The 119,686-nt window shown below is 40.8% G+C and overlaps 2 protein-coding genes and 2 long non-coding RNA genes across 10 annotated transcripts; 2 read left to right on the top strand and 2 right to left on the bottom strand.

Moving 5' to 3' along the window:
- Position 1: 1 nt before the first annotated feature.
- Positions 2–19,927, top strand: MEX3C (mex-3 RNA binding family member C; the record flags this gene model as incomplete). Its single annotated transcript, XM_002916790.4, has 2 exons — positions 2–482; positions 16,895–19,927. Coding segments are annotated over 2 exons (1,707 nt in total), but the record flags the coding sequence as incomplete, so codon positions are not given.
- Positions 19,928–30,546: 10,619 nt separating this feature from the next.
- LOC109489228 lies at positions 30,547–53,674 on the bottom strand. Of its 5 annotated transcripts, none has more exons than XR_002142181.2 (5): positions 52,636–53,674; positions 39,119–39,306; positions 37,427–38,482; positions 34,586–34,921; positions 30,547–32,138 (listed from the first exon to the last, which is right to left on the bottom strand). It is a non-coding gene; the product is annotated as an uncharacterized LOC109489228 (long non-coding RNA). The 5 variants fall into 5 exon arrangements; XR_004620176.1 differs by having other exon boundaries at positions 37,427–38,479; XR_004620175.1 differs by having other exon boundaries at positions 37,427–39,306.
- On the top strand, positions 42,820–45,426 carry LOC117795973. Its single transcript, XR_004620179.1, has 5 exons — positions 42,820–43,101; positions 43,412–43,600; positions 43,791–43,917; positions 44,120–44,269; positions 44,494–45,426. It is a non-coding gene; the product is annotated as an uncharacterized LOC117795973 (long non-coding RNA).
- Positions 53,675–66,990: 13,316 nt separating the features above from the next.
- SMAD4 (SMAD family member 4) lies at positions 66,991–103,297 on the bottom strand. 3 transcript variants are annotated; one of them, XR_004620215.1, is made up of 12 exons: positions 102,918–103,297; positions 101,909–102,083; positions 101,228–101,257; positions 95,971–96,183; positions 92,633–92,752; positions 92,422–92,538; positions 90,932–90,982; positions 83,245–83,428; positions 81,924–82,092; positions 72,071–72,209; positions 71,435–71,547; positions 70,450–70,586 (listed from the first exon to the last, which is right to left on the bottom strand). XR_004620215.1 is itself a non-coding variant. In XM_019797026.2 (11 exons), the coding sequence occupies exons 1-11, from the start codon at positions 103,164–103,166 to the stop codon at positions 70,375–70,377; spliced, it is 1,659 nt and encodes a 552-aa protein (XP_019652585.1). In that variant the 5' UTR covers positions 103,167–103,297; the 3' UTR covers positions 66,991–70,374. The 3 variants fall into 3 exon arrangements, 2 of the variants coding, with proteins under 2 accessions (XP_019652585.1, XP_034498422.1); XM_019797026.2 differs by lacking the exon at positions 71,435–71,547 and having other exon boundaries at positions 66,991–70,586; XM_034642531.1 differs by lacking the exons at positions 70,450–70,586; positions 71,435–71,547 and adding an exon at positions 80,270–80,379 and having other exon boundaries at positions 72,074–72,209.
- Between the last annotated feature and the right edge of the window lie 16,389 nt (positions 103,298–119,686).

The following is a 119,686-nucleotide window of genomic DNA, read 5'->3' as shown; positions in this document are numbered from 1 at the left end:
TCCGCCCGGCCGGCCCGGGGCCCCGGAGGCGGCCGAGCTGGAGCTGGAGGAGGACGAGGAGGAGGAGGGGGAGGAAGCGGAGCTGGACGGAGACCTGCTGGAGGAGGAGGAGCTGGAGGAGGCAGAGGAGGAGGACCGGCCGTCGCTGCTGCTGCTGTCGCCGCCCGCGGCCGCCGCCTCCCAGACCCAGCCGATCCCGGGCGGGTCCCTGGGGTCGGTGCTGCTGCCCGCCGCCAGCTTCGATGCCCGGGAGGCGGCCGCGGCGGCCGCGGCGGCGGGGGTGCTCTACGGAGGGGACGATGCCCAGGGCATGATGGCGGCGATGCTGTCCCACGCCTACGGCCCCGGCGGCTGCGGGGCGGCGGCGGCGGCCGCCCTAAACGGGGAGCAGGCGGCCTTGCTCCGGAGGAAGAGCGTCAACACCACTGAGTGCGTCCCGGTTCCCAGCTCCGAGCATGTCGCCGAGATTGTCGGTCGCCAGGGTGAGTGCGGCAGGGAGGAGGGGAGTCCAGCTGGGCTTGGCCCCCCGGGCGTGGGTGGGGAGACCAAAGAAAAGAGCTCCGAGCAGCAACATTGAACCCGGCGAGTCCCCCAAGTGCATCGCGAAGGGGTGTGCGAGAAACCGTGGTAGATGAGATGAGAAGATGGGTCACCTTGCGATAATCCACGGTATTCCGCTGGGTTTTGCATGGTAAAAGGTGTTAAGTTTCTCAAGCCACCCAATCCGGTGGTGTTCACTTTACTCGGGGTGTATTCGTGGAACAGTAGGCTGGCGTGGCACCAGAAACCTCAGTGAGGTGGTAAAAGGTCGGGTCGGTTGTGGATTCCGTGTTGTGCACGAAAAGCTGCGAGATTGCAAGTTTGCGCAGCCGACTGTCTTATAAAAGGCACTCAGCTTATCTTACCGCAGCTTGTTCATTTGAAGAAATTGACAGAAATGGAGGCTTTGTATAAAGAGCTCATTCCAGAGGGACAGGAATGTTCAAGTGGTGGGTAACACCATCACCCTCCTCCACCCCTCCGCTATTCAGAAACTTAGCTTTTGAAGAGCAGCCTAACTCTCTGTTGATCTTTTTGTATTCTCTTCTGATACATTTTAACTCTCGAAAAGGCACATTGGCTATCTTTTAGAACACTCTAGTATACCCGATGAAGAAAAAAATGGACAGTAAGGTAAATGAGTTAAGGAACTTTATGCGTTTATACAGTTTTCACTAAATTCTCTTCACTTGCCAGCACACCAGCACTGCAGACAGACTCCTCCCACATTGTTCAGACAAAGGACCTATGTCTCAGATTCCAGGAGTAGATTTGTGAAGGTGGGGGAAGGGGATGCCCAGAGTACCTCAGTATCCGACATTTTTAAGGAAGGTCCTCTGCTTTTTAGCATAGCTTCCCCCCCCACACACACCCCGTACTAAGGGAGTAAATATTACCCCTAGCTGCCTTGTTATAATGTAGCTTAGCCCGGTTGATGCATGTCTCTTTACTGTTAGGTTGAGAGCATTGTTGGGGTCAAATAAAGAGAAATAATGGCGCTGCTGCTTAAATGATCTCATCTTTCCCAAGTGGTCTAAAGTACACATAAATAAGAGGTCTGTGGAAATGGTGGTTTCAAATATCAGAGTTGGCTCATTTCTTACCTCTTGGATTTTAATAAGAAAAACCCGTCTGAAATCTGGATAAAGGAGATAGCTTATTTCAGACTGCCTGATGACTGGTACTTTAAAGGCACAGTTCAAAGCTGATACCATTCAACTGAGAGTTTATTCCTATAGTTTAGTAAATAAGATTCAGATGCCTTGTTTTTTGTTTGTTTTATTGGTGGGGGGTTTGGGGGGTTTTGTTTTGCAATACTTAACGATACCAATCCAGGAGAGCACTGTTTCACCTTACATAGGATAAAATTGTAATATCTCAATTTATAAATCCAGAATGAGTTGGCCATTCCATTAAGAATATCAGGGAATTGCTGTGTTTCAAGCTTCTGTTTTGCCAGGTGTTGAGTTTATGGCAGTTGGAAATGTGAGATTGATTCAGAGAAACTTGCTGCCCTTAAGAAACTAACAGTCTAATCAACAGTGGAATGGCACTAAACGAATGTGTCCTTAATGGCACTTTCCATAGTGTGTGACAAACAGTCATACATGTGAGAACATCAACCCCAGAGGGACTTGGAGAATGTGTAGGACTTTAACAAATGGAGATGAAGAATGACTGAGGAACAATGTGAGGAAAGGTGTGGAGGAATAATCTCTAGGTGTTATTAGAAAGTTGGGGGGGTTTGTTTTGTTTATTTTGTTTTATTTGATACTTGGGGCTTTAAAAGGGTGTGGTGAAAGGGGCTGGGAAGGTGTGCATTCAGGACAGAGTATGAGAAACCCTTAATGCTGTACTAGGATGGCACTTCCTCAGCACAAGTTGCTTCAGTGTGCTTATGATGCCAGTTTATGGTAACAAAAGAAAAGAACATTTACTTGCCAGTTTGAATGAGGGACAAGATAATGAAATCTTTTGTATGTTTAGTTTAATGCAAACTTTTGTCCTTATCTGTATTGTGCCCTTTAAAGCACAAAAAAATGGCCCCTAATTGCACAAACTGTTGTCTTTATACAAATCCATTATTTAAAAGTAAAATGAATTCATTCAGAGTTTTTATTTTGTACCATCTATTAAAATAATTAAACATTTTATAACTTATTTAATAGCAAATGAGATGAAGTCTTTAGTTTTTCTGTGCTTATTGGGCTGTGTTTATTGGTTAATAAGGAAATGTGGTTCTATTTATGTCTTAGGACATTGAGACGAATTGCTGACTATTCCTCTTACACTTAATATTTCCCAGAGTTGACAGTACTGTTAAAAGTATGTCATCATCCTCTATCTTCTCTTAAGAGCAGAGAGTCTTGCCCCCCTTTTCCTGCCTCCAGTGGATCATTGACCCCTTTGCTACCTCCACCCCCCAGCAGCACCATAATAAAATCTGTGAAGTGTTTTCCCACTCCTTTGGAGGACAGAACAACTTATAATGTTTGGATCCTTTTATTTTTTGTTTTTAAAGATTGTATTTATTTATTTATTTGAGAGAGAGAAAGAGTGCGCAAGAGTGGGGAGCTGGAAGGGGAGGGAGGAAGAATCTAATGCAGACACTGCACTGAGAGTGGAGCCCCATGCAGGGCTAGATCCCTATGACCGCAAGACAATGACCTGAGTCTGATGCTTAACCTACTGAGCCACCCAGGCTCCCCTGCATCCTTTAAAATTGTGATAATTTGTCTTTTCTCTAAGTGAATAAACAGGGCTAATCACTTAATTTATTTGTTTGCTTTGGATGAACTAAATTTTCATTCTAAAGAATTATCCATTCTTGCCATTTTATTCATTACCTGAAGTCATAATTTTCTGTTTGCCATCTCTTAATTGGTTTTGGAAATAATTATGACACAGATGGAGACACTTCTGACTTCAGCTCTGAAGCAAAGGGTAGGACAAATGGAATTCTGAGTCATATAGACTAGAACTCATATAAATGGCCTCTGGTTCCAATATCTTTTTTAAAAAGCCAAACAGGGGCGCCTGGGTGGCATAGGGGTTAAGCGTCTGCCTTCGGCTCAGGGCGTGATCCCAGCGTTATGGGATCGAGCCCCACATCAGGCTTCTCCACTAGGAGCCTGCTTCTTCCTCTCCCACTCCCCCTGCTTGTGTTCCCTCTCTAGTTAGCTGTCTCTATCTCTGTCGAATAAATAAATAAAATCTTTAAGAAAAAATAAAAAAATTTTAAAAAAATTAAAAAGCCAAACAACTGCTTTTGATAGTGATGAAAGTTGGCAGTGTTGACCTCATATTTGTACTCCCCAGTAGCATATGGTCATTGCAAATGTTAAATTGGCCCCTTCCTTTAAGCTTTGCATCTCATATTGAAACCAACCATACTGTAAAATAAAGCTAGGAACTAAAAGAGGCTTTTTGTATAATCAAACAAGTTTTAGAATATGGACATTGGGGGTAAACCTGACAGCAGACTTAAGACTTAACTTTTGTTAAATGTACTACCTGCAAGGACACATTCACAGTGGTTAACTGGAGGTTTAATTTAAGGCAATGGACTTTGTTCTACTCTGTACAGTCATTAATATCCAGTTAGACTAATAAAAAGCAAACTAAAGTAGAACTCTATACCCATTCTTAACTACATTATAAGTAAATATTGAGTGTCACAAATTCCGTTGTTTTAAAAACTTTTGTAACTCAAGGTTTTATGTTACTGTTTAAGCTTAATGTGGGTCTTCACCTATTTTCATTAGTGGCTTTATATGTGTGTTCTCTAGTCTCATAGTCTGGAAAAGTCATCTCCAGCTTTTTTTTTTTGATTGTACGCCTTGTCAAAAAAATTAAGCTTGTACTCCCAATGTCTGAATATGTATGAATGATATGTGTGCACTCTAAAACATGTAAAAAATTTAAAGAATGGGGTAAAAATGGAAATTGGAGTTGTAATTTTTTTTCTGCACGGCAGTGGAGTTTCTTGTACCCTACTTTGGCTATCACTGAACTAGACCCTTTTGGAAATTGTTTTCTTCTTTATTGAGATACTCTGTCTCCACTGATTCCCAGTGGTTGTGTATGTGGTCACTTTTTAAATGATGAATATGTTACAGTGTTTCAAGTTGTCATAAATGCATCTTTGTGACATTTTCCCCCAGTTTTCTTAGGGTAGAACCGCTCTTCAAGTTTTAACACTACTGAAATAAGGTGTATGCTTATTTGTGTATGTTTGTCCAGGAGAAAAAGAGAAGCTTTGGTCTTGCCATACATAAATTCCCTATTCAAGAAGAAATACACATTTGATGAGGACAAACTGTTTTAGAAGAATGCTAAAATACAATGTCTTTTTCTTTTATGTAGCAGGGGGGATTATTGGCCTTCTCTTTGCCAGATACTACAATCCTCCTAGGCCGTTATCCCCATTTTACAGATGTAGAAATTGAAGGTCCAAAAGATAACCCTCTTCAAAAAATGGAACTTGGGTTCAGACCAGTTTGACATCAAAGATTTAAGTTGCTGCCTCTGTATTCACACATCCTGCTCGGGAAGGTTAATGATATTTGGGTTAATTTCTGCCCTAATCATGAGCTTTGGAATACTGCATTTCTAGTGTGGATAACTTAATATCTTCACTATCCAAATTAATTTATTTAATAAAACTTTGATGTCTCTGCTACCCAGAAGGCAGAGTTATCATTCTAATATTCTCATTCTTCTATGTCTAACTAAAAATTCTCTGTCATTTATAGTTAAGAAAGTTAATTTGTGTTATATACATGCTAGCTTTAAAAAGCAAATATTGTAAATTCTAGGCTTTAAAATTTAAATTTAGTTGATAATAGTTAGTATTAGCTCTGGGACCATTGGGAAAGGTTCAATGATTATTGTTTTGCAAATGGGTGGGGAATCTACTGCCTGTTCTTCCTGCCTTATTCAGCTAATGAACTATTTTGATTCACTAGGAGGAAATGGAAAATAAAGTGGTAATATAAGGGTGTATTTTCTACCCCCTGGTTACCAGCAATCTAAAAATGATCCAGGGTGTCAAGTATTTGAAAAGTGTTACTCTGTTAGAGATTTCTCTTTAGAAATTTTTCAACAAGGTTTATGGGTTGGAATTCTGGGTAGCTCTTCTTACAGCTTAAGTTTTCAAGGAAAGGTAGCATTTAGTTATAAGATTGTGCTCAGTATTTTGTAGATTTGGTTTTGAATGAATCTGATATTTGTACATATTGAAGGAGTTAATACTTTTGTCTTAAACTGAATACAAAAATGTTTCAGAATGTATGTTTTAGTATAAAAACTATCCCAGATTCCCTTAACAGTCTCTGCTCAACTCTGGTATATTGGGAAGAATCAGCAAGCAGAAATGAAAATTTCTAAATTTGATTACTCTGTGCCAGTAACTCACTTTGTGATCTTGGACAAGTCACTTAAACTCCCTAGGCTTTAGATACCTCCTCAGCTGGATGTAATCTTATTGGATGTAATCATATCTATAATACCTCTAGACACTGAATGATATAAAAATAAATTGAAACACATGAAACTTGTGATAAGCACACATTTTTGTTAAGTTAAATCTGAAATTAAGTTGAACCACTCTTTCATTTACCTTTCTTGGCTTTAGCAGTTTCACACATTATAGTCTTCTAATGTGAAAGAACTAGACTCAACTGATGTCTGAATGCCTGTTGTTTACATGGCACTTCTGTCCAGATAGGTTTAAATTATGTTGTGATAACAAAGCCCAACATCTCAATAGTAAAACAATAAAGGTTTACTATTCACAGGGGCTCTGCTCATTTCAGTCATTCAAGGACACAGGGCCAACTCAACGGCCACCATCTCAAGTGTTGGCTGGTCTTCCCCTGTGCCTGCAGGATAAGAGACAATGGAATAGGACATGCTGGTCTTTAAATGTTAAATCCGGAAATAATAATTACATCTGCTCATGTTTCATTAGTCAGAGCAAGTCATCTGACCACACCTACCTTCAAGTAGGTGAGAAAGTCCATTACAACCGTGTGCCCACAGAAGAGAGCCAGAATATTAGTGGCCATGATGACTACCACGTATTATTTTATGATCAAAGGGATTATTACAGACTTTTTAGTGTAATTTATGCCATGTAGAATTTGTAATTTAAAGTCGAACTCCCAAGTGAAAAAATAGGTAATAATGTTCATAAGATACTAAATAGGTAGGTGTATTTTCAGTTTAAATCCTCCTTTAGAAAACTCAAATTATGGAAAACTATTTCAAAGCCCCATTAATCTTCAGGTGATTGTAAAGTGATAGGGTTTTTTTATTATTATTAAACTGCATCTTAATGCCTCCCAGATGGCTTATATACCATAATTTGTGGGTTTACTTTTAATTTTTTTCCCCATGCCACCATTAGGTATCATATGGACATTTTTAAAGATTAAATCTGATATTTAAACTTTTAAAATAATTTTCCAATTGTGTTACCAAGCCCAACTACACTTAATTAAATGTATGCACAGCCTAATGCTGTTGGGTTAGATTGAATCTTTATTCCACAACTGAATTTGAAAATTTTAATGGTACTGCATAACATTAGAACCTCTTTGATGCCAGTGTTTGGGATTTAAGAACAATTCATGTGGGCATGGTTTGTTTCCTTTGTCCATTAAGCAAAAACTGCAATTCATTGTATGCAGGGAAGCCTGCTTTAACTATAGTTAAAGTTGTATCATGGAATAATAAGAGTAGGACTTGGAATGGTAAAGACATTTCTTCAGGGAAAACTGCAGGTATAGTTGAAGATTAGCATGAAGTAATTGGTCTTTTGAACATGGTTGGAAGAGAGTGGGGAGGGAATACTTCCAAACAACTAAAAAACTTCCCAAATGGGTTACTATTGTAAAAGTATTTGCATTTTGGGCTCACCTTTTTATTCCTGTTCCTCCTTCTATACCATTTGTCTTCCCTTTGACTTCTTCCTTTCCATCAGTACCATTTTAGTATACTGTAGGAAAGGACATTGGAACTTGGAGTTAGAAAACTTGTTAGAGACTTGGTTTCACTTGTTGCCTGTGACCTTGGACAAATCACTTAACCTTGTGGAGTCTCTATTCTTGTGGGGGAAAAACATGTTCCATCTACTTGTTCTTCCTGGCCCCTTCTCCCACCCCATTTGTTGTGGGGATCAAGTTTGAGAAGATGTCATTAGTACAAATTCATGGCACAACTGAAAGTGTAGAGATAATAAATTATATAGGGGGTAGGATAAAGTTTATAAATTTTTTTACTGCTAGATTCGTACTCTGAGCAAATGCTAGTTGAAAATAAAAATTGTCACTTCGTTACGTTTTCCCAGGGTGTACCACTGACGAAATTATGCACAGTATCTTTTTTAAAGTTTACAAATGAATCTGATCTATTATATGGTACCCAAACAAAAATAGTTCTGTGGTTTCTATTAACGTCCTCTAACAGGCATGAACCTAATTTTAAAATCCCCAATTAGGAAAATTGTTTGACCTTTCATCTCTAATTTACACCCTCTTCTTGGTGTTTCAGTTTTAGCGAAAGGCCAAATATAAGCCTTTTGTTGTTGTTGTTAACTATTTCAGTCCTCTTGTCTAAGTGAAAAAAGAGGGGGCATTTTAAATTTAGTTTAAGAATCAACTAGAAAAATAAGGCAGGTTGAGAGAATGGTCTGTTTAGGAGTCATCAGTTTATAATTTTGGGCAATTCTGGGCTTCAGTTTTCTTCATGTATAAAATGAGATTGAGCTAGATTATTTCTTATAACTCTTACATTCTGATTTTTGTCTGAAAAGAATCCCTGAAATCATTCAAAACTACACTGGATTTCAAATTCCCAGTTAGACTGACTTCAACATATCTCCTCCAAGTTTTGTGAAGTTGATAATATTTTAACATCTAACTAAATAACAATCTAAATAAAAGTTTTATCTTTAGGAGATAAATTCCTTAAGTGTTTTTCAACTTGCTATAGAAAATTGATTTGTTTGTTTTTTTTTGTTTTGTTTTGTTTTGTTTTAGTGATAAGCCTTCCAGTGTGTGTGTCTGAGACAGTTTATCTCATTTGATCCATTCTCAGTTCCACCATACAGATAAGGAAACTGATCTATGCGAAACTGATCTATGCGGATATAAGTAACTTACCCAGGGCCTCAAGCTAATAAAATTAAAGACTTCAACACTCCTATCTCAGTAAGTGGTAGAACAAGCAGACAAAAGATCAGCAAGAATTTAGGTTTGAACACCACCAACAGTATAAGAAAAGAAAAGAAGAGATCGATATCTATACATGAACATGTGTAGACATCAAATCCTTCTGGTGCTTGGAGTTGATACAAGTCAGTGAGGGCAAGCACTGAATCTTAGTCTTTGCATCCTTGATGTCAGTTAAAGTACCTGAAGCAAAGTAAATACTTGCTGTTTATTTTATTGAACTGGATTATTGGATTAGACTTGCCACTTTACTATTACTGTTCTCGTTTCCATATTGCAGTAATTGGGATTTTCTTCTCCGTTGCCTTTATCCCAAACCCTTTATGTAAGGAGCCAGTCAACCTGGGATTGACTTTGTTTTAAGGGCGTAGACATGTACTTAAGGCATTAGATGTCAATGTGAATACTGATAACAACAAAACTAAAATCACATAAATGAAGCTATTTGAAGTGCTGTCAGTGATATCTATAATGAGACTATATTCTTCACAAAAAAATTTCAGAGGATTTTGACTAGGAGAGCTACAAAGAAACTTGAACCCTAGAAAGGAAAGCTATTACTTCTTTATTGTGCATTTATGAATAGTTTGCATTGCTAATCTAAACCATTTATTTAAATGTTGAGTTAAGTTTGTGTATATAAGAAACCCTCTCTTATTGGGATTTAGCTAACATTCATCAGTCTTTGAATATATAATACTGAAATTGAGTCCCTGTAAAATTAAAGGAGCTTTTGAATAGTGTGTCCAGACTGTCCCATGAGGGGAAAAGGACCTCCCTCATTCTAACATATCATGGAACATGAAATAATGTGTTTCTTTAGTGCTTTTAGAGAAAAATGGTATGGAGTAGTGTAAAAGGAGTTTGGGGTTAAGACAACATGGGTTTAAGATCTGACTTTCCAGCTGGGAGATATTTCCTGCCCTGCTTAAAACACTATTATGATGATTAAATGAGAATATATCTAGAAGAGTTTGGAAAACTGAGAAGTGTGCAACAAATTTTTATTATTTGAAAGCTAAGGGTACTGGATCATTTTACTCAGGAAACACTTGAAGAAGTGTTTTGGGGGTAGTTGGGTAGTCTGAAAGATTACACTTTCCTGACATACCTACTTGAATCATGGGCATAGTAATGAGCATTTTTAATACACGATTTAATTTAATCCTTGCAAAAACCAAGTGAGAGAAGTATCTTTAATCAATCTCACCCATGAAGGAGAGAGAAAGGTTTAGTGACCTGTTAAAGTTCACAAAGCAGGTTAGTGATGATCCAAAGTCTGTGTTCCCAACCATTACTCAACCTACCTTTCCTTAAGGAGAGGGTAGAATAGATATATGTGTGTGTGTGTGTGTGTGTGTGTGTGTGTGTGTGTGTGAGAGAGAGAGAGAGAGAGAGAGAGAGAGAGAGAGAGAGAGAAATAAGGTAGTATCTGATTGTCCCAAGTGCTTTTAAGACCAAAAAAGAAGCAGTGACAGTATTTCCTAAGACAAGAGGGACTTGGTCAAAAAATTTAAGCATTGGAAAGGACCTAGAGGTTGAATGACCTAACACTGAAACCAGGAGTAATTGGTTAGATAAGATTAGATAGATTAGAACCAAGGCCTATAGATGATCGGTTTTCTGCTTCTTACATTGTTTCCTTTAAACTGTGCCTTGGAAGATTTCTATGCAGTAGCCATAATAATAAGAGTCAATACCTTTGTCTGTACTATTATTGAGTTCATAGAGCCCTTCACATACATAGCCTCATCTGCCAAACGGCCATGTTTGTTACTCAGAAGCTATAATGTAAGGTGTGGAGGGGAAGTACCAGGAGGGTTTTCCATGTTATTTAGGGAAATATCTGAGCAGAGATAGAGGAACAAGACATGTTTAGGAGATAATAAAGTCTGGAAGAAGGTAGGTTCTGGCTACGTGATGGGAGTGCGTTGGTAGGGAAAGATTTTAATGTCAAGCCAAGGAGTTCTAATTTTCTCAAAGGTAAAGAGCTACTCAAGGAGTTTTCACTCGCCCCTTTTATTTAAAGTAAGTGTGTATGTGTGTGCACATACACTGATACCCTAGTAGGATCCTTTTCCCTCAAAACAAAACTCTTGGGGGGAATTTTTGAAGAAAAGGTACATGCCAAGGATGACCCAAAGTGAAAATATACGCATAATGAAGTTCTGGTGTTTGTAAGGGTTTTAACTTTCTCCAGCCACCTTATATGTAATTTATGGAGTGAATGGAAAATACAATGAATTTCTGGGAAACAAAACACTCTGTCAAAAATCAGCAACACTTCACATCATGTGGGGCTACTGACTACTATTAAACTTTTCTGTGATACTAGCACCCCACCCCCCAGCAAAAGAACATTTGGCATTGCAGCCCTTTGTACACATATTTGGAACATGTTGAATTTTGCATTGTTTTTTTTTCTTTTTAAATGTTGATTGCAACCTCCTAAATTGATATTGTAATCCATGGTTTAAGAAACACTGAAGATCCCATCATTTCGGTTCCTTTTCTTCCTTTTACTCCTCTTCCAGCAATAGGGGATCTCTCCCTCTTAATCACTGAGGCATCTGGTGGGAGTGGTTCTCTTTACTCTGGAGAAGCAAGACAGGACCTTTGCTGTACCAGGAAGTGCAGGGACCATAATTCTGGCTGCAACTAAAAGATTTTAAGGTAAAACACAGCTCTAGCCACAGTGATATAGAAAGAGGAAATGGGTTCTTACACCAGGGATAGGTTGGAGACTTTTTTTATTTGAGGAATTTACTTCCAAATCAAAATAAAATTACAGCTATGAAAATTGGTGCTATCCTAGTTCTTAACCTCTACACATTCTGGTACACAGATTGCCATAGGTTGGGTTGGTTTTTGTCTATAGGTACAAGAAAACAATTGTTAGGATACCTGGATGGCTCAGTCGTCTGAGCGGCTGCCTTTGGCTCAGGTTGTGATCCCAGGATCCTGCTTCTCCCTCTGCCAGCTGCTCCCCCTGCTTGTGCACTTGCACTCCTCTCTCTCTCTGTCAAATAAAATCTTAAAAAAAAAAATTGCTAGTTTTCACCTCTTAGAATTAAAAAGCCTTATTCACATTTGAAGTTATGATATCATTTGCCCTGCTGTTCATACAATTTAAAATAATGTCTGTTCTAGCCTAAGTCTAATTAATATGCTAAGTCTAGTAAAATGTGTCATTTCTTTATATTTTTAAAAAACTTTTCTGATTTAATTATATTTCTTGGAAAAAGCTAATGCATTTGTATAGTTCAAAATTATAAAAAATTAGAGTGTAAAGGAAAATTAAGTCTCCCTCCTACCCTTTCCCCCAAATCAACCAGTTTTATGACTACATTGTATTCCATTATATAGCTATACTGGCTGTACGCTAATACAAACAAGTAATATAATACAAAGGTCATTTTGCACCTGTGCAAGTATTTCTACAGAATCAATTCTATGAGTGGGATTGTAGGGGCAGAAGGATCCATGGAGTTGTAATTTTGATAAATAATGCAAAATGCCCTCGGGCAGTTCATACTCTCAGCTGCTAAATATGAAGGTCCTTTTCCCTGTTTTTACTAGCTCTGGTTTTGATATTTGGTAGTCTTATAGGTGGAAAAAGTTACTTCAGTTCATGTGAAAATGGGAATTTTCATGGTCCATAGCCGCTTATGTATTTTCTGTGAGCTGTTTCTTTTACCTATTTTTTAATTGGGTTCTGGTGTTTTGATACGTAGGGCCAGGTGTATGTGTGTAAGAGAGAGAGAAATTAGCCATTTGTTGTGCAAGTTATAAATAATTACTTCTTCACATTGTTTTGGTGACTTTTGCCATGCAGCAATTCTTTTTTAAGTGCAGTCTAATTTATCTGTACTCTTATCATGGCTTCTGAGTTTTGTGCCGCTCTGAGATTATAAATTCTTCCATGATTTTTTTTAAATATCTTAGACTTTTCAAATCGAAACTCAATCTAAAATACTCCAAAAAGCTTTTGAACCTTCTTCACCTGTAAAAGAATAAAACAAGTTTGTTTTTATTTAGTTTGTGTTGCCTATTTGGAACTCTCCATATTCAAATTGTCCCCAACTTTAGAATATATATATATTTTTTTTTTCTAAAAATCATGTGTTAGTTGTTTGAAACTCAGAATATGTATGTTCCTATAGAAACAGTAATTTGATTGATGAGGTTTACTGTAGTCCTAATCTGAGTTGAGGCTACTGTGTTAAAACTGTCTTACCAAAATTAGGAGAGAGAACAAATACATTCTTCTGTTTTTGTTGGTAGTGGTTTAAAGGGGTTGGCTGTGCAATCTTCCCATTATCTCAACCCTGATCTGCAAAACCTATAGACACTGTCCTTTGGGGCAGGATAGGCCTCTTACTCTCCTATCTCATAAGTGGTTCCTGCTCAAAATGTTTGTCTTCTGTCTTCCTATTGAGCCAATTATTAAGCACCTCTTTGTTAGTACCACCATAGGCCAGAGAGTGTTTTGTGTACCTTTCGGCATATTTTCTTAGTTAATAATATACTTACTAGGTATTAAACAAAAAGTATTCTACTAAGGTCAACTGACAGTTGCTTATAGTCTCAAAAGTATTTATTCGGAGAAGTTTACTCAATTCAACTTTCTAGTGGTCAATATTAGGAAGGGTTGAGAGGGGCTAACCCCAGACCCATTTCTTATTTCTCTCTTTGTCCTTAATAGAAATTGCCCAGTGCTTTTCTGCAGGATGAACAGGACCCTCTTTGTTAGAAATGTGGTGCCAGCAGACTGCCTTCTTGTTAAGTTGTAGCCCAGAGTATCTGAATAATAACAATAACGCCCTTGAATGTATAGCGTGGACAGTTAGTTATTTGTCCCCATTAGCCTGTTAGAATTTCTTGGGCAGCTCTCCATCAGTCACATGTTGATTGGCCAGTGGGAAGTACTGTCAGTTCACAGCCCCAAGCAACACCTTCTGTGCTGAATTGAGGGAGTCTTCTGGAGATTCAGTCTGTATAAATAAGTAGATATAAAAGTTTTATTGCTCTCATCTTCTAACTTTCTATTTTGGAGCAAAAGCAGTAACTTTGTCTTATAGTCAAAATTCACACCATCGACTTAATATTGTAGTTCATTATAGATGTAAACTTACAGCAGCACTCTTTCTAGTTAAAACTTTTGAGTTTTATAGCAGCATATATTCAACTCATTGTAGTAATTTCTTGGTAGCCCGCAAGCCACCCCCTCCCCTTGGACCTTCTTTCCTCATCCAGTTGTTGCACTAAGTGCTTTGCTTGCAGTGTTGCTTTTAGCCACTCCCCACCAAGTCTTCTCAGATGAATAGAACCTCAGATTGGAGTAACCTGACTCTCAAAGTGTTTTCATGATAGGCACCTAGGATCCAGCAGTGAGAAAAAAAGGCTTTTTTTTTTTTTGTAAGTTTTACATTTTGTTGGAAGGGGGAATAGGTCTCGGTTAAGATCCATAAGTCCAATGGTAGATTGAATAAAGTTATGTTGAATATGTTATAATTGAAGTTAGCATAATCAACTCCTTTCAACGAAGTTGTATTAGCTGTATGGGGCTAGAATATGGAAGTCTTGAAAAGCTCAGAAAAAAAGATTAGATGCAAAGCAATATGTGTAAGAAAAGCCCAATGTTCTTACACAGAATACTGATCTTTGTTTCAACACATGTCATATGGGCACCCCAAAGGCCTATACTTTAGTCAACCACCCACTGGTTTGGGAATGTTTAGGAAGGGCACACAAAAGCAGTCCTGAGGGATAGGAACCTTCGCAGAGGATGAGACATCTAAACGAAAATCTGAATGGCCAGCAAGAATTAAGCAAGCAGAGGTGGGAGTATAGAGGCAAAGACAAAGGAACTTTCTGGTCATGGAACCAAGGGAGCATGGATAGGAGTTTAATATGGTAGAAGCACACTGCAGAGTTTAAGAAGTGAGAAAGGGGAGGAGGGCCTGGGTGGCTCAGTGGTTTAAGCCTCTGCCTTCAGCTCAGGTCATGATCCCAAGGTCCTGGGAAGGAGCCCTGCATGGAACTCCCTGCTTAGGAGGGAGTCTGCTACTCCCTCTGCCCCTCCCCCACCCCATGCGCGTGCACTCTCTCTCAAACAAATAAATCTTAAAAAAAGAAGAAGAAGTGAGGAAGGGGAAAAGGTGACCAGTAAAGAGATGTATCTAAAGAGAGGTAATCAGGTCCCAGGTAAAGAGGGACCTTGTGTGCCACATGGTTTGGACTTTATCCTTATGGTAAAAGGGAGCCATTGAAGCACTTTATGCAAAGAAGTGATCGCGTGATCTGTGTTTTATTTAGAAGCCATCATTTGACTAAAATGAATATAGAGAATGGGTTGGAGTAAGGTGGAACTGGAGGCAAGGAGACCGGGCCGGGGCGGGGGGGGGCAGTTATACAGGTTAGAAATGATATATAAAGACTGTTTTTATACATTATGAATTTATTGGGGGCAAAAAGACGAGGGAGGAAAATTTTAAGAAAAAGACTGTCCAAATTGCGACATGTGTCTTCAAGAGCACCTGGTCTCTTCATTTTGAGGAACCTAGGAATAACATGATATATTCATGAGAACAAATCTATTCTAGCAAGCTTCACATTAAGATCTTTGAAAAGTATAACCCCAGAGTTCTATGCCTTAGTTGTCTATATGACATTTTAAGTTACACTTTGAAGCCCTCTAATCTCACATAGTTGGCACTGGAATTGATGATTGTCTAAAAAGTTAATTAAAGAATTATGGATAGTTATGAATATGCATCTCAGATATTTTAACTTAAATACACTTAGGATTTGGGCCAAAGACTTTATTTGAAAATGGGTCTGCCAATCTGAGTAATCTGAGTAGTTTAATAAAATCACATCCAATGCCCATATTCCATACAGTTTCCAATGTGTTCTTTTGAATTTAGCAAGAATTCTACAGTGAATGCGGTGTCATTCTGTATTAGTTTTTTACCCCAGGCCTTTACAGTTGTCTCACCTATACATAATTCAGCAACACTATTTTTTTCTTTAAGGTACACATCTTTTATTGAGATTTTCTTTTCTTTTTCTTTTTTTTTTTAAAGATTTTATTTATTTATTTGAGAGAGAGAAAGAGTATGAGCAGGGGTAGAGGCAAAGGGACAAGCAGACTCCCCGCCAAGCGTGGAGCCTGGACATAGGGCTGAGCCCAGAACCCTGAGATCATGACCTAATAGGAAGTCAGATGCTTAACTGACTGAGGCACCCCTTTATTGAGACTTTAAAAAATAATCAGCTTCATTTTCATACAAGTACAGTTTTTTTTACATTCATATTTCACTGATTTATGTCAAAGTTAATTTAGTTAATGCATGAGTACAACTAGTATAACCAGATATGGGGATAGCTTAGTAAGCCTCAAATTCAATTGATGCAAGCAGATGTGAGATGACCTTTGAGCCAAGAGCATTTTGCTCATCATGAGTTTTACAGGGGAAAGAGTAATGTTAAAATATGACAATAGGTGGAAGTCTGTTAAACAACTTCTGTCTTAGAGTTGTGCGAAATTTGAGGTTCTCGGACTGACAAAGAGACCAATGATTTTGAAGTTAGAGTAGGTTTAACTATTCTCGTAAGCTTCATTTTCCTTAACAATAAAAAGAGTGAAGTAACCTAGTTCTTAGGCTTATTGTATAGATTGAATGAGACAGTAGATATTCAGTGTCTTACATGTGCATTAGTCTTTTTTCTTTGCCACCGACATCCTGCAAGGGAGTTAATTATGATTGTTCTGAATGTCAGACCTGTGCATGGTATAGTTTGCCTGTACAGAGTATTCTGTGCATCGACTGCAGTGACTGATAACGAGAAGGAAGCACTAGGCGTGACTTCTAAGATCTCCCAGTAGAGGTGCTGCCTCTTCCTAAGTGAAAGACCAGCAGACAAGTGTACCTGAGGATGGGGGAGCATTTGTGGAGTTAGGAAAGCTTTCTCATGATCTAGTGACAAGTTTTTATGATAAAGGAAAAAACTGCCCAGAAGTGGACATTTATCTTGAAAGGAGCTTTCTGTGATTTGTCTTTATCAATATTATTGACATAGTAGTTGATTCTTATGAAATATTTTCTTTCTAACAGGTTGTAAAATTAAAGCACTGAGAGCCAAGACAAACACGTATATCAAGACACCTGTTCGTGGTGAAGAGCCCATTTTTGTTGTCACTGGACGGAAAGAAGATGTTGCCATGGCCAAAAGAGAAATTCTCTCAGCTGCAGAGCACTTCTCCATGATCCGTGCATCTCGAAACAAAAATGGCCCTGCCCTGGGAGGGTTGTCATGTAGTCCAAATCTACCAGGTCAAACCACCGTTCAAGTGAGGGTTCCCTATCGTGTGGTAGGATTGGTCGTTGGGCCCAAAGGAGCAACTATTAAGAGAATTCAGCAGCAGACCCACACATACATAGTAACTCCAAGCAGAGATAAGGAGCCTGTCTTTGAAGTGACAGGGATGCCTGAAAATGTTGACCGAGCGCGAGAAGAAATAGAAATGCATATCGCCATGCGTACAGGAAACTATATTGAACTCAATGAAGAAAATGATTTCCATTACAACGGTACCGATGTAAGCTTTGAAGGTGGCACTCTTGGCTCTGCGTGGCTCTCCTCCAATCCAGTTCCTCCCAGCCGCGCAAGAATGATATCCAATTATCGAAATGATAGTTCCAGTTCTCTGGGAAGTGGTTCCACAGATTCCTACTTTGGAAGCAATAGGCTGGCTGACTTTAGTCCAACAAGCCCATTTAGCACAGGAAACTTTTGGTTTGGAGATACACTACCATCTGTAGGCTCAGAAGATCTTGCAGTTGACTCTCCTGCCTTTGACTCTTTACCAACATCTGCTCAAACTATCTGGACTCCGTTTGAACCAGTTAACCCACTCTCTGGCTTTGGGAGTGATCCTTCTGGTAACATGAAGACTCAGCGTAGAGGAAGTCAGCCATCTACTCCTCGTCTCTCTCCTACATTTCCTGAGAGCATTGAACACCCACTTGCTCGGAGGGTTAGGAGCGACCCACCTAGTACAGGCAACCATGTTGGCCTTCCAATATACATCCCTGCTTTTTCTAATGGTACCAATAGTTACTCCTCTTCCAATGGTGGTTCCACCTCTAGCTCACCTCCAGAATCAAGACGAAAGCACGATTGCGTGATTTGCTTTGAGAATGAAGTTATTGCTGCCCTAGTTCCATGTGGCCACAACCTCTTCTGCATGGAATGTGCCAACAAGATCTGTGAAAAGAGAACGCCATCATGTCCAGTTTGCCAGACAGCTGTTACTCAGGCAATCCAAATTCACTCTTAACTATATATATATACATAAATACTATATCTCTATATGGACTCGTAAAGGCATGGGTATAATGGTACCCCAGTAAACTTCCTAATGAATTCTTATGACTGTTATCAGGCTTTATTGGGATTAGGCTAAAGTTGTTAGTAAACTTATAAAAGGCTGCTATGGTAACACTAAACCTAAGTGGTCTCTTGTCTATTAGTTTGGTTTGAATTATTAATACTATCCTGTAGACCCAGAGACATAGCTTGTATAAGAATCGTTAAAACTGAAGTTCAGCTTGGCTGAGTGAAGATAATCATAGGTTGTGTGAGCCTATGAGAAAAGTTTATACGTCTAGATTTCAAAACAATGGGTCCCAAAGCCTAGCCACATTAAGAGTTTATGGAGGGTACTTGGCATTACAGACGATTCAGACTCTTCCAGTGCTGCCTTCTTTACACTGCCAGTTTTGACAAAACAGGTTCGTTTTTTATTTTACAACAACTTATGCCTAATTCTGCAGGATTGCAAGTAACTTTTTAATGCATTGTGATCACTTCTTGGTAATAATAGGGCTGATGGCAGTTTACTCGATCACTGGTTATAATTTGGGACAAAAACTGCTACATTGACCTTCATCTCGCCCAGAATGCTCACGGCTGGTATGATCAGTGGATCAGGAATGCAATTGTGTCGATTGTGAATTCCTACCCATTGCCTCCCTCGGTGAATGTGGAAATGGCCACCTGGGTTTTCCCATTTCAGGAAGGGCTTTGGGATGCACCTATATTGGCTAATAATTGAGGATGCGAACATTCCATTCATTAGTCTGATCAAGCTGTTGATTAATTTTTAGACTATAGATCAAAATGTGAAACTTTATGTTCAATCCATATTTGTCTTGCACATTATAAATATATTTTTATTTTTTAGTAATTTAGGGGAGGGGGAGGGAGAGAGGGATAATAATGCCCTTAGCATAATTTACAAAAGCAGCTGTGATGACCTTCAATCAGTTTACTTCATTTCAAAACTGTTTCCAATCACAAGGAAAGATTTCTTTAAGATACACTTGTACATTTCACCTGTGGATGTCTATGACTTCATCCTCAGTATGTTCCCAAATCTGTGCTGGCATTGAAAGGACAAAACAATATACTGGTGGGTTTTTCTACTAATTATTTTTTGAAGCGTTATTTTCCCAACACAAAAGAGCTTTTTTTCTCAATATAACAAAAAATTGAAAATCCTATGTGTATTGAATAGTAAATAGACAAATTTTATTTTTTATTTCCACTTGAAGAGTTACATTTCGTATAAAAGTTTACAAATAACGGTTTTTATTTTGATTTTTTCAGTATAAAAATTGCCTTGATGGCATATTATGATGTAATGCTAATTGCTTATAGGATAGTTAAATGTCAGTATTGAAACCTAATCTTAGCTGCCGTCTTGTAGATATGAACGAATGTTCACCAAGCATGTATTTTGTATTTTGTTGCATTGTACACTGCAACTAATAAGCCAAGGAATCGACATATATTAGGTGCGTGTACTGTTTCTAAAAACCACAAACTAAGAATGATAAATTATCAATATAGTTTAGTATTTGCTAATTTTACTACACTCTTTTGTTATGTATATGTAGGGAAGTCATAGGGATTATAAATTCAATTTGAGTAAAGTTTAAAACCATATATTTTATGATAAAGGGCCTTTAACTTAAGATGGCCAAAGCACTGATATTATATATTTGCTGTAAAGAGAATTATAAGAGTTTTATTTTTCTGATATTAAAAGTTACTTAATAAAGACTTGTTTCCATTAACTTGAATGTATTCTCCTTGGTGTTTTTCATGCAATCATTAGTTTAGACTGGAAGATAGCCATTTGCCAGAATTGAACATTTTCTTTTTACAAAGCTTCCCCTCTCCCAAGCCAGCTCCCTGTGTTCATTCTTGGAGTTATTTATTTTTTATTTTTTTTAGTATGTTCTTAGTGTTAAATGTGTTGCTTATGCTCCTATCCAAATTTAGCTTTTCCTTTAAATGAGTGTTACATTACAGTAAAATCAGAGATTTAGCGAGTTTTAGGTTGTTTAGCTGCTTATTTGTGCTGTTTACCACAATTATTATTAAACTAATTGTAAATAATGACTTTTTATACATTGATGTTAACTAAAATCCTGAATCCACTTAGACTCTACTCAGTTTCTATCCTTTGTTACAGGGTTTTGTCTTTTTATCACTAACTCTAGAAAACAAATTTATTTCTGATACTAAGGTACAAGTTTTTAACTTTCAGTCACGAAGTACCTTCTGAAAGGTTTGTGGTTGATGAAAATATTACTCCATTAGTGAAATGATTTGATACTGATTGGAGTAAATTATTGCCATTTGTTAACAAAGCAAGAATAAAGACCTTTCCAAGATGTTTTAGAGAAACCAAAATTCTGTTCATTCTTAAAGATATTACACAGCCGCAGCGAGTCTTTTCATGGTAGGTGTTGGACAGAAATTCTTCACCTGTGCTAGAAGACTGGCAAACATATATTTGATGCTGGGTAAGATCACTGCCCTAGAATTGCTTTGCTAGTTTTAGGATTAACCTCCACAAGTATGAAGGTGACATGCTTGGGTGTGTCACAGTGCTATAGTCTGGCGCCTCTGAGTCACGGTTTTTCTTTCTGCCATTTCAGTTACCCACGGTTGGCTGCTGTCCGGCCGAGAGACAGGTGACCCTCTGTGGCCTAATACAGCTTCACAACACTGTGTCGTTCCCCTCACTTCATCTCCTCGTGTAGTCATTTTCTCATCTCATTGCAAGAAGTGGTGATATTTGGAGAGAGAAACCACATTTACATAACTCTTGTTTTACAGCATATTGTTATCATTGTTTTCTCATTCTTGTTAATCTCTTACTGTGTCTAATGTATAAATCAACTTTATCGTAGGTATGCACGTATAGGGAAAAGCAGTACATTTAGGGTTCGGTACTAGTGGTTTCAGGCATCCACTGGGGGTCTGGGAACATCCTCAGACAAGGGGGTGGGCCGCCGTAGCTGTACAACTCCAATGATGGACTGAATGACCGATGAATATGAATTTCTTGTACCTAATAATAAGGTCAAGATCTTTCAGAGAACCTTGAAAATAATCTACTTTGGAGGCTTTCCTTGCCAGAGGAAGCCAAAGCTGTCTGAAACTTACATTAGCAAAACTGAGAAGCACTTACCCAAGTTCCAAGTCTAGAGCTGCCTTTCCTCAGATGTTTGCGTTCATTTCCTTGCTTAGGGAAGTACTGGGGGGAGAGAGGCTCTAGGAAACCGGTGGACTTGTGTTACCAGGGTATTGCTACACCACTGGATGATCGGCAATGTGAATAGTTAAGAATTAGGCAAACCTGCTGCTGAGTACTTGACATTACGTTTCCCCCACTATCCAAAATTAAACGTTCCTATAAAACCTTTTGTAAGCTGAAAAGGCATAAAGCAAAGAAGCAGTTAAAAAGTGAAAATCCTCTTCAGATTTGTTTTGGTTAATAAAAATAGGTACTAATGTGGGTCTTTCTTAAAAGCAAAGTGGGGCAAAGCAAACTTTTGGATAGCGGAGTTAACCTGTCTTCCCTTTTCCCAGCCTTGGAGGGTAGGTGCTTATAGGAAAGCACTTGGGTTGGCTGGCAGCTCAGTTATAATGGCACGTCATTCTTTCTGTATGGGATTTTATCAAAGGAATTCCCTTGCAAAGCAGGTTTTTAGCAAGAGTAAAGAAGGCTGGAATAATTAGGTTTTGGAAATAGGTACAGGTATGTTATTACACCTCAAATTATTCTTTTTTTAATTTATTTTTTAAGCTAACATACAATGTATTATTTGTTTCAGGGGTACTGATCTGTGATTCATCGGTCTTACACAACACCCAGTGCTCACCACAACACATACCCTCCCCAGTTATCTGGTCAGTGGCTCTCTTAGCATAAAAACCAGACAATGGTTCTCGATATGCTCCCCCCATTCTCAGTCCCACTTAAATTTCTACTTCTATCATTTCAAAACTTTTTTGTAAATAATGGGGATTAGGGGTGTTTATAATATATAGTGAACATCTTTTTCATGACAGCATACTTCCACAACATAATTCAGCTGCAGTAATCATCTGTTTTATGGCTATTCCTTACCTTACCATTTCCTGTTGGTGATTAAGTAACCATGGGCAATGGAGCACTGATGAATTAGGAAGGGACGTTGAAAAACCTAATGAGATTCCATTTAATAAAGATTAAGAATAGCTGTTTTCTTGCACCTGGGTGGCTCAGTCAGTTAAGCGTCTTGACTCTTGATTTTGGCTCAGGAGATGCTCTCTCTGCCGCTCCCCCACCAAAGAAGAATAGCTGTTTCCTTTAAACTGCCGTATTTTCCTTCTTGGATATCTTAGAGTAATCATTCCCTTAAAGGATCTTCAAGTTGACCATGAGAAATAATTGAAAATTGTGAAAGAATTAAATTGTCTTGCCATTGGGATTTTCTGTGCTGCCTCTGCATTAATGTTTATCTGCTTTTACACATTTTAAAGGTAGCCTTTGTACATCAATGCAAGAGAACTTCCTTAGGGAGGATAAGTGGTTAGATACTTTAAATAGCAAGTGGAGTTCACCAATGAGAGTTGGGGGTTGGTAGACCAAAGAGGAAAACAGCCGAAGAGAAGCCATACATTTCTAGGCCTTTGGGGTATTCTGTAAGGGAAAATGGAGGTGTTGAAACCCAATGCCTAAATGAGTACCTGCTGCCTTTGTGTTTCAAAATTATAAATCTTCAACCTCTATAAGAGTGTGCGTAAATAACTTCTTAAACATGAAAGTCTTAAGAGGGAGCTATGGGGGCGCCTGGGTGGCACAGCGGTTAAGCGTCTGCCTTCGGCTCAGGGCGTGATCCCGGCGTTATGGGATCGAGCCCCACGTCAGGCTCCTCTGCTATGAGCCTGCTTCTTCCTCTCCCACTCCCCCTGCTTGTGTTCCCTCTATCGCTGGCTGTCTCTATCTCTGTCAAATAAATAAATAAAATCTTAAAAAAAAAAAAAGAGGGAGCTATGATACTCAGCTGAATATGTAACCACAAAAAACTGAGAAGAACTGGCTTGGTAATAAGCTTGCTAGTTTGAAATGGGAAATGAGGGCCAAGATTATGTAAATCTTTGTTCAGTGCCTACCAGCAATATTTCAATGTTTACCCAAAGCCTCGAGCAGTGTTATACATAATTTATTGCATACATTAATAGCGAACATCAAGATGGGGAAGGTCAGTCTCACCATCTTAAAGGCTGTACAAAACCTCAAAATACAGGTATGACCTATGCCCCAGAGACAGATGGAGGGGCTCTTAAATTAGAATGTTCTTGGATAAGTCAACTGCAGTTTGCCTCTACTAATTGAAACATGAGAGGGTTTTTTTAATGTGATCCTGGCACGGTAAGAATGCAATAATTATTCAAAACTGGGAAATAAATTGTAGGTATTTCTCTTTCAAAGCGCCAAGGCTTGTATCTTCCATGACATTTCCCAAGATCAAAAGCAAACAGTGGAACTTTTGACATTATCTGTTGCTGCAATTTCAGGGGAATTACCAAGACATCATAACAAGTGACCTGAATGGGGTAGTGACTTCCCATCTACCTGAATCATAGATGTAATGTACTGAAATAGGGAAACGAGGCATTGTACTTTAAAGATAAATTTGCAACTAGAAAAATGAGATTTCAACAAGGATTGGGAGCCTGTGAATTTTGCTAATGTCTTTAAAGTCTTTAGAGTCTTCGAGGTTCACTGTTGGGTGACAATTAGAAGAATATGATAATAATAGAGTTGATAAGAAATAGCCTGGTTAATATCATTTGTGAAGAAAAATCTTCTGAAAGTAAGACTTTAAAACCACAGAGAAAAACAGGAGAGATGGGCTGGTTCATTTCTTCCATGTTGGTGGAGCCTGCAAGAACTCACTGGAAATAATTTTAAGAATTGCATATGTGTGAAAATAATTGTGTGGGTGTCTGAAAGCAGCTCTTAAAGTTACTTTCTTCAAACTAGTACCTCAGCCGAGGACTTTTTTTCTGTATCTGACTATTGATAAAAACCAAGAATAGATTATGAATGGGTGTTTGGTTGGGTTTGGATTCAGTGAGCTTTCCTCCATTACTCCATACATTACCGAATCCGTACTTCTTGGAAAGTACATTCTTCTTTCCACACGTGTTAAGTCACCCGTGGTATGGCTTTGGATGTTTCTTTTTAATTCTGGAAGTCCCAGTTGTCCAGAGGCTAGACGTACCTTCCTAGGTTTGTCTTTTCGGTACCTGGGGAAGGCTCCCAGAGTTGACGACCTGAGAGCCACCATCTCATTTTAAAGTTGAGGAAGCAAGCTCCAGAAGCATCTCATTTTCCTGGCCTATCCCAGAGGCTTCTCTTGATCCACATGAAAACCAAAGAAATCTTATTCTCATGCCTGGAAGCTTGTGGTGAGGACTCTGGACTTAGGAGCACATTTTATGTTTTCTCCTCCCAAGCAGGTGGCTCCTAGTGCTTTCTGGAAAATACAGCCTCAGGTCAAAGATTGTGGTCAAGGATTACAGAAATGGTCCTTTCGCTTTTACTTTCTTTACTAACAGATCAGCCTTACTTGCTGTCATTTCATTTCCTCAACCCTTTCAAGTAACCTCCTTCAGCTCTTGCCCTCTACCTCTTTTAACTTTGCCAGGAATAACATTCTTCCGCCATCCCTTCCATCACCACCATTTGGATACCCTTAGGTAAACCTTTCCAGGTAAAAGATGGGGTCAAAGAGATTCTCAGTCTGTCTCTCTGAGGCTGAAATCCAAGCGGAACACTGACAGGAACTGAGCATGCCACGTTGTAGACTGCATCTTATTTTTTAGTCATTTCCTGAGGTTTCTTGGTCCTTTCATCTTGGAAGCTGCTTCTGAACGAGGCCCACAAAGCTTACTTTTCAGCTTTGGATTCTGTTTCAATTCAAGTTCTCTTATTTTCTGGCTTTGATAGAGGGCACCTCATCCCATATTTTGCAGATTGTATACTTTGAGGCTCATTTTCTTTATCTGTAAAATGGGAATAATCAGCTGTGAGGATTGCATGTAGCTCCAGAAACAAAGCTCTCGAGATGCGGTGAGGTGACTAATACGCGTTCCTGAGTAGCATCCCTCTCGTTCTGGTTCTTCTTAAAACCCAGCACAGCCTTGAGAAAATAGGAAGTACTGCTAAAGAGCAATGGTAACCAAAAATAAGAAGCCTTGGGTGTTAAAGCACTACGTCTAGGGGGGTGACCCTGTCAGTACGAAGTGAACTCAGGTGCGTCATCTTACATCTTTACCGCAGCCCTGGACGTGCAGGGACCCTTCTTTCCATTTCGCGGGTGGAAACAACTGAGGCTTAAAATTTTAACTACCTTAAGGTAAAAATAAAAATCCCCAAATCTAAAAGCATTTTCAGAAAGATGATACAACTGAGATGTGAGCATTCTGTTCCAGAATTCCTAGGCACACCAAAGATTTCAATAGCACTTCTTAATACAATAGGGTTACTTTGTACTCTCAAACCATCATGACCACGAAGGACCTGGGCTGGGCGACGATGCCAGTTCTCATTTCAGAATTGATGTGTGGACTCCCACTGAGCCCCAAAGTGCTCTGCCAGAAATTGAAATGTCAGAAAATGGCCGAAACTGTGTTTAAGTCAGGATTTTTACTTAGGTTTTTAATTTCATCTTGAAGGCCCTACGATGAGCGGATATTGGCTCCTCCAGATACCTTTGTTGACGTTCTGAGGAATTTGTCTTTCCCGAATCATGGAAACTTCCCTTAGTGCTTTGTAGTCTCTCGGTATGTAGTTTGCCTTATCCCAGGAAAAAAATTAAAACAGAGGGATGGGGAGCACCCGGCTGGCTCAGTCCATAGAGCATGGGATCTTGACCTTCGGGTTGTGAGTTTGAGCCCTTCACCAGGTGGAGAGATTACTTAAAATCTTTAAAAAAAATTATTTTAATGAGAGATGGACCTCATCTATTACCAGCATGTGATGCCCTTTTTTCTTTCCTGGACCCCACTGCATCCTCTAATTGCTCTCCCATTCTGCCCCTCTCTTTCTGGTGCTTTTTCACATCTGACCAAAGAGCTTAAGTCATTCCACTGATCTCTGAGTATCAAGTCAGAGTCCAGTTTCTCCAACTTAACCTGGTATGTTATGGCAGCTAAATCTGCCCTCACTGAGAACACAACTCCTCCTCCAGGGATATTTGCAGGAGTTTTCATTTGCTGCCAGATCCCAGACTTATAAATCTATTTGCTTCCCTCCCTCCCCTCGTCTGGGCAGGCAAATTCCAGCTCCCCCCTTGTTTCCACCTCAGCACTACTGACGTTTGGGGCAGTCATTGGGGGCTGGGGCTGTCCTGTGTGTTGTAGGACGTTTAGAAACATCCCTGTTCTCCACCTACTTGTTAGTTGTACAAACGCACGCACACGTGCACACACACACATACACGCCCAGTGGCAGCGATCCATAATGCCTTTGGACACTGTCAATTATTACCTGACAGGCAAAATTGCTCCATTGGAGAACCATTGCCTGAGATAAACATATGACCAAGCCCTCATTCAGCCAGTCAACCTGAGCAAGTCCTAGGTACTAGACATTCCATGGGCAAGTGACAAAAACTTTTAAATGGTTAAAATAGCCTCCATTTATGAGTATTTGAGTGAAGCATGCTAGGAAGTATTTATAGAGTCACATTTAATCCTTAAACTCTTCGAGGGAAGCACTTCCTCTTTTACAGATGAGAAGACCACCTCCAATGAATGCACCTGCCTGAGGTCACACGCGGAGGGGCAGAGCGGGTGGGATTGAGAGGCCCTCCTTCACCCCTGCTCTCCACTGCTTCCTTGCCATCGAGCAGTTTACCTTCCACTGGGATACCATAGTTGGTATTCCTAAGTCTCAGGCCCTCTTTTTTCATGAAGCCTTCTCTTGGCCTTTCCGGGGACTCTGAGATCTCTGTGGCCACTGTGCCCCAGCGGCTTGCTTTGTAGCTCACCTGGTCCTCCCTCTGCTTCGCTTGCCACCTTGGACAGGCTGTCCGGGAGCCTGGCAGGTGCATCAGGTCACCTCATAATCTATTCGGTCAAGGACACTATGCTGTTTGTGGAGCAAACAGTGAAGGACTCAGCGGCCAAAAAAAAAAAAATCTATATTCTGGGTGCTAAGATTTTATTTGAAAAGTTAGGACATCTACACCTTTCTGAGAAGTCTCGTTTTTCTGTGGTTTATCCATTTGACCCTGGTTCCATGAGGGAAGCACAGGTCTTTCTTCAGAAACATCACTCCTAGGCCTTGGGGGAGGGGTCAGGGGCTGCTATCTTACTTCCGCAGGGCTTTGTCCATCATTCACTGTCCATCATCAAAAGATGGAAAAAGCCACCTAAGTGTGACTCCTTGGTCCCTTTTGCCAGATGGCTACCCAGTGTCACAGGGCATGCTGCGTAGCACCAAGGCCATTTGGAGCTCTCCTCGGTGGGCTTCCTCATCCTTTAGGGCTTGATATGAGCACTGGTCTGATCCAGCAAAGCTCCCCGATGGATCTGTCACTCTGTCACTCGGATCTTGAAGAAAGTTCTAGCTCATCTACAAAGGGACCAGAAAGCAGTGCGGAGGGAGTGTGCTCCAGAACTTTCCATCTCCCACCCAGAGTTTCAAGGGCAAGCGCCGCCTCAAGCCTGCACTGCTGAATTGCATCGGAACATGAGAGTCACCTGGGAGCCTTTTTAGAAGCCCTGAAGCCGGACCTCAGCCTGGTGTGTGCTGAGGCTAGGGGAGAAGGTGCAGAGCCGTCTGAAGCCACACTGGTGGATCACTGCTTTAACCTGCAAGCCCGGAACTGCTTTGAAGCCTTGTGTCTAATCTTGATCAATGAGCAATTTGCATTTTCTGAAACAACATCCATATTTGATATTAAAATGACCTAACTCCCCACGTGCACTTCCAAGAGTGGAATTGATGCACCTGGGTGTTTCTCACGTACCACAGACCCCTGGAGTTGGTGCTTTCGTTCGAGGCAGGTGGAATCGAGATCTCTAGGAACCCTTTGTGCTGTTGCTGTCGACAAAACTATGTCGCGAGAAGAAATCCTCTGGCTCCACAGCAGATGATTTTCCTTGGGCTTCCAGGAACCCCTTCTCATAGAAATGAGCGCGTGGACTCCCCGTGGTCAGGCTCTTGGGGGGCTTCACAGGCGGCCGAGTTGCAGTTGCTTCTAAACACAAAAGAGGAACAAGAAGCCCTGTGCTTGAGTAACAGTCTATTTTGATCAGGAGAGATGGCACAAAGGGGGAGGACCTGCCAGAGTCTGGCAGGGGACAGGAAGCCCGAGCCAGGGAAACACTTTCCATCTTCAGTCTTCAGACTTGGGGGCATCTGGTCTCTCCAAAGCCCCACTTTCTTTTGATGGCTTCATCCCAGAAGGAGTTCCTTCTGTGACCGTGTTTGATGCCTCTGCCAATCCTATGAAGTGGGGCAGTTTCGCCATTTTGCAGACGAGAGGGGACGCGAGGCGCGGTGAGGTGGCCAGAACGGAACCCCAGGAGACTCTGAGGCCAGGACAGACAGTGAAGCTGAGCCCACGCCGGCCCTTTGGTTGGAACAACCGCCCACGGTGCCAACCTGAAACCTACCTTTTCCCAAAACGTTTTAGCATGGTAAGGGTCTCTGAATTCATAGCTTATATTATCTGTGGTCCCAAAAAGTCCCCTGCGTGTAAAGTACTTTCATTCATAAAAATAACCTGTCTATTCCACGGTGTTCACAGTAATCTGACGCTCCTGGACATCAGCGTATTTTCTAGCATTTGTGGGCTCGGCACCAGCGGTTCACACACAGTAGCCTATTATCCGCAAGGCCAACCTGACCCCCTTAGCAGTTACAAAGCCTCACGGTGCCTCTTTTAGGGTGGACTTGACCCCACATTACTGCCTCCCCTCCTATCATTCCCACAAGGCAACCCTGTGCTTTGACAGCCTGGGGCCTTATGGGGACTTGGGCCTGCAGAGGGACTCCCATCCCCACTCATGCACCAGTACAGAGCTAAGGGACAGCACTATTCAGAACTGGCGGCAGGCTGGTGGTACAGACTTCAGCTTCCAGAATGAACCAGGCAATGGGCTGGCCACACGGAGGTGTCAGCTGGATGCAAGGCATCCAACAGGCCGTCCCCAGGGCCCCGTGTGTGTAGAGTGGGATGTGCATATCGTTTCAGAAAGGGGCAGGAGACTGGGGAGAGGAAAAAGCTGTGTTAATTCTGAGACTGACCAGGAAGGGAGATCAGAGAAAAGGGTACCCTTCAGTCCAGCAGTCCAGGTACTTAACTGGAGGGCCCAATAAAGACAGTGTGGCTCCCTAAGGTTTCTGGCCTTGGGTGGGGATAAGGACCGGGGTGAGGACAGGGCGATGACTGGTCCTGCCTACAGCCCTTTCTGCCAGGGCTGGTGGGACCTGGCCAGGCAGAGGGATGGGACTCTGGGGGTGGCAGATGAAAACTCTGGGCCAGGATGAAGCCTCAGGAAGTGCTTCCACCCCCTCCTGGTCCCCACTTCTTCCCAGTCCTCTCCTTGCTACCAGCCACGCTCCATGGTTCCCTCCCACTAGCATTTGTCAGCTGGGCCCCGCGCTTGGCCTGGGGAAACAGACACATAAAAAGGACTCTGTCCTTGGCTAGCTGGGCCCTCCCCACCCACTCAGATCTCCCCTGGGGTTTAGGAAACAGAACTTCAGTGCGTTCTTCTAATGCTGATTGAATTCCTTCCTTCTGGGCAGCTTTGTGTGCCCTTGGCACAAATGAGAAAAAGAGCAGGAAGGGTTTAAAATAGCACACAACTGGCCAATTCGCACTGCCAGCACGGGATAGCTATTCTAAACAAGAGAACCCAGGTGATGCAATTTGTCACAACTGTCTTTGGCATGGGCTCCAGTGTGGGTTTGCATTTTTAAGAGCACACATGTCTGTTAGCGGAGTGGAAATGAACACATTAGCAGCAAATTCTGTTGCACGCTCTGGGACCGTCGCGGGGCGTGGTTGCACTTCGGACCGCAACGTGTTTCGGTGTCCAAATAAAATGTGGTTGTCATCCATTCCTGGCCTCGGGCCCCCTCAGGTGACTTGTGACTTGTGATCATCAGGTGCTGCTGGAATCAGCTATTTCTAGGAACCGGAAACCGGGACTGCTATAAAAGGAAGCCACTTCCTGGAGTTTTTCTTAAAGGCTTGTTAGACAGAATCTAGACATGGCTGCCCCCGGCCAAGGTCTCCTGATTGCAAATAAACTCTTTACTGTCGACCCACAGCACTCCTAGAGAGTGCCTCCCCAGACTTTCAAGAGGGCCAGTGTCATGAATACAGAGCATTTATTTATAAAGGAAGTCTTAAATCACTTTATTAGTTATTACATCTGCTCTAACAAGGAGAGAACAGTGAGCCATCCCGGGACGAGGCGACTCGGCCATCCACTAGATTCACTCAGTAAGTAGCAGGTGAGTAGCTCAGTTCTGTGTCTCAGCAAAATGACAAGCAGATAGTCGGGGCCTTCCGGGTGGCTTGGGAATGACTGAATGTCAGTTGCACAGATGCCAAGGGTCTCTAATAGTCTTGTTGCCAAACCAAGCATCTTGACTTGGGATGGACGAGAACAGGATTGCAACACTCGCAGTCACTTCTGTTGCCTTCGCCTGGAGAGGAAGAAATGTACTTTATCAGGATTCTAGAGCCTGGCTGATCTTTGCATTTGAGTGATGCTTTAGATCGCAAAACATTTCACAGCTATTATCTTCCTGTTTGAGGCCAAGAGGGCAGATTTTGAATGGATGAGAAAAGCACCAGGACGTGAGGCGCCTTTTTGCTCAGATCACATAATTATTAGTTAGTTGAAGCCGGAATTAGAAACTCCAGTCTTCTCTTTTACATCCTGCTGCCTCTTTGTTACGCGGCTGTAATTTTCCCCACACCTTCTCCTGGCAAAGTCAGCCAGAGGGAGCCACTTGCCATAGATAGCCATCTACAGTCCACCATTAAGAGCTTCATCTCTCCTGCTTAAGACAGGAGAGTCAATTAAAGTTCAAATGCTCCTGGAAGGAAGGATCTAAGTCGGGGATTGGCACACTTTCTCTGCAAAGGGCCAGATAATAAGTATTTTAGGTTTTGCAGGCCATATGTCCTCTGCAGCTGTAGCGTGAAAGTGGCCGAAGACTACAGAACAAATGAACAAGTCCCTATTTATGGACACTGACATTTGAATTGTATGACTGTCTCATGTCACAAAATATTACTCTTTTTTTTTTTTAAAGAATTTCACACCGTTTCAGGGTATGAAAACTCTTCTTAGCTCATAGGCTGTGCAAAGGCAGGCAGAGGGCCAGACCTTTGCTCTACGGTGCCCTGGGTCAGTGGCTGTACCTGGCGGGGTAAAGGCTCAGATGAAAGCAAGAGGTGGGGAGACCACAGGAGAGCACCTAGCGCCCCAGGCAGGGAGGTGGGATGCAGACAGGTGCTGCCATCAGCAGTCTGGCCCTTGCGGTCTTGATGCGGTCCCCTAGGCCCATCTTGAGGGAAGCAGCTGCCCACTGTCCGCCTGTGCAGCCACTGCATCCAGGGCATTCACTGCAGCTTCTCAGGCCTCACGAGAGCTGTGGCTTTAACGCTGGCGTCCAGCTGTGTCCGCCCCACACCGCGTGCACAGCTGCACCAATAATCAGCTTTCTCGTCTGGCTCCGTCCATCTGTGGGGGTCCTTGCCTCGCCGTAACGAGGCTGAAAGTCCGATTGCTCCATGTTGTTGTGACGGTTGAGGGGTTTTGTTATTCATTTCTTGTTTTTAATATATAAAAGCCGCTTGGAGGAGGAGGCTGTCACTGTAGACCGGCACTTCCACCTGCCACGTGGTAAGTATCAGGTAGAAGATGCTGTTGTCCTAAAAGCACTTCCTCTTATGATCTCATCGGCATCTCCTGAGCGGAGTGAATAAGATTTAATTAGCACCATTTTACAGATGGAAAAACTGAGGCTCGGAGCGCTAAAATGACTTTCCCAGCACAAAACAGGAGAGCGGGATTTGCATCCACGTCTGAGCCCAAAGCCCTGACTTTCAGCACACCAGGGTGCCTCTAGGGGGTAAGGTGTGCAGAGAAGGGCTCCTGCAGGGACCAGTGGCTCACCCCGATTCAGACCCCTCCAGCCTCAGCCTCCCCTCTGTCTCACTGTGAGCCCTTAGACCTGGCAGCCCCTTTGCGATTCTTCTGCCACTTTGGGAGTGGAAATGGGCTTCCGTCTATAGGCAGTGCCTGCTGCCTGCCCCGGCCTTACCTCCCTCTCCCCAAATCCCCCAGCAGCATAGTCTCCAGGGAGTCCTGCCCGAGCCTCAAGGCCCTTCTGCATGAATAGCCCTCCCAGAGAGGCTTTCTTTTTTTTTAAGATTTTCTTTATTTATTTGAGAGAGGGAGAGAGCACAAGCAGGGCGGTCGGGGCAGGGGGAGGAGAGGGAGAAGCAGACTCCCCACTGAGCAGGGAGCCTGACTCAGGGCTCAATCTCAGGATCCTGAGATCATGACCTGAACTGAAGGCAGATGCTTAACCGACTGAGCCATCCAGGCGCCCCTCCCAGAAAGGCTTTTATTGTTCTTTGTTCTTCTATACTTATTAGTTTATTGTCTGACCTGCAGTGAGCACTCAAGATTTCCGTGTGCACGAACGAATGAACGAATGAGTTAATGTCTCTCACCTTCGGATGCCCTGGGAAGCCAGGAAAAGTTCCTCCAAGTTTAGCTTTCAGTGCAGTAACCCACAAGGGCTTTTCGAATTTAGTCAAATTGAATCAGCACGTAATAAGGTGGCAAGAGAGCATCCAAAGGGCCTGGAACCCTGCACACATTCACCTCATCCTCATGGCCATCCACAGTGGGCGCCCTCATCACCCGCGGCTCGGGGCAAGGGGTTGGTGGTGAGGATTCAGACCCTGGTCTTGCAGACCCCACACTGTTCTCACCGGCCCCTTATCTGCCCTACATTGTGGGTAAAGGAGGCACCATAATGAACCCTAAAGACAGTTTGGGTCCCATGAGGAGTGCTGAGGAAGGAAGGAGCCCAGGCCCCCACCAGCGCCTCCCCTGGCAGGCTGGCGGGTTTGTGCCAGCGCCTGGCTGCACTGGGGGCTGGGCTTCTCCGTGCAGGCTGCATGTCTGGGGCTGGAATTCTAGTACTCTTCATTGGCAGCCAGTGTAGGCAGGTGCAGAAAACCGATCTGACAGTAGGCCTTTCCTCAGAAGTACACGGCCTATGGATGGATGTGATGGGGACCCAATATAAGGGACACTGACTCTTTACCCCCCAGCCTGAGCTTGAAATCCTGCCATCACAACTACATCCCTTGGTGTGCTACTGCTTCGGGTTTTCAAGAGACCCCTGTAAAAAATGCATTAAAAAAAAAAAGAAGAAACTGGATGTGAATATTTGTAGGAGGGAGCCCAGAGCAGAGGGAGATGGGAAAAACCACCACACTGTGCCGGGGCCGGGGCCTCTGCACCAGATGAGAGATGCCGGATTCAGCCCCTCTTTGCCCTGCTTGCTGGTGAGTGTAGGGTACAGAGGAGCCGTGTGGGCCCCCCACACACACAGTGCTCACAGCTTCCTTCTCCAGTCTCCCCCATGCTGACCACAGCTTCCTCCTCCTTGTCCCCCCCAGCAGCTCACCCCACCCAGCTCCTGCCCCTGCGCCTTCCCCCAGGGGTAGTTCAGTTCCTCCACTAATACCCACCCTTCTCAGAAGGCCACAAGAGAGTGAAAAATAAGATATTTTTGTCCCATTGCACATACTTTACCTTATTGAAGATTTGAGGTCGAAAGCTAGTGAGTGGCGCTGCCAGATAGCCACCAGATCTCTGCGACATCACAGCCTGAGAGTTCCAAGCCCTGCATCCTCAGGTGAGGCAAGTAGGTGGGCTCTACGCCCCTATTGCCCCCGCCTTGCCCCAGCCAGCCAAAGTGTCCCTAAGCACTCTCTCTGACTCCTCCCTTTCTGGATGTGGTTGCAAAGCCAGGCTTCGGGCTTCTGTCGTGAGAGCGACTTCCAGGCTGTGTGGCCGGCTGGGAGGTGGCTATCCCTGATCCTCACTGTGAGGAAGGCTGACGTGGCCAAGGTGGGGCTCACTCAGCTTCGGCTTGCCTCCCCTCGGGCTGGGCCACTCCTATAGACCCCACAGGCCCCAGATGCGTCGACGGCACCTGGGGACCTGTTAGAAGCACAGATTCTCAAGTCCCACCCCAAAGGGACTGAATCAGAAACCCTGGAGGTGGGCCCAGTGACCCGTTTTAACAAGCCTCCTGGTAATTCTGAGGCACCTCAAGTTTGAAAAACTAGATCAGCCGTCCTCAAGTGTTTGCGCTGTCTGCCCACCCTTACCTGGGGACGAAGTGCTGTTCACACCTCCACACCGGTTCTGTTCATCTAGTTATAAAACATGATGAAATTAACAGTATTCGTAGATGTCTTGCTCTTCTCTGGCCAGTCAGGCAACAGGCGACACCAGTGCCTGTGGACGTAAAGCCCTATCTCGTTTCGCCTTCTGGACAATGCAGTCTTGGCCATAGCTTGGTCAGCTCTGCTTGAAGCACTGTGGTTCGTGCATCCTAACGTGGCTCCCCACGAGCTCAGGCTGAGGCCAGACAAGTCAGCTTCGCCACCCAGGGGCTGCTCGCCATGAATCCCGTGTCACTGTTCTCTCCAGTCCCAGGTTCCCTTTCAACGATGTTTTAAGACCACTTGTCATTTTCCGACAGTGCGTTCACTTGAGTGTAGAGAATAGAATCTCTCCATTCCCTTCAGCATGCAGGCGCTGCTGCCCCCACTTCCCCCTCAGGGGTCTCCTCCCTCACCACCTTCAGGGGTCAGGGGCCAGAGTTCATAGGCATTTGACGTTGATAATGCTGCACAGATTTCTCTTTCATTGAAGGGAAACATTAATCTAAACACTCCCTTTCCTGGACCCCATGGAGAATCTTCCACACCCTCTGGAATGTGTGCACCCCGCTTTGCAGACCCTGCCCCAGACTGAACACAGCACTCCTCCCCTGCCCCGAAAAGCCCCGTGGAGGCCTCTGAAGAGACATCATCCCTCGTGAGGACCCACCAGGAGCTGTGGGGTCCACCGAAGGCAGGCTGTGCCCGGGGGGCCTCAGGGGGCCACCCATCCCTCTTCCCTCCATGACCCACTCTCCCTGACTCTGTTACCGGCCAGCAGGTCCAGAACACGGGAGCCTGGGGTCTCAGCCAGCCCACAGCACAAGCTGCCAGACAGCACCAGGCAGCCGCCCCCCACCAGCACCTGCTTCAGCGCCCCCGCCCCCGCTGGGCCACAGGGAGGCCCCGGGGCAGGGGTGGGGGGTGAGTGGGGGGCGAGGCTTTCCCTGGGGGCAGGTCCCAGCTGGCAACCAAAGCAGAGGGAGGGGCTGCTGCCTCCCTGGCTTTAGGGCGGCATTTCTGAAATCTCATTTCCTGTCACCATTCCGAGGCAGGTGTTTCTGTTTTTAAATACGTCTCCAGTTGCTATTCCGGTCGTGTGAGGCGCTCGTTTTTTCCAAGGACCGAACTGCTATTTTTTCCTCGGGTGGAGGCACGGTCAGCAGCCAGTCCCCAGCCAGGATCATCTGTGTGGCAGAGGCCCCTCCCTGGGCCAGCCCAGAGATGGGGGGGGGGACACGCCAGACAGCTGGGGTGCCCCAGTGGAGCGGGGAGCTTTCCCTCGGGCACTTGAGCGGCCCTTTGGGGTTTGGTTGCATCGCACACATCACGCGCACCTGGCCCCACCCAGGAAAAGCAAAATAAAAACAAGCCAGGCGCATGCACCTTCTGGGGACCTGGCTCCACAGGGCTTGAGGGTAGTGGGTTACAAACTCGGGCCAGAGGGAAGCAGCTAGAAAGTTTCTCACAGGAAAGCCAGAACCTCAAATCCAGCGATTTTTAACTTGGGATCTACAAACACCCTGAGAAGCACCAGATAGATTCTGGAGGCCCCCGACTGTTCTATGAGAATTTTAATTTTCATTTGAACCAAAATCTTAAAAATTAATGTAAACATGTTCCGCATCATATGAAAAAATTGTCTCATAACTGAGTGTTTCTAGAGATTTCAGAACCACGTCATATTTTTTAAAAAAGAATGGAAAGGAGGACTTCTTTCATCATGGTGTTCTGTGCGAGTGGGATGTTTGCAATTTTTCCAGTGGAGGAAACACACAGAGTAACGGCTTCAGCCCAGCACCCAGATGGTGTCGCTACGCACGATACTCGGTTTTTGGTTCAGAAAAATAATATGGCACGTCGTGTTCAAGAACGCACGCTACCTGGAGTGTCACTGGTGTAGAGACTTTCTGCCTTTCATTTGTATGCTGGTTTTGGTTAGTTCTGTAAGGGCTATTAAGCGCACAGAGTTTAAATAATGGTTGTGTCCACAGTTATCTAAGTAACATAAGTGAAATAATTGGTCATCCCTGGGGGGGATTATGAGACTTTTGGTTTCCTTTTTCTATCTATTTTATTTTTTTTAAAGGTCTTATTTATTTATTTGAGAGAGAGAGAGCACGCGCGAGCAAGGAGGGGCAGGGGAGGGGCAGGGGAGAGGCAGAGGGAGAAGCAGACTCCCCGCTGAGCGGGGAGCCCACCAAGAAGCTGGATCCCAGGACCCCAAGAGCATGACCTGAGCCGAACTCAGATGCTTAACTGACTGAGCCACCCAGGTGTCTTGGTTTCTTTTCTTTAAAAGAGGTTTATACATGACTCAGATTTTAAAATTATCACTTTGGTGTTTGAATTAGATATCCAGAATTATCTAGAATGAAGGCTGATGTTGGAGCAGTCTTTCAGGGTTTAGGACTAGCAAAGAGAGGGAACACGTGGGAGGCATCCTATCACTTGTATGTTTACTAGAAGCGGAGTTTAAACAGAAACTGTTCATTACCAGGGTCCTTACTTGTGCCTGAAATCTTAGTTTCTAGTGCTTTGTGGTCAATAAGTAAAAAGTGAATTTCATGCATGTGCCATTGCCTACAGAACAAAAGGAAAGATGATTTGAACACACACACACACACACACACACACACACACACACGCATGCGCGGTCCGCCCCCCACCCCCACCCTGGAGCAGCGGCAGGCAGGCAAGGTCATCATCACCCAGGAGTGAATCATCGCCCCCGCCGCCTCCTCTCAGGGCGCTGGAGCTTCCAGTCCTCCCCGGCCTCCTCACCTGTGGGTTGTGGGTCACCTACGTCTGGTCTCCGTTGTCACACCATGAGGGCAAGAACCACAGCTTGGTTTGGGTCATTCTCAGACCGCCGAGAGCCCCAGCTCACAGGAACAGAACAAGAAACCGCAGGGCAAGAGGTTTAGAAATGGTAGCTTTGTACTTCAGAGGGGAGGGGGCGGGGGAATGGGATAGACTGGTGATGGGTAGTAAGGAGGGCACGTATTGCATGGTGCAATGGGTGTTATACCCAACTAATGAAGCATCAAACTTTACATCGGAATCTGGGGATGTACTGTATGGTGATTAACATAATATAATAAAATAAAATTTAAAAAAATAAAAAAAAAATAATTTAAAAAAAAAAAAAGAAATGGTAGCTTCGTGCAAGTCATGGGCAGCCCATGAGGCTGCAAAGTGTCCCGGCCCCCGGAATCCCCCCGCCCCCCCGAGAGCAAATCCGATCCACAGTCCTTGTGGTGCTTCCAGCAGAGCCAGGAACTCAAGTGCCAGCAACCCTCAGGACAGAAACCCTGAGCTCTGGGCTCTCTGCCTTCAGAGACAGAAACTTGCGGGAATGCCCTCAGGTGGAAGGGCGTGGTTGGTCAAGGAAGATTGGCCGAGGCTGGCAAACAGACCCAGACACAATGGAGCAAACGAAGCCCTGGGAAGGGGTTTTTCCAAAGCCGGATACTGCAGGACCAGGTGGGGTGGGGGGTGTTTCCAGGGAGCACAGGGTTTGGTACCCTCACCTCTGTCACCTGAGAGTGTCTGACCCCACCCCAGGTGTATTCATGTGCCCAGGCTGCCGGTAACAAAGCCCTACAGATGGTGGGCAGTGGGGGTGGGGGGGGGGGAGGCCTACACAACAGGAATTTATCTTCTCACAGTCCTAGCAGCTGGAAGTCTGAGGTCAAGGTGTTGGCAGGTTTGGTTCTCCTGAGGCCTCTCTCCTTGGCTTGCCCATGGCCACCTTCTAGCTGTGTCCTCGCGCGGCCTTCTCTCTGTCTGTGCTCATCTCTGGTGTCTCTCTCTCCTCCAATAAGGTCACCAGTCCTGCTGGGTCAACGACCACACGTACAACCTCACTGAACAGACGTCCTTCTTTAAAAGCCCTAACCCCAAATACAGTTGCATTCGAGGTTTTGGGGATTAGGACTTCAACATGGGAATTCGGGGGGATGCATTTCAGTCCACAACACCAAGAAGACGGCATTGGGCAAGTGTGGAAATTCTGGCCCCACACCGTGCCCTTGCCCGTGAAGGTCATAACGAGCCACCCCCCATGCCAGTCTGGTTCAGATTCGTAAGAAGCCTGTGCGCGAGTTCTAGGAATGCCTTGTCTCGCCTTTCCGCAGCCCCTGGCCAGGATGGCCCGACTCCGATCTCTGGCTCGGACTCCAGCTGTTGAACTACAGGCTGTTGAACTACAGGCTGTTGAACCAGCGCTGAGCACTGTTGTAGCCATCTTTGTGAAAGTGGAACAAAGAGACTATTTTCGTGTTCACCTGTAGAAGCGAGGGAGGCCCCAGCGGCCCTGGGCCCTGCCCCCAGATCTGCTCGGGACAGCACAGGCCACCTCTGGTGCCATCTTGGCTTATGTTTACTCAGACAGCGAGGCCATAGGGCCAGCTCACGGGGCTGGCTGTCACACACACCGCCCTCCATGCCCCACATGCTGGGTCTGTGAGTCACCTCGCTCAGACGCTGCCGACGCAAAGAGCTACGGGTTCGGACAACTGTGTAAGCAGCAGTGCCAGCCTCCAAAGCTGCTCAAGCGTCTTCCTCAACAAGACTGGAGTGAACAGCATGCAATTTCCACGGCCACTAACGACAGACCAGGGCAGTCGCACCCGCTCCTTCACGAAGGCCAACTAGGAAAGCTGGATGTGATAGAAAAAGCATTAAAGGCATCAGAGAGCTAACATGGGACTGAAAACTTACTGGACCAAGATCTCATGGAGAGCAGAAACTCGAGTAGATAAGGCAGGCGTCCAGAGCCTGGGTGCATTTGCTGGTACACAGAGGACAGCAGGCGGGAGATTGAGCCTTGCTCTGGAAAGCTTCACGGGCTGCTGGGCAGGCCCACATTAACTACAGCAGCAAATGTATCAGAAATGAGTGAATGGAATTAAGATTTTTCTAAGGGACTCATATCATCAAAAAAGAGATCAAAGTAATTTCTTTTAGAAACTCGACAGCTCAAAAAAGTACTGTGATAGCCAAGTTTGATCACTAAAAACCATACTTTGTAAAAAGTATATAATTGCCAAACTAAGAGAAGAAATAATGAAATCATTTAAAAAGAACTAAAGAAGGCAGGAAAGAAAAGAGAAAGAAACTTAGACTGGGGTGAAAAGAAAATAAATAACAACATTTAAGCCCAAGTGAATTAGTAATTAAATTAAAATGTAAATAGACTAAATACTCCAAATAAAAGATAGGCTGACTTGATAAAAAGCAAAACCCAATTATAAGCTGCTTGCAAGAAGCATGCCTAAAATAAAAAAATAGAGAAAGCTTAAAAATTAAAGTATGGGCAAAGAGACAGCAATCAAACGCCTAAAGAATGTCAGAGTAGACATTAATATCAGGAAAAAAATAGATTTCTGAGGACTCGGCTGGCTCAGTTGGAGTGTGCAACTCTTGATCTTGGGGTCGTGAGTTCCAGCACCACGCTGGGTGGAGAGATTGCTTAAAAATAAAATCTTTAAAAAGAAAAAAAAATAGATTTAAAATCAAGAAGCAGTACTAGAGGTAAAGCGGTATTTCATAAGGATAAAAATTTTGATTCACCAGAAAGATCTAGCAAATCTAAATTCATATGTGCATAATAAAATAGACTCAAAAACGTAGAAAGCAAACTGTTGGTAACTAAGAGGAAAAATAGCAAATTTATAACTATAGTTAGGAGATAATAACACATTTCTCCCAGAAACTTTGGGCAAACAAAAAGTCTGAAAGGAATTGAAAGGACATACCACTTAATTGATCCCAAATGACCAATTACAAGCCATTGTCTAGTGAAATACTGGACTTTAAAAATAAAAAGGAGAAACATCTTTTGGACATCTAGGCAAAAAGATTGAGTAACACATAAGGAAAAGAAAATTCAATTGTTGAAAAACATTTTGACTGCAACATTTTATGCTAGAAGAAAATGGGTAAAATATTTAAGATACTCAAAGAAAGAAAATGAGAGCCAAAGCCTTTTTTACCTAGCCAAGCTGGCTCTCTTCTTTTTTTTTTTTTTNNTTTTTTTTTTTTTTTTTTTTGTGAGAGAACAGAGAGCGCTGGGGGTGGGTGGGGGAGGTGGGGTTGGGGCCGAGGGAAGGCGGAGTAGCAGATTCTCTTGCTGAGCAGGGAGTCCCACATGGGACTTGATCCCAGGACCCTGAGATCACGACCTGAGCCAAAGGCAGATGCTTAACCGACTGAGCCACCCAGGCATCCCCAAGCTGGCTCTTAAATATAAATATTACAAAAACAACATGCAAAAATTCAGGGAATGTGGGTTCCATAGCCCTTGCTTAGGAAACTACTAGAGAATGAAGTTTAGGCAACCAAAATGACAGCTGTGGTGTGTGTGTGTGTGTGTGTGTGTGTGTTTGTGTATGTGTAAAAGGGAATGCATGAAGGGTATAAAAGAGAGTCATATGTATTAATGCTCCTAAAAGAAGAGGAGAAAGGGGTAGAATGGAATGAGCAAACATACACAAAGTAATCTTTTCAGCTGTTTTCAGTAACCAAAGTTTGATAGTGCTGTATCATTTCCCACTGAAAGAAACCAGGGTCTCAAGGAGAAATGTCTGGGATGAGAATTGTACAAGATGAGCCTAGCATATCTTGTCCTGGGGATGGAAAAGAAGCTCTCAAAGACACAGGAGCCAAGTAGAATGGGCCAAATAGGGGACAATTTGAGTATCAAGGACAATTACAGAACCAGGTGAAACATGAAAGCCATCCACCAGTTTCCCTTCTCTGTGCATGACTTGCATTGACCCTTGAACCACACAGGTTTGGGCTATGCAGGCCACTTACATGCAAATGTTTTCCGATAAATACAGTGCTATACTGTCAATGTACTTTTTCTTCCTTATGATTTTCTTAATAATAATTTTCTTTTCCCTAGATTACTTTATTGTAAGAATATAGGCTATATAACATGTAACATACAAAGTTTGATAATCAACACTTTATGTTATCAGTAAAGCTTCCAGTCAACAGTAGGCTGCTGGTAGTTACGTTTTGGGGGAGTCAGAAGTTATATGTGGATTTTTTACTGCACAGGGGGCTGGCACCCCTAACCCCTACGTTGTTCAAGGGTCAACTGTATGTATTTTTTTCTTTTTTCATCTCCACACAAGCAAACAAATGAGCATTCTCCAGATTTGGGGAGCTCTCAATGGACAAGTCCTTATTAGGCACCTCTGAGAAGCATTTCTGGAAACAGAAACCCTACCACAGAGCTCACACTACCTGTTGGAGTTGGAAGGTAACAGGGAAGATAGGAGGCATTTGGAGAATTAAGGATAAGGTCCTACCCAGGGACAAGTGGCACCTTTTTTTTTTTTTTTTGCCTGTTTTCATTGTTTTTGCTGTTTGTTTGTTTGTTTGTTTTATAATATATTGAGTTGGTTCAAAGGGCTTAGAATCCAGTTGGGGAGATATGTATTTATGAATAAAAATCTAAGAATTCCTGGCAAACGAATATGCTCTCAGGCACACATATCTTTTTTTTTAATGTTTTTTTATTATGTTAGTCACCATACAGTACGTCCCCGGTTTCCGATGTAAAGTTCAATGATTCATTAGTTGCGTATAACACCCAGTGCACCATGCAATACGTGCCCTCCTTACTACCCATCACCAGTCTATCCCATTCCCCCACCCCCCTCCCCTCTGAGGCCCCCAGTTTGTTTCTCATAGTCCATAGTCTCTCATGCTTCATTCCCCCTTCTGATTACCCCCCCTTTCTTTCTCCCTTTCTTCCCCTACCAATCTTCCTAGTTCTTAAGTTCCATAGATGAGAGAAATCATATGATAATTGTCTTTCTCTGCTTGACTTATTTCACTTAGCATTATCTCCTCCAGTGCCGTCCATGTTGCAGCAAATGTTGAGAATTCATTCTTTCTGATGGCTGAGTAATATTCCATTGTATATATGGACCACAGCTTCTTAATCCATTCATCTGTTGAAGGGCATCTCGGCTCCTTCCACAATTTAGCTATTGTGGACAATGCTGCTATGAACATTGGGGTGCATATGGCCTTTCTCTTCACTACATCTGTATCTTTGGGGTAAACACCCAGTAGTGCAATGGCTGGGTCATAGGGTAGCTCAATTTTTAACTTTTTAAGGGACCTCCATACTTTTTTCCAGAGTGGCTGTACCAACTTGCATTCCCACCAACAATGTAGGAGGGATCCCCTTTCTCCACATCCTCTCCAGCAATTGTTGTTTCTTGCCTTGTCAATTTTTATCAGGCACACATATCTTAAAGGCACCATGGTCAGTAGGAGTTAAGGCAGGAGGCTTATTTCTCAGTGCTGCAGCAGAAAGACTTTGGTCTCATAATGGAATATTTGGATTTCCAGCTTGGCTCTGTGTGACCTTGGAGAAGCCCATTCCACCTTCGTCTGTCCACATCGGGAAGTCAGCAAAGGAAGCGTCAAAGGTTTGCCTTGAAGCTCTTTGTCTAAAGGAAAGTCTTAGTAGGCTGCTTGGTTAGGACCAAGTTTCTGTTCAGGCTAGTGGGTGGCAGGGAAGGGGCAGAGGCCAAGGAGACACAGCCGGGGGTGGGGTGGGGTGGGCAAAAGAACCCACAGAAGAAATCAAACAAGGGCAGGCAAGGGTGTCTGCCTCTCAGAAAGGGGCTTCTAACTGCCCTGGGCTCCCATGGGCTGAATGGGGCCAAGACGATCCTGTGTCTGACAAGTCACACCCCCTCCCCACCCCACCTGCTCCCCACTTTCCTCAACCTTTAGTAAGGAGGCTCGATTAATTGTATATCCCTGTCATGGATCCAAGTACTGCAAAGAAAATTCAAGTTTAATTCATCCTAAATCATCATCCAGCCTGACAAGATCTACATTTCTTGAAATCTGGACCCGGAAGCCTGCTCTCACCTGTGGTGGCTAATGAGTCCAGCCATCATGCTGCCCTCGTTGCCCAAGGTGAGTGACAAGTATCTTGTTGACTCATCAGCACCAAGGGCTGAGAGGCGGGAGGGGAAGGGGATGTGTATGCCCTGAAAGTCCAGAGGACGTGGGCTGGAGAGAAATCCTTAGGACACACGGGGGTGGTTGTCCTAAAATCCCATTGGCAACTCTTTTCCTTTTCCTTTTTTTTTTTTTTTTTTTTTAGTAAATCTGATGTTGACTCTCGGCCCAGCTGCCATGCCATAGATCTGGCCGCCATAGGCTGCTGCTTCCTAATCTGTATAATGGGTATACAGTGCTGCTGCCATGTTATGGAAGGAGAAACGAATCGTGTAAGGAAAGCATGATGTGAACTCTGAGTGTTGGGCATTTTCAGGTCGTTTCTTCAGACAGCTTCTGCAGGACCACCAAACAAATGCTGGGGTCAGCCAGCCGAGCAGAAGGCGGGTTTCGCCCAGAAAATGATGTCCTTTTGCACGTCAAAAGGAATATGTGACCTCATTACTAATTCTTTGTCATCAATTCTTCTTCTAGGTCTCCCAAGAATCCCTGCTTGGCAAGGGCCACATGTCACCATGGATGTCCTGGAATGTCCCATAGCTGCATGGCCTGAGAAATGCAGTGCTGCTGGACTTTTCCAGGACTTCAGAGGGGAACCCCACTCCAGAGCCTTCCACAAGTCAGGTACTTTTTGATTTGTAACCTTTTTCGATTTGTACCCACAAGGAGCCTGGTTCACTGCCACTCCCTGGGAGGCAGGATCATGCAGTGGTTGCTGGGTTGAACCTGGTTACACTGGCTTGCTAGATGTCCTTGGGCAGGTCACACTTAGCAGTAACCTCTGGGAGCCTCCCCTCTGGTTTCTCATCTGTGTATGCAGCAGGAAAGCCATATTCCCCTCCTCACAGGGTTGCGGTGAGGATTCAGTCATTCACGCAAGTACTGAGCGATGCCTGGCACCTGGAAGTCTTCAAAGTGTATCAGCTCCTTACTCACGGGGGAAAGTTACAGCTGTATGAAACGCTTATTTCTCAGAGAGGCAGAGAAGCTCCTGGTGACCTCCGCGGTGACCTTCAGATACGGACTGAACATGAATGATACCTTTTCTGGCCGGCGCACCTTCCAGGTCTGAGAAAGGGCAGCCACAGGGGCCCAAACTGGCCCAGGCCTCAGGCTGGAAGGGGTAAGATCGTGCACAGGAGCCAGGAAAGGCTTGTCACCAACGTGGATAGTGACTGAAACCAATCACCCGCCCAGCAGGAGCTGCCAGGGGCTGCGGCTCCAAACAGTAGGCCTCTGGGAGACAAGCAAGGACCCCTTTGCTCGCGCTGCTCACTTCACACGCAGTTAGACATCCTACAATGCATCCCACAGCACTCCATGCAGAAGTGTGGGCACCTCCCAACCCCCAGCCACAGCCACCCTGCCCCAGGGCATGATTCAGTGTCTGGGCTTATTTATGAGAGACCATGAGTTCATTTCAAAATGTCAAATGATCCTTGGTGACTAATGGCCCCCTCTGTGCTCCGTATCTTCGCAGAGGTCGTCCTCCCGCGCTCCGAGGGCCTCTGTGCTTCGGGAACACCCATCTGGGTGCGTGATGCAAGGAGCTACTATGTCATTGAATCACCCAAAAAAGCCGGGGAGCCCAGACCCTGCTGGGGTGAGCACTGGGGTGTCTCAGCAACAAGGCACACCCCAAAGAATGAGGGAGGCGATGGCTGGAGAATGGGAGCATATGCATTCAACCGTCGAGAAGAAAATAAACGGTGCATGGGACAAGTGGGCCTCATGCGATGTGTTCAGAAAACAATTTTATTATTTTACCATTTTTGCCCATATTTTACCCATTGAAACCTGCTCTGAGGGGCTAGCTCTGATTTTACTCATAAGTGAATCCCTCTGACAGGTTCTGTGCCTCTCCTTGTAAAAAGTCCTCTGCGCCACTATTTAGAAACTTCTATTATGGAAATTTTCACATACAACCAAAATTTTTTAAAATGCTATAATGAACCCCTTGTAACCAGTCACCCAGCTTCAATAGTTATGAACAGTCTTGTCTTATCAGTTTGCATTTCCCCCAGTGCACACACTTTACGTGTGTGTGTTTTTTTTTGAGATTTTTTTTAAGATTTAATTATTTATTTTAGAGAGAGAGAGAGCAACCATGGGGGGGGCAGAGGGACAGGGAGAATCCCAAGCAGACTCCCCACTGAACAGGGAGCCCGACGTGGGGCTCGATCCCATGACCCCAAGATCCTGATCTGAGCCAAAATCAAGAGTGGGATGCTCAACCGACTGAGCCACCCAGGCACCCCTGTGCTGGAATATTTTAAAACAAATCCTCTGGTTACTTTTAGAAACAAAATAGCCTTAGTTCAGTAATGAGTAAATTCAGTCTGGTGAAATAATCTAGGACCTCCAAACTTCCAAACCTCATTTCAAGTCGAAGCTCACTCTCCCACCTGAGGCTGCTGCAGCCTGGGAGCCTATCTTCTCTGTTCCCGACTTCGAGGTTCTCCTTCTCCTTTGGCTCCTCCGGGGTGGGATAAGGGAGAGAGGAGATGTTGCCACTGGCTCTCAAAGGCTACAGTCAAAGGTCAGCTATGACCCCACCGTGGCCTCCTCATCTCTCTCCCATGTAGGTCCTGCCTACTCAGAAGCGTGCCCAGACAAATGGTCGAGGGGTGGAAACAGACACCTGTCAGGTTGCCTGGGTTGGAGAGCAGTGCATGCCAGGTAAACCAGACACGGTATGGCCACCCTTCACTCTGAGGACATTTTGTCAGTGGAAAGAAAATTTCAGTGGGGGGAAGGAAGATATGCAGTGCTTGTATGCGCTAGGTGACATGCAGAATTCTCATTCCCTTGGGGGACCTAGCATCTCACTTGGGAATGTGGGAATAGTTGTCACTTCTTGCCTTGGATCTGTGCCGGTCAACATGGTGGCCACGAGCCACACATGGCTTCTAAGCGCTTGAGAGGTGCTGTAAGTGCAAACCATGCGCTGGGCTTCCAATAATAAAACAATACCTTATGACTAGCTTTAAAGCTGATTACATGCTAAACTGATGATACTTCTATATTGCATTAAGTCAGATGTATTATTAAAATTAATTTCACTTTTTTTTTCCTTTCTTCATGTGGCTACTAGAAAATTTTAAATGTAAAACCGAAAAATGTTACATTTGAGGCTCCCATCATATTTCTGCTGGACGGGGTGGCCTTCAAGACTCACCTAAGTGAGCGAAATTGTTGCATTTTAATATCATGTTAGGAAAACTCCTCCTCCCCNCCCCCCCCCCCCCCCCCAAAAAAAAAAAAAAAAAAAAAAAAACTGGTCCTAGAGCCAACAAAGGTTTGATCTGGATGAGTGCCCGGTTGGCCCCCTTCCATGTTACAGATGATTAAAGGGAGGCCCAGAGAGAAGTGACTGGTTTGGCTGGGGTCACTCAGTGTCACTGCAGAGCACACAAGTGATTTCCAACTGCTCCTGAGAAACGGTGGGAAAGACGGGGGCCAAACTTCCAGAAAACCCCTCCTGCATCAATGCCTCAGAATGAGGTCTGCCAGTGTCTCGCAGTGGACTGCCTGTGGAGGGGGGTGGGGGAGTGGGTCCGCAGGCCCCTCGCACCTCGGCCAGCTGGGTGTGCGCCCGCAGACAGCGCAGGGCCCCTGAGGTCAGCAGACCAGCAGACGGAGGCCAAAATCTGGCCCTCAGACCTGTTTTGATTGGCTCGTGACGTTTTACAGTTTTTTGAATCATTTGCCAACGTTTCAACATTAGGAAACGTCAATAAAAATATAGCTTCCACTTCTGACAAATGAGCTCTGGCAACACGAGGCTTGTTTTCCTGCTGGCAGCCTCCTGCTGGAGCTCGCAGTGGCTCCCCCTCGGATGTGGGGATGTGGCTCCGAACCCCCATCCCCACAACCCTCATGCTGCCCGCCCTCTCCCCACGGGGGCCTGGGGCGGCCTCCACTCTAGTCAACTTCATCTCGGTTCTTCCTCGAGCAGGGGTAAGAGGAAGGGGAAATGGTTTCCATACCTCGCTCCATCAAAAGGCAAAGAAATCAAAGCTAAGCCAAGAGGGCTTCGTGGTCCAGCGAAACCATCTTTTCTCCCCAGCAGCTCCCCCACTTACCTCCCTCTTCACCACGGACACCTGAGTTTGCCACCTGAGCTCATTTCCTTCGGCTGCAGCCCAGGACAAAAGGGAAGGTGGCCATTTTAGTTGTTGCTGTGAGAAAACCGAGGCCCTGTGAGGTGCCCATCCATGGGATACAGGGAGCTGGCTGGGGAGTGGGAACCCCGAGGCCCAAGGGTGTCTGAGGTCTGGGGCTTCTTTCCAGGCCTAATGCTCCAGGGCCAAGTCACCAGCATTTGTTGGCTATTTGTTGGTTCCTCTGCCCAAAGGACAGATACTGTATCTCAGGGTGGGAGCAAAATTCGATGGAGTCAGCCTCCCCCTCCCCGGCTTTTCCCAAGAGCCACATCCAGGAGAAGGATATGAATTCAGCCAGGCTGAGGGCAGTCACCAACGGTGAGATGTTCAGCTTGGCATTTCTGCTACTTTCCCGACCATCAGACCATCCTCTGTTCCCACCCTCGGGGCCCTGGAGCCCAGTCCTCTCTCCAGGATGTGGGGTCGGCCACACCCAGACACCTGCAGCTTTCAGAACAGGGGAAGCAGAGTCTCAGACAAGGCCTGCCGTGCGAGGTCAGCACCCTGACTGGAACAGGGCAGGCCCCGGAGCCAGGGCCCCTCTCTGCTCCCTCACAGTTGTTGTGACCAGTGCCCAGTAGGTACCTGCCCCCAGCAGCTGGCCGACGCCTATTCATATCTAGTCCTCAAAACCAATGAACCAACGTGCGAACAGATTGGCACAATTGCCTGGAGTGGGGAGCCGTGCTTGCTGGGTAAATGGCAGAGAATATAAGTCCTTCATTTCACTAGAAAATGAGTGGAGAGAAAGCTCTTGAGTGGAAGGAGGTGGTGCGAACTTCTTTGACCAACCAGGTGAGGTCTCAATGCAGAATCCTCATTTGCTTTGCTCTGCCGGCTATCACTACATTCACATTTCCATTTGCCCCTTTCTTTTCCCCCTTTGTTTGTTTAGGGGAAAGTACCATGCACGCTGAGTGAAGAAAAACGCAGAACCAATGTGTTTAGAATGATACTTTTACGGAAGAATGGGGGGGGGGGAAGAATCTCATTCAGGCTTGCCTGAATTTACATCTGAAAATACGGAAGGCTACACTAGAGGTTAACAAAAGTAGTTGCTGGGGCACAAGGGAGAAGAATACGTCTCAGAGCGTACGTTTAAAAATAAAATTAAAACTAAATAAAAATACCACCACCAACTCATAAATAGTTCAAAAAGCAAAGGAGGAACTCCCACCCTTAATCCTACTCCTGTAAAACTGTATTCATTTGTACTTTTTCTCCTTCTGTTTTTATCCCTCTGCTTTTATATTTTGTACGTGCATACAACCATAGAGCACAGAAAAGTGTCTTCGGATTATTTCACTGAATATCAGAAGCGTTTCGCAGGTTGCCAGGTAGGACTCATTTTGGTTGGATACCTAAAATCGCATCAGCTTTCTTATTTCTAAAGACCCTCAGTCTTTATTTCTTCCTCTCTAAAGCTAACAGGGTTGATGTGCTCTAAAGCTCATCACTCAGCAGAATCATGGCTGCAGCTGCGTTGATGGAAGAACCAAACGGAGACTATCTCCTCCCAGGACACCAGCAGAAAAACTGAGCTGGGACCCACGCCTTTCCCCCAGGCCACGGGATTGCTCAGCCACCCACCACAGCAGGAGTGCCACCAAGGGTTTTCATACCCCTTAGAGCTAAGAGTTCTTTCAGATCTGTTTACTTTTCATTTTAAAATGATTATAGACTCACAGGAAGTTGCAAAAATAGGACAGGGAGGGCCCATGTACCCTTCACCCAGCTCCCCCAAGTGGTTACATCTAGATAAGTACTGCACAGTATCAAGGCCAAGCAACTGACATTGATACAATGTGTGTAGTGTTGAGCCATTTTGCTGCGGATTCCCATAATCACCACCCCAGGCAAGGAAAAGAACTATTCCAGAACCGGAAAGGGTTCCCTGGCATGGCCCCTTCCGCCCACCCCCAACCCCGTTCCTAATCCCTGGCGGCCAGGAACCTCTCCATCTAAATTTGTCATTTCAAGAATGGATAAATGAGGGTCACCTGGGTGGCTCAGTCGGTGAGGCATCTGCCTTCAGCTCAGTTCATGATCCTGGGGTCCTGGGATCGAGCCCCATGTCAGGTTCCCTGCTTAGCAGGGAGCCTGCTTCTCCCTCTCCCTTTGCCCCGGCTTCTGTGCTCTCTCTCACTCTCTCTCTCAAATAAATAAAAACGTAAAAAAAAAAAAAGAATGTATACATGAAATCATAGAGTATGTGACAATTTGAGATTGGATTTTGGGGGGGGCTACTCCAAAATAAGCTGTTATGAATATTTGTGTACAGGTTTTCATGTGGACATATGCTTCCATTTCCGGGATTAATGTGTCATTGCTAGATCATATGTCGGCTTCGTTTTTTAAGAATCTGCCAGACCATATTCTGAGTGTCTGTACCATTTGACTTCCCGTCCACAATGTCTGAGAGAGCCAGTTTCCCAGCATCCTCCCTAGCATTTAGTGTTAACCGTATTGCACAAGGGGGCCACTAGAGCCTGTCCCGGACATTAGCTGGCCATGTGGACAGGCACATTCTTTACCGTGAGGTGTATTGTGTTTTGTTTTGTTTTTTTTTTTCTGTTTTCTGATGTTTTATCACCTGGGGCCTTGCTGACCCCGCCAAGACTGCCCCTCGCAGGCCTAGCAGGTTCCTCGAAACAGCAAATGATTCTCCAGCCGGCCTACCTACCATATGCAAACTAGCCAATCCAGAGCCCGCACACCCCAACCCCCTCCTTTGTTGGGCTCTCTCTCTGCCCTAATCACCCCAGGGCCCTCTGAAATGATTCAAAATAGCCAATCCTAAACCTGCTTAGCCTGCTTACCCTGCTCAGCCATTCCCACAAAACCGTAGCAAAGGCTCCTGCCCCGGTTTTCCCCCTGCCCCCCTCTGCTTCCTGCCCTGCAGGGCCCCCCTGGACGTGGTGAGCCATCTCTAGGGAAACGGGAGTAACAAACGATCTTTTCAATGGCAATCATCTCCTGATTGGTTGGCCTCGGCTTATCTGAATCATAAACCCACCTTCTAAAACAGCAGGACTGCACAAGTTTGTAGTTGCTAGTGGCTGCCCTTACCCCCCATGAGGGGAGCCTACCTGGAAAGCAAGCCCACCCGAGGAAGCACCACGGAGAGAGGGCGTGTCCCGACGGAATCACCTGTCCCTGAAAAGCACCCCGGACTTGCCAGTGACATGAGCAGTCACCTTTGTGCGGTTGTTGGCTTCACTCTTTTGGGTTGGATTGTCTGTGCCTGGCACCATGAGCGAGGCACAGACAGGCCATGGGGCGCCCCCCGCCCCCGCAGGTGCTGCGCTATGGTAAGACCCGGATTCCCCGGAGCGCGGCGCCAACAATCCTGACTTGGCTGCAACCTGGCAGAGAGAGGAGCCGGCAGGTGCTGGGCACAAGGCCCAGGTGCTAGCGGGGAGAGCAGCTCTCTGGGCTGTTGGTCCCTCACCTGCAGGAGAAATGACTAGGCCGGATGTCCCCACCGGCCCTCCCTGCTCATAGTCACTAGTTCTCTAAGTTCTCACTTGGAAGGAAAAACAATACCATTGACCCTTGAGCAACATGAGTTTGAGCTGTGCGGGTCCTGCTCTACACAGGGTTTTGGGGTGTGTGTGTGTGTGTGTGTGTGTGTGTTTAATAAATACAGTACTGTAAATGTATTTTTCTCTTATGATTTTCTCAATAACATTTTCTTTTCTCTAGCTTCCTTTCTTGTAAGAATACGGTATATAGTAAATAGAACATACAACTATGTGTTCATGGACAGTTTCTGTTTTCACTAAGGCTTCAGGTCAACAACAAGCTATTAGTAAAGTTTTGGGGGAGTCAAAAGTCATACTCAGATTTTCAGCTCTGTGGGGTGGAGGGGGGTAGGTCGGCGCCCATAACCAGCCCCCCCACCCCAATACACAAAGTCATTGAATCCTTACACAGTCCTATGAGGACTGTGAATATCCCCATTCTACAGATGAGGAACTGAGGCTCAGAAGAAGGAAGGCCAGGCCGTAAACAGAAGAGCTAGGATCAGCCCTGAGCCCGGGGCTTGGGAGTTGTTGCTGGTGAGTGCTGCTGAGCCCTGGGCCCCCCTCAGTGAGGTTCCCTCCAAAGGAAACCCTCCTGCATCTGACCTGAACCATTCTCTTTCTTCGGTCTTTTCTCGCCCAGATGTAATCATCGGCAGCTGATCCTTGACTTGCGATGGGGTCACATCCTGATAAACCCACTGTAAGTTGAAAATCCTGCAGTTGGAAATGCACTGACTACACTGAACTTATGGAACACCGTAGTTTAGCCGCCGGTAGACGTCTCAGAACACGGACGTGAGCCCGCAGTTGGACAAAGGGTCTCACACGAAGCCTATTTTATAAGAAAGTGTTGCTTTTCTCATGTAATGAAAAGTGAAGAACAGAATGGCGTGTGGGTACAGATGGCGTGTCGGTCGTTGACCCCCATGACCCCTGGCTGACAGGGAGCTATGGCCACTGTCCACCGAGCATCGTGGGAGAGGGTCATGCCGCCGGGGAGCACGAGACAAGACCCCAGTCCTCACCTCGTCTTGGAGCTGGCAAGTGATTGGGGGGCTGGGGGTTGCAACAGTAACCTACAGAAGGTTCCTGCGCCCTGGCTGGTGGGAGTACATCATTCTCCAGGGGCCATGTACCCAACAGCTATTTGCCACCCAGAAGGGCCGTGTGAGGGCTCAGGGGCCTGGGGCAGCCTGGAGACAGGGCTGAGCTCTCCCCGCAGAGGCAGCTGTGCCCGAGGCCTCACCACCGCCCCCCCCCCGCAGCCTGCCCTCTGCCGGCTGCTCCTCACCCCTACCTTCAGGCGCTGGAAGGTGTCTGATGAGCTCCTTCCTCCTGGGGCATCAGAGGCCGTCCCTGTGGAACCAGGGCTCCCCGCCTGGAAGGAAGTGACTGCAGGGCCGCCCTGCCCGGGGCGGGGCAGACTTGATACCCAGGCTTGTGCCGCGTCATCTCTCTGGTGAGAGACTCTGTCACACTGTTCGCAGCTGTGGGACTGTTATGGCGTTTCAGGCCACCGCTGACCAGCCCCTTCAGTGCCATCTCTGCCCCACATCGCCTCCACCACGTGGTGCGCACCCCTCAAATGCCCGCCTGTCGGGGGCCACCAGCCGGGACGGTCACTCCAGTCATTACCGATAACGTGCTTACCACGGTGCGTGGCATGCGTAAGTGCTTCCTAAACGTCGGCCGTTGCCGCCGTTTTCCTGCGCCTGGGCCTAGCTGTCCAGTTTCCTCTCCGGCCTGCAGCTCTCCGTGCTCGGGGCGCCTCCCGCAGCCCTTCAGCCTCAGGGGCTCTTTGGGGAGCTGAGCCTGGGTGGGGGGTGGGGGTAACGACTTCCCTTCCGATGCTCTGAAACCCACCCCACTAGCTTGGAGGGGAAGCTTCTGACCCGCCGGGAGCCCCGCTGGGCCCCAGGAAGAGAGGCGCTCAGGAAGCCTGCAGGCCTCCGAGCTGGACAGTCCCAGCGAGGGGGCCCCTGACCTGAGCAGAGCTCACTCCGCCAACTTCCAGATCCTCGGCAAGTAAGGACCTGGCTTAGTTCCTCTGAGGCTCTTGTGGACTAAAACGACCGCTGTCACATAGGCTATCTCCCAGGAGTCCTTGCAGCATCGAATCAAACACCCTTAATAGGCAGAAATCTAGGTGTCAGGAACGTCAGGTCAGTCTGGTGCCCAGGCCTCAGGGGGCAGCAGGTGGGCCTCGCCCGTGTGTCTGCAGGCGGAGGCCCGGTTCACTCTGCGCGGGCCTCCGACGTCGGGCTTTGGTACTACGGCGAGTGACTCAAGGCTCGGACCTGAGTGTCCTCTTTGCAGGACCAAGTCTAACTCCGGAGGTGCTGGGGAAGGAGGGAGGGAGGAGCCTCAGAGGACGGACGCTCCCGCCGCCTTCGCGGGGCAATGGCGACACCTGCTGGTCGTCGCAGGAAGCGGACGGCTCGGACAGACGTCTCCCGCCTCCTCTACCTGCTCGCGGGTGGGCCCCGCGCTCATCCCCTCCGCTCCCGGCCGCTGCCCGCCCTGGGACCGCGCTCCTTCGTCCCTGCCAGTTCGCCCCCGGCCGCTCGCCCCGGTTCCTCTGCCCTTCGTGGGGACAAGCCGGCTCGGTGCCAGGGTCCCGCAGGCCACACCTCTGACTCCAGTCTCCCCCCACCCAGGATACCTGTCCACCCGGATACCCCCCTGGTCTCCCCGGTGAACACCGCTCCTGCTGGAGCCTTCGCCTGGCAGATCTGGGGAATTTAAAACCGGTGCAGAACAGCCCCTCCCAACCAGGGGACCGAGAGGCCCTCTGCTTCATGCTGTCACCTGAAATCCCACCACTGGTCCCCAAAGCTCGGAGCATCAGCCCTCCCAGCGGCCAGATCAGGGGCTCCCAGGACATGTTCCAGATGGCAGACCTGCATGGGTGAGGGGAGGCGGGCACTCGTCCCCAGATGAGGAGCTCAAACCGCCCTCCTCTAGTGGGCACATTGATATGATAGTCAGGTCTGTACACCAAAAAGGTAAGGGGCGCCCCCCAAACATGCATTATGAGTCTTCTGGTGGGGGTGGTGGTGGCAGCTGTACTGTATTGACCGCGTCCTAGCACCAGGCACATCGTTACCTACTTTTACATACATTGTTCTCCTTTTATCCCCACATCAAACCTAAGATGTCCACTATGCCTGTCAATGTCCAGGTAAAGAAACTGCAACTTAAAGAAGTCCCAGAAGTTGCTGAAGGTGTAATAATGAGTAACCTCAGGCCTGACAGGTGCCAAGACCCTGGACTAGGACAGACAGGCTCCAGGGGCGGCCAGCTACGGACTTATGGGCCCTGTGCTGAGACGTCTGCAGAGGTGTTCTCACTCTCGGGAGAGTTTGCGCATTACTCCCCCTCCCGCCTGAGCACCCCTTTCTGCTGGACCTCAGCAGACCGTGGAATGGCACCTCCAGGACTCCAGCAAAGTCCCGCTGCCCCAGCCTTGTCCTGGGTGATTTCACGGAGTCACGGCCACCCTGCTCCACGTGCCCCATGTGGCTTTACCGACTGAGGCTCTGGTTCTCAGGGGGTTCCCTTCGGGACACTGTGACCTGTGCTGCCAGTATCTCACCCCTCAGAGAGCTGGCCTGAAGCCCCCCCCACAGAGCCTGGCTCCATGGGCACACGCGATGTTTGAAGGATGAACGGGGAACGTGGTGGTGATTCCCTACAGCTGCCGTCACAAAGCAGCACAAGCAAGCTGGCTTAGAGCAGCAGGAGCTTATTTTCTTACAACTCTGGATCTGAAGCAAGCAGCAGAACCTTACTCTCCCACAGATGTGCAGAATCCAGGTGTAGGCACAGCCATGCTCCCTCTGAACCCTGGAGGGGAGAACACTTCCTTGCCTCTTGCAGCCTCTTGGGGTGGCCGGGGACGGCATTCCTCGGCTTACAGACCAGTCTCTCAGGGCTCTACCTCCGTCCTGCTGTGGCCCCCTCCCCATGTGTCAGCCTGTCTCTCCTATCCGTAAGGACACGTCAGCTGACTGCCCACCCCAATGACCTTGTCTTAACTCGATTACATCTGCAAAGACCCTATTTCCAAGTAAGGTCACAATCACAGGGACCAGGAGTTAGACCTTCAGCATATCTTTTTGGGGGGACACAATTCAACCCATAACAAGTGGCGCTTTGCTTGTGGTCTCAGTTCAAACCACGCTCTCGGGGCGTGGTTCGTTGCGGCCCGCAGAAGGCCAGCCGCATTGACGAGGCGGTGCTGGTTCCACGCTGCAAAGACGGACTGTTACAGTTCTGACTCCTGTCCCTTTTTATTAGTTCATCAGGGATACTTTTGTGGTCTTGGTGGTGCCTGTTTCTCTCTCTTTCTTTCATGTTAGGTGTTAACGTGGAATATTAACTTGGAATAAAGCCTCTCCCTCCCAGGCAGTGGCAAAAATCATTCTAGTGTCACAAAGTCCCAATGACCGGGCATCCCCACCGAAGTCTGAACGCTGCCTTGTCGTAGTCCAGACCCAACTCTGCGCTCCGGCCACTGCTCCTCCTCGCACTTGCTCGGGGAGGCAGGGGGCGGGGGGAGGCTGCACACTGCTGCTTGCCCTTCCAGGCAATGCCCACAGGCTTCCACATGCATGCCTTTGCCATATCGTTCCTGGAATCACCCTTCCTGTTGAAATTCTTCCCGATCTTCAAGGCCAAGTTCAAAATCCTCCTCCTCCAGGAAGCTTTCCCTGATCCTCCAGCTTCCTTTGCAGAAGACTGGTGACCCTGGTTGACCTTCACTTAAGGCTCTGACTACACACTGCTCTGGCCTGAAGCAAATTTATGTCTTTGCCCCGCTCCCTCTGCTCCTGCTCAGCGGGAGAGAAGTGATGAAGTCTAGAGGCTGTTTCCTAGAAGCAATAACTGAGGCTGCTGGAGATGCTCAGTTGGAAAACAGAAGACATCCGGGAAGTCGCGTGTGCCCAGCTTCCTTTAACTGCCAGCCCTATTAGACTATGAGCTCCTTGTAGAAGCTACACCTGGGCTTCTTTGGAGGTCCTCTACACGCACACACCCCACCCGTGCCTGGCACAGAACAGTGCTCTGAAATTACCTCCTCACCAATGTGAAAGGTCTCTCCTTTGCACCCCTTTCAGGTGATGTGATAACCAGAATGGTAAGGTGGATCCCAAGATTTCCTGCACCGCAGGTGTACCTTCCCTGAATAATCCCCAGAACCGTGAAGATGCTGGTTTCATGCCTGTGATCAGGTCACGTTATATGACACAGCTGACCTTAAAAGAGGGCGATTAACTGCATGGGCCTGTCCGAAGTGTATAAGCACTTTAAAAACAGTTTCCTTCAGCTGGTCACAGAAGGGGAAGTCCAAGAGCTCAAAGTGTGAGGGGTTTGACTCGAGGAAAGCCCTCCATGCCTGACATGGAGGGACTGCCTGGCAGACCTGAGCACAGCCCCCGGGTCCCCTAGGAGCAGTCCCCAGCCAACGGCTAGCAAGACCATGGACACCTCAGTCCTCCACCCCTAGGGAAATGAATTCTGCCAACAACGTGAGGAAGTTTTGATGCAGGTGTTCCCCTAGTCAGAGCCTTCAGCTGAGGACGACACACTGATTTCAGCCTCATGAGAAACCAGATAAAATGTGCCAGCCTCCCTAACCATGGAAACCAGGAGGGAACAAATGGGAGTTGTTTTAGTCTGTTCTGTGTATGGTAATTTGTTCCACAGCAGTAGAAAACGAACCCAGGTCGTCAACTCTCTAATGACTGGACACACCTTCTCCTACAAATGGAAAAAGAAAAGCAATGAGGGGAAATTTACCCTAGGAAGCATTAAAGCATATTTTAAAGCCAGAGGAACTTTCCTGGTATTGGCTCGAGGATACAGATAGATCAGTCAGACCAATGGAATGCAATAATGGGCCCAGAATGAAACACACATATATGAAAGTCTGCTCATGATAAAGGAGGCATTCCAAAAAATAAATCAGTGACCAAATGGTTTATTTAATAAATAGTGTTGAATCAATTAGGTATTCCTTTGGGAAAAATGGAAGTTTGGTTTCTAAACCTCACATTATATATAAATCACAACTGAATTAAGTGACTGAAATTAATAACCATACAACCTGTGAAATACTACAATGTTACAATACAGAAAAAGAATATTTGTATAAACATTGAGTGGGGAAGGCTTTCCTAAGCAAAACATAAAACACAGAATCTTTGGGGCTCCTGGGTAGTGTAGTCGTTAAGCGTCTGCCTTCAGCTCAGGGTGTGATCCCGGTGTTCCGGGATCGAGTCCCACATCGGGCTCCTCCGCTGGGAGCCTGCTTCTTCCTCTCCCACTCCCCTGCTTGTGTTCCCTCTCTCGCTGGCTGTCTCTCTGTCACATAAATAAATAAAATCTTTAAAAAAAAATAAAATAAAACACAGGAGCTTGTAAAGAAAATTTCTGAGAGATCTGACTCCATCATTTCAAATTTTCTATTAAACATAGCGACCAATAACACAACTAAAAGGAAGGATCAGCCTAGAAGAAATCATTTACATATATAACAGGCAAAGGATAAATATCCAGTCCAGACTATATAAAGGCTTATACTGATAATTTTTTAAATTACGAACAACTAGATTAGGAACAGGCCATTCACCAAAAAGTAAGTGGACCATAAACACACAAAAGCTTATCATCTTACTAGTATTCAGGGAAAACCAAAGTAAAATCACAGAAAGACATCACTCTTCATCCAATGTAATTGGCGCAGGTTCTAAGTTGATAATGTCCCTTGTGGGCAAGGCTGAGAGACACGGCCACTCTGAGACACAGTTGATGATAAGGCCTTCTGGGGGACAATTCAGACTTTTAAATGGGCAGACTCCTTCAATCCAACTATTTTACTTCTGAATCTCCATCCTAGAGAAATATTCAGGGTGAATAATTGTTGTAGCATTCATAATATTTAGAAACAAGACAGATATCCATAACAGATCAGCAGTTAGATAAATTGTGGTACGTCCACACTGCGGAATACCGCAGCTTTTCCTGTAAAATCTTAGGCAGGTCGGCGTGAACGAACGTGAGAAGATCACCTGTACATATCATTAGGTGAGAAAAGAAAGTCACAGAAAAATACGGACATATTTTATCAACTGACTCTGAGACATACATCTTAACACATTTCAACATCTCTGAAAATCAAGTCACCTTACAACGAATGGCTTCTTTGAAGTGCTATTGGCTCAGTGCCAGCCGAGATACAGCTCTGTTGCCTGAGCACATGTGAACCCTGAAGATTTCAGTTAACAAAACCATTGAAGGACCATCTGATGAGGGAACAGGAGTCCTCTCACCTAACAGCTTTCTGTTAACTCCTGGGAAATCCAGAAAGTGCTAGCATCAGCAACTGCAACCTGGAAGAAACTCCCTGAGACAGCAGCAAAGTAATCTTTTAAGAAATGCTGACCACAAGACTCTTGATGGCACACGGAAGGACACGGTCACGGGCAACGAGGGTCAGAAGACATTCAGAAGAGTCAGATTCTGAACATTCAGAAATTTTAGCGAACACCAGAGCCAACTTATGTTTCCATCTAATGTATGGAGTTGAGATATAATACAAAAAAGAACCACTTTGTGTAAGTAAGTCTAAACTCTTCTAATAAACGTCAAATAAAAATTATAAGTGAGGAGAAAGCGTATGTCACGGTTTACCTGGCAGCATATTCTCTTCTTGGTAGTATGTGTGTATATTATTATGGATGGCATCTTGCAGCTAATAAAATGTTGTCATGTAAGTTCCCTGGTGTGAGCAGAAAATAAACTGTACGTGTGTATAAATATACAATGAGAAAACATTAGAAAGATAGAAGAATATAAAACATTTTGAAAGGTTAGTTAGCTTTAGGGGAAGAAATGAAGTAGGATGTGAACAGTAAAAAAATTTCTGTTATTGTGCTCTATGTGTATTGGGATTTTTTTGCAATAAGAATGCACTAGCCCTACAAGATTTAAAATAGATTATTATATATTCAGAGATTCTAAATATGTCATTGTATATTAATATACTATATATTAAATCACATGTATTAAATTATAAATCTATAGGAATTGAAATAGTACGGTAATAATACAGGAATAGGCAAGCCAATGAAACTGCATAGAAAACCCAGAAATAGTTCCGAGTAGGTGGGAATGTAGAAGTGTGACCCCGTTTACCGGCTGAGGTGCCAAGTACCTGTGACAGTAAGACTTCGGAGTATGACAAAAACCGTGAGGTGCTAGTCATGGCAAGAAGTCCAGTTCTCTCCTCCTTTTGGCCTCTGGACTTCTGCGAAGCCCCCAGGGCTCCTGGGTTCCTAGCACACAGCATGGGATGTGGCTTCTCTGGGTGGGTCCCGTGGTCCAGAGGGAGGCAGCCCTGGTTGGGTGAAAAGCTGTTTTTGGAGGGGATGTTCTGAGTGGCAATGGAGACTGAGTTTCCTGCTCCAGCCACTAACACAGGAGTTGAAAGGGAAGCCTTGCCCAAGCCCTAGATTTTTTGGTTATTTGTTTTTGGCAAAGTGATCCCTGCTCATAGACCTAAACTCCAGGTGTTAACTTCTCTTAGTGACGTGTTCTTTCAGTTCACACACATTCATCTTTACTCACAAAACAATCTAATAAAATCTTTAACGTGCTAAACAAAAAAAACTGTCAGCCTAGAATTCTTTATCCAGTGGAATTTTCAAAAATGAAGCCAAAACTTTCTCAAACAAAAACTGAGAAAATGTATTGCCAGAAGACCTGCACTGTCAGAAATGTTAAGGAAATTCTTGAGGCATAAAGAAAATACGCCAAATGGAAACTCAAATCTACACAAAAGAAAGTCAACAGAAATAGTAAGTATAGATTAAAATAAAGGATCTTCCTTTTGCCTTTTAAATTTCTTAAAAGATAACTGATGGTTTCATTATAAATGTTACAGTAATGACTTTTTTCCAAGTTTTTTGTTATAGTAAGGACTTAAAATATTTGTTTATAGCATGAACAGGGGGAAGGGCAAAGGGAGAGGGAGGGAGAGAGGATCTCAAGCAGACTCCGCACTGAGCCTGACGTGGGGCTCGACCCTGAGATCACAACCTGAGCCACCCAGGCGCCCCCAATGTTTTGGGGGTTTTTTTTCTTTTTTAAATTTTACTGTGGTAAGAACACTGAACATTGAGATCTACCTTCCAAACAACTGTTTTAAGTGGACAATATAGTATTAAGCATCGGATGAGGAGCAGTTAAAAGGGGATCTAAGAAGTGGAGAGGGAGATCGAGCAGTGGGTTCTCAGGACTATGTGCTGCTCGTGAGAACTTTGCAGGTTCCAGAAAATGACCCAACACTCAAGACCACTCTTGCCTTTGCTCAGGAGTAACCGCAGGCAGCTGCTGCTGGGCACACATTCACCACAGAGCTATTTGGGGCCCAAAGCCCCAACTTGGAGTTGGACACTCAGTAATGACGTAAATTAAACATTTTATTTTGGAACAAGTGTATAGAGTCACAAGCAGCTGTAAGAAAGATACAGAGCAATCCCCCACACTAACACCTTGCTAAGTGATAGTCCAGTACCGTACCAGCACATCCACATCAACAGTCAGGATACGCATTGTCATCACTACAAAGATCCCTCTGTCACCAGCCTATCCCCTCCTCAGCCCCTGCAACCACTGTATGTTTTATATGTTGCTGAATTCTATTTGCTAAAATTTTGTCAAGGACCTTTTTGTATGTATATTCATGGGGGATTTTTTTGCATTGTCTTTGGTTTTTTTATCAGGAGAATACTAGCTTCATAAAGTGAATTAGAAAGTGTTCACTTCTGTTTTCTTGAAAAGACTGTGTAGTTGGTATAATTGTTGTAATTATATATTATTACAATTCTTTGGTAGACTCTCCAGTGAAACCATCTGGGACTGGAAATTTCATTTTTGGGATTTTTTAAATTTATTTTTTTAGTAATCTACACCCAAAGTTGGGCTCTAACTCACAACACTGAGATCAAGAGTCACAGGCTCTTCCAACTGAGCCAGCCAGGTGCCCCTCTTTTTGGGAATTTTATAATTATGCATCAATTTCCTTAATAGCTATAGAGCTATACAAATGATTTATTTCATAATAGGTGAGTTGTGAAAGTTTTTCAACAAATTGTTGAAAATTAGATGTCAAAATCATGAAATTTGACAAATTTGGACATAAAGTTGTTTTATCATTCCCTTACTATCCTTTTAATGTCTCCAGAGTCTGGAAGGGATATCCCATACCCCATACTGGTAATTTATATCTTCTCTTTGGTCAGTCTTGCTAGAGGCTTGTTGATTTTACTAATCTTTCCAAAGAACCAGCTCTTTGTTTCATTGATATTCTCTATTGTTTTTGTTTCAACTATATGGATTTCTGCTCTGTATTTCCTTCCTTCTGCTTACTTATTTGGGGTTTTTCTAGGTGTCTGAAGTTGAAGCTTATATTTGAGATTTTTCCTCTTCTCCATCATTTGCATTTAGTGTCATACATTTCCCTTTCAGCATTGTATTAGCTGTATCTCGTAAACATCAGTGTTTTATTTTCACTTTTCATTCAGTTCAGTGTTTTATGAGGCTTTGTCTTTGTTTTTATTTTAATTTCCCTTGATACTTCTCCTTTGACCCATGGATTGTTTTTAGAAGTATGTTGTTTCTGCGTGTTTGGCAATTTTCCTGTTCTCTATTATTCATTCCTAGTTTGATTCCACTGTGATCAGAGAATATATGACTTCAATTTTTAAAAATTTGTTGAGTTTGGGGTCTATCCAGGATATAATTTATCTTGGAATATGGTATGTTTGCACTTGGAAAGCATATGCATTTTGGTGGTGGTGTTGGGTGGCTTCTGTAGCTTTGATGATTTTACATCTAGTTGTTCTGTCAATTGTTTAAGATGTTGAAGTTCCCAACGACAGCTTGGATGTTCATTTCTTCAGTTCTATCACTTTTTGCTCCACACATTTTGCAGTTCTGTGGTTTGGTGTACACATAGTAAGGATTAGTATATCCTCTTGATGGGTTGGTCTTATCATTATATAATGTCCCTTTGTCTCTGCATTGTTGTTATTGTTTTTGCTCTGAAATCTGATATTAAAATAGCCACTACTGCTTTTCTTTGATTTTTACCTGATATATATCTTCCATAGTTTTTCTTTCAGCTTGCCCATATTACTATATTATTGAGGTGTGTTCCCTGTGGACAGGTATAGTTGGATCATGTTTCTTAATCCAACTTGCCAAAAACTGTCTTTTAATTGGTATATTTAGACCATTTACACTTAATGTAATTATTGATATGTTAAAGCTTAAGTCTGCCATTTTATTTTCTGCTTGTTTTTTTCCTGCCTCATTGTAAGTTACTTGAGCTTTTTTAAATTCCATTTTTACCTATCTATAGTATTTGAGTGTCTCTATATAGCTTTTTTAGTAGTTTCAAATATTCCCTCTATATATTTAGAACTACCATAGGCAGTGTTATAACTTTTGCTTCAGCAAACATAAATTTAGAAAACTCAAGATGAAAAGGAAAGCCTACTGTATTTGTATTTATGCTTACCATGTTTTTTTCTTTCTTCCATTTTCTCTTATCATTTCCTTTCTGTTTAGAGAACTTCCTTTAGCCATTCTCCTAGGGTACGTCTGCTGGAGAAAAATTCTCTGGTCTTCTGAACCCATTCCGTCCATCTGTCTGAGACCCAAGTGGTGGCTCAACAGAACTACATCAAAATATAGAAGTGGGTGCCATCCCCAAAGTATGGCCAGAACCAAAAATAATTACTCTTTTAGGATAGAAAGGGCACTGCAATTCACCACAGTGAGATGATGGGGGTAGGAAGGGTTTGAAGGGGATTTGGAGTTTTGAGGTTACCATTAGTGGGAGTTTTGATGAGGCAGGACATGAAATAAAGCATAAAGAATTAGGGGTCAAGAACAAAGGGCAGAGATGAATACATACAACTGCCCTTTAACCTTAAGTGCTTCATAAAGAAATGTTTTTATTTCCCCAAAGAATGCCAAGCCACTACCCCTTTCAAGTTCTAGCCTAACATAAAATACTGTAAACTTTAGGTCAGGTGAGAATAAGCCTCTCAGCCTAATAAATACCTCTGGAACTCAGGTCAGCAAGATCAGAAACAAAATACTGATTTGGTCATGCAACTTATAAGCCATGGCCAGAGTCACCTCACCTGACCTCATCCCCCCTGCCTCGATTCCAAATTCAGAGAAGAGGGAGCTAGGAGGCCAATAGCCTTCCTTAATTCTTACACGGGCAATGGCAGGGTCTCCAATTTTCAATGTCTGTCTCTCCTTAAGCATCTTGGTTCTCATAATCCTTTAGTATCCATCTCTTCTCCAACCACCATCTCTCTACCCTGTCTTCCTTTTAGAAATGAGAAAAGAAAGGGGACTGTTCTTCCATGGTCATATCTCAAATGCTGTATTTTCCATTTCAGTGGTCACAAAGCAGTGAAGGAAACTGTTGTCCTCAAGTTTGAGAATTCTCTAAGTGATTAGGAACTCTTTCCAGATTCAAGACATCCACAAGCTTAAGAAAAAGAATGAGCACATAATGATTTAATTGGCTTTCTCTTTTAATCAAAAACATACTTTGTTACAGAGTTCTCAGGAAAGGTTCAACTATTTTTTAGCCACAGACTTCAACCAGGCAAAAGTATACAGAAAGCCACAAAGGAACTACCGGAGCTTTAGCTGACCAGTTTTCCCAAAAGCAGAAGCTAAGTGTGGCTCTTCTCTGGGTTTTGGCATAGCTGCGTTATGCTGACTTTAGGGGAGGAGACAAAATTGGGAAATACCACCACCAAATCGGTCCCCAACCCCCCAGTCACTTCCTCCAAATGGTTCTACAGCCCACCAGGTTTGCATCATCTACAAGCATTCATGCTGTTCCCTTAGGTCACATGTCCAAGGCATTGGCCAGAACCCCATACTTGGAGGAAGTTTCTCAACTCCGTTTAGCCTTTTAACCAATCCAAGCCCATGAGTCCTTCTATCAATGACAAGCAGCCTTGGCAACAGCAGTTGGTTTCGTTCCTTCCTCTCCAGCTAGCACAGAGCTGGTCTCTACCAGGACTCCCCAAGCCCCCCGCCTAGACCCACTCCCAAGGAAAGCTCTCAAGGTCCTTGAAAAAGCCAAGTTCATTAATTATACTTATCCAAGAATAGGCTGGAAAAGTACTCTGAAAAAACGCTCCACCCAAAAGTCTTCTAATCAAAATGGACCTAAAAAGAGCCAAGAATAAAGTGAATGATCATCCACTGGTATTGTTTTCTTCTATCATATGAACCATTTTAACTAATGTGATTCAGAGGAATTTCCCTGTTTTGAACATGAAAGAGATGAGAAACCAAAGACCAGAAGTAATGACCTCTAATATCATTAGGCATTTACAGTAAGTTTTCAATTCATTTTAGTCGGAAAAAAAATTACCAACACACATCACTTAAGAGGATGGTGTCACACACATACCAACCCAAAAGGTGGAATGCTATGACTCAAAAAGAGCCTTAAGAAGCCTTTAATAGAGATGATGGGAAAATAAAATTAAGGTTTTTTCCCCCTCCTCTCAGTTTTTTTTTTTTTTAAGTATTTATTGCAGCCCCCAAGATGGTGCTAGGCCTTTGGTTAAATTTAAGTCTCAAGGACATATTATGTAACTTCTTGTCCATAGAATAGTAATAAAATACCAAGCCTAATCTCATTCGAATAACATGGAAATAAGTAAAAAGCCCCCTCAAACAGCAGAGCCAAAGTAAGGAAGAAATCAAAACCTGCTGCAAGGTAGGCAAGGTCACTTAAATTTCAGAGCTGGAAGAACACATCTAATCCAACTCCATCATTTTACAGATGAGGCAACTGAGGCCCAGAGAAGGTAAATGACCTGCCCAAGGTCACACATCAGATTAGTGGCAGAGTGCAATGCAAGCCAGAGCGTACCTGGTGCCAACCCAGAGCCACTAGTTTCAGGATGAACAAGAACACGGGCTCTGAGATCTACTGAGAAAACTATCCACATCAACAGAGAGAAATGATTGTCTCCACCTCGGTCCTTCCTATGAGAGAGAGAGAGAGAGAGGGAGGANGGCCACAACCTCAGGCTGGTATAGGGCGAGAGAGAGAGAGAGAAGCATTGCTCCAGCATCAAGGGCAACTCAAGGCCAAGGAACAGGCTGACAGGGGGAGAGAGAGTGGGAGGGAGGGGGGAGGGAGGGAGGAAGGAAAGGAAGGAAGGAATAGGTTCATTCATTCATTCAATTCTGATGTTAAAATCCCTGAAAACATCAGCAATTACTTTAGCTATTCCTTGGGGCAGGATATCAGACCCTCAATTCTCATAAAGGCACCTATAGGTCAAAAATATCTGTAAAGGAGGAAAGCCAGAAGATAGGGCTCAAAGGGGATATCCAAACAAACAAAAATAACCCTCTCACTTCCCAAGTTTATTTTTTTGTTGTTGTTTGGGGTTTTTTGCTGGTATCCTCTAGGCAACAGTACTGCTCTGACTACTGAAGCTAACTTAGTGAGTCTTATGACCCCAGTTTTAGTATGAGCAGCACTGAGGTGGAAGCAACAAAACCTTTCAAAATCTTTCAAAGGGGGAAAATATGAATATGACCCACTTCTCCCTACCTCAACTACCTGAAACTCAGCAAAGACTCAGGAAACATTCTAAGCAGTCATACCGATGTCAGACACCAAAGCATTGAAGGCCTTTTCAATACTTTACAGGAAAGTTTCTTGGGACCCGTCCCAGTTTCTCCTTGTGTTTTAAAGGTAGTTCTAATAAGTCTAGTTATCTGGTTTTCTTGCCCAAGCAGTTGGAAAAATGAATCAGAATGGAAGAAACTCCTAAGGGGAGGTACACACAAAGTGGTCTGTCAGAAGGGGAGAATACTGGAGGGTATTTGTGTAAAAAAAAAGTAAACATTCGAAACCATAGCAGTCTACGACCATTTAGTTTATCAAGGCAAAACCTTAGCAGCCCCGGACACCTACAAAGACAGTTAGGCACAAAAGAAACATGCCTCGTATGTTCTCTGATATACATATTAAATGACTCTATCTGAAAAAAAAATGGCTAAAATAAAAAAGGTTTACTGCTTAAATAAGGCAAGTTTGAATAATGCAGAAAATTCCATTCCATAGTGACAGCAGATAAACAAGATAAACAACGCAGCAGCACTGGGACAGGTGCTAGGGACAAGACCGAGCCAAGGATGCTTCTCTGAATGCAACCACTAACCATATACATCCTTCCTGATACATCTTAGGAGAAATTAGCTAGTTGTCAGAAAAAAAAAAAAAATGGAAAGCCTTGCACAAAAGAGTCTCAGAGCCCATCTTCTATAATCTTTGCAAAGAAGAATTTAAGCAAGTATTTACAAAGAGCTACCTGCGACAAGATGAGGTCTGCCTTTAGAAAGAAAGGAAAAAAATTAAGCCATTTCCTTCCCTCTAAACCCTTCTCAGGGAGTTACTATAAAGACCAAGTGAAATAGTGTAATGAAGAGCTTTGAAAACTGAAAAAAAAAAAAAAAAAAGGATTTCTTCATGTTATTATTGTCTGCTAGTCTTAGCCCAGCCCCATCTACTAAAAAGTTGTTAGGTGGTTACAGGTAATTGCTTTCACATACTCATTTACCTCAGTAACCTAAAATCCATCATCTTCCCAATCTGCTATCATTAAATGCCAGTAAAATGACTTAGCGATGAAGGGAGCAAACTATAGAAAACTATCAACAAAAAGGATTTTGCCCCACTCAGAATAAACCTGCTGCTTCCAAAAGGCTCTAAAAAAGATCTGAACTAATCTAATTTTGCATAATAGATAGTAACTATTAACCAGTTACCACCAAACCAGGAATAGAAATATTTCACCTCCATAGATGTGTAAGAAGCACCATGAGAAAATGTAAAATTTCCCTTCTGCAGATGGGCATAGTCAAAAAGATAACTGTAATAACTTTTAAAGTAAGATGTCTGTCATCTGGAAGACAGAGCATTTTAGTTTGCCTTCAAAATTTCTATTACAAATATCCCCCTTTACACCGCACCCTTCCCCACAAAAATGGATTTTTAACTTCGAAATACAACACAGCTAGTATGTCTTCAGTTTACTGGGATAATTCGAGTACGGTAATCCTTAAGCTAACCACCCAGCCTGTAAACCTATGATGATTACAGGAGGAATGGGATAGGAGACCTACTTAGTGGGTAGGTCGATACAAATGAGCCGTGCTTCTAGAAAAACAAGGTTATATGGCAGTGATTTATTATCATTATCTTTGTATACCAGGGGTAGCATACTATAAAAAATGAGACAGGCTATATCCCATAAAACAATCTACTCCCTGGAAAATAAAGGCAACACCATTAAGGATTCCCTTTGATAACACACTGAAAGGCACTGGACCAAAGTGGAATGGCCTCGTACTGGATTATAAAGGTACTTGGTTCAACTCTCACTCAGCTTTCAATGGAAATTCAACATTTTGAGATATGAAATAGCTAGAGAAAATCTACCCAGAATCGTATCTTCACAATAATCAGATTCTGAGAACTGCAGAAACTATCCTACCCTGAAGTAGCCATAAAATGTTAAACCTAGTGATTCTTGAGTCTTACTCATCAAAGATGACTACCTCTAAGAAATGGAAATACTGTTTAAAACTGTGTTCTCAAAAGCATGTGACTGACTCTAGGTACAAATATAAAGCAATTAATAACTAGAAGTATTCCTATGTATGGGTAGTAACATTATGGCTCTTAGCAGAAAGAAACCAAGACAGGTGGCTTGGCTTCAAAGATAGACTTCTTAGCAAATATTTTCCACATACTTTCCCCAGATGATTAAACATTGAAACCTTCCTCAAAGGAGAAAAGGAGGCAATGGATGATATCATAGCATGCTAATGATCCTAATCAAATAATCTTAATTTTTTAAAATCTCTCCCTTCACTCCTATTCTTCATTCACAGTAAAATAGACCTGAAGTCAGCAACTTCTAGAGAATGAAGGTATCTTTTTTTTAAAAATTTGCCAATAAAACTTAAAATCACCAAACGTTTATAGGTTAAAATTAGGTCTTTAACAAAAGTATCTGTAAGTACTCAGGAGTTCAAATGAGCCAGGAGAGAAATCACTTTAAAACAAAAGACACGTAGCTCGGATCAAAATCTATGTTTACATCACAGCAATAAGCAAACTCAGTGGTTTCCAGAATGGTCTTATGAACAAGACCTTCTCTGAGCAAGGACGTAGACGACTTACCCATTTGAGTCGACAGAAGGATGACTATTATGCATAGTGTTTCTCAAATCTCAAACTTGCAACACACCTTAAAGAATCTTATTACACTTAAGAAGGCCCTCCAAGCAAAAAGTAAAAGCATCTGAAAGATAACCCTTGGTTCACACTACTTATCCTGTAGACAACCTATTTATCTTGTAGACAATCAGGCCTATTTTGCTACAGTAAAATAAGAGCTAAAAACAAAAACAAAAACAACCAACTCTACACTTGATATACAATGTCCATGGGGAAGTCCTGGCAGAGCGCGAGGGAAACCAAAGCTGCTGGATAGTACTGGCTGCTGCCTGTCATTTAGTAGAAGGTGTCTTGCTTCTGACGTTGAAATCAAAAGTGCAAAAGAAAACAAAACTTTAAAAATCAAACCTAGAATTCAACTTTGTATGTTGAGATTCGGTTTTATTTATGCTACTAGCTAAGTAAAAAGCATACATATTGTGTCTGTGGTACAGTCAATACATTTGCAACTTTTCTACGTAAATTCTCTATACAAAGTCACTGCCAATTGATATGATCATTGATGGCAAAGGGCTTAGAATAACCAAAAGGTATAAAAAAGTTTGCAGTCTTGCCCCAAGATACAAAAACTGAATTTTAAACAATGTCATAACATACATGATTTAAACAGTATACGAAAAAAAAAGTCACACATCAAATCAAGTACAAAAATATCCAAACTACCTATTATGAACTGTAATGTTTCCATTATTCTGCACAGTATTTAACAAAGAATTTAGCAGTTTCCAAAATACTCAGTTTAAGCACTGCCACAGTGAGATATTCGGTGGAGTGACACTGCTTTTAGTGTTTTTAAAAATACAAAACCTTTCCTTATGAATTCATGAAGGAAAGAAATTCCTTTTCTAGGCTTCTTAGTGACCAACCTTGTGCCTAGAAATATAAAAGAATACATCTACTGTAAAACAGGGCAAAAGATTATTTCTTGATAAATAGTTATCCAACAGGGATAACAAATGTAATTTTAAATGGTATTTATTTGTGGGGTAACTGTAAGGAATTCTCAATATACACACAGATTAGTGTTTTGCCTTGGCAAAAATAAAACTGAAGTTGCAAGACCATCTGAATTGAAATCGTCTTCACTAGTTTAACTTGCAAAAAAATATTTTGGATAAAAGGTTATAATACATTACTATCTTATTTTTTAAACACAGAGTGAAGTTGCTCTTGGTAAAGTTAACTCACCCACATGGCACAATATTTGGAGTAAAGTATGTTCAACAATAACAACTTGCACACAAAATAACATAGGTGAATTAACTTTGAGAACTTCTCTCCTTAAAAATCAGCAATATTGAATTTATCCTGTAGAATAATACACGTATCAATGTTCTGCATATAAAAGGCTCTAAGACATTTTAAAGGGCTAAATTTTCCAGCACTGGAATGATTCCTTCATACGTAACTGGTGATGATTTAATGTGTTTTTCCTGATCTTCAAGCTCTGAGCCATGCCTGAAAAGTTCTAAATAGGAAAAAAAAAAATTGTTTTAATCCAGTTTCTGTCTGCTAGGAGCAAGGCAGCAAACACACTTTTCAACCCTTTATGAAAAGATAAAGCAGAACAAAAGTGAAATATATCTTCAGATTATAAACAGGATTGTATTTTATAGTCCACCATCCTGACAATGTTAAGGGCCCCAACAGTGAAAGACCTCAGTCTAAAGGCTGTGGGTCAGCAATAGGCATGGTGTGAAGCACTTCATCTAAGAGCTGGAGGGCCCGGTGTAAGTGAATCTCGATCCAGCAAGGCGTTTCTTTGATGCTCTGTCTTGGGTAATCCGGTCCCCAGCCTTTCACGAAACTCATCCTGAGTATGCACAAGCGACGAAGGTCATCAACGCCAATGCCGGCAGCCGCTGACAAACCTAGCGGAGAAGATTTGGAAGACGTCAGAGGGACACAGGCTGGTATCTTCCATCCTCCCTACGCCTTATTAATAAAGTGACCAGCTTTCTTTACTTCATGCTCCCCAGCATACAACTTCTCTGTCAAAGTGCCAAGAAGCACGTGTAGATCTACACTTTATCAACAAGGACTGAAGACTTCTGGTTAAGACAATTCACATTCCACGAGTCTTCTAGCTACCGGCATTTATAAAGTAAGTTACCACAATCCACCAACACCCCACCTAGTTTTCTCTTTAGAAGGAGAGGTGAAGGGAAAAAAAAAAAACAACTTGTTTTTAAGAGGTAGCACATGTCCACAGGTTGGTTCTAAGAACCTTACTGTCTGTCTGAACAGCCTCGTTCAAAGTAAGACCTGAGTAACAGTGAGACAGTTAACAGTCCTGGTTCCACTAAGACTTCTTAGATGACCCAGAGGATGTCTGTCTCTCAATTTCACAATGTCAGAGATACTGGGCAATTACTCAATGGGGGCAGTAGATAAGAATGAGAAATTTAATAACTGCTCTGGATTCTTTAGTAAAAGCATGTTTATAACATCAAAACTGGTGAATTAATGGTTTAGATGCTCAAATTTTTTAAAAAGTCAAATTCTCTAAATGAGTATGTCTAATCTACCTCTACACTGTAAACCCCTGAACATAAGTCACAAAGGAGATTCTGCAGCTAATTTTCCAGTCAGAACATACAGTCATGTAGTCGATCTCCACTCATCAATGTCACGGTGAATCTACGGGGAGGAGTCTGCATGTGCTGTAGAGAAACCTGCAGGGCCACTGCAGCTTTCTTAGCCAGTGTGATTTGCTTACCACACTGAAGAGGTTAAGAACAGGGGTTGAATGAATCACTAGTTATGCCTTCAGACGTGGAAGATGGGTGCCACGTGTTTCCATCATAAAAGTCTATAGTCAGGAGTTTAACTCTGCAGTAAAAAATTCCCCATCAGTGTGAAACCTGGCACACAGTTCAATTTTACCCTAAAATTAAAAAAAAGTCTACAAGTTATCAAAATACCACCCTCGCTTAGTTTTCTCTCCATGCTTAGCATACTTAAAAAAAACTTGGAGAGATACCTAATTCTGAAATTGAAATATGCTTTCCTTCTAGAATAAAGCCAAGCACGTCAGTGATTACAACCCACCCTTGCTGGTGAGGCAAGAATTAAAAGCATCAACAGAAAAAACAGGAGATTGATCAATATAATCCAACAATAACCCCCTTTCTCCTTTATCCCATATTCCCTTTTTGATACAAAAAGAATGAAAACGGGGTCCTAGACAAAGGGCAACTATTACAGAAGTTTTTTAAAGTTCAAAAATGTTATTATCCCAGTAAAAAAAAAAAATTTCGTTTTCTATTATTGCCTAAAGTAACTAATCAACTGAGTGAATCAAGGTAGAATGCCAACTATTACATTTTAAAACAAAAACCAAAAGCATACTTACTGATAGCTGGAGCTATTCCACCTACTGATCCAGGGCCAGGGATGTTTCCCGCCACGGCTGCTGCCTGCGCGGCAGCTGCAGCCTGTGCGGTGGCCGCCTGCTGCTGCATCTGACGGTGACACTGACGCAAGTCAAAGACCTTGAAACAAACAGTTTTAAGTTCAATGCTAGGAATCCATCAGAAATGATGCCACCACATATCAAAAATCAACGCACAATTTATGTAAAATTCATAGCTCCATGTCGCTCTAAGAAAAGAATTAATTTAAAAATCTAAGTTTTTATCTGGATTCTAACTAGTGGTTAGAGAAGGGGACTGGAGGCTCAGCAGAAGGCACATTTCACTATCAGGGGAGTTCTGGCTGCCACACTTCTCTACAGCCTTTGTCTAGTTCAGTGCAGGTCAGTCACTGTCCCTGTGAACCCCCCCCCCCAATAACCGAATTGCTGAGACTGCTCTTTAGGCTGAATTGATGGTCTGATGGTCACATGGCCAACTTGTTTATCGTTCTAGCTATTTCGAGGAGTGTAATAAATGGCACTGGCACTATTTAAGAAAGCTTCTATATTTTTTAGAGATGTATACTTTAGTACATAGGAGCAAAATAACATGATTATCTAGGACTTGTTTTAAAATACTCAAGAAATAGGGGCACCTGGGTGGTTCAGTCGGTTAAACGTCCAACTCTTGGTTTCTGCTCAGGTCATGATCTCAGGATTCTGAGATGAAGCCCCACGTTGGGCTCCGTGATCAGTGTGGAGTCTGCCTGTCCCTCTCCCTCTGCTCCTCCCTGCACGCCCCCCACTCCCTGCTCTCTGTCTCATAAATAAAATTTTTTACATAATTAAGAAATACTTCAGAAAAAAAGGATAGATCGAACAAATGTAAAATCTTAACAACTATTGAATCTCAGTGATGAGTACACAGGATTTCATTAAACTAGTTTCTCTACTCTTCTGTATGTTGAAAAATGCTCATAATTTTAAAAAGTAGTTTAGCTTTGAATCCTATCACTAATATCTGCTAATTACATGGGCTAAAAGTTTTTTAACCTCTCTGGAGCCTCAATTTTCTTATCTATAAAATAAATGGGAGTGCTAAGTGTACATGCTTTTTCAGAGTTGTGGTAAACTTAGCATAATACACAGTAAGCTGTCAATAAATGTTACCTAATATTTTGGTTTCGGCCTCCCCTGAACCATTTACCTTTCAGGACGAGTTAAGGAGTTCATAAGTAATTTCAGGGTTGTTTATCAGCCACACAAAGGGATGGTATACTGAGGAAGGGGTTGCAACTTTTATCCTTATCCTCATAAAAGTACTGTCATGCTCTTTAAGTAAGCAACAAGTTATGAATGATAAATCATACCATCTTTTTTCTAGGAAAAAAACAACTTCCTAAAACAATGTATTTGCTTATATTTGCTTTCTTAAAAAGCACTGAAAGGGCGTTTCTGGGTGGCACAGTCAGTAAACTGTCCAACCTTTGCTTTTGGCTCAGGCTGTGATCTTGGGGTCGTGAGATGGAGCCCCGGTGTCAGCCTCCATGCTCAGTGGAGAGTCTGCTCGATATTCTATCTCCCTCTCCCCCTCCCACTCATGCTCTGTCTCTAAAAAAATAAATAAATAAATCTTTTTTTTTTAAAGCACTGAAATATTAACAAGCAGAGTGGTCATCTACAGAAGCCGTGGGAAAGGAAACAAGGACAGAGTAGAAACAGGCTGCTCAATGCAAACTTTTTATACTATCTTTATTTTTGAACCATGTGACTGTATTCCTTATTCAGAGAGTACATTAAATTTTTAAAAATCCTCTTAGTATGCACAAAACCCAATATGAGCAAGCGTAATTATCCTTGACCCCTCCCCCCAAAAAAGAAGAAGAAGAAAAAAAAAATCAAAGAATGCATAATATACTACTTTATCAGATAAACAACAAGTCTGGAACCCAAACCACTAATTTTCTGACACCTTAAAAAAGAAATTCTGATTCTTTAATCATGGTATTTGGTATTAAGAAGAACACAGAACTCTCCTCTTTAAATTGCAAATTATATTTCTATTTACTTATTTCTCTATTCAACGTCAATCTTCTAGCATCAATGAAGGACAAAACTTAGACCATCTCCTTCCCGGAAGAAGTATGACTTTGTCAAAATATAGGTATTACCCAGCCAAACTATACTTCTAAAAGACTGCAGGACAGAAAGCATGAGAGTCAGGTCTGACAATCAGAAATCAGAAATCAGAAATCTCACAATGCCCAGAACAGGAACCACTATTTTTTCAAGATTTCCCAAGAGTCCATTAGATTCTGAATGTTTCCACTGGGCTATGACCTCTAAAAAGGCATTACCCAGCATAGCACAAAGCAGGAACTCAAATATCTGAAAAGCCAAATAGTTCTAAAACCACTTTTTTTTAAAGAAGGAAATTAATAAACTTTATACTCTAGAGCAGTTTTAGGTTCATCCTAACACTGAGCAGAAAGTAAAGACAGTTCTCTGTCCCCACTCAAGAACGTATCCTGGCACAGTGATACATCTGTTATAATAATGAACCCATACAGACACATCATCACCCAAGGTCATAGTTTACATTAGGTTTCGCTCTTGGTTTTATACATATATCCAACACTGTAGTACCATAAACAGTAGTGTCAGTGCCCTAAAAATCCTCTGTGCTCTATTTATCCTTCCCTCCTTGCTTATCCCTGGAAACCACTGATCTTACTGTCTCCAGAGTTTTGCCTTTCCCAGAATGTCATATAGTTGAAATCATACAGTATGTAGCCTTTTCAGACTGGCTTCACTGAGTAATATGCATATAAGGGTCTTGTATGTCTTTTCATGGCTTGGTAGCTCATATCTTCTCTGTGCTGAACAATATTCCATGGTGTGGATGTACATAATTTATTTATCCATTCACCTACTGAAGAACATCTTGGTTGTTTCCAAACTTTGGTAATTATTGGCAATTAAAGCTGCTATAAACATCCCTGTGCAGGTTTCTGTGTAGACGTAAGTTTTTAATTTATTTGGGTAAATATCAAGGAATGTGATTATTGGTTGATATGGTAAGAGTATGTTTAGCTATGTAAGAAGCTACCAACTGTATTCCAAAGTGGCTGTACCATTATACCTCCCCACCAACAATAAATCCACCTTCTTGTTGCTCCACATCCTTGCCAGCATTTGGGCTGTCAGTGTTTTAGATTGGCCATTCTACTCAGTATATAAGGGTATGTCATTGTTCTAATTTGCAGTTCCCTAATAACATATGATGTCCAACATCTTTTTATATGCTTACTTGCTATCTGTGTGTCTTCTTCAGTGAGGTATCTCTTCAGGTCTTTTGCATTTTTTAAATCAAATTGTTTTCTTATTGCTGAGTTTTAAAAGTTTCCTATATTTTAGATAACAATCCTTTATTAGATCTGTCTTTTGCAAATATTTTCTCTCAGTCTGTGACTTACATTATTTTCTTGACAGTTTTTCATAGTTTTTAATTTTAATGAAGTGCAGCCTATCAACTGTTTTTCATGGATTGTACCCTTGGTATCTTCTCTAAAGTCACTGCCCCACCCAAGGTCGTCTAGGTTTTCTCCAACGTTCTCTTCTAGGAGTTTTGTAATTTTGTGTTTTACATTTGGGTCTTTACAACCACTTAAAAAAAATTGTTTTAACTATCACTAATGAAGTAGTACCTATATAATCTATCTGGGAACAGGGAATATAACTTACTTATAAACTCCTAGGGTTCAAATACGTTCTCAACATACGCCCAAATCCCCACCATGAATCATTAAAAATAACCAATAGATCTTCACACACAGATTCCTTACAATATGTTGTAAATAATCACAATTATGAATGTCTTAGCCTAAATCTATGCTAAACGCCAGCCATGCATTATTATAGGTAGCCACAAAAATAAAATTTCAAAATATTATGACTTTTATCTGCAGATGTAGAAATGATTCATTAAGCACCTCAGCAAATCCTTCCACAGTGGAAATTAAAGCACTCAAACCAGAAAATTTATAATTACTGGCTATACTGCTAAGTGAAACCTGGCTTGCTTCTCTACTCTATACTATGTCTGATCCATTAAACCATAATATTTTTATCTATTATACTGGATGGCAAAATGAAAGCTATCATTGAAATGCAATCATCTTCCTTTCAGAATCTGACTGAGTTGTTAGTAAAGACAATTCAAAGGAACCAAAGGTTTAAATATCCTTTTGGGATCAGATCCAAAAGATAGATAGATAGATAGACAGATAGACAGACAGATTTCTTCCTTTCTTCTTTTTTTTTTTTTTGTTAAAGATTTTATTTATTTGAGAGAGAGAGAGAGAGAGAGAACATGAGAGGGAGAGGGACAAGCAGATTCCATACTGAGCACAAAGCCCAACCATGGGGCTTGATCCCAGGACCCTGGGATCATGACCTGAGCTGAAGGCAGACACTTAATTAAGCCACCCAGGCACTTCCCAGAAGATATTTCTGATCACCATTCCTGACTTAATCATTTTCATTTATTTAAGCATGTTTCCTATGGTTACTCTCATTTAAGTTTATTACAAACCTATTACTGAACACAGGTGAATATCTTATAAAGCTCAGTGTGAACATCTTCAAGACACTGCCTTTCAAACAGGACTCAAAATTTTGGCATTTTTCACATATAAGGCTTAATTACAGTACTCTCAGTTTAAATCAACACCAAGAACTGGTAACCCAGAAGGAGAAACAGATAACTGTGTTGGTATATTGGGCATCTGAACATAAGACTGCATTAAGAATTTGCTAAGTTACTGGACCTGGAGGTAAGAATCAAAATATATGGTAACTGAGAATCAATTTAAGCTGAGATTATAATAACCTTCAACCTAACCCACCTATGGTTTAGAAGCATCCCCTAACACATATGTGTGCAAAAACAAACCTGACTCAACAGCATCAGAAAAATGCAAATCAAAAACCACCACAATTAGACACCACCTCACACCCACTACCATGGCTAACACCAAAAAGACAGATAATAACAAGTGCTGATGAGACTGTAGAGAAACTGAAACCTTCCCATACTGCTGATGAGAATGTAAAATGGTTAAGCCACTTTGGAAAACAGTTTGGCAGTCCCTCAAAATGCTACAAAGTTACCTTATAATCTAGCAATTCCACTCCTAGGTATATATCCAGGAGAAATGAAGACATACATTCACATAAAAACTTGTACATACTAATATTCATAGTAGTATTATTCATAATATAGCCAAAAAGGGGAAACTCGTACCTGTCAAATGATGAATGGATAACAAACAAGATGTGGTATATGGAATATTATTCAGCCATAAAAAGAATGAAGTACAGATATACGCTATGTGGAAGAAGTGTGAAAACATGCCCAGTGAAAGAAGTCACAGAAGACCACACTATATGAATTCATTTATACAAAATGTTCTGAATAGGCAAATCTGTAGAGAGAAAAAGTAGATGAGTGGTTGTCTAACGCTGAGGGAAATGAGGGGTTGAAGAATGACAGTTAAAGGGTACACGGTTCCTTTCTAGAGTGATAAAATGTTTGAAATTGGGATGATGGTTGCACAACTGTGAATATATTTTTAAAAATCACTGAATCGTACAATTTAAATGGGTGAATTACGTGGTATATGAATTATATCTCAATAAAGCTGTTAAAAAACCTGACTGCCAAGGAGTAAGCACCACAAAACAAAACAGATCTTACTTTTGAAAGCAAAACAAGGCCACCTAGAATTCAAACCTTTGCTTCATGTAAAGCTGTAAAATGCCATTTCATTAGATCAGATTTTCATGAATGTAAGAGGACTACAAATGTCATGAAAGGTGAAAGGAAAAACATCAGCATCTTAGAAGAAATCCCCCCCACAATTTAGTTCTAGCTTCTTGTTTATAAAATAAAAGCATGGTTCTCCAAACCTTCGTTTTCTTCATTTTAATTAAGAAGAGAAAAATGTGTTTGTGTGCGCATGTTTAGAGGGAGGTATATTTCCAACGTGTGGGCGCTCCTTCCAGAGGTTTGTGTTATCTGAAATATTATTTACTCCAGTAATATTACCTCTGTGGGAATATGACAATTTAAACAGCACTATACAGATCTTTAGTTACTACTGCCTAAAAAATTCAAATGTGAAGAAAATGCCAAAGGTTAGACTTAGCGTATACTTGCGTCTCTTTCTGGCTAGTGAGATTCTTCTGAACAACGATATGCTTGGTAAACAGAAATAATTCTTTTTAAACCTTAAACAGTTATTATGACAAAAATGGGATGTTGTTTTTCACTCCACTAAAATGTCCCACAAGACAGTTATTTATTGTTCATGGCAAAAGCCTGAGATTACTATAAAAATCTATCCACGACAATGTTTTATCAAGTGATGGTATGTCTCATACATCAGGGGCTTTTCAAGAGGCATTTGTACCAAAATAGAGATGTTACATTTATTTGAAAATCCTAGGAATTACTTTACATATACAAGAGTCCACATTTTTAAAGCTCAAATGTTTTAAATATGACCCTACATCAAATAAATTCATAATTCCCATCTGACACACAGTAGATAATCAACACTGTAGTTCTCTGTCCATTCACTGCAAATTACACAAGTAATCCAGAGATTTCCAAGTCAAGATGGATGAGTAAGTATGCATGAACAGCTTCTCTCTCTGCTATGAGCACAAAGGACAGAAAAACTATTACAAGTATATATCCTTTAAGCCAATAGTAAAACTCACATAGAAATACAAAGAGCAATCAATAGCCAAAACAATCCTGAGAAAGGACAAAGTTGGATCACACTTCCCAATTTCAAACCTTACCACAAAGCTACAGTAATCTAGTCAGAGTAGTACTGTCATAAGGATACACACACACACACACACACTCACGCACACACAGATCAATGAAATAGAATTGATAGCACAGAAGTAACCTTTATATTCAAGGTCAACTGAATTTCAACAAAGGTGTCAAGATAATTCATAAGGGAAAGAACAGTTTTCAACAAATGGTTGCCAGAACAACTGGATATTCTCATTCAAAAGAACAAAGCTGGATCCCTTCCTTACACTATACACACAAGTTAACTCAAAATGGAGCACAGACCTAAATTAAGGAGCTAAAACAAAAAAACACTTAGAAGAAAACATCAAAGTAAATCTTCATGACCTTAGATTAGGCAATGGTTTCTTAGATAAGTCACCAAAAGCAAAAGCAACCAAAGAACAGATAAGTTGGACTACATCAAAATTAAAAATTTTCGTGCTGCAAATCATACCATCAAGAAAGTGAAATGAAGGACAAGCCAAAGAATGGAAGAAAATATGCACAAATCATATATCTGATAAGGGACTGATACCCAAAATATATAAAGAGCTCTTACAACTCAATAATAAAATGACAAAAAACCCAATTTAAAAATGGGCAAAAGATCTGAATAGATATTTCTCCAGAAAAGATATACAAATGGCTAATAAACACATGAAAAGATGTTCAGTATTATTAGCCATTAGGGCAAATTAAAACCACAATGAGATGCCACTTCACATCCACTAAGATGGCTAAAATAAAAAAGACAGATAATAAGAAGTGTTGATCAGAGTACAGAGAAACTGCAACTCTCATATATATATTGCTGGTGGAAATATAAGATGGCATATAGCCACTTGGGAAAACAGCCTGGCAGTCCATCAAAATGTTCAACACAAAATCAACCTTATGATCCAGCAAATCCACTCCTACGTATATATACAAAAAAAGGAAAACAAACATCTACCTAAAATCCTGTACATGAATGTTCAGAGCAGCATTATTCATAATAGCCAAAAAGTGGAAATAATCCATGTGTCCACTTACTGATGATGGATAAACAAAATCTACAGTGGAAAGCAGGAACTAAAGACAGGAGGTACTTGGGGTACCAAGACCAAAAAAAGGTGTAGAGGTTAGTAATCTGACTTCTTATAGTAATATGGAAAGAGACAATAGCCAGGCTCTCTGAGGGCTGCAACTGGGTATCTGCCCATGAATTAAGTGCTGGAAAAATACTTTGACGGCTAATTCGGAAATGCACCTAGGAATAAAATTCTTGCCCATGGCAGAGATAAGCATCAGAAACCTATGTAATAGGAATTAGGCCCTGAGCATACCTGGGGATTGGAACTCAATTTCCTCATGGGACAAAATTCCTCTACCTCCTAAATATAAGAATTGGTTCTGAGATGTGGATCCCAGGGTGCCAGACTAAGGCAAAACTGCCCTATAGGGAGAAGCAATAACAGGGAGAAAAAAAATAAAAAATAAAATGAATTAATTCTCTTAAGACAAAATTGCCAACCAACATAAAATAGATTGCAAAGCATATAAGGAAATCCAACACCACTTACAAATAACAATAAAGCACAAATAACTAAAATTCCTTGTGGAAAAAATGGAAAATGCAACTGAAGATAATTCCACCTCCAAGAGACAATTCCTGGTAAGACATTGTGTACACGATTCTAGACTTGTAGGTATATATATAAATGAATACAAATATCCTTGATGTTATTTCTTTATAAAAATAAGATCACATTCTATATATTGTTTAATAATCAACACTTCCACATCATAAATATCATATCAATAAATGTATTTTAATATTTTATTGTTCTATACTATTCTTTGTTCTAACAAATCAAAACTATAAAGATTCTCTATTGTCAAGACTGTCAACAGGGAATTACTGTTAATTTTGTTAGGTGTGATAAATAGCATTGTGATTATGTCTTTTAGAAATACTTACCAACTAGCAATTCACACAAGAGTATTTTATGAGTGAACTAATATAATATTTGGAATTGGCTTTAAATTACTGGAGAAAACAGTACAGTGATAAACACAACACAGACTGATAAAATGCTGATGACTGTTGAAGCTGGATGGTGAGTACATGAGGGTTTGTTATTTTCCCTATACTTGACGTATTTGAAAGTTTCATTTTAAAAAAAGATCCCTATATCCTTTAACTAACTGCAGTAACTGAAAATGAGATACTGGATTTGCTGTTGTGAGGCCATCAAGCAATTAATTCCATTTCTGTATATGCTATTTGACTATATTATTTGTACGCTAAGCAATTTCCTGGGAATAAGTGATGGGTTACATTTAAATCCGCTAATTTACAATGGCCAAAAATGAAGATGCTTAGGATGACTGTAAAAAATCTGAAATTAAAAATATATTTAGGCTTTCTAATCCCAACTAGCTTTCTTTCAAAAGCAGTGTATGTTATAAACTAAAATTGAAATGGGCCGAATAAATAATAAACACCTCAGGCTTAATATGCAAAATAATAAATAAAACTCATTTAATGCACAAAACACAACATTTAAAAATCTGGTACTGAAGAATTTTTCATTTCTCAGGTTCTTAATTTGAAAAGCTATTAATTTTAGAATTCCCCTCCATACAATCCTGAAGACTGGCTAAGATAAATTTCTAGAGTCCGATTTTAACCTATCGTGTATCAAAGGAATATAATTTGGAGATTTCACTCAATATTTTCAAGTGCCTGTGTTATTACTCTAAAACATTTAACAAATTTATTAATAAAACAATAGGGCATGAATGCAACCATAAAACTAGATATAGCAAATCATGTCAATAAATGCCCCAGGAAATGTGTTTTATACACAAACATAATTTCTGATTATTTAACACATAAGAAAGACATTTTTCTTCTCCTCCCATCTCCATCTCAGTTCTTTAAACAACAAACATAGCTTTCTAAGTCTAAAATGTTTGAGTAAAACTGCAACTAACCTTTATGTACGCACTTGGGTAGATCTTATGAACAGCATCTCCAGGTGCACGCCCAGCTTCTCTGTCTAAGTAGTAACTCTGCACAAAGACTGCATGGTCGCTAAGGCACCTGACCCAAACATCACCTTCACCTTTACATTCCAACTGTACACCTTTGCCTATGTGCAACCTTAGGAAGAAAAAATCACATTTTGTTTTGATAACTATTTAAGTTTTAGTTCAGATTATACAGCATACCAAATATTAAAATTTTTTAAAAAAATAAAAGATGTTATATAACACCATAACTGAAAGATACCCATTGTTAACATTTTTGTATATTTCTTTTTTTAATATCTCATTCATACATAATAATGATGAGCATATATATAACGCTTACTGTGTACCAAATATTTAATGTAAATTCTCACTTAACCATCACAATTCAGTGAAGTAAATACTATTATTACCATTTTAAAAATGATGAAACTAAGGCATATAAAAGCTTACAGCTACACTGTCCAAAGCAACAGCTACTGGCTACATGTACCCATTTAAATTACAAAATTCAGTTAATCCTACTGGCTACATGTGCCCATTTAAATTACAAAATTCAGTTAATCACGTGAGTCATATTTTAACTGCTCAACAGCCATATTTTAATGTAGCCACCTATGACTACTGCAGTGAACAGCACAGGTATAAACTATTTCCTTCATCACAGAAAATATTCTATCAGCACTGGCTTAGAGAGTAAGTAATTTGCCAAAGTCACACAGCTAGTGACAGAGCTATGATTAAGCACACACACATTTCCTTAAAGATCTGGGATCATATAGTACCTAAAACTATGCATATTTTCCTGTAATATTTCATCTTAAGCATTTATATTCGCTATATAAACTTTTAATCAACATTTTAATACATGAAAAAGTTCATCAAAATTTACTTAACCATTTCCCTTTTATTATCATTTCTCCAACATTATAAACAATACTGGCAGAAACATGTCCTCATTTTTTATTATTTCCTTTCAACAGATTTGTAGAAATAATATATGATAAGAGGAAATACAAATCTGTTTCAAACTGGGTACCAAAAGGTCTCGTTTACTATTCAAAACATAGAAATGTCACTAACTTAAACAAAAGACCATTTTTATCATATTTAAAATAACAAAACATCTATAATTACAATGTAATGCTTACAAATTCTGAATTTTCAAGATGACCTTTATCTATATTCAAAATCTTATAAATCTACATTGAAAAACGTACCTTCGAATAAATGACAATGTACTATGTTCAAGTTTTAAAATAACTAACTACACAATCAACAATACCTTGCTCTTTCAATGGCTTCTGTCCTGTGAACATTGGAGAGTTGACCCAAGCAAAAGCGATCTCCTCCAGAAGGGTCCACATATCCATCAACAGTAACAATAGGGCAGCTTGAAGGAACCTTAAATGTCTCTCCTACTTGAACATCCATTTCAAAGTACGCGATGGAACACCAATACTCAGGAGCTACAGGAGGTAAATAGGAGAGAACATCTACCCATGTGAGAAAGATATATGGCATTCATGTTCATTCCATTAAGACAAAGCTTTTCCTAAAAGAAATGGTGAAGGAAGGAGGAAGGCATCTGAAAAGCACCCAAAAGAATTTGATTAAAATGACAATGCATTAAAAAGTAGGCACTTCCATGTCTTCCATTTTTCAGCTCAGTACCTAAGCGTTTTTGAAACTTCTAGTCATTTTTAAAATCTGGAAATTGGTTCTTACCTCAAAGAACTCAGCCAACTCGGAATTTAAAGAACAGAAGTAATCAGATTCTAAAAGAAATTATCACCATGTTTCATTTGACTGCACATATTTTCTATATAGTCTGAACTTTTTTTTTTAAAAACACACTGACTCTAAGACATATTCCAGGAAGTGTTCTTGAGTAATATCAATTTATGACATACTTTTATGGATTCCTAATTGAGAGAAAGGGTATAAGCAAGTCAGCCATCCCGGACTAGAGTCAAATTTAATTACACTCCACTATACAGTTGCTGTGAACAGGAATTCTCAACTATCTCTTGGGTGAAAGGTCACTTGTCTGTATTTTTAGTGAAGTCAATTCATGTTAACTACTACAAGTTTAACTTTGCAGGTGTATTTAGTGTATTCATTTGAACAACAATAAATGATTTAAAAAAATCTAAATGATCGGGGGGGGGAAGGCACTATTTGGTGTAGTTTGCAAATATGGTTGATCAAGTATTTCTAATTTTTGTTTGAATACAACTAGTTTTACAAAGAGACAACATACATGGAAATTATTTGGTTTTCCTTTTTTAACTAATTTAAGAGATATATATAGAGAGTATCTAGGAATTATTCTAAGCACGACGTACACAGCGGTAAATAAGATAGCTATTGTCCCTATTCTCGCAGAGATGCAGAGGCAGACAAATAAGGAAATAAATAGATAAGATGACTCCAGTAATGATAAACACTGCGAAGAAAATAAAATGGGGTGTGGGACAGAAAATGACTGGAAAGAATCCTTCAGACTAGATGGCAGGGGTACATCCTATCTGAAAAGGTGAAATTTGAAAAACCATGTATTTATGTAAAGACTGTGAAGAGAACATTTCAAAAAGAAAGCAAATGCAAAGGCCCTGGAGTAAAAATGGATGACATATTTAAGGGGGGAAAAGGCCAGTGCCACTTATTAGAGAATAAAGTTTTCTGTTGATAAACCTATTATTTTTCTGCTTCTCAATGTGCTCTTTATGAACTCTGACTAAAACTAGAATTTGCAGCAATAAAACTTTTTTTTTTAAAGATTTTATTCATTTATTCAACAGAGATAGAGACAGCCAGCAAGAGAGGGAACACAAGCAGGGGGAGTGGGAGAGGGAGAAGCAGGCTCATAGCATTAGAGCCTGATGTGGGGCTTGATCCCAGAACGCTGGGATCACGCCCTGAGCCGAAGGCAGACACTTAACCGCTGTGCCACCCAGGTGCCCCGCAATAAAACTTTCAACAATCTGTAGATACTTAGAATGACAAAAAATAGATCTTTTCAAACTCCCAAAATATCTTAAAATGAAATATGATTAATTCTTAAAATGTATTTTAAAAATCTTGCAGGGATGCCTGCGTGGCTCAATTGGTTAAGCTCTGCCTTTGGCTCAGGTCATGATCCCAGGGTCCTGGGATCAAGTCCCACATCAGGCTCCTTGCTCAGCAGGGAGCTTGCTTCTCCCTCTGCCTGCTGTTCCCCCTGCTTGTGCGCACTCTCTCTCTCTCTCTCTCTCTGACAAGTAAATAAAATCTTTAAAAAAACAAAAATCTTGTAAAATCTGGGGTGCCTGGGAAGTTCAGTCAGTTAAGTATCTGACTCTTGCTCTGGTCATGATCTTAGGGTCCTGGGATGGAGCCCCGCTTCTGGCTCCCCACTCAGTAGGGAGTCTGCTGTCCCTCTTCTTCTGCCCCTCCTCCTCCCACTTGTGTTCTCTGTCTCAAATAAATAAATTATATTTTTTTTAAATCTTGTAAAACTTAATTCAATTGCTTCTCAAAATGTTGTGAAGGAAGAAAGTATTTTTCAATGAAGAACAAATAAAACAGACCACATGAAAATGGTGATTCAAAAACGTTAACAATTCAAATGTTTTGCCACACAGATCAAATCAACTAATCACAAATACTTAACATTTCTTTAAATATTTTTCGTTATCATTAAAACATGAAAAAGTAGGGATATACTGAAGTCCCTTCTTTAAAAACCAGTTTTGAAATATTTTTGAAGTTATTCTATATTAAAGACATCCCATTATGCTATGAACAAAAAAATTCAGCAAACAAAACTGACAGGTATATTGTATTAGTTGAAGCTAAAACTAAAGAGGTTGTCTAAGACAAGATAACAATTACCCAATGTTCTAGAAGAAAAAAACAGTAATAGCATTTAAAGGGGTCTTTAAACAATCCAAACAGTAAGTTCTGTTATAAACAATACCCTGAAGTTACGAATGTTTATAATGCTGGGTAAAAAAATAAGGCCCAAGTACAATTTCCTAGTTCACACAGAGGAACACTATCCAGAAGTAAAGTGCTACGGCTCGCAACCTTTTTCCATGAGAGTCAATTCAGAAGAGAAAAAGAGAGTTGTATATAATCTCTGTGTTTAAATAAGAAAAAATATGCTTGTAATCATCATAAATTGTAACATTTGCAACTGCACTTAAACTTTATTTTATTATTTTCCAGTCACCAAAGGGGTTTTTGTTTGTTTGCCTAATATCTCAGACACCATACAATAATGATGGGCACATTAAGCTGCATCTCTGAATGAGCTGACTTGCTAGTACTGAGAGGAAGAGTTTTAAGAAACTTGACTTTAACAGAAACTGGCATCAGAATCAGAATTGCACACCGTTAGACCAGGGATGAAAAAACAACCACCTGTTAAGAGATTATTAGGGCCTAAGAAAGCAAGAGGAAGGGGGGTTACTATCTGTGAAGACGGAGAACTAGAAGTAATCTAAGTAGGTTCCAGAACACTTGGAAGTGCTGGGATATAATATATCATGTGAAAAACTTCTCTACTCCACTCTCAATTTGCTAAACAGCCAGGAAGAAACTTTTTTTTTTTTAAACAGGAGAAGGTAACAGGAAACACTCATTAAGACTTTCTAGATCTCTCTTTGCTCTTTTGCTCCAAGGACCAAATGTCATATTAAGTGACAAGCCTGCAGCTTCTCAAAACCAGTACTAACAGCAGGATGAAATTACTCAGTTCAGAGAGTTTCTTAATGTCCCAATTCATACGAAAGTGACTGGGGACTGTTATGTGCTTGCTGATGTTGATATTTTTAGCTTCTTGTTGCTCAATTAGTGAAGTTGAGCAGGTTTCATGAAGGTTTCATGATAGACTACTCACCACTGGCCAGAGAAAAGGTTTTTAAAAGACTGAGTTAACAACATGAATTTTTTTTTTTTTACAATAAAAGAACTTAGCTAAATATTTTTTTATAATGGGGAAATGTATTATAAAGCACAGTTACATAGAAAAATACAGTCTCGAAGACATTGTCTTCAATTTCTGAAAAAGTCATTCAAGAAGTAACTTAAGTGCCCAAGAGACTCATTATGAATTATTTCTTTTATTATTTAGATCTGAATAAGATGTCCTATGAGAATCTTTTATCAACACATAAAGGCACTCTCTTGAATAGTAGATAGTTCCTAAGTACTAGAATATAACCTGAATTTGGAAATCTGTGGATTTTGAACCCATTTGTGAATTACCAAAACAACCTTATAGACGCTGAGGAAAGTCTTCACTTTAATTTGTAATCAATACATAATTCAATGAATATACCTCAGCTTTAAGAAAAAGCAAAAACAGGGGTGCCTGGGTGGCACAGCGGTTAAGCTTCTGCCTTCGGCTCAGGGCATGATCCCGGGGTTACGGGATCGAGCCCCACATCAGGCTCCTCTGCTGGGAGCCTGCTTCTTCCTCTCCCACTCCCCCTGCTTGTGCTCCCTCTCTCGCTGGCTGTCTCTATCTCTGTCAAATAAATAAATAAAATCTTTAAAAAAAAAAAAAAGAAAGAAAGAAAGAAAAAGCAAAAACAGAGTCCATAAAAAGGAAATAAAATGACTTTTTCCAAAAATTTTTTCAACTTAGTTATCAAAGTCAAAGCATAAAAATCACCAAGTATATGGCCTATCTGAAATCCTTAAAACCAAGGTAATGACCAATAATTATTTTCATTTTCTACAATTTATATTACTTCTATTTCTGAAAACATCTGTAACTGTCTTCAAAAATCATGTTTCAAAATAGATTCACTATATATTGATGGTATTTCATTATTTCAAATATTTTACATATTCAGAGGTGTAGGCTTATTTCCTATCTAAATGACCCTAAGTCTGTGGTAGGATATTTTAGCATTTCTTATTAGGACCTTAAGGGGCTGCATTGATCAGACACCTAAAACAAATATTAGTTTTGTGTTCTTTTCTGTTCATTTATTAAACAAGATTGCAGAGCTGTAAACCAACAACTGTAATTTAGTAGAATTAAAAATACTAGAGGGGTGCCTGGGTGGGGCTCGGTCAGTTCGGCTCAGGTCATGATCCCAGGGTCCTGGGATAGAGCCCTACACTGGGCTCCCTGGTCAGCGGGGAGCATGTTTCTTCCTCTCTCTCTGCTGCTCCCCTTGCTTGTGTTCTCTCACTTTCTCTGCCAAAGAGTTCCAACCAGCTGACTCCACTAAAGGTGTATGCAGAGAGCTAATCCCTTCTCACAACCACTCAGAGACCTTTCAGGATTCATTCTCACCATTAAGTCACTTCCTGTTCTACTCATAGACAAAAGCTTTCATGCCAGTGGGGGGTATTCCAGATGTGTATCCTCATAGCTAGTTAATGCTATTCCCTAACCACCAGGAGCTGTTAGACCTCAACATCAGTTCTACCACAAGAAGAATGAAAAATCTATCAAGAAGCCAAAAGCAATTGCTGAATCCAAATTGAGTCCAAATAACCAGCTAAATGCCACCATTTCCAACATCACCTTCATTTCATTCAGGGTAGGTCTTTCTTCTTTTTCTTTTTCTTTTTTTTTTTTTAAGATTTTATTTGTTTATTTGACAGACAGCGAGACAGCCAGCGAGAGAGGGAAGACAAGCAGGGGGAGTGGGAGAGGAAGAAGCAGGCTCCCAGCAGAGGAGCCTGATGTGGGACTCCATCCCAGAACGCCAGGATCACGCCCTGAGCCAAAGGCAGACACTAACGACTGAGCCACCCAGGCACCCCAGGGTAGGTCTTTCTTCTGAGCTCTGGTTATCCTCCCTCCTGCAGACCACCTTCCACTAAGCCATATGGACAATGAGGCCCCCCAAAGTGCCAGGAACCACTACTGACTCTCGATGCTGCCTTGAAGCCAGAAAAAATTCTTATTCTTAAGACTCTAGATTTCCCCCTTATCACAATATGTTTATTCACAAATTAAGATTCTGATATGATTTCATTTATATGATTTCAAAAACAAGTAAAATCAATCTACTAAACTAGACTGTCTAGTGATGCATTCATCACTTTCAAAGTGCAAAAAAAAGTAGTATCCACAAAAAGCGTAACAGTGCATATCCAAAAATAGATATGAAGAAAAGTTTTTGACTGAAACAAAATGCACGGAATGGGAAGTTTTCTAGGGGTGTTGCAAATTATAGTTCTCAATCTGGGTGGTGGTTACCAAGGTGTTCACTTCAATTATTCATGAGACTGTACGTCTAGTTGTTTTATATACTTTTCTGTATATTATATTTCTCAATAAAAATGTTTATAAAAGGGGTGCCTGGGGGACTCAGTCATTAAGCATCTGCCTTTGGCTCAGGGCGTGATCCCAGGGTCCTGGGATGGAGCCCCACATCAGGCTCCTCCACTGGGAGCCTGCTTCTTCCTCTCCCACTTCCCCTGCCTGTGTTCCCTCTCTCGCTGGCTGTCTCTCTCTCCATCAAATAAGTAAATAAAATCTTTAAAAAAAAAAATGTTTATAAAAAGGCAAGGCTCCTTAACCCTAAAAAATGTTTAAAGCCACAATAAATACACAAATAACATAAAGAAAATCTACTGAAGTGGATTATTTAACTAGTAATTATGTATGGTTAAAAAGTATTTCTGCCCCACCCATAGCATTTTTCTTCTCATCAAAACAAATATTATTTGCCTCCTAAATCAAAAAAAGTCTATCAAACTATCACACCCATGCTGGTGAGCTTGGTAAAACTGGTTCTCATACTCTGATGCGATCACTGTAAAGCAATTTGGTCTTTTGATTCAGAAACTCTTTAAATCTCTTAAACTGAAATATGAGAAGAGTTACAAGCTTAAAAATCTTACCCTCAATGGTTTGGGTTTTTTTTAACATCTGGAAGAAACATTAGAAGATAAAAAATAACAAACAGAACACTGCTTAAGAAAATTATGTAGATCTATTTGAAGACCTGTTAAGTTATCCTTAAAACTGATTATTATGCTTATTGTAGTTATGTTTTTAAAAATTTTTTATTGGAAATATATGCTTATATATATATGTTATACATAACATATATATATAACATATATATGTATGTGTATACACACACACACACACACAACACAATTTTATAGGATTTCCTTCAAAATAATAGGTGAGGGTGTGAATGAGAAGACTGGCCCTCAGGTGATAATAGCTGAAACTGAGAGATGACTATATGGGGGTGGGGGGGGTCTGATATTTGGTATATGTCTGAAATTCCTCATAATAAAATTATTTTTAATTGGGGGAAAAATTAAGTGATGAGTGGAAATTAAATATTTGCAACTTTTTAAGCTAAGAAAAGTAGATACAAAGCGATAGAGGAAAAAATCAAAATCCTATGTTTATGCTAAGAAGCCCTCAATATTTTATTTAAATTTTGTTTTATTACTTCTGAAGTTTAAGAAGATATATATTCAAACACTGAATTGAGGAAATCTACTTAGTTATTTACTCCCTTGAAGATTATTTAATCAAAGCTTCTAAAAATTCCAATTAACTAGAAATTCCTGAATCTATCTTCTAAAACAGATACAGTGAATTATTTTTATTTTCAGCATCTACTTGAGATTCTTCCCTGGCTTTTTAAGCTACAGTTTTACAGCTGTTCTATTTTGAAACCTAGTTTTCTTCTGCTGCATATTTATGCATTCAATGCTAAAACCAGCATTTTGTAACTTCATATTTTAGCTGAAACAGAAAAAAAAAAAAAACCAGTTCTTGTCTTTTCTTTCAAACAGTTAAAAAGAATCAAATACGGACACCCTATGTGTGACTGTATCGGCTACTGTAAACTGTTGATTAGCTAATGCGATAAGGAGTATTATACTTCTCTAAAAAGTTAGGTATCTCTGTAATTATACTAAAGTGTGTGTGTGTGTTAATTACTCTATAAAGGAAATCTAAATATAGGGAATCAATGTTGAAATGCACTTACCAGGATGATTGGAAATGGGAGGCTGGAATGCAAGCTCATTGTGAACTGGCCCTAAAGAAAAGACAATAAAAATCCCATTTTTATTTATTAAAAGTTTTCCAATGCTAAAACTTTTAATAAACCTTACTTAAATATAACTAATGTACCTTAGGAGTTGTTTAGGTCAAGCTTATGCAGTGTCTAAAAATTTAAAAGCTTTGTTTAGATTACTTTATAATAAGCAAATACTCCTGAGTTACTTTTGTGGATATTTAAGAGCTAACATTTTAATCCTATGTGCCAAGTGCTATTAGCAATTTACAATAATTGTACATGGAAAATTTAATGTAAATTATAAATGAATTATTCATGTAATGTGATAGAGTATAATTTACAACGCAATAAAAAATAATAATTCAAATTATTAGGTCCATTCTAAAAACAAGTGTTTAGGTTTATTAAATTAAGGATATTTACATAATGGAACAGTAGCTAAGATAACTAAGAGATTATTAAGTATTAAAACACTGTGCTAAACACTTCACAAGAATTATTACATTTACTTTTTACAGCATTCCTTGAGATGGATACTATTGTTACTCTTAAGGCTTAGTGAGGGTTATGTAACTTGCCAATGGTCACACAGCTAGTTAAGGGTCCAAACTCAGCACCTTAACCACTACGCTGGGCCAGGCAGCCATAAAAAATTATATTCTCTAAGACACGGAAAAATAGTAACATAATTGAAAACAAGAAGAATTCAACAATATACACACAGTATGATCTTTTCCCTCCCAAGTGTATAGACACCCATTTATATGACTGGAAGAAAAAATATGACAAAATATTAGAAGTAGATATCTCTAGGTAGGAGGACTCTGTATAATTTTTATTTTCTTATTTACACTTTTCCGTATCTTCCAAGTTTTCTTTGGTATTATTAATCTTATAATGGAGGAAAAGGAATTTAATACATAAAAAAAAATTTATGCTCTTGACTTCACTAAACCAGATGAACAATGTTCCTCTTGTGCCTGAAACTACAAGCTACGATTATCAGTAGAGTCTCCCTCCCAATCAAGCCTGCACAGAGAAATGACAGATTCAACATCTAAGTGTCTACAGTATGCTGAATAGTAATGATAAGGGAAACCTTGAGATCTTGACACTCAAGGGGTTTCAATCCACTTAGGGTGGATATACAGATATACATGAGATCTAGGAACATATACAAAGCAAACGAACAAATGAATGGAAATCAATGTGGTGTTAATGAAACATCAGCAACAGAAATAAATGTATTTAGTAAACATCACTCCTCTAAAACAAAAGTATGATGATAAAACTCTAAAAAGTAAATAATACTGTTTACCAAAAATGCTGAAAAGCAGTAATCATTTAATGAAACTAAATTGTAAGATGAATAAAAGATGTAAAAACATGAAAAAAAAATTAGAAAGAAAACCAGTTCTCGAAAAGAAAAGGCCCTTACAACAAAAACAAGAGCTTACAGTAATGTCCGGGATGGGGCGGCATAGGCGGGTGGTGCTGAAGATGGCCGTTTTGGTGGTGAGGCAAATTAGGTGTGTATGGTGCGCTCCTACTTCCAGTCCAGGTGGTAGTGCTGTCTAAAAATTAAGGCCCACATGGATTAATTTGCTTTTAGAAAGTCTGCCTATTTTTTCTCAACTACTTAAAAGATTTTAAAAAGTATGTACATACTATGATGGTAAGTAGCTGGCTGACCAGTAAATCCATTCTGCTGCTGTCCTGGCTGAGGCCCTGAAGCTATCTGCAACAATCCTTCACTATGGCTGCCCGCCAGTATACTGGCAGGCTGACCTAGAGGAACAAGAAGACATTAATACGGTACATTTATTGATGCAATCCTATGTTTTTATACAGTAAATGAAGGACCAATTAAATCTGACCATCACAACTATAAAGATGAGCAAAAAATGAAACTCGTCCATGGACTATAAAATAACCAACCCTAAAGTCATCTATGAAGGCAAACCTTAACTTGAAAATGTCCAAAACTGTTCTACTTTAAGTAATATCTAGCTAATTTTAGAGGACTTTTCCTTCATAAATATTCTTCAAATGCCAGAAAATCCCACTGTAAGTCTAGTCTATCATAACAACTTCGGAAGTATATTAACTCATCCCTGGCCATGCCATGTAGGTCTGGACCTTTCTGGTTAGGACTCTAAAAGTCCAGGCTCAAAAAAATGTTGAAAACTGGAAATTCATTATTATCAGCACTGGTACTGGTAATGGCAAAATGCTAGAGTTTGATAAAAGAAAAGCAGAGCAGGCAAATATTTTAAATGGAATGTGATGGGTAAGGTGAAGTTTAGAAAAGGTCAAGCTCCACTGTTCAATCAATGGAGCATTGCTAGTAAAAAAAGAGAAAAGAAAAGAAAAACAAAACCAAGAAACAAAAACCACAACAACAAACTACAGGTCTACTTTGCAATTTTTTTCATATACTTTTAAAAACCAAAAATTATTTCCTTCCGAGAACACTACCACCTTCTTGGATTGACAGGAAATTAGTTACCCTTTCTATATGTAATATACCAGGAGGAGTAAGATCTGTCTGGTTTCTATTCTACTCAAAACCATTTTATAATGTTGCTTACTGACTCACTTTTTAAGATTTTATCTTATTTTTTATTTTTTTAAGTGATTTATGCCCCCAAAGTGGGACTCAAACTCACGACCCTGAGATCAAGAGTCACATGCTCCACCGATCAACGCCAGCCAGGTGCCCCAACAACCTACATTTTAAGGCTTTTTTTTTTAAGTAGAAAAAGCTTGATTTCTTCAAGCAAGCATTAATTAAGTCAACTTTATCGCATTTGGTAAGCACTGAAATTTCCTAACTGTTATCACTGGCATCACTTCAATCTTATCTCATCTAAATTGGGGTATAGATAGAAGAAAGGAAAGGACACGATTGCTCCAAGCATCAAGGAAAAGGAACACTTTTCTTCTCTCTGCAAATCACATTTCCTTAAGGTGAGGATTATAAAATTAAAAGTTAAAGAGATTATTGCAATAATCCCCAAATTATTTACTTTTAAAGATGGTTTTAGCAACCTCCCTCCCTACTCATCCCCCAAATTTTTTCCAAGTTATCTTTAAATGTTAATCATATTTTTACTCTTGCTTTTAACAACTATGCATGCCAGACTCTTAACTAACTTATAAAAAGTGTCACTATACAGGTGAAATGAGATTATTTGAATTTACAATATTTAGAAGGAAAACCTGAAGATATCCAAGTGCCAAATGAACACAGACTATAAAGTAGCCCACTGTGGTTATCTGTACTGAATATTTCCATTACACAATTCCAAGTATATAAAATGAAATTAAATAATACAACTATACCAGCTCATTTGAAACAGTCTTCCAATTTCTGTTTTAGTCCAATTTTTTTCTTTTTTTTTTAATTCTATCAAGACACATTTTGAGATCTACAAGAACATTTTGTGACAAATTCTAAAAATAATCATCTATTCAATTATAAAAATATATCCAAAGAATACCAAGAAAAATTACTGGAATCTCACTAATACCACTTTTTTTCTGGTTTTCAACAGGATTTGATTCCAGGGGATAGAACGTTTAAGCTACTTTAGCAAGCATCAACAAAGGCTTGTAAATTCAATCTTCAGATAATATCAACAGAAGTAGTAAGCGGCTGAGCTCTCACTAATCTGTGCTTGGGTGGCTGTAATGTGCTTTCTTTCATTCTCCATCACTGACCACTCTGTCAACTACATTCCCAAATTGGTTAAAAAAGAGTAGACAGATAACAGAAGCACTAAGTGATTAAGAGGGTCCAGGTTCTAAAGTATGTGCTTAACCTATAAACTCCACTTAGAATATGTTGTCTATGGTGAGACTGTCATTTCATGCAGCAATTTCAAAATATATTGCTTTGAAGACATGAAATGAATTAAAAGGGACGATATTTGATATACCATACTTATAAACTCAACTAGAGAAATCAGTCCACTATTTATTCCAAAGATCAAATTTCTATTTTGAATCTGATCTGACATTAAAGTAAATAGAACAATGCTCCCTTTGGTAGCTGCTAATAAAGAACCATCCCAGATCTATCAACAATCTACTGCTGATGTAGGCTTAGATACAATCTCTTTAGCAACCAGGTACAAATAACTACACACATGCCAAGACCCTGCTCTGTAGTTAGTTTAAAAAAAACAAAACAAAACAAAAAAACAACTCCACTTGCCAAACAGCAAACTGTGCAACCTTTGGCAATGGTGAAATTAAACAGCAATATTAACAGAACAGTCATTATTGCCTTGACCAGGCCCCAAGAAAAGATAAACCTAATAGCCCTCTGCCTCTATAATGTGGCAAAGAAAATGGCATCTCTATCATGGAAAGAATCTTTTTGAAAAAGACACCTTGGTTAAAAATAATAGATACCTCGAATTTAGCTTTATTTCAAAATTGACTAAAATACTTAATGTCTATCTTGAGGGATAAACAACTCTGTCAAGATCCCTTTTCTAAATTTGTACAATGGGAGACTGAAATGACTTTTAAAGTAATATTCTGCCAGATAAGCACAAAAGAAACCCTGATTAAAGGAAAGTGTACAATTCGACTGTATGCTTTTTGATTTTTATAAATATCTTGGTCCAAAACTACTTGTTAGCTACTTAAACACTTTTCTAGAACACACCTGAAACTGCAAGACGATTCTTACTTCTGCATGTAATAGCAGAGAAAGTACAAATTAGACTGCTAATTTAAATCACTATTATAATCAAAGTCATTACTTAATTTCAAGTGACTGTACATCAACATAAAAACATTTAAGTAAATTACAAACACCATTTTTTCCAGGACCAACTGAAAAGCCTGTTTAATACTTTTTTCCTATAAAACATACCACAGTACTTTCAATTTTTACTTACTTGGAGTTTTCCTCCAAGTAGATATAATTATTACATATAAATATTAAAGAGGGTGAGATCAACTCACTGACTACATTTGATTCTACTACTCACTTGTGGAAGCCACAGGAATGTTGGGAAAGTTGGTGGTGCTGGTAGCATTAGACTCAGATGGAGCTAACAGAGCTGGGGTGCTGTATGTCTCCGTTGAGGCACGATTACTTGGTGGATGCTGGATGGTTTGAATTGAATGCCCTTCAGTGGATAATGATGGCTGTCCCTCAAAGTCATGAACATATTCATCCTTCACCAACATACTTGGTGGAGCTATATAAAAAATTAAACACATTTCAAAATCTTATAAGCTTCAGTTACCAGAAAAAAAAATCTTGTAAGTAACATGACAACACCTAATATCAACTATAGTGTAAATAGCTCTCAGAATTTTTTCATATTTGAAAAAGAATAGTACTTTATCCGCAAAAGCTATTTAGAAGCAGAGACCTCAGATATATTCTATCAATCAACCTGACAGACCCCCTGAAATTTGAAGCTAGACTATATATTAACAACTTCCAGCAATGGTCCTCAAGAGGTATTCCTTAGTTTCTGGATTAACCTAGAAGTAATAACCATCTTAAATACATGAGTAAGATGAAAAGTAAATAGCCAGGGAAAATGTTAATCCATTAGAAGACCAAACTGAGATCAAGTATTTGGCTATATCTTTTTGCTAATTTCACAGTGTAGAAATATGAATGGGATCTGACAGCTATCCAATTCCAGGATTTAGACTCATTGTTAAGTGACATGCTTTGAAAGTGAAAGGTACTGAACGTCCCCTACAGGGTCAGAACCAGAAAGAAAAATTCTAAATGGTAAGTCAAACTGAAATTTCCTTCTGAAAACCCAAATTAAATAATGATGTTTGATAAATATGTCGTGAAAAAATTCAATCAACACCTTTCACCTATGTGGTTACACCTTAATAAGCAAACCTAAACTCTAGCTGATACAACATAAGAGTTTTCCTTTAACAAACTAGGGAATGGTTGCCTTTGTTTTAAGGAAAAAAAGAAAACTTAAACTGCATTGATATCAACTGTTCTCTGCCCAAAACCTCCCTATTTGTTTTAGGCTATTGCTTTGGGTATGCTTTTTATCTTTAGCAAACAACTCTTTACCGCTTCTAAACTAACACTACCCCAGAATTTTACAATCCACTGAATTCCAGTACTACGTTCTCTTCTTAGAACAGTCCATAAATAGTCCACAACAAGACACTCTCTTTTCCATTAAGAATCAACATATAGGGGCGCCTAGGTGGCTCAGTCATTAAGCATCTGCCTTCGGCTCAGGGCGTGATCCCAGCAATCTGGGATCGAGCCCCACATCAGGCTTCTCCGCTAGGAGCCTGCTTCTTCCTCTCCCACTCCCCCTGGTTCCCTCTCTCGCTGGCTGTCTCTCTCTGTCAAATAAAGAAATAAAATCTTTAAAAAAAAAAAAAAAAAAGAATCAACATATAGCACCCTTTATCTTTCCCTATGTCAATTTCCGAAAAAACTGATTACACATAAATACCAATTCATTACATGGCCCTTTTTTTAAAAGTAGACTCCATGCCCAAAGTGGGACTTGCACTCGCAACCCTGAGATTAAGAGTCACATGATCTACTAAGCCAACCAGGTGCCCCAACATGGCCCTTTTTTTGGGAGACTATTTCAAAGCAGTAAGAATAATCCATTGTTCAAAATGCTATGTACAAGGGCTCTTTTCATGCATCAAAAGTCAGGAAGGGGCACCTGGATGGCGTAGGTGGTTGAACATCTGACTCTTGGTTTCGGCTCAGGTGGTGAACTTGGGGTAGTGAAATCGAGCCCTGTGTCCGGCTCCACATTCAGCACGGAGTCTGCTTAAGACTATCTCTCCCTCTGCCCCTCCCCCACCCATGCACGCATGCACATGCCCTCTCTCTCATAAATAAATCTTTAAAAAAAAAATGGGGTGCCTGGGTGGCACAGCGGTTAAGCGTCTGCCTTCAGCTCAGGGCGTGATCCTGGCATTATGGGATCGAGCCCCACATCAGGCTTCTCTGCTGTGAGCCTGCTTCTTCCTCTCCCACTCCCCCTGCTTGTGTTCCCTCTCTCGCTGGCTGTCTCTCTGTCAAATAAATAAATAAAATCTTTAAAAAAAAAAATTAAAAAAAAAAAGTCATGAAGATTTCACAAAAAGTTTTTCTTTAAAAAATTCTAGGGAAACAAAATGATAACCAAAAGGATGCTTAACACATCACTATGTACCAGTAAGGAAACTGGACCCAACCATTCATCACTAATGTTAGCCAAATTATAAAAATACAAAGAAAAAATCGTTTGGGACACAAAGTGGATATTACTGTATCTATCCAATCTTTTTTTAAAAAATTATACTCTTCAAAGTTCTATAATTTTCTTCGTATAGACCCTACAGCTCCATGTAATTCCTGGACATTTTAGAGTTTTTTTTGTTATTATAGTGAAAAGGATCTTTTTACCAAGACACTGGTATTGCTAGTACATAAGGAGAAAGCTACGGATTTGAGGAAATAGTTGGTCAACTTGATACTCATCATTTTTGCTTTTTAGCTGACCCTTCTGCTTAATGTGCAATCGTAACGACTAAACACTACTTTTAAAGAGCTATGCCTCATAATATTTTCTTGCCTAGTATATTGACTAAACCTTCTCCAAAGGTAAGTTTGAGACTTCTACTTGACTACAAGTCTCTTCAAACAAATAACTTAAAACATGTCCCTTAGGTAAAACTGTAGGAATCAAGGATAGATGTCTGCAGTATATTTTTGCCAAGAGAAAAAAAAAGGAGGTTACAAAACACTACTGTACACTATGATCACATGCATGTTTAAAAAAATCACAAACTGTAATTTAAAAAGCAAGGTCCAGAACAAGTGCACAATATGCTTTTTATGTAAGAAAGGAGGGAAATAACACATGTATTTTTGCATAAAGAAACCCTGGAAGGAAACACCAGAAACTAATAAAAGTGATTACCTGAGGTGGGGGGGAATGGGGGCAGGGGTGGGAGCACTTCTTTTCACTGTATACCTTTTTATAGTATTTTGATTTATGGACCATGTATTGCCTATTCAAAAAAATAAAATTAAAAAACATATAGCATATATTTTTTAAGTCCAGAATAACAGACACCAAACTATTAAGTATTTCTCTTTATGGACTAGCATTCAACAAATTTACTCACTGAATAAATATTTATTGAGCATCTATGTTGCAGGTACTGTTCTAGCACCTGGGATACATTAATAAACAAAAGAAAAATCTCTGCCCTCATGGAACTTATACTCTTTTATAATATTTTTCTATTGCTTAAATATCTAATATTGAACACACATTACTCCAGCTCCCCCTAGCTGTCTATCTTGATCTTCATTTAATCAGGTGTGGAAAATGCCACCTTCCACATGGGGGTATAATGAGAACGATGAAACAATATTTGTAACTCATATAGCTCAGCACTGGACACAAAGTATGTACTTAGCAAGTGCTAGCTGTTATGCTTTAACCGTACTTTTAGAAGAATCATACATGTAATTGTAAAATGTTCTATGAGGGGTAAAGGAATGTATAAGGGACAGAAAAGCTGAAGCCACTGGACTCACCCTAAGTCAGTGCTCTTCATCACCACCAGGAGGCAGAGCACAACACTTGTCTGATGCTACTGTTGTCCTATTTACCTTGTCTTTCCTCCACTAAACTATAAGCTACCTAGAGTGGAGAAAACACACCTTACTTATCCTATCGTCCCTAGATTCTAACACAGTACCAAGCAATACATGCTCATCAAATATTTCTTAAAATGAATATGCAGACTGATGCGGTCATGGAAAGTTTCACAGAAGATATGAGATAGGCTGGAAATGATTACCCTAAGATTCCAACTCAGAAGCGAAGGAATTATCCCATTTTCTTAACATTTTCTTTACCTGGCTTTGTATTATTTCTTTGTCCAAATCTAGAAGGGGCTGTGAAAAACACCTGTTGTTTTCTGAGGAAATACGCCACTGAAGCTGGCCTTTACAAACCACCACTAGGGGGATCTGCAAGGCTAAAACAATCTCAGAGCCACTAAAAAGAGCCTATCACCCACACAACCCGACCAAAGCAGCATGTTAGGATAAGTGGGGAATGTAATGAGTCTTCAAAACTGGATCTCCTCACAACCACTCCCACTAGGGAGATTCTAATATAGGTATCACTATAGGCCCCCAATCCTTAATCCCTACTGAGCTGAATACTTTAACTCTCCAAAATCATGGATGGAGAATGGTGAAGATCTGAAGGGTATTTACTTTCAAAGAAAACAAATGACATAATATCAGTATCTGTATAGCAAAGAGGCAGGAATTTAACCAATCTTAGAGCTACCCTTCCCAGACCACTACCACATTACCAACCCGCTATTCTCAGAAACCTACTAACCATTGGCAAGTACCAAAAGGCACTACAGTCTTCCTCTATTATAGTGACATGGAAGAAAAGTGGACAATAAAAACAAGTAGACTTTCATGCTCTTCCTAAATTTTGTTTAAGGTCAGATGGTATTTCTGACTCAACTCTAAGATTCTGCAACAAGAAGTACCAAACCACTAATTTCCCTCCAGAACAAGTGCACACCTTTCTAAGATAATGGTGGTTCTTTATCAGAGTTGCTCTGCAAATTAATTGCTTCTTACAAAAACTTTAGTTCATTAACATGTTCTAAGTAACAAAACTAAAGTTTTAATAGATCTCTGTTCTCAAATACTACACTAAAAAACAACACCCCCCATTGATTTCATTTCCCTACCTCAAAACACACTTAAAAACAGAATTAGATCATCTACGAAAGTGAAAGTAGCCTTGTTGTATTTACTCAAAATGTAACAAGACTGAAAAAAAATGTTAATATATGTAGTTTTAAATCACACTTAAAATTTCTATCATTCATAAAATTAGGGAGAAACAAAGAAAAATCAGAATATTGGTATTTCTAAAGGACATGCTGTATATGACTCCAAATTTTGAATTTTACCAATTCAAAAAAAACTCTTTCTTTGTATGTTTTATATTCCCCTATCGTATTTTTTAGATCACTTGAGTACATAAATGGTAGTTCAAATCCAAAGAACCACCACCCTACTTAAATCCAGTTTTAAGTACTGAAGCACGCTCCCAAAAAATATACATTTCCAAAGCAATGAGTATTTTTCTTGTAAATGTTACCAGCACCCACACAAACTAATTTTAGGTCAATAAAAAAAGGGGATACAGAATAAAAGAAAACAGAGAAAGTTACAAGAAACAGATTACCTACCATTACTCTGCAGTGTTAATCCTGAGAGATCTTAATTTTTTAAAGGGGAAAAGAAAATGAAACATTAATCATTACCATGAAAATATTTTCCATCGTATTTAAAATTACAAAATGTAAATTTAACCGAGATTCAAAACTTCACAAACCATTTCAATTCAAGAAGAGTAGTATAAATACTGTCTGACAATACATAAATAATACAATAATGCCTTCCATCTTATCTTTCAAAAACAACATTCTAGGGGCGCCTGGGTGGCACAGCGGTTAAGCGTCTGCCTTCGGCTCAGGGCGTGATCCCGGCGTTATGGGATCGACCCCCGCATCAGGCTCCTCCACTGTGAGCCTGCTTCTTCCTTTCCCACTCCCCCTGCCTGTGTTCCCTCTCTCGCTGGCTGTCTCTATCTCTGTCGAATAAATAAATAAAATCTTTAAAAAAAAAAAAAAACATTCTAAATGGACAGAACATGAACTATAGTGTATACATAGTTTTAGCAATCAAAACACAAGTCTATTCTAAAGTTCAAATTTAAATATTTATATTTCATTAAAAATATCTGATTCTTTAACCTTAGTTGAAGTCCTGGGCTATATCCAAATTTATAATTTAACACAGAAAAATTAAAATACTACTGAGATCTTTTCCCTTTGTACATCTGAGGATAAAAAGCAAAGTCTACTTACCAATTCCAGGTGATACAACTCGTTCATAGTGATATGGATTCACACAGACACTATCACATTTTAAGTCGAATGCATACTGACAATATTTAACATGTTTGAGTTCATTTTTATGAAGATCAGGCCACCTCCAGAGACGGGCATAGATCACATGAGGAAATCCTTTCCGACCAGCCACCTAGGAAATATAAACGACCATTTACTGGTTATCAATTATGCATCACACATTAAACAAGGCACTTTATATACGTTCTCATTTAATTCACACAATCCTACAAAGTCAGTATTATAATCCCCATTTCATAAATGAGAAACATTTATGAACTAAGTTATTTTTTCAAGACCTGTGCTCAGGTTTTTAAAATGCAAAAAAAAGCATGAGTCTATTGAAGTAACCATTCCTAAAATCTAGAAATAAAATTTTTAAATCTAATGACAAAATATTTCTGCATTTTTCTTTAAAAATATTCAGCACAGGAGATACATGATGTAGTTCTATATAAAAAAATATAATCAGTGAAAATGAAAGATAAAATTTTATAAAATACTTGCTTTTAACTCCTTGAGTTTCAAAGATATACTTGAATTCTTTTAGAGTCTTTTTCATATACAAGTATCAAACATACAATATCAGATTTCTAAATTACAAAAGGACCAAGTATAACTCAGTTTTTAAAATGTACATAAAATACCAAAAAAAGAGGAAAAAAGCTACAAAGATGAATATCAAAGTGCTAAAGTTATAGGGTTTCTTCTGCTTTTTATTTTTATTTTCCAAATTTTCTACATTGAATTTTTTTCTTAGAACATTAAAAAACTTTTAAGATATATCTTTATTATATAGAAGAATATATTCTTCCATAGATTCCCATAATGCATATTGGTACGGGATGTACAGTATCTGAAGAGATGGAGCAAACGTTAAATTATCTAACAGTAACTGAAGAGGAAGAAAGAACTTTTTTTATCTACCACTACAAAAGACATAGAAAAACTCTCAAACAAGACTAACCTGAAGCCTCCCATCCAATGTTCTCTGTATGGTAACACATTTGCTAGGATGCGCTCCATTTGTAGTTATAGCTGTTATTAAAGAATCCAATTCATCTTTTTTCTCCTTCAGTTTCTTTACCAAACTTTCAATTGCTCTTTTTGCAAATGTTTCACTCTCTCCACCTTGTCTATGGCACATCAAACTATGTACAATGCTCAGACAGGCATCATTACTTGTTGGTGTGTTTGTAATAGACATATTGTCCATTTGAAATAAGTTATTTCTTTTAAATCAAATATGTCTCCAATTTCCGGAGAAATTTTGATGTTTTGGAGGCAGTGAAAAACAATGGCTAACGTTGCAAGGCAAATTATTAGGCATGTGGTATTCAGGATTACCTAAAAAAAAAATGAAACATAGATATTAAAACACATTTCACAAAGTAGATTCAATTACCTGGGAAAAAATGGAATTGCTCCAGTTAAGTCAAAGACTCAATGCACATAATTTAACATTGGTGCTTAGAGTTTTAAATAAATTAAAATGTTGCTGTTTTTGACATGCCAAAAAATATTAAAGTTAGGTCTTCTTGTTATTATAGGGGCATGTTCAATCAAGTCTTGTGGACTGAACTAGTCACCCTAAAGTTAAATCTTAACAAGACTTCTTAAAATGATTTCTAATGAAGACCAGTGCTTTAAAATACGCCTGATTAACTACTTCTTAAGCCTAAAAGTCTACTAACACACATGAAAAATTTACCATCACCTGTTGTGAAATGCCGTTTATAAGTTAAAAAACACCCATCCTTTTAAAGAGACCACTGACAACAATAAAAAGATGAATACAAATTTTTAAATGGGCAAAGGATTTAATACCCATTTGTCCAAAGAATGGCCAATAAGCATATGAAAGATGTTCAAACATCATTAGTCATTAGGGAAAGCAAAACCACAAGGAGATACCACTTCACATTCAGTAGGTTAAATAAATTAAAAGGGTAGACAATAATAAGCATTGGTGAGGAAGTGGAGAAATGGAACCCTCATCCATCGCTGGTGCAAAATGGTATTGCCACTTTGAAAAGTAGTCTGGAAATTCCTCAAAATGTTAAACACAGAGTTACTATATGACCCAGGAATTCCACTCTTGCAATTCCACCCAAGATTACTGAAAACCTATGTCCACCCAAAAAAGTATATATAAATGTTCATGGATGTATCATTCCTAATAGCCCAATAGTACAGTACAAATGTCCATTTACTGATGACTATATGAGTATATCCATACAAAGTAATATTAAAAAAGTCATAAAAAAAGAATGAAATACTGATACATGCTATAACATGGATGAACCTGGAAAACATGCTAAGTGAAAAAAGCCAGTCACAATGGGGGTGCCTGGGTGGCTCAGTCGGTTAAGCATCTGCCTTTGGTTCAGGTCATGATCTCAGGGTCCTGGGACTAAGCCTCTCCCTGCTCAGGGGGGAGTCTGCTTCTCCCTCTCCCTTTGTCTCCTCCCCCATGATCATGCTCTTTGTCTCTCTCTCTCTCAAATAAAATCTTAACCAAAAAAAAAAAAAAAAGTAAAAAAAGGCCACATGCTGTATAATCCCATTTTCCCATTTATAAGAAATAGCAGTATAGGAAAATTTATACAAAGAAAAAGTAGATCAGTGGTTGCCAGAGGCTGGGGGAAGGGAAACAAGAAGTGACTGCTAATGGCTATGGAGTTTCTTTTCAGGGTAATGAAATGTTCTAAAATTGATAGTGGTGATGGCTGCACAACTCTGCCACTATAGTGAAAACCATAGAATTATACACTTTAAAAGAGTGAATTTTAGAGTATGTGAATTATATTTTAATAAAATTATTATTAAGAGACCATTGAATTCCTCAAAGGATTTTACCTGTAAAAGCAGTAAATTATTTTCAAAAAAAAATTAAAATATAGAAAATGAATATTAATGAAGAATCTATTCAATATGTACAAAACTAAAGTAACTTCTCTAACCCTAAGATCTTACATGGAATAAGAAAAGACCAACAGCCGAAGAACAAATGAGATAAAGCAGGAGTGGAGGCTATACCTTATGCCGAATTGTTTTTTGTTTGTTGATGATATTGTATTCCATGCTTATTCTTTTATTTTCTTTTGCTATTTACTTGAATCATTAAAAATCTATCCCCCACCAGGGTGCCTGGCAAACCACTTGGTAGAGCAAGCCACTCTTGATCTCAGGGTCTTGAGTTCAAGCCCCACAATGGGCACAGAGCTTACAAAAACAAAAAACAAAACCAAACAAACAAAAACTAACTCATCAGTCTCTACCAAAGCCTACTCTTCTGATAATCTTTACTTGTGAAGCATTAATTCCACTCAACTACCCAGCATTGGAAAGCTTGGTAAATCATCTTTGACCTACCTCTCTGATTCACTACCCTCACATTCTCTCACAAAGTTACATGATTCTCTACCTTAGTCAATTCTAGCAGTCCCCTCCTTTCTGTTCTCCCTGATGTTGTTGTAGTTTCGGGCCTCTTTGGCATTTCTATCCATCACTTGGTATTTAACTCATGCTCCCCTCTACTGTTATCTATTTTACATAAATGCCTGTTTTTTCAACTAATTATAAGCACAATGCTGAGAACTAGTTTTCTTATACCTTTGAACACTAAGCATTTGCCCACATTCGGTAAATACATGTTGAAGGTACACTTTCTGAATAACCCAAGATTACCTGCCTGGGGTGGTGGGGGGAGTTGGAGTCAGAGATCTGGATTAGAATCCCAGCTCTCACACTAAGTAGTTGGACACATTATGTTAAACTCTCTGAACCTGGACTAAAAGGTGTATACAGAGCTCAAAGGAGAAAACCTACATGAAGTGCCTAGCACATCATGTTCAGTAAAAAGCAGCTACAGGGGTGCCCAGCTGGCTCCGTTGATAAAGCACGGAACTCTTGATCTCAGGGTCATCAGTTCAAGCCCCAGGTTGGGCATGGAGCCTACTTTAAAAAATAAAAAGGAAGCTATAGTCTGAGTACTAAAATGTTCAGTGTTTATAGTCTGAATACTAAAATGATTAATTTAAAAGGAGATTATTTTTTTACACATTCTTTCAGTGTTTATTTCAGATTCTTCTATATGGTTCTTACAGATAAAACAGGGCACTATGAAAGCCCAGATGTTTGCTTTCTTAGTGTAATTATCACACAGATTATTACCAAATTCAAAGTATATGATTAAGGAAACATGAATAAGACAGATAAAAAATAGAGTCTAAATTTGTTGACTGATATGTGAACTTAGTATTCTTTATGCTGATTCCTCTTTCAGTTGAACAGTTATTTTCCTAAAATACAACATGCATTTTTCTATATTTCTCCTATTAAAATATGTCAAAGGAAATTTAGAAGGGCAAGGACAGAAGTAAACCACTCATGCAAGGCTCACAATTCAACAGCATATAGGAGCCTGGCAAATTATATAAATGAATAAAATGCATCAGGTTCAAAGAAAAGTACTGAGGAGCACAAGTGCACACCCATCTAAAGTAGGCAGCCACTATTTACTTCCAGTGGAAGTGGCATGTGAAAATGTTAGCCCACTGCTGCCAGATCTTCAATGCTCATTTGCGTATGAAATCTCATTTTTAAGTATCAGCAACTTATTTATGGAGAAAAGGGAGGAAGGAAGAGGGAGAAAGAAAAACCACTGTGTATGCCAAACAAAACACACCTTCAATTCAAATCTGGCCCAAGAGAACCACCAGTCTGAAATCTCTGAATGCTAACCTCATAAAAATTTGAATATCTAGACTGGAAGATCTATGGTACAGGGATTGTACTTGTCTTATTCACCATATATGCCCAACTCCTAGGACATGTACGTGCTCTTTATTGTCAAATGAACACATTTCTGTACTTGCTTTCAGATTCATGTTCATGCTATTCCTTTTGCCTAAAACATTCAGTCTCATGTTATCCACCTGGTTAGTTCCTAGTTACCCTTCAAAATGCAGCTTAAATGTCCCTCCCCACCCCCAATTCTGGAGAACGATTTTCCTGGTGTGTTTACTGTGTATTCCCTGGTATGTTAATTATCCCCTCCTTCAAATTTAAAACACACCCCAATTACAACTCAACACATTATCGTTATTTATGTATTTGTCTCACACTCTGTTGCCACAAATCTAGAAGTTCAAGAAAACAGCAAAACTTTCTCACCTTAGAAATCCCCAGCACCATGCACAGTTCCTGACATATATGAGGCAAACACATATTGATTAGCTTTTTTATTCTGTGCATTTCCTTGCAACGAATTTTAAAGAACATAAATACTTTTGTTGTTGAATTCATTTCTGATACTACTTTCCAAAAAATGTATGCTAATTTAAAATGTAATTGCAGTGTTTAACTATTTCACCACACTCAAATGTTACCATCCCTAAAACTTAAGCTATTTGGGGGCCTAATGTTTTAATTGCACATTTCTTTGAAAACTGGTAAAAATGTCTTCACTGGGCGCCTGGGTGGCTCAGTTGGTTGTGTGACTGCCTACGGTGCAGGTCATGATCCCGGGGTCCTGGGATCAAGACCTACATCAGGCTTTCCCTGCTCTGCGGGTAGCCTGCTTCTCCCTCTCTGGCTGCCACTCTCCCTGCTTGTGCTTTCTCTGTGTCAAATAAATAAACAAAATCTCTGAGAAAAAAAATGTCCTCACTTTCTCAAACACCAAGTTTTTTATTTTATCTGTTTTACTCCTATGACTACAAGTACCTAAAACATAAAGTTCCCTACATAAAAATAATACCAACGGGGGTATACAGATGTTTTCCTACATTAAATAGCCCTAGATAATAATTTTTTAGGAGTGTTATGAAATGATAAGTGCACCCTGGTGGCTCAGTAGGTCAAGCATCTGACTTCAGCTCAGGTCATGATCTCGGGGTCCTGGGGTCCAGCTGAGAATCAGGCTCCCCATTCAGTGCAGAGTCTGATTCTCCCTCTCCTTCTGCCCTTCCCACTCCCCCCTGCTTGTGTTCTCTCTCTCAAATAAAATGTTTAAAAAAAAAAAAAAGGAGTGGTATGCAAAGATACCCAAAAGTACTAGAATGGTATAAATAAATTTGTTAGTTCCGATTAAAATTCTAGCAGTACGACAGGGCAAGTTAGTATGTCTTTTATTTCTCTCTGTAAAATGGGAACGAGCTCTGCCTTGCCAACTTTACAGATTCTCTATGGTAATCAAATGCAACACTGTACATAAAAGCAATCTGGGAACCATAAATTGACCAATTCAACAAATACTGTATCTACTATTATGTGCAAAGCACTCCAGATACAAAAAACAAGTAGCACATAATGAGAGAGTGGTTCTCAACCCTATCAGACAAACATCCCACTTTTGTAACAAATAATTTATATCACCCCCTCTTAGCCATCCTGAAACAAAGTTCTAACACACACATATTTTTTAAATAAAATAATTTAATTGTAACATAAAGGAGAAAAAGATTAATATATAATAAAGTGCACATTTCAATAAAAATGCTCAGGCATGGGGCAGCTAGTTGTCTCAGTCAGTTAAGCGTCCGACTCTTAATCTCAGCTCAGGTCTTGATCTCAGAGTCATAAGTTCAAGCCCGGCACTGGAGCCAACTTATAAAAAATTGCTCAGGCATGATACTTCACTTATATGTAGAATCATCATAATTATGACAGCACAATTATGACAAATTCAGACTTTCCAAGACAGGTGTGTTGTTTTGGCAACTCAAATAGCACAATGGCACTGCAGATGGTAACATGGATTTCCCCAAACGGTTAATTTTTGATAAAGTTCCAAACAAAACAACTTCAATTTAAGAAAGAGAATTAAGAGAAACTTAATTCCTGAAAAAGTGAGTATATATTAAGATATAGTTAGGGGCGCCTGGGTAGCTCAATCGGTTAAGCATCTGCCTTCTGCTCAGGTCATGATCCTAGGGTCTTGAGATCGAGCCCCACAACAGGCTCCCTGCTCAGCGGGGAGTCTGCTTCTCCCCCTCTCTCTGTCCTTCCCCCTGCTTGTGCTCTCTCTTTCTCTGTCAAATAAATGGACAAAATCTTTAAAAAAAAAAAAAAAAGATGGAGTTAGATAATTATATGTTTACCTCCTACATGAATTTCTGGGGCATGTGAAAGTGTTATGGGATGCATGATAATTCTTCACAGTCCCTCACATTATAGGATGGCATCCCTTGCCCCCATCTACCAATGCTCCTCTAATTTCTACAACATCCCTTAAAGTACAGTACTTACTCCACTGAGAACCACTAATCTAGAAGATCTAAATTTATCACTACACTAAGAGATGTAGAGGTAGGTATTAAATTGATTTGGGACTATAAATGAGAAAGCATGGGAAGTCCAGAGGTAAGATAAGTCTTACCATGGTTTAGCAATAAGGCTGGGCTATGCTACACTGCAGCAACAACCAAACCCAAAAATATCAGTAGCTTAAAACAAAAGTTAATTTCCTGCATAAGCTAAACTCTATGTCCGTCACAGATAATGGATCACTGCTGACGATCATCTTTCAGGAATTAGGCTAACAAAACAAAGGCTCCATCACTACATATGTCCTCAAATGGCGGGGGAAAGACAGGATAACTCATGCACTGTCTTTTAAAGTCTGTCACTTCTGCTCACATTTGATTGGTCAACGTCATATGGCATGCCAGTGGTTCTCAACCAGGAAAACTCTGTCCCTAAGAGGACTTTTGACAATATTTAAAGACATGTTTGATTGTCACCACTGGAATGGGGAAGTGGGAAACAGAGAACTACTGGTATCAAGTAGTAAAGGTCAGAGCTGCTGCTGGACATCCTGCAATCCACAGGACTGCACGCCATGACAAATATTAACCGGCCCAAAATGTCGACAATGCTGAAACTGAGAAATCCTGAACCATGCTTAATTTCAATGTGGGGAAGGGAGACAGAAGTGCAATACTACCACGTGCCAGAAAAGAGCCATCAGAATACTTACTGGTGGAATAATACTAATAACTACCACATGTGAGTAAGAATTTGCCAGGCTGAAGGAAAAGCAGAGGGATAAGAGTGCATTTGTTTTTCTAGAGTTGGTTCATCATAGGAAAAAGGAAGGAATAATGGCATTAGATTTGCATCAGAAAGAAAACTAAAATCAAAGCATGGAGAATAACTTTGGAAAGGGAAACAAAACTAGTTAGGAGACAGTGATCAGCAAAGTGATAGGGTCTAGATTAGGGGCATGGGCAATGGAAACAAAGGGGGAATCAATATTTCTAAGTAGAACAGACTAGGTTTTGTAATCAACTAAGTATAAGGGGTGAAAAGAAGGGACAGTCAAAAGAGGACCTATTTCATAGTTAACTGAATGATGATCAGTTTTAAATACACTGAGTTTGAAGAGCTCAGTAGAGAGTTAAGCCTATTCAAAAGTCTTTAAAATACAGATATTAGATAAATTCTCTAAAATAGAAGACACCATCCTATGGTGACAGGCGTAATAGGAGGGAAAAAGTCAGCAAAAGGGACAGAGGTTCATACTTATATCTACTTACCTATTGTGTATTTTGTCTCTAGACTTGCTATTAATCATAAGCTATCACCTATTACTGACCACAGGTCTCACAGGAACTCCATGGACTACAAAGCCAGATAACCAGGCTAATTAAGATACTCTCTAAAATTGGGGGCACCTGGGTGGCACAGTCAGTGAACGGTCCAACTCCTGGTTTCGGCTCAGGACTGAGATCAAGCCCCACCTAGGGCTCTGCACTCAGCAAGGGATCTGCTTGGGACACTCCCTCTCCCTCTGTTCCTCCTCCCCATATGTGCATGTGCATGTGCCCATGCTCGCTCTCATAAATAAACAAACAAACAAACACTCTAAAATCAAAGTTGAGAGCTGGCCTGAGAGGTTCTCATGGGAATTCATAAACTTTAAAGCATGTTGACTTTTTTTTATTTCTCAGATGTCTGTTTACTTTTGAATTACTGAAAGTATTATACATATGAAACAAAACATATATTTTCTAGAAATTATAGGTCTTTTGATCAATGATCAATAAACTACTTAATATGGGAATATGAGATAAGTGCTTACATTTAACAAGGAAAAAAAAAAAAACCTGGCCTGGTGAAATACCATTAAAAAGAAATTCTAAGTATAGCCTTAGAAGCAGAAAACAAAAAGGTGTGCAGGCTTAGTTCTGCCTATAGCAGAAGTTACAGCCTCAATCCTAAATAGAGGAAGGTCTGAAAATTGGGTTTCCTTAAACTGAGGTAAATGGAGAAGCACTCCCCAAAGCACAAAGGATTATGTGCACAGGTATTAATGATTATAAAATCTGGGATGCGAATGATACAATCAAACAAAAAGAATGTCTTTGTTGTAACTCTTAAGATGAATTACAAGGGACAAATTTAGAGATATGCTTCTTGTTCTCCCATAGGTCTTGGGTAAGTATCATATTGGTGTACCAGGCTTTACCTTAAATAATCTTATTTAAAAATTAACCTTGTTACTAGACTTTCTCTGGGGATAATTTTGTAATGTATAAAAATATCAAATTACCAGGATGTACACCTGAAACTAATAGGATATTGTATATCAGTTACACCTCAATCAAAAAAAAAAAAAAAAGTTTGCTGTAGCGCCTGGGTGGCTCAGTTGGTTAAGCATCTGCCTTCCGCTCACGTCACAATCCCAGGGTCCTGGGATCAAGTTCAATGCAGGGCTCCCTGCTCAGGGGGGAGTCTGCCTCTGCCACCCCCCCCCATTTGTGCTCTCTCTCTCTCAAGTAAATAAATAAAATCTTTAAAAAAAAAAAAAGTTTGCTTCAATGGGGACTTAACCCCTCTGCATTTCTGAGTTGCATCACCTGGCCCCTTTGGTTGCCGCACCAGAAACGAGATCCCATGCCCTACCACACAGCATCTCTACCAGGTCCCAGAGGAAGGGAGAGGCCAGAAACTCAGGGTGGTGACTGGTCAGTCTGGCTGTGCAGTAGGCCCAATGACTGGTCACCTCCATGTGGTAAAGCTACGAGGTCACAAACAGAAGAGGAAGAACGGAGCAGCAGCTGAAACAAAACAAGCTGCTAAAGATCTTGGAGGTGATGGCATCGAGAGAATCTTAGAAGGAGTATAAGATGTGCCTGATCTGAGTATTTCATATCAGAGTTTCAAATACTGTTATCGATAGGGTGTTACAGGCCAAAATATCTGCCCCCACCAAATTCGTATGTTGAAACTCTAACCTAACTCCTCAGAATGTGACTGTATTTGGAGACAGAGCTTTAAAGAGGTTAATCAAGGTTAAATGAAGTCATTAGGGTGGGCCCTGATCTAATATGACTGCTGTCCTTATAAGAAGAGATTAGGACATAGACATGTACAGAGAAAAGACCATGTGAAGACACAGGGTAGAAGACCAAGCCATCTACAAGCCAAGGAGATAAACCTCAAAAGAAACCAACCCTGCTAACACCTTGATCTTGGTCTTCCAGCCTTCAGAACTGTGAGAAAATAAACTTCTGTTGATAAGCAAAGAACAAAACAAAACAAAATTTAAAAACCCAACATTTTTCTGAATTCATAAATTAGAGGTTGTTAAGAAAAGAACCAACATGTCCTCTAGGTGGCACCTGATTTTTGTTGGCCAAAAATTCTGTAGCTGATTTTCCAAGGAAAATCTCTACCCCTCTGGGCAGGTGGGATAATCCCCAGCCTCACTAGCAACGGTCACCTCCTAGCCACATTAGTGGTTTCAAAGATAGGAAAGGACCCAAATCAGATCAATGACACAGCTCCAGGACTTCTGTTGGAACTACAGAGGGGAAAAAAAATCTCTCTGCTGGACTTGATACTGGGAGTAGCCTGGAGCTGACCTGAGATTTAATCAGAAAGGAAAGTAAAGCCAAGAGCGCCTGGGTGGCTCAGTCAGTTAAGCATTCCCTTTGGCTCAGGTCATGACCTCAGAGTCCTGGGATCAAGCCCACATGTGGGGCTCCCTGCTCAGCAAGGAGTCTGCTTCTCCCTCTCCCTCTGCCTGCAGCTCCCCCTGCTTGTGCATGTGTGCTCTCTGTCAAATAGATAAATAAAATCTTAAAAAAAAAAAAAATTAAAAAAAAAAGGCAAAGCCAAGACAAAGAGTCCTGATGGTACTGGCTGGTTGTGACCCAAGATCCAGCACTCTGAGGCCAGCTCTATTTCCAGACCAAGCCAATGAATTCCCCTTTTAACAAAGTTTGACTGCTACATGTTTCCCAGTACATAATTACTGAACAAAAATTAAATTAACATTCTCAGAAATAACAGTGATATAATACAAACCACATAAAATCTGGAACCAATCAGTAACCTAGCCAATAATACAGATAATTAGTTACTTTAAAATAGCAGTTGTCAAAGTCTCTGGTCTCAGGTCCCCTTATTTACATTCTTAATTATTGAGAATTCCAAATAGCTTTTATGTTCTAAAACTAAAAGGTATTTAAATATGTATTTATTAAATTAATTTAAAATAATAAGCCCAGTGTGTTAATAATTAATGTTTTATGGAAAAAAAAAAACTACTTTCCAAAACAGACAAAAATATCAGTATTCAGAGTGACACTATTTTCCATTTTTGCTAATTTCTTTAATGTCTAACTTAAGACAGCTGGATTCTCATATTTGTTTCTGCATTCAATCTGTTCTGATACGGTGTTTTGGTTAAAGTACATGAAGAAAATGTGCCATACATACATACTTGGAAAAGAGAGAAGTATTTTAATGGCCTTTTTCGATAATAATGGTTATTCATCTTTTATTCAACACAAAGATGCAACAAATAGCAAACCTTAAAGGTTAGCTGCAATGTGGAATCTGAAACTGTATCAATGAACTTCTTGGCTCTGTTGTATACTGTACTTTGAATGGATCTCCTACCCATGCATGATCTTGTAACATCATGCACTGGTCACTAAAAAATACTGGTTCACTGAATTATACAGATCTTCCAAATGCTGACACATTTCCTTACACAATATATATATTTTTTAAAAATCATATTCGTTAATATCACTACCAATCTCATTAGAAAAGTCTTTTAAGTATTACACAGCTGGCAAGCCCATGTGGCAGACACAAATTTTCCAATCTAAAATTTTCACTTGAAAGATCATATTTTATCATGGCAACAACTAGTTATTCTCCTTGAGTCTGGGACCCACTTCACTAATTTCCAAGGAAATACCTGACAAATATTCAAATCTGCGTAAGTATGGTTCATCTGTTAGTCGTTCTTTTAAGTAAAAATGAAAGGTATTCCACTAAAAAAAGCAGCTAATTTACCTTGCAGTTCAACCACACAAGTACTATTCCTAGAGATGAACCTTGTACTTGGATGTGCATAAGAACTTTATGCACACTTCCATTTAATCACACTGAATATTAAAAAGATATGCACTCCAGGGTAGAGATTTTAAAAATAAAACTTTTACTGCTTCACCGAAGATACTGTTAAGTGAAACAACATTTTTTCAAATGCTTAACGTTTGTGTGGCTGTGAAGAACACAGTAAAGATTCATACAGTCTGATGCCACTGCCTTGATTCATGCTAAGGTGCCAGCGGTTTAGGACACACCACTGCTTCTTCACCATCAATGCAAATGTCAACACAGAAAAACAGCAAGTAACATGTTTTATTATGAAAACAATTTTGACTTCATGAACCTCCTAAAAGAATAGCATCATAGAGACCCCAAGAGTCTGTGGACTATACTTTGGGAAACACTATTTAAAAAGATTGAAAATTAAGATGAATTTTAATAACTAATAACTGAAAAATACATACCATAAAACCTCTGAAACGAAGGAAACTATCAATTCATCTAGCTTATTCTTTCAAAAGTGGTGTTTCAGAATCCCCTGCAGGTTAGCCCAGCCCTACTAACTACATATGAAGAGTGGGGCCCCACCTAAAAAGCACTCTAGGAGTTTGAGGTGCTGTCAATTTTACAAAGCACTGATCTAGTCTATGCTAGTCTACACATTTCACTTTACAAACTACCAAAAAGACAGTGAAACAAATTACAATATCATGAACATATGGGATTGATTACAAAACTAACTGCACAGAAGTCATGTCATTTTTCTTTACTATTAACTAACTGCCTAATTTCAACATCTATACACATAAAGTTCTTCCTTTAATTTTAGTGGGGCATACCTCTTACACAGATGTATCTAGTGTGTTTATATACAATGATACCTGGTTTATCTTCCTCCATTAAGTACTACTTCCATTCATCCTTTCATCAGATGACTGAATTACTACAGTGATTAGCATCTGTTGATACTCTAGAATTCACTAGCAAATACTACTGATAAATATCCTTAATTTTTACATTTAGAAATACATTTTGATTTGAAAAAGATCTGAATTCATTCACATTAAAATAAAGAAATCATACCTTATTCCAAAAGACAAATATTCAGTAGCAGTCCTTAAGAAAAATAAATGATATGCATTCTAACCATGCAAATTGCGGTTTGATGGATTTTAAGTAAATTACTCCAGTGCATCAGTGACTGCAAAATAAAGCCTGTCCCATATTTAAGCAAAGTAATAAGGATAAAATATCCAAAGCCTTTAAAATCAAGAAGTACTTTTTTTTTTCTTAATCATACAGATTCCCATACCTCCTCCACTCAATTCCCATTCTGAACCTGTGTGTGTGCTGGAATGGAACGTGGAAAGAGAAAAATATTTTTTTTAAAAAACAGCTCTTTCAGAGATGAAAATTCAACTACTGTTCGACCAACACTTACAAACTACTGTAGATGATGTAAATGGAGAACTGAACATGCCCTCTTTTTATGATTTCTAAAGAAATGCTAACTAGTTGGGCTTGCTGAGCAACTGTCTCACAGCGTGTAAGTTAACTCCTGACAGCAAAAGCTAAATGCAAATTTGCCTCTCAGGAACCAATGAAGTGACCCATTAACTGGTGCCTAGAAAATGTATGGTTTCCAAGCAGATTAACCCCCCTTGAAAACCAAATTCCTTTGGGAGTTTAGATGCTAATTTTGCCACCTAAACAAAGCCCTAAGTCTCTAAAAGGAGCCCAAATACGCATTTTAGAATACTTTAAGAAAAGATCAACTTCCTATTTAGAATAGTAATGCTATACCAACTTCTTATCATGGGAAATACAAGTCCCTAAAACTTGCTACAAGACATTTCAAATGACTTGAAAAAATGAGTAAGAGAAAAGAGGGGAGAGAGGGACAAATGAAGGGACAAACACTTAAGGAAAACAAACGTGGCAATACCTCCAGGAGACCCATTAAGTTAGATGTAAGATGATTACACAGTACATATGTACATCATTGTATTAAAGAATGTAAAGCTGACACAAGTGAAACAGTTCCAAATACAAAGTTAGAGGACCTTAATAGCTTAGCCACCTCCAACTCCAATCCTGCTGCACCCCAGGCCAACTGAATCACAATTTCTGGAGGTAGGATCCAGCCACCAGTATTTTGCAAAGCTCCCCAGAAGATTTCAAAACGCAGCCAAGGTTGAGACCACTGTCCTCATCCTTGGGAGTAAAAAAGCAATAAAAAGATGAACCCCACACAGTTACAAGTTCTCCAACGTACAATTTTCATTTAAAATGTAAATAATATAGTCTTCGAGCTTAAATGTATTTATAATTATCACCAACTTTAAAATAAGATGTTACAACAATCTTTACAATCAGTCTCTGGTCTCTATCTATCTGACCTATGATATAATTTGCAGTAGCAAATAACCAAGACTTAAATCATAAGATTCTGACCACCAATCATCTCAATTTTACATAAGTAAGCACTACCCTAGTTTCTATCCACTCTCATGGTTAAAACAAATTTTCCTGGATGCCAATCACACTACAAAATAATGTCAAGGTGACACAACCCAAAATACCATGTTCCTGAGAAACTGGAATTCAGCCACATTTCCCATCACCAAAATTACACATTTTAAAATGAGAAAAAAAATCCAAAATTTCTAAATCTGACTCATTACCAAGCCTATGTTTTGTCATATTATGATGCAAACGGTATCATATTGAAAGTTGCTCAAATGAGTATCTACACATTTTTGTTAACTGTTTGAATTTCTTTTTAAAACAATCAAATCTTCATCAACTGTTGAGCAAAAAGCTCAAAATTTGATAATTTAACAAAATTATATTATATCCTGTGTTATGCTGACCCAAGTCCTTAACTTTGATTTAGTGTAGAAAACGACATAAATGAAACCGTTTTAATCATGTTAGTTTTACACATAATTAAGCATCACTTCAGAGTCAACCTTTAATCACTTAAGCAAAACAAAAATTTCTAGACAACTACACAAACTTCTAGAAAAAAAGGAAATCAAAACATGTACAATGAGTACTGAAATGGCCAACCTAAGATTTTAAAGACCCATTCACGCTAAAAATCACTGAATGAAAAATGAAAAAAAGTTAGGCATGAGCTAGGGGTGGACAATGTAGAACTCAAACAAGTTTAAACGTAAAAAAAATAACGTACTCACCAAAACAGGCAAAATTTTAGACGAGACAAATTATGCAATTTAAATGTAATGAACGAGGCAGATCCTGTAGGGTTAACTGCCCTAGTAGAGGCCTCAGCAATTCACAGCTCAATTAGAATAGTGTCTAATGATGTTACTATAACACCAGCTCAATCAGGAAAAAAAAAAAAAAAAAAAAACCACACACAAAAAAAACAGCTTCCAAGCCAGAGAGCTGGAGTGTGACTAGGCAGCATAAATTAGTTTAATACTCGCTCTTTAATTTGNGGGGGGGGGGGGGGGGGGGGGAGACCTAAAGGGGAATGCAGAAAAAATAATTCACACACAGAAACAGATCAACTAAAATGTAGTTTAAGAAAGTGAAGCATACATAGATTTTTAGAAATAAGATTTGCTGCTTCAGAGTATAAGCAGAATTGCTTCAAGCAGCAAAGCCATCAGAAAGGCCAATGATCCATATAAAACGTATTCTAAAAATTTCAAATTCACTTTCTCAGCCCAAATTTTCATTAAATCTGCAACCAATTTGCAGTTCTTTTCTAAGCTTAAGATTTACAATGATGGCACTTAGCTAAACAGAGAAGCTTCTACTTAGGCACTCCCACTTCAAAAATAAAAAAATTAAGATGTAATACCTCTTTAAAGCAACCTCACCCAAAAACCTGGAAAGCAAAGAAAAAGCCACTTCTATTAACAGACTCACAAAATGTTATGTCAATTTTCTCTAGAAAGGCTTTTAGTTTTAATTCCAACAACTTAAACCTACATAATTCATTATCACCTTTAGACCTAAAATACTGGAAATCGTAAATGCTTAGCCTGCCTCTATTACTCTGTTCTGTAACAAGCCCTTTTAAGAAAACAAAATCATAGCTTATGAAACATTAACAGGATATCGTATTTTTAAATGTTAGTTATATCAATCATTTACAACCTGAAATGTCATATACTAAGCATATTAGAACTTTTCAAAAGAGAAAATAAGAAGTCCTTAGCCGAAAAAGAAAAGTTACACAATAGAACTTCCTATGCTATATTTCAATCGAAATATATTTAGTATCAGTACAAAAAGGCAAAGGCAATTTATGAAATCCACAATAAAATTTATTCCAATGCAACGTTCTAAATCTGATTACTTTCTGAAAGTATGAATTTCTTTATTTTCTCTAAAGACTACAGGGTCTCTTCCAACAAAAATACTGAACCTACTTTTTAAACCCCACATAATCGAATTGCTATTGAGACTAAAAAGATGCTAATTCTGACAAAAGTCAAAGACTGTTAACAAAAATTAGCCAAGATTACGTGCCTTTAGAAAATTAATTCGGACAAATTAAAATGATTCCACATTATCTTGTGTTTATAATTTCGGAATAACCGTCAGTTTGCCCTTAAACTATAGTGCAAAAATTAAAGGCATTAAGAAACTAAATTCAAAATAAATAATTAGAAATACGTATGTTCATTTAAAAAAATTTGCTAGGGTTTTAAGGGGGAAAATAGCTATCAATTACCAGCAGAGTTTTTAAAAACCTCCCTATACCCGCAAAGAAATCTTTCAAGTTAACCAAACACACCCATTTCTTTGAAAATCTTGCCTGAGAAATTGTAACCTCAGTTTGGGGCATGTGATGGAGCCACCGCCCTTCATCCTACACCAATTTCACGCTCAGTACTTGTAGTCCTAGCAGTAAGATAAACTATGCCTTTTATTTTTTATTAGGAGTGGGGTTGGGGTGGCGGCCAGTTAGGTACTGAGAATGCTTCCCGCATACCGCCATCACCCACAATACTCAAAAAGTAAACAAATCAAAGCCAGAAACAAGAACTGGAATGACACAATCAGTAAGGGAAAGTAAAGGACAAAGAGAATACAAAAATTTCCTTGAGAAAAGAAATTAAGGCAGGCCATTTACAACTTTCATTTATAGCTAAGGCGACACACTGCAGCCTACCCAGCGCGCTGGGCTGGGGCGGACAGCGCAACTACTCAAGAACAACAAAGAGAAGCGGCGGCCGCAGCAGGAGTCCCGGTCCGAGTTTAACTTGATTCTGCCACAGACCACAAGGGGAGTTCGGGGCCGGAGGACCGAGCCCAGAGCCCGGGGGGACGCGAGGCCCGGCGGCCCCGGCGGCCCCGTCAGGGGACCGCGCTCGCTCTCCCGGCGCACCCGCC

Source organism: Ailuropoda melanoleuca, chromosome 14, assembly GCF_002007445.2.
Source record: "Ailuropoda melanoleuca isolate Jingjing chromosome 14, ASM200744v2, whole genome shotgun sequence".
Lineage (NCBI taxonomy): Eukaryota > Metazoa > Chordata > Mammalia > Carnivora > Ursidae > Ailuropoda > Ailuropoda melanoleuca.
Note: the sequence above shows the minus strand (reverse complement) of the source record. Positions and strands in the feature narration are given on the sequence as shown.

Bases quoted from the DNA above. Each gene is read 5' to 3' on its own strand.
- SMAD4 (XM_019797026.2), bottom strand. From the start codon at position 103,166: ATGGACAATATGTCTATTACAAACACACCAACAAGTAATGATGCCTGT. The intron at 102,084-102,917 runs GTTAGTCTTGTT...TATATTTCCTAG, and splicing joins CATTGGATGGGAGGCTTCAG to GTGGCTGGTCGGAAAGGATT. The intron at 82,093-83,244 runs GTATTGTTGATT...TTTCTTCCTAAG, and splicing joins GAAGCCATTGAAAGAGCAAG to GTTGCACATAGGCAAAGGTG.